At 56.4% G+C, this 110984-nt stretch overlaps 3 protein-coding genes, 3 long non-coding RNA genes and 1 other non-coding gene across 22 annotated transcripts; 3 read left to right on the top strand and 4 right to left on the bottom strand.

Annotated features, from left to right (window-relative positions):
* Positions 1 to 233: 233 nt before the first annotated feature.
* On the top strand, positions 234 to 8966 carry CCSAP (centriole, cilia and spindle associated protein). 3 transcript variants are annotated; one of them, XM_054712988.1, is made up of 3 exons: positions 234 to 636; positions 6486 to 6754; positions 8748 to 8966. In XM_054712988.1, the coding sequence occupies exons 1-3, from the start codon at positions 258 to 260 to the stop codon at positions 8922 to 8924; spliced, it is 825 nt and encodes a 274-aa protein (XP_054568963.1). In that variant the 5' UTR covers positions 234 to 257; the 3' UTR covers positions 8925 to 8966. The 3 variants fall into 3 exon arrangements, with proteins under 3 accessions (XP_054568963.1, XP_054568964.1, XP_054568965.1); XM_054712989.1 differs by lacking the exon at positions 234 to 636 and adding an exon at positions 1420 to 1523; XM_054712990.1 differs by lacking the exon at positions 234 to 636 and adding an exon at positions 1645 to 1775.
* Positions 8967 to 16009: 7043 nt separating this feature from the next.
* LOC103301633 (U2 small nuclear ribonucleoprotein A'-like) lies at positions 16010 to 20628 on the top strand. Of its 7 annotated transcripts, none has more exons than XR_008555341.1 (5): positions 16181 to 16365; positions 17179 to 17300; positions 17760 to 17905; positions 19152 to 19245; positions 20251 to 20628. XR_008555341.1 is itself a non-coding variant. In XM_054712939.1 (4 exons), the coding sequence occupies exons 1-4, from the start codon at positions 16453 to 16455 to the stop codon at positions 20307 to 20309; spliced, it is 378 nt and encodes a 125-aa protein (XP_054568914.1). In that variant the 5' UTR covers position 16452; the 3' UTR covers positions 20310 to 20628. The 7 variants fall into 7 exon arrangements, 2 of the variants coding, with proteins under 2 accessions (XP_054568914.1, XP_054568913.1); XR_008555340.1 differs by lacking the exon at positions 16181 to 16365 and adding an exon at positions 16454 to 16531; XR_008555342.1 differs by lacking the exon at positions 16181 to 16365 and adding an exon at positions 16455 to 16531 and having other exon boundaries at positions 17179 to 17262.
* Positions 20629 to 22224: 1596 nt separating this feature from the next.
* LOC114228716 (uncharacterized) lies at positions 22225 to 42012 on the bottom strand. 2 transcript variants are annotated; one of them, XR_008555349.1, is made up of 4 exons: positions 41873 to 42011; positions 41325 to 41458; positions 38600 to 38716; positions 22225 to 22589 (listed from the first exon to the last, which is right to left on the bottom strand). It is a non-coding gene; the product is annotated as an uncharacterized LOC114228716 (long non-coding RNA). The 2 variants fall into 2 exon arrangements; XR_008555350.1 differs by lacking the exon at positions 22225 to 22589 and adding an exon at positions 31556 to 31939 and having other exon boundaries at positions 41873 to 42012.
* A 1158-nt stretch (positions 42013 to 43170) lies between these two features.
* On the bottom strand, positions 43171 to 49214 carry LOC114228717 (uncharacterized). Of its 5 annotated transcripts, none has more exons than XR_008555344.1 (6): positions 48697 to 48782; positions 47924 to 48045; positions 47306 to 47451; positions 45458 to 45614; positions 44860 to 44963; positions 43171 to 44091 (listed from the first exon to the last, which is right to left on the bottom strand). It is a non-coding gene; the product is annotated as an uncharacterized LOC114228717 (long non-coding RNA). The 5 variants fall into 5 exon arrangements; XR_008555346.1 differs by having other exon boundaries at positions 47962 to 48045; XR_008555345.1 differs by lacking the exons at positions 47924 to 48045; positions 48697 to 48782 and adding an exon at positions 49083 to 49214.
* Positions 45221 to 45345, bottom strand: LOC129148315 (small nucleolar RNA SNORA54). Its single transcript, XR_008555371.1, has one exon. It is a non-coding gene; the product is annotated as a small nucleolar RNA SNORA54 (small nucleolar RNA).
* Positions 49215 to 52997: 3783 nt separating the features above from the next.
* On the bottom strand, positions 52998 to 68672 carry RAB4A (RAB4A, member RAS oncogene family). Of its 3 annotated transcripts, XM_054712936.1 has the most exons (8): positions 68424 to 68669; positions 61304 to 61384; positions 60665 to 60779; positions 59966 to 60028; positions 58392 to 58546; positions 56988 to 57083; positions 55961 to 56093; positions 53813 to 53887 (listed from the first exon to the last, which is right to left on the bottom strand). In XM_054712936.1, the coding sequence occupies exons 1-7, from the start codon at positions 68452 to 68454 to the stop codon at positions 55978 to 55980; spliced, it is 657 nt and encodes a 218-aa protein (XP_054568911.1). In that variant the 5' UTR covers positions 68455 to 68669; the 3' UTR covers positions 53813 to 53887; positions 55961 to 55977. The 3 variants fall into 3 exon arrangements, with proteins under 3 accessions (XP_054568910.1, XP_054568912.1, XP_054568911.1); XM_054712935.1 differs by lacking the exon at positions 55961 to 56093 and having other exon boundaries at positions 52998 to 53887; positions 68424 to 68671; XM_054712937.1 differs by lacking the exons at positions 55961 to 56093; positions 56988 to 57083 and having other exon boundaries at positions 52998 to 53887; positions 68424 to 68672.
* A 535-nt stretch (positions 68673 to 69207) lies between these two features.
* LOC129148272 (uncharacterized) lies at positions 69208 to 71273 on the top strand. Its single transcript, XR_008555351.1, has 3 exons — positions 69208 to 69299; positions 70572 to 70839; positions 71101 to 71273. It is a non-coding gene; the product is annotated as an uncharacterized LOC129148272 (long non-coding RNA).
* Positions 71274 to 110984: the final 39711 nt, after the last annotated feature.

Genomic DNA, 110984 nt, shown 5'->3' with positions numbered 1-110984 from the left:
CAGAGCCCCGCCCCCGCCCGCACCCTGCCTCCCGCCTCTCCTCTTCTCCCGCCCCGCCCCGCCCCGCCCGCGCCTAGAGCCCCGCCTCCCGCGCCCCGCCCCCTCTGCCCGGGCCGGGCGGGGCTCCGGATTTAAATGTCGCGGCGGGCCCGGCGGCCGGAGGGGCAGGACGGGCCTCTGTGTCGTGTCCCGGCTCTCGCAGGCGGCGGCGGAGGCGGAGGCGGCGGCGGCGGGCACCGAGGCCGGCGGGCGGCGCCATGTCCCCGGGCAGCGGGGTGAAGAGCGAGTACATGAAGCGCTACCGGGACCCGCGCTGGGCCGAGTACGCGCCCTGCTACCGCGAGCTGCTGCACTACCGCCTGGGCCGCCGGCTGCTGGAGCAGGCGCACGCGCCCTGGCTCTGGGACGCCTGGGGCCCCGCCGGCTCCTCGGACGACTCGGGGTCGTCGGCGTCGTCGGGCGCTGGGAGCCCCGCGCCCCGGTGCGCCTCGGCCTCGCCGCCGCCGCCGCCCGCGGAGGGGCCGGCCAGGCGGGCGCGCGGGTCCCCGGAGGAGCCGGCCGCGAAGCCCGCGAAGCCCGGGGATGCGGAGGCCGGGGATGCGGAGGCCGGGGACGCGGAGGACACGCCTGTGCCAGGTACCGGGCGTCGGGGCGGGGGGCGGAGGGGTGCTCGGAGGACGGGAGGTGCCCTTGGCATCGGCACCGCCCCCTCTTTCTTCCTTTTTAATCCTCACCCGAGGACACGTTTCCATGGATTTTTAGGAAGAGTGGAAGGGAGAGGGAGAGACAGAGGGAAACATCGATGGGTTGCCTCCTGCACGCGCCCCGACCAGGGCCCGGGCCGGGGAGGAGCCTTGCAACCGAGGTACGTGCCCTGGACCAGAACCGAACCCGGGACCCTTCGGTCCGGCAGGCCGACGCTCTATCCACTGAGCCACACCGGCCAGGGCTGCTTTATTCCCTGAATGAACGGGGAATCCGCCCCCCTAGAGACAAAATAAGGGAGACGTCAACCCGCCTCCGCCGCCCCTCCCCCCTTATTTCCCTAATCTGGGGGCTCCAGCCAGCAGCGAGGGCCGAGTGTTCACGCGAGGGCGAGGTGGCCTTGGGGAGCCCGTGTACCCCCATCTGTGTATTCCTAAGCACCCATTTACTTTTTTTAAATGAGAAGAGCCCAGCTTTCGTCAGAGGCTTAGAGGTGACTGACTCCAGGAGGCTCAGATCCACCGCGCTGAGCTTTCTGTCTTGTGAATGGAGCTGTTGTGTTGGGGTGTGAACCCCGGGACCTGGCCGCGCGCGCGGGCCCGGGGGAGCAGTTTGCATTTGTTTACGGCAGAGGATGACGTCACTCGGGCGGGTGGGGGCGAGGGCCTGGCCCGCGCGCCGGGTCCCCTCCACTTCCCTCGCGCTCGCGCGCAGCAGTAGCTGGGAAATGGCCCTGGGGGGGCTGCACAGGTCCTTCCCCCTCTTTCCTGTCTCAGCCCAGGTCCTTCCCCCTCTTTCCTGCCCAGAGGGCTGCAGAGGTGGGGACTCAGCCCGGGAGGCGGGAGGCAGGAGGGGGGAGCCTGGGGATGCTCGCAGGTGGTAAGGGCCAAGTTCAACGACAGAGATACAGTAGCCAGCGGTGCCTTCCTGCCGCCCTCTAAGGCGGGGCCTGGATTTTAAAGAGGCGCTGGTGAGAAAAAGAACTACAGTGGACAGAGCACAGTACCTTTCCGGCCACTGATCTCAGAATATGTATTTTTCTCCTTCAAAGTGCAAAACAATGGTCAGAGGTAGGACCATCATTTTAAAAATAGATTTTTATGGATTTCAGAGAGGAAGGGAGATGGGGAGAGAGAGAGAAACGTCAATGATGAGAGAGAACCATGGATCGGCTGCCTCCTGCAGGCCCCACACTGGGGATGGAGCCTGCAACTGGGGCATGTGCCCTGACCGGGAATCGAACCCTGACCTCCTGGTTCCTAGGTGGATGCTCAACCACTGAGCTAGGTCAGCGGGGCGGTGGGCGGTTTTTTATACTAGAATGATGAGCACTCTTGGGTTTCCATAAAACATAAACATTTAATTCTTGTTTTTACGGAAGCCAGATATACACACAGAATCATACAGTTCTACTAGAGGCCTGGTGCACGAATTCGTGCACCGGTGGGGTCCGGCAGGCCAGCTCCAATGGGGGCCGATCAGGGGTGGGATCAGTGGTGGGGGAGGGGACGCAGGAGGTTGGCCGGCTGGCCCCCACCCTTATTGGGGTGAGGGGGGGCAATCGGGGATGGCTGACGGGGGGAGGGGCTACGGGCTGTTGGCCACTGGCCCTGGCCCAAGTAGGGGGGCCGATGGGGCTGGATCAGCTGGTTGGCTGCAGCAGTGCACATCATAGTGACCGGTCATTCTGCCATTGGGTTGCTAGGCTTTTATATATATAGATAGATACGGCTTATTACAATGTCAGCATCTCCCCACCACACCAATTGCCTATTCCTTGGGGACCACTTCCAACGCCTCTGGATTTTCCTTTGGTGTTTATTTCTGTGACTCCATGTAGCATTGCTTTCATTGACATGACCTGAGGTTTTTTTAATTATTATTCTTTTTAAAAAAATATATTTTATTGATTTTTTACAGAGAGGAGGGGAGAGGGATAGAGAGTTAGAAACATCGATGAGAGAGAAACATCGATCAGCTGCCTCCTGCACACCCCCTACTGGGGATGTGCCCGTCACCATGGTACATGCCCTTGACCGGAATCGAACCCGGGACCCTTCAGTTCATAGGTCGATGCTCTATCCACTGAGCCACACCGGTTCGGGCTGTCCTGAGTTTTTTAAGTTTTTAGCATTTATTGGCTCTCATTTTACCTCTGTCCTAACCCAGACACACACCCTCTGCATACAGGCATCATGGAGTTCGTTAGCTTCATGATGAGTATCTACACTTCTGCCTGTGCAGGTGTGGCTCAGAGCTGCCCTACATTGCCCTCGCTGGTGTGGCTCAGTGGATAGAGTGTCGACTTGTGGACCAGAGTCCCGGGTCCGATTCCTGTCAACGGCACGTACCCCTGTTGCAAGGCTCCTCCCCGGCCTGGGCCCTGGTCGAGGCGCGTGCAGGAGGCAACCCATCGATGTGTCTCTCTCACATCCATGTTTCTCTCCATCTTTCCCTCTCTCTTCCAGTCTCTCTAAAAATCAACGGAAAAATATCCCCGAGTGAGGATTAAAAAAAAAAAAAAAAAAAGCTGCCCTACATCGTTGGCCGTGCCCCCTTTTCTTCCTTTCACAATGCAGCCGGCACGTCAGGTTCACTATCGCTCAGGACATCATCGCACGCCACCCCTCCCAGGGCCTCTGACCTACTTGCATCTGGCCCGGTGGCTGCTCTGGGCGGCGGCTGCCGGGTGGTGCCTGGGGAGGGCCGTGGCCACCGCCCTGGCATCCTTGGCTTCTCGTTCGGGAAGAGCCTCCTAGTGTGGCTTTCCCGGCATCTTCTTTCTTGGTGGAGCCCCTCCGGGTACCGCTCAGCTCCCAGCAGCTTCCGGAGAAAGGCGGTGTGCGCGGTGAATTTTCGGAGGCCTTGCGTGTCAAAGGATAGCCCTCTTTCTACCCTCACGGTCCAGCGAGGTGGTGGCTGGGCAGGGAATGCTGGGTCGGAAGGAATTGTCTCGACATCTGGAGGCATCGCTGGGCGGGGGTGGAACTGGTGATGTTGCCGGCACAGTTTCGGCTCGTTCGGATCCTAGTTCTGTTGTAGATCGCGTCTCCCCGCCCTTGGGAAACTTTTGGCGTCTTCTCTCTTCTAGTTGAACTAGTCTTCTATAATAATAAAAGCGTAATATGCTAATTAGACTGGACAACCAAACGACCTTCCGGACGTCCTTCCGGACGACCTTCTGGACGAAGCCGGGGCTGCGAGGGCTGAGTCCCTTGCACCAATTTTGTGCATCGGGCCTCTAGTGTTTCATAATTCTGCGAAGGTTTCTTGAGTTGTTTCTCTCTCTCTCTCTCTCTCTCTCTCTCTCTCTCTCTCTCTCTCCCCCTTTTTCTGAACTACTTAGTTGGATGTTCACTTTGGTAGAGTCAAGGTCATTGCTGTCGACAGACATGACAGGTCATCTTATCAAGGTCCCCGAGTTGAACTGCCCGTGCAGGGCTCACTGTACTTTAAAGGGAACATGGAGCCCGGCCGGTGTGGCTCAGTGGTTGAGCATCCACCTGTGAACCAGGAGGTCACGGTTCAATTCCCAGTCAGGGCACATGCCGGGTTGCGGGCTCCATCCCCAGTGTGGGGTGTGCAGGAGGCAGCCGATCCATGATTCTCTCTCATCATGGATGTTTCTATCTCTCTCCCTCTCGCTTTCTCTCTGAAATCAATAAAAAATTTTATATATATATATAATATAAAAATATATATATATATTATAAAAGGGAATGTGGGCATAAGCAAGAAAAGAATCACAACGGAAAGTGGTAAGGAACAAGAGTATGTCTTTAAACAGTGGAGAGATTTGGGAAGAACAATCCATCAAATCCTCACTAGCGCCCAATTCCGGAGCCTCTGAAGCAGGGGGACCCTTAGGACCCAGGACTGGGAGGAGCCTGGCTGCAGAGGGGCTTTTATTTGGAGGGAGGGGGAGGCTGCCAGGAAACGAAGGCTCACAAGGGGGTTCCACCAAACAGGACAGCACAGCCTTTACCCAAAACGGGGGGTTTGTAAAGAGTGATGGGCCGAAACCGGTTTGGCTCAGTGGCTAGAGCGTCGGCCTGCGGACTGAAAGGTCCCAGGTTCGATTCCGGTCAAGGGCATGTACCTTGGTTGCGGGCACATCCCCGGTAGGGGGTGTGCAGGAGGCAGCTGGTCGATGTTTCTCTCTCATCGATGTTTCTAGCTCTCTATCCCTTTCCCTTCCTCTCTGTAGAAAATCAATAAAATATATTTAAAAAAAAAAAAAAAAAGAGTGATGGACGGCAGGACCAGGAAAGGCCATGAGGGGGAATAGTCGTGCTTCGGGGTGTTCACCGCGGGACGGGCAGGCCATCCCACCGGTCCCCGGCTCTGCCCACAGAGTGGGGGACGGGTGGCCTGTGGTCACGGCGGCATTTCTGCTGCAAATGGAGGGCCAGCCCCTTACACACGGCTGGCTCCCACGTCTCTAGCTCTTCACCCTGGGGATGTGGGGCTGTGCACCAGGTGGGTAACCATGGAAACCACAGCCTATTGTGATGGGCCTTTCAGGTTGAGGTCGCCAGCTCCCTCTTCCCAGGAGCGTGTCAGAGCCACGCGAGCCTTGTCCAGAGTGGGGAACATCGGGAGGGAGGGATGGGAGCCTGGAGCTCGAGTTGAGTGATTTAAAAAATAACGAGTCTGTGTAGCTGCTGGTGATCCTCAGAAATCCAGATCCTCCAAATCCAAGACCAGGGATTTGTCTTGGGGTTTGGAGAAAGCCATTAGGCCGAAGAGGTCCCTTACTTTAAAAAAAATAATAATAAAAAAATTAAATGATTTCAGAGAGGAAGGGAGAGCGGGTGAGAGAGAGAGAAACATCAGTGGAGAGAGAGAATCATGGATCGGCTGCCTCCTGCACGCCCCCTGCTGGGGATGGAGCCCACAACAGGGGCACATACCCTAACTGGGCATCAAATGGTGACCTCCTGGTTCACAGGTCAACCCTCAACCACCGAGCCATGCCACCCAGGAGGAGATCTCTTTTAATATTTAGTCTTAGAAGCCCTAACCGGTTTGGCTCAGTGGATAGAGCATCGGCCTGCGGACTGAAGGGTCCCGGGTTCGATTCCAGTCAAGTGCATGTACCTTGGTTGCGGGCACATCCCCAGTAGGGGGTGTGCGGGAGGCATCCAATCAATGATTCTCTTTCGTTGATGTTTCTAACTCTCTATCCCTCTCCTTGCCTCTCTGCAAAAAAATCAATAAAATATATTTTTAAAAAATTTAGTCTCAGAGTATGAGGGACAGTAGCTGCCTTTGAATAGGCTTGGCTCAGCCTTGCTCTGTTTGTGGTTGATTTAAAAGTGGGGTCGGCCCTGGTCGCTGTGGCTCCGTTGGTTGGGCGTCGTCCCTTGCACGGACAGGTCACACTGGTCACGGAAAGATTCCCGGTCAGGAGGGCACACGCCAGGGTTGCTGGCTCGATCCCCAGTGGGGGGCGTGCAGGAGGCAGCCGATGGATGGTTCACTCTCATCCATGTTTCTCTCTTCTCCCGCTCTCTCTCTAAAAATCAATAAACTATTCCTTAAAAGAAAAAAAAATAAGTAAATGAAATAAAAACGGGGCCGCCGGTTTGAAATGAGTCACACTCGCTCGTTTCGGCATCTCTGCTTTAAGCAAAACGTGGGAATGGGACGATGGGTGAAAACGTTACTGACTCAGTGAAGCATGATGTGTCCCTCAGCCCAGATGGTTAAAGGAATTATACTCCAACCCGGGTTTTAAAGCGTCTTCCTCTTGTGTTGTCTTCTCTTTAAAAAAAAAGCATCGCCCGTCAAAGGCGTCAAGGAAAAACCCGAGGAAGAGGCCGGGACGGCAGAGACGGACCGGGTGCCCGGCTGCATCAAACCTCGCCAGCACCCCAGCGCCCTGTTTGCCAGAGGAAACAGGAAAGCGGCCAGAAGTCCTCAAAGGTCGTCCAGTAGAACGAGAGAGAACAAGCACCCCTTCGCTCTGTACGGGTGGGGAGAGAGACAGACGGACACGGGCAGCCAAAGGACCCACAACGTCTGTGCCTCCGCGCCGGTGCACGAGGTGTGTGTGTGTGTGTGTGTGTGTGTGTGTGTGTGTGTGTGTGAGAGACGTGTGTCTCTGGGCTCCCCTTTGGAGGGAGGGGGAGGGGGAAGAGAGGGCACAGGTGTGCTCCTTGGAGGAACAGCGGGCTGGTTCCTCCATTCTAAATGGTTTATTATTTATTTTTATTTTTAAAATATTTTTTTTATTGATTTCAGAGAGGAAGGGAGAGGGAGAGAGAGATAGAAACATCCATGATGAGAGAGAATCACGGATCGGCTGCCTCCTGCACGCCCCCTACTGGGGGGGATCAAGCCCACAATCCACAGTAGGCGGCGTGCAGGAGGCAGCCGATCCGTGATTCTCTCTCATCATGGATGTTTTTTTTCTCTCTCTCCCTCTCCCTTCGAAATAAATAAATATATACACACTAGAGGCCTGGTGCACAAATTTGTGCACCGGGTGGAGTCCCTCGGCCTGGCCAGCGATTGGGGACGATCGGGGCTGGCCGGGAGGGGGAGGGGGCAGGACCACAGGAGGTTGGCTGTGGGAGCGCACTGACCACCACGGGGCAGCTCCTGTGTTGAGCGTCTGCCCCCTGGTGGTCAGTGCCCATCATAGCTACCAGCCGGTCGTCTGGTCGTAACAGTCGCTTAGGCTTTTATATATATATATAGAGAGAAAAAAAAAAAAGAAGCAGAAGGAGAAAGCACAGACTGTTTGAATTCTGATTAAATGCCATAATCCCGTTTTTACCAAACAGCCTTCTAAACCCCGGCAGATGGTGTTAGTTAGCGGGATATTTGAGACAAACAGAGCCGGGGTTTAACAAAGACGGGCCGGTCCCTGGGGTTAGGCTAAACCAGGTCCATCTCTGGCATCAAATGTCCGAGGTGGCACAGTCCCTGGAGGATTTTTCTTTTTTCTTTTTTAACTGCTTTGCTGTAAAACATTTCAAGTCCTTCCATGGAATATGTGCCCATGCTTACGGCTAAGCAGCTCCAGTGATTTTTCCAGAGCCAATTTCCAGAAAATTGGCTGCTTACCATTTGCATCTCTCCCCTGCCTTCCCTCTGAGGTTTAATGGTCTGATCGATGTTTCTTTGTCTCTGGATCTATTTTTGTCATCAGTTTATGTTGTTCATTTAAATATTATTTTTAAAAAAAATATGTTTTTATTGATTTTTAGAGAGGAAAGGGAGAGGGATAGAAACATCGATGAGAGAGAAACATCATCAATTGGCTGCCTTTTTTCCCCCACACTCCACCCCTCCCCGCCCCCGTGGGGATCGAGCCCACAACCCGGGCATGTGCCCTGACTGGGAACCGAACTGGGGACCCCTTGGTGCGTGGGTCCAGTGATGCTTAACCACTGAGCCACACTGGCCGGGCGCAAATCAGTTCCAAAGCCACTTAACACATTGCGGACGGAGCACGAGAATTCTCGTGTTTTCTGTGATTACACAGTGTTTTACAAAGTATCATATTTTTAAAAAGATATTAGCTTGCAAGAACATGTAATACATAACTTCAGAATGCAATGGGTATTTCATTGTAAAGCGTGCCTTTAACATTTATGTAAAATGTGTGTGTGTGTGTGTTTTTTTTTTTATTCGTTCAATAGAGACTTATTGGGCCACTGGGTAAAGCCAGCAGTAAAACGGCTGGTCCTCCATGTGTTAAGTTATTCTTGCAAATATTAAATATTTTTAAAATATATTTTATTGATTTTTTTTACAAAGAGGAAGGGAGAGGGATAGAGAGTTAGAAACATCAATGAGAGAGAAACATCAACCAGCTGCCTCCTGCACACTCCCCCACTGGGGATGTGCCCGCAACCAAGGTACATGCCCTTGACCGGAATCGAACCTGGGACCCTTCAGTCCGCAGGCCGGCGCTCTATCCACTGAGCCAAACCGGTTAGGGCTAAATATTTAAAACATAACTATTCTTGGAAATCGGTTCAAAAAGCCGCTTACGTTATTTCTGCTTTTCCTTTATGAACGCTCCTTAGATTCATGAGTCAGCGTTACGGGCCAAGAACAGAAGGCAGGTGGAAAAGAGGAGGCTGGTGGCTCAGAGGCAGCGCGCGCACTCTGTGGACGTGGAGAAGAGCAGGAGGCCCAAGCCGGCCGCCGCGGAGAGCCCGTGGGTCACGGAGTACATGCGATGCTACTCGGCCCGTGCGTGACGGGGGCGGCCGCCGCGCCCGCCTCCTCGAGAACCGTCAATAAAAGAGAGCAAAGGAACCCAAACCGCGGACTCCCAGAGGAGGGGCCGTGGGTGTGCGACGCCGGCCCCTGGTGCCCGGCCTCCTCCGGGGCTTCCCGAGAGAGGCTCCCCTCTGGATGCGTCCCGGCCCCGGCCTGGGCAGCGGGTGAGCGCGAAGCCATCGCCGCTGGCTTCTGGACGAAGCTAACTCCCTACGTCTTTGCTCTTTCTTTAAAGGCTTTTGTCTCAGAGCATCTTCATCTTCTGAGACATCGACACCCAATGCCTTTACATGGCTAGAGATGCTTCATAGTTGGTATTTTCTCCCGGGAGTTTGGGGCAGGCCCTGACCTGAACGACTTTGCACATTCCACGCACGGTGGGTCCCGCCACCTGCAGCATCAGACTCGCCGACCCGGCGTGCGGCTGCGCGAGCGAATGTCAAGTCCACGGGAGTCTCGGCCCGGACGGACGTTGATGCCGCGGGGCACGAAGCTGGAACCCGCGCCGTCGTTCCGTTCAGCACGTCCGGCGGCTGTGATCGCGAGGAGTTTCCTGGGCTCCGGGAGGGTCCTCTGTGCCCCTCAAGCCACCGCGTGGGCACTTGTCGTTTCACAGTTCGGATGCGTCCCAGGGAGCAGCGCCCGCGCGGCGTGGAGAGCACGCTCCCGTGTCCCGGGAGTCAGACTGTCGTGTCATTTTGCTTCTGTCATTGTGGGATTTCCCTAGAGCGTCTGATGAGGGCCGGTCTTGCTTGCTCATGGCAGGATGTCCTCCTCCTATCCCCCCGCCCCCGAACTTCTCGATTTCTCCCTCCACGGAACTCACCGATGACGGAGCGTGATCGTGGGCACACTCAGGCTCCGGGTGGAGTACATTCCTGGCCAGTAGGGCTCACACGGAACTTGTGCGTGGGTCCCCGTGGGAGGCCGTGTGGGAAGGAAGGGCCCCTTCCCGCACTCCACTTGCTTTGGGGACAGAAAGAGTGGTTTTAAGGAAGCCTGCCTCCCACCCGGCGGAGAGTCGACGGGAAGGATGGGCGCTGAGTGCCGTGGGCGAGGGGAGCGGGTGCTGGGCCAGCCGGGCGCCGGGAGGGAGTGAGTGCCAAGCTGGTGTTGGGCGATGCCTTGGTGTACGCCTCCTCCGGGTCTTTATAGAACGAGGGTCGCTTTTTAGAGCACCAGTGTGTTTTATTCCACAGAAAACCACGTGATGATGTCAACTGACAACCGTGGTAAGCCTTGAAAACTCCTATGGAAGGGCCGTGAGCGTTGATTTGTTTTTAAAAAAGACCTTGAGACTACTGGTGTGCGGCGTTTTGGGGGGAGTGGCTGGGCGGAGAGCGCCCCTGCTCAGGGAGGTGTGACTTGGACAGGAGGAGGCTCGGTGTGGCCGGCGTGGCCTGGCGAGGGGTGCTGGTCACCCTTGCTGTGGTCATCAAAGCCCTTAGACCCTGCGAGGATCGAGAAGTGAAAGCAGCCGTGGTCGGTGCCGTGTAGCTGATGGTCAAGCCACGCCCTGCTGTCCGGGTTCGGGTTTAGCCATTCCGCCCAAGTGCTTATGTTGCAGCTGACAATCTTAGGGAAGAAAGTCCCTCTTCCCCCAAACCCTCCCCTTCCCCCCAAACAGACTGCCTTAGACACCCAGCTTCCCGCCCGGCCAGTGTGGCTCAGTGGTTGAGCATCGACCTATGAACCAGAAGGTCACGGTTTGATTCCAGGTTGCGGGCTCCATCCCCAGTGTGGGGGCGTGCAGGAGGCAACCAATCCATGGTTCTCTCTCATCGATGATGTTTCTCTCTCTCTCTCTCTCTTCCTCTCGGAAATCAATAGAAACATATATATTTTTTAAAAAAAGAGACCCAGCTTCTTGCAGGCTTTCAATAAGCCACACCCCTCCCTTCAGGAAATACTCGTATTTAATGAGCTTACTACTGAAAGCCCCAGATGGAGATCTGGAAAAACCGGGCCATTTCCCCGCTTTGTATCCTCCCCCGAGGATATTTTCCCATTGATTTTTTTTTTTTTTTTTTAGGGAGAGCGGAAGGGAGAGGGAGGGAAAGACAGAGAGAAACATCGATGTGAGAGAAACACATCAATGGGTTGCCTCCTGCACATGCCCTGACCAGGGCCAGGGCCGGGGAGGAGCCTGCAACTGAGGTCCGTGCCCTTGACCGGAATTAAACCCCCGTACCCTTCAGTCTGCAGGCCGATGCTCTATCCATTGAGCCAAACCGGCGAGGGCTCCCCTTCCCCTCCCCCTTTTAAATAAGGGTCCAATGACCAAGATTTTTAAAGTAATTTTAATGTGCATGAACAATGAGTAGTTCCACACGAATGAATTGTGAGAACCCTTCCCTGTGTTCAAGTCATTAAGGTCTCAGTTAACTTTAGAGCCTATGAAAGGTTTTACGTTGTAACCATTTGATGGTCTGGAAACTAATATGTAATCATGTTCTTAAGTCTTGGGCCGACTTGCCAGACAAGCAGATAGTTTAAAACCCCCTTTCATGTTGGAAAGTTTGAAACTGCTTGAGGATCCAGTGATCCTTAAACTATGGAATAAAATCATGGCTACATAGACTTTCAAAATGTTGGCTTTAAGCTCGTCATGGAAACAATTTGCCAAATTTCTCTGTTACCGCTATGGAGAGAAGGCAAAGGCTTAACAGCCGCACTCGCTGGACCTAGGTGAGTGAGAAGCAACATGGAATTCATTCTTTTTATTTTTTTAAAAAACCGAAAAGACGACTCTCACTTGGTACCTCTGGGTAATGCGTAGGCCTCCTCCTCCCCGTAAAATTCCTAAGCACACAGAAACATTTTTAACGTTTATAAAGGAATTCTCTTAATGGCTCATCTTATAGCGGGCCCTTAGGTATGCCACTTTCTAGGTAATAGCTTTGTTACTTTTATGCTAGGAAACTCAGGTAAGTAGGTTCCATGGAAGAATGGTGGCTGTTTGGGTTACTGGAAACCATAACATCCAGAACAGAATACTGGCCCGGCCAGCGTGGCTCAGTGGTTGAGCGTTGACCTGTGAACCAGGGGGTCACTGTTCCATTCCTGGTTGCAGGCTGGATCTCCAGTAGGGGGCATGCAGGAGGCAGCCCATCACTGATTCTCTCTCTCTCATCATGGATGTTTCTATCCCTCTCTCCCCCCTCTCTGTTCCTCTCTGAAATTAATAAAAATACATTTTAAAAAATAGGAAGGTGTAAGCTAATCAATGGGAAAAACTGATAGTTGGGCTCAACACGCATAGGAAGTATCGAACGTATCTTGTTAAACCTTTCTCTGATGAAACACCCATCGAGGAGTCCATGTGATGGCGCATGTTCGACCACGGATGTGCTAACCAGAATTCATCCCCAAAAAGCACAAGTTCCAGCGTGTCACGCTCACTCACTTGATTCACATCTTGTCTCCAAGCCACTGCAATATTAAACAGAAGCAAAAAGCAATACATCGATCTTAGAAAAGGCAGCCCCCACATGCAGGGCGGTGGGTAAAAGCACGAAGACCTGTGCACAGGGGTTTGGTTTGGCCCTGTGGAGGGAGCCAGTGGCAGGCTGGCCCGGCTCGTCCTAGCTCACGGCCATCCCCGGTGCACAGCTCTTCCCAACTGCAAGTTCACGCCCATCCCACTGGCTGCCTGAAGTCAGTGAGGTGGGAGTATTTACACCACAGGAAGTGGCAGCTGCTTCAAATGGGCCTTTTCTCTTTTAACGTATTTTTTAAAATGTATTTGTATCGACTTCAGAGAGGAAGGAAGAGGGAGAGAGAGAGAAACATCAATGAGAGAGAACCATGGATCCGCTGCCTCCGGCACGCCTCACACTGGGGATCGAGCCTGCAAGCCAGGAATCTTAACTGGGACCTCCTGGTTCGTAGGTATGTGCTCGACCCCTGAGCCACACCGGCCAGGCAGGCTCTGCCTCTTCATTATTCTGGGAGAAGCTCCTCTCTGGACCTGGCCCTGCTGCCCGGGGGCCGGGTGGCCGGCCTCGGGCTGGCTCTCTGCCACGACTGTCCCCTTGAACGATGAGAGTTCATCTGGGCCAGAGGGTCGGAGTGGAGCTCGCAGTTCCCGCACAGGGTTTCTGGTCCCTCCCCCGGGGGTGTCAGCCAGGACCGCGCGGAGCTTGGGTCCCTGGCCAAGTCTCTCTGCTCCTCTCCCTTCCCCTGTGAGATCAATAACATATTTAAAAACAAACAAACAAACCTTTTTTAAAGCCCAGCAAGCGAAATGGCAAGTACCAGCACACATATGTTGATATATATGTGGGTTGATATGTATGCTATTTTGTATTAACAAACTTCAAAACTTCATGTCAAATTTTCTGAAGGCGTTAACATCATAGATATTTTTATGCCTAAAAATGTTGAATTTAGCTGAAACCGGTGTGGCTCAGTGGATAGAGCGTCAGTCTGCGGACTGAAGGGTCCCAGGTTCGATTCCGGTCAAGGGCATGTACCTTGGTTGCGGGCACATCCCCAGCAGGGGGTGTGCAGGAGGCAGCTGATCGATGTTTCTCTCATCGATGTTTCTAACTCTCTATCCCTCTCTCTTCCTCTCTGTAAAACATCAATAAAATATATTTTAAAATAAAGAAAAAAAATGTTGAATTTAGTGCCAAAAAAGAGCCTTGGCGGGAAGTTTTAATTCATTACTAGTAACTCCATCTATGGCAGCGGTCTGCAAACTGTGGATCACGAGCCGCGGTTTGCCGCTCTGTTGACTGAGTTTGCCGACCACTGACCTAGACTCTGGATTCCAATAATTACAGGCTGTTGTTGTTCCTTGTGATGAAGCCCCTATGGAAAACTATCCGCATTATTAACCGGTAAACCTGGTAAAACCAGTTCTGTGGTCTGAGAGCGCCGCCTGTGGACACATCTGGAATTGCATGGTTTAAACTTTTTTGAAGCCATCCCAAAGCAAAACTATAGTAAAGTGACAAGTATAGCACAGAGACCTCTCTTCATGAGCAATCTGAAATTACCCCTGTGATACCCTGTGACCCCCCAAATATTTTGATTTTTTCCTCCCAAATACTTCAGGGGCAATTTCCTATAAACCAGGGCCTCCTCCTGCACAACCATCAGAATCGGGAAGTTCACGCTGATGCGACTCTACCGCCCAGTCCTCTGGCGGGATTCAAATGTCGCCCTTTGTCCCAGGAATGCCCTTCGCAGGCGGCCAGAGACCCCGCTTACACCCCCTTCCTGTGAGAGGCGCACTTTATATTTAGTCTTCATTTCTCTCCAGTCCTCTTTCTTGAACCTTTTGGGATTTTTTTATTGATTTTTTACAGAGAGGAAGGGAGAGGGATAGAGAGTTAGAAACATCGATGAGAGAGAAACATCGATCAGCTGCCCTCCACACTTCCTACTGGGCATGTACCCACAACCAAGGTACATGCCCTTGACCTGAATCGAACCTGGGACCCTTCAGTCCGCAGGCCGACACTCCATCCACTGAGCCAAACTGGTTTGGCTCCATGAACCTCTTAAAGACTCGAGTGCTTTAACACTATGCTTAACCAGCGGATACAGGTGCCTAGAAACAGGGACCCTCCAGGCTCCAGAGAGGCCCCAGTAATGCAAACAGAACCGGGGATGTAGCCAAGGCGCGATAGGACCTCCGAACCCCAAGAGATTGGGAGCCTGGCTCTTCTTCCATTGTTTCGGGGTGGCCCCTCTGCAGGGGTGGATCAAACCCATGACACCGAGGAGAGTCTGTTTCTCTCCTGGGCACAGCAATTACACGTGGGTGCTGCCCGGCCGGTGTGGCTCAGTGGTTGCGCTTTGACCTATGAAACAGGTCAGGGGTCCGATTCCTGGTTGGGGGCTCCATCCCTGGTGTGGGGGTGCAGGAGGCAGCCGATCCATGATCCTCTCCCATTATTGGTGTTTCTCTCTGCCCCTCTCCCTTCCCCTCTGAGATCAATAACATGTTTTAAAAAAAACAAACCACAAAACTTTTTTCAAAAACCCAGCAAGCGAAATGGCAAGTAAAATCAGTTTTGTGGTCTGAAGGCGCCGCCTTGTGGACATGTCTGGAATTGCGTTTGTTTAAACTTTTTTACGCCATCACAAAGCAAAATTACAGAAAATTTACTAGCACAGAGAACTCTCTTCATGAGCAATCTGAAATTACCCGTGTGATACCCTGTGACCCCCCCAAAATATTTTAATCCCCCCCCCAAATACCATGGGCAATTTCCTATAAACCAGGGCCTCCTCCTGCCCAACCATCAGAATCGGGAAGTTCACGCTGATGCGTCTCTACCGCCCAGTCCTCTGGCGGGATTCAATGTCGCCCTTTGTCCCCGGAATGCCCTTCGCAGGCGGCCAGAGACCCCCCCTCCCCGCTTACACCCCCTTCCCGTGAGAGGCGCACTCTGCATGGAGTCTTCATCTCTCGCCGGTCCTCCTCCTCGAACCTTTTACAGACTCGAGTGCTTCACGCTCTGCTGAACCAGCGGGTACAAATGTCCGGAATCAGGGACCCTCCAGGCTCCAGAGACGCCCCCCGGAAAGTGAAACCCGGGACGTAGCCAAGGGCCCCGGGACCTCCGAACCGCAAGAGATCGGGAGCCTGACTTTCCATTGTTCCGCCTGGACACCCAGTGGGACGCCCCTATGACGACCCCATCAATTAATGCCGCCTGTGGGCGGGAGCAAGGCACGCTGGGACATGTACTTGGGGATGAGCGCGGTGCAAGCTGGGAAGCGTGTCTAGCGGAAAACAAGGGCCATTCCCGGAAGTGTGTCGGGGGCAGCGTGGGGCATGCCAGGATGTGCGTCGCGCAAGGGGCATGCCGGGAGATACGTCTTGCGTCAGTCGCTGTGCATGCTGGGAAGTGCGTCTTCCGTCGGTCGTCAAGCACGCCGGGAAGTGTGTCAGTAGAGGCTCGGTGCATGCCGGGAGATGTGTCTAGCGGTGAGCGCGGGGCTAGTCGGGAAGTGTGTCACAGGGGATTCCGTCACACTAGAAAGTATGTCGTTTGCCGGCGCGGGGCACGCCGGGAGGTGTGTCTGAGGCCCGCCGAGAGGACCGTCTGGCGGGAGGCCCCGGGCGCCGGGAGGAGGGAGGCGGCGGGATGGGGAAGCTGACGGCGGAGCTGATGGAGCCGGCGGCGCAGCACCCAGCGCCGTGCGGGCCCTCGGGCTGGGTCTGCGGGGTGAGTGCGGGGAGCGGCCCGCCCCGGGGGCGGAGGGACCGTCCCGCAGGCTCCCTGCCCGACCGGCTCGGGGACGGGACTGGGACCGCTTCCCGACCCGGACCCGTGGGCCCGTGTTCGGTTCGGCCTCGCGGGACCGTTTCTCGGTCTGACCCGCTCGAGCGCCGACCTGGACTCGGGGGCGGTCACCCCAGCGCCGAGCGAGCGGCCGGTTCTCCGGAAACGCGTTCAGGTGACGGCGTCAGAGTGCGGACGGGGCGCGGGCCGGTCCTTCTCTTCTCTTTAGAGAGAGAGGGGGGAGGGAGAGGGAGGGAGAGACATGGATGTGAGAGAGACACATGGACTGGTTGCCTCCCGCACACGCCCCGACCGGGTCTGGGATCGAACCTGCAGCCCAGGTACGTGCCCTTCACCGGAATCGAACCCGAGACCCTGGGCGCTCCGGCCACAGCGGCCGCGGCCGAGTTGGTCATTTCCGATCAGTTGGGGGGTGGGGGGAGGCGAAGTCCGGGAGGGAAGCGATGGTTTCCCGGCGCCTCCTCGGCAGTTTCAGGGGCCCCGGTCCCCCGTCACCCAGACGCCCCATCAGGGGCCGGTCTTTGCTGGAAACAGCGCCGCGTGGCAGGGAGGACTCGGAACTGTCCGGTTCCGGGGCTGTTTCTTCCTCAGCTAAAGGCTGACCTGCACCCCCAAGCCGTGGCTGCACCCCAATAAGCATCCTCCACCCCCGCCCATGTCAGACCCGAGAGAGGGCGGGCTCCCTGGGCCGGGGCAGCTCAGTGGTCAGTCAGCCCTGAAATGCCTCCTCCGGACTGAACTTCATAAAAAGGAAAGTGCTCTGGCCCTGGCCGGTTCGCTCAGTGGTTAGCGCGTCGGCCCATAGACTGAAGGGTCACGGGTTTATTCGAGGTCAAGGGCAGGAACCTGGGTTGCAGGCTCCATCCGGGACCCGGTTGGGGCGTGTGCAGGAGGCAACCAGTCCATGTGTTTCTCACATAGACGTCTCTCTCTCTCCTCTCCCCCTCCCTTCCACTCCCTCTAAAAGTCCATGGAGAAGTGTCCTGGGTGAGGATTAGCAACAACTAAGACGTTGGAAGGACGGGCAGCTCTCTGTTCAGCCGATCAGAAGGTGACTTAGGAAGAACGGGAAGAGCCACTGCCTTGGGGGTGAGATGGCACAGTCTGTGCCCGGGATTCGCTCCCACCGGGACCGCAGGGTCTGCTGCTGGCTCTGCTTTGGGCTTAGACTCCTTGCTGACAAAGCCCCAGGTCCTTCTCTCCTTTATCTTTTTGCTAATCCTTCCTCAGGGATATTTTTCCCATGGGTTTTTAGAGAGGTTGGGGGGAGGGAGAGAGAGAAACATCCATGATGAGAGAGATTCATGGATCGGCTGCCTCCTGCAGGCCCCCTCCTGGGGATGGAGCCCACAACCCAGGCATGTACCCTGACCCGGAATCGAATCCAAGACTTCCTGGCGCCAACCACTGAGCTTCACTGGCCTGGCCTAGTTGAACACTTTCTGAATGAATGCTAGCTTTTTGAACCAAATTATCGGGAAATTGTGCTAATGTACTTTAGCACCTTTTAATTTTATTAATACCCGTGGGCTTTCCTCTGTGTCACAGGATATAAGATCCCTGTCATTGAGGATCCGGGTGCGACCTTAGACCAGTTCGATGCCATTGACTTTTCTGACAGTGAAATCCGCAAACTGGAGGCTTCCCTCGCGGAGGAGACTGAAGACCCTCCTGGTGAACAACAACCGGACATGGTGAGTGTCTGCCGGGCAGCGATCTGTTTCCCGGTGTAAAGGCTGTGCCCGCCGCCGGTTCCACCTGCACGTCTCCTCTCAGGATGAGAAATGAGGAAACTTCTCTCGCAGGTGAGAGCTGAGCTTGGCACTGGGCGGCCCAGCGGTTTCCAGCCTTTTTCCTCTCACCTCCTGGCGCACACCACCTCATCGCTCAAGTTCTGCAGCACACAGAATCCGACCCAAAAATAGACTCTTCTTGATTTCAGAGGGGAGGGAGAGAGGCAGAAGCATCAGTGATGAGAGAGAATCATGGATCGGCTGCCTCCTGCACGCCCCCCACTGGGGATGGAGCCTGCAACCTGGGCCTGTGCCTGACTTGGAATCGAACCCTGACCTCCCTGGTCGACGCTCAACCACTGGGCCACACTGGCCGGGCACAGCTATATGTTTGTTAACGGAGAAACTAGCTTGGAGTTATTACTTGACCAGACTTGGGCTTGAATTAAGTGCAGGAGCCAGTCGAAGTGGGGGCAGCTCTGGCCTTTCACATTTTCCCAGGACGTGGGAGTTTTTTTTTTTTTTTTTTTAATATTTTATTGATTTTTTACAGAGAGGAAGAGAGAGGGATAGAGAGCCAGAAACATCGATGAGAGAGAAACATTGATCAGCTGCCTCCTGCACACCCCCTACCGGGGATGTGCCTGCAACCAAGGTACATGCCCTTGACCGGAATCGAACCTGGGACCCTTCAGTCCACAGGCCGACGCTCTATCCACTGAGCCACACCAGTCAGGGCAGGACGTGTGAGTTTCAACAGCTGGTACCTTTGCCTATGGAGTCAGTGTCTGCCTTACTTTTCTTCTTCTTCTTCTTCTTTTTTCTTTTTCTCTCTCCCTTCGTTTTTACTGTCAAATATTTACTCTGAAAGATCCTGCTTGGATCAGTGAGAAATGCTGACTTTATAGTATTGCCTCCTACATTATCCAGTACCATGGTCCCAATCGGAATTCCGTTTGTAACATTTCAGGGCACGCCATGATTATTTTCCCTCCTGTAGGCGGGTCTGCGTTTCTTTACCAATTTTGGAAATTCATGGTTTGGGTTTTGGGTCGATTTCAGTGTGCCGATAAAACCCTTTCCCCGGCGTTGTTTGCATTGGAACCGCTTACTGTTGCCGTTCAGAAAGGTTGCGGGGAATTGTGTGGGTGTTGTCTGGGCGATGGGTGGGCGCAGTGACATTGACAGTCCGTCCCTGTGTCCCCAGAACGCCATAGCGAACGCGTCGACGCTGGCGGAGGTGGAGCGGCGGACGGGCCTGCTGCAGTCGGGCCAGATCCCCGGCAGGGAGCGCCGAGCAGGTCAGAACGCACGTCTGTCTGTCCACGTCCTAGGCCACGTCACCCACAGTGACCCCACGCAGCTCAGTGCCGAGACCCCAGAGCAGAGCCTGTGGCCGCCTGGTCTGACCTTCATGGTCCCTTTAGATGCTCTTGGAGGAGAAGGGACCTGATGTGGAATGTTGTGTCCGAGGGCCCTGGGGTTTTCCTCTCTGTAGTTGGAACACGGGTGCGAGGCCCAGGTCTGAGCCTCCCAGCTCTGCCCTCTGAATTTCTGAGTCTCCACTTAACCTTGAATCCTCCTCCTTCTCCTTAAACCTGAGGTGGTAACAGTGCCAACCTCAAAGGGTGTTGGTGTGATTTTGTTTTGTTGTTAATCTCACCCAAGGATATTTTTCCGTTGATTTTTAGGGAGAATGGAAGGGGGAAGAGAGAGAGAGAAACATTGATGTGAGAGAGACCCGTCAGTTGGTTGCCTTCCACAGGAGCCCTGACCAGGGCCCGGGCTGGGGATGGAGCCTGCAACTAAGGTCATGCCCTTGACCGGAATTGAACCCAGGAGCCTCCACTCCGCAGGCCGCACTCTGGTGTCTGAGTGCCAGCCTGTGGGGCGGGCTGGGCTCGGGGTGCCAAGTGGAAACTCACAGGGTGCGCGCTGCCAGGTTGGCTAGACTGTGGTTGGGCCCCTCGCTGGGCCGGCAGCTGGAAGGGCTGTTCAGAGATGGTGGTTCTCACGGGGTGTCCTGGGCCCTGGGGGTCGGAGGTCTGAACCCTGGCGTTATTTGCTCACGTCTCGCTTCAGGGTGTCCGTCGTGAAACAAACGCCTTCGCCATCTTTTTCTTGGGCTCTGATCATCCCTTTCAGTCCCTGCCAGTGACAGCTGGTCCCTGACCGGAAGCGCCGCGGGGCAGGGGCTGCTGGGCGGGGTGCCCTGTCCTGGGCCGGCACGCCGGGCCTCAGCCAGGCGCTCACCCCGAGCAGCTCCGTCCCTGAAACCCTGTGGCCCTAATTTTGTGTCTCCTCAGGCCCCAGCAACGACAGGGAGGAGGAGATGGAGGAAGACACCGTCGCCAACGGCTCCTGAGTGTCCGCGGGGCCGGTGTCCACGGGGCGTGGGGCCCGGCCGCCGGGGACAAAGTCCTGCCTTGAACGTGGAATATTGGCGTCAAGCTTCGCTGGGGGGCTCCGACGGCTGCAGTGGTTTCTACTTCACATTCTGAGATCTCACCGCCTGATTCTCACAGTGGAATAGACACCCACTGCCTGCTGCCTGGGCTGTGCGCCCAGTGGGTGTGTACGCCTTTAAGCTGGACCCGCAGCTATATCCATCCTCGTTTCTGACCAGGCCTCCGCCTGTAAAACGTTTGGATGTTTAAACGTTAATAAAACTGGTGTGAACGGCAGCCGCTGTTTGCTCTCAGCTCTTCCTTTCTCCTGCACAAGCTGGTTGACAAGGCACAGAGGGAATGACTCGGGTCTCGGGTCTGTGCGCACCGTTGACACAATGCCTCTTGCCACTGACCAGAGCAAGCCACCAGGGCCGCCCCAGATCAGAGGCCGGGAGATGCACTCCCCCCACCTTGAGGCCACAGCGAGGGTAGGGCCGTAAAGAAGGACAAACTGGGGCCCTGGCTGGTGTGGCTCAGTGGGTAGAGGGTCAGCCCTTGGATTGAAGGGGCCTGGGTTCGATTCCAGTCAAGGGCTCATACCTCAGTTGTAGGCTCGATCCCCAGCTCTGGATTGGGGGAGTGCAGGAGGCAACCAATCGATGTTTTTCTCTGTCTCTCCCCCTCCCTGCCTCTCTTTAAAAATCAATGGAGCCCTTGCCTGTTTGGCTCAGTGGATAGAGCGTCGACCTGAGGACTAAAGGGTCCCAGGTTAGATTCCAGCCAAGGGCACATGCCCAGGTTTTGGGCTCAACTCCCAGTAGGGGTCGTGCAGGCGGCAGCTGATCAATGATTCTCATCATTGATGTTTCTATCTGTCTCCCTCTCTTCCTCTCTGAAATCAAAAAATTAAAAGTAAATAAAAACCAGTGGGAAAATGTCCTCGGGTGAGGATTAAACAACAACAAAAAGGGTCGAACCTGGGCCAATCACAGTCTCCCATGGGCAGTGACAGAGTTCTGGATGCTACTTTTGTTTTTGCAAACAGCTCCGGAGCAGCGGTATTGAGCAATCGTTCGCTGAAATAACTAAGGTTCTAGGCGAGCGAGGTGACGTGGCACGCTGGTTAAAGGGACCGACCAGCCAGGCTAGAAAGGGAACCACAGAACAGCAACATGCTGGGAACTGAAAGGAGAGCCCACCACCCATACACGCTGGTAACATGAACTCCATTGAGGAGCAGTTGAATAAGCCATCTGTCCCACTGCACAGACACATACATGCACTGTAGCTCACAACATAGCATTTCAAGGTACTTTGTTCTTGCATGTGTTTAAAATGCGTTTATTTTTTTAAACATATCCTTGCATTGATTTCAGAGAGGTAGCAAGAGAAACATCAATGATGAGAATCATGGATCAGCTGCCTCCTGCACGCCCCCTATTGGGGATTGAGCCCACAACCCGGGCATGTGTCCTGACGGGGAATAGGACCATCCACAAGAGAATTTACGTTGGACCCAGCCACCCCAATTCTGGAAATTTCCCTCTAGTCTTCCCAGCACAAAATGACACGTGGACAAGGTTGTTTATCCTTTGCTACGTTGTTTGTGACAGTAAAAGATTAGGTCCACGTGTCCATTTATACAGGGAGGAAGAGAGAAATAACAGGGAGCATCCTTCAAAGAATGCAACACCATGCAGGCATAAGCCAGTGAGCAAGAAGCGCGCCCTCTGGTGGGAGGGAAAGGGTACTGCATGGTGCGGAACAGGAAGCAGAGGGATGTTTGCTGGTGTTTTTATAACCAAACACGACATGATGCACAGGAAATGAAAGTGAAACCCTTAGGGGGTTATTTGGAAAAGACGTTAGCGAGGTTTCCCAACGGATGAGTTAAACTTTCCATCTGATTTTATTTTCATTATGTGAACATATCTATCTGACCCTCCTCCATAAGCATCAATTTCCCCCAAGTTGAAGCCCTAAAATGATGAGCAGAATATTGATTGGTCCCCGAGACCATAGATCCGACGTGAGGGCTTCTGTGGTGGAACTGCTCCTGTTTAACGGGCGTGGAAACGGGCCCACACGTGTTCCTCCCGCGTGGGACCAGTGAGAGCCTCCTCAGACCATGGAAACGCTCACACTTCCTTCCGAGTCCATCTCTCCGTTCGTCTCATTCTCGCTCCTCCCTGCACTTCCTTTGTGCAGCGCCCGTACCCTTAGGGCCTCGTGCCAGGTGTGGTTTTCTGAAAACCCTGGAACACACACAAGAGAGAGTCCTTTTCCACAAGCTCTTGGCCTATTGTATGAAGCAGAGGGCTCGGGGGCTGGGACCCTGTGACAATGTCGCCCTCTTGTGGCTCGTAGCTGTTACTGTGACCGGGAGGTCTCTCCTGGGCCCAAAGAGAGTCCCGACCAGATCTGTGACTTCCTGGACCATCACAGCCGATTTCTAATGACCACCTTTACCAGCATTTCCCAGGGTGATACCGACTTTTGGTGACCCTGTTAGAGGCGAGGATTTGAACTACAAACGGTCAGCTAGGATCTCCAAAGGGAAGAGAATGAGTAAGCGGCGAGGCAGGGCTAGAGGCTCGGGGGTAACCAGCATCCCAGATGATCCCGGTGCCCAAATAGGTCTGAGAGCCGTGGCTCTCGGCTCTCAGGTGGGAAATGGGTCCGTTTCCCCAGCAGACGGATCGGGAAAGTTTGGACTGGAACCCGGATTCTTTGTCTGCCGCAGTGGAAGCAGGAAGCCGCAGACAGAAGGTGGACTAGCCGAGGTGGCGGTTTACTGAAGAACAAGTACAGACTCCCCTGTGGGGAGGGGGAAGGGTCCCACTGAGCTCCTTTCCCTGCGGCTTACACATAGCTGTCCGGGCTAATACTGCGGGTTTTGCACATACCGGTGAAGAATGCAAAACCCGCAGCATTAACCGGCACGCCTTGTAAAGGCTGCAGATCTTTGTGCCTTGATGTCCCCTCTGATTGGTCACTACATCCTTGGGTTGGTTACTATGGTAACTTCTGAGTGCAATGGTGGAACCTCACATGGGACACGTGAGGTTCTCCCCCCTCCTTCCTTATTGTTTTCCTATTCCCCTGGGCTTCCTTCTTCTCCCTCTGTAGGAGGGGCTCCTACCCTGTATTTAGGAAACATAGGCCTTTTGCTGCTCCCAGCTGCCTCATTCTATGGAAATGCAGCTGTTGCAGCTGTTCAGCTCCCCATTCTATGGAAATATGCCTTCTGCTGCTCTGCAGCCTTGTGCTTCCCCCCTGGTCCCCTTAATTCCTAAAATTCCCTATGCCTGTCCTGTGTTACCCCTGAAATTCCTGTTTCAAGGGGAACAGTACCAGCCAGGGTAAAGGGGTTGAAAGGGTCCTGGGTGCCGGTGGGGAACGTGTCCCCTTGCAAACCTGCCCGGGTCACAGCGGCAGAGCTCACACTGCAGGGGCGGTGAAGCCCTCGGGGCAGAAGTTTGGGGGGGGAGGAGGTGGCCCACGTTTTCTCTGCTGCTCTCAAAACCCTCCCTTTCATCTGTGTGTGCTCATATGAACTGTGGGTGGCAAGTTTGTCTGCACACATGGTTTGCCTTGCTTGTGTGCCCCCAAGAAAGACCCCAGTGTCCCCACACCTGACTCAGGGCAAAGGGAAGGGAAGTCCCAAAGGGAACATGCTTTTCTGGCCACTGGAGTCCACAAGTCCCAGCTGGGCCTGGGAGCCAGCTGCTGCCGGACACAACGGGGCAACAGGAGCAGATGATCCCCAAGCAGCAGCATCTGTTTTCTTCTCCCCGGGCCCTGGGGTTCGAGGAACTTTCACTTGTTTCAATGAGAAATGGCCATGTATGCTGAATGGGAAATGGGAACGTGGGCCCCTCCCCGTTCTCCCCCCCCCCCCCGTGGGGGTATAATGAGGCCACGAGTAATGTGTAAGCAGACTGTGAGGCCGTGGGAGCCTGGCCAGCTCCTTGGACTAAGAAAGGCCACAGAGCAACTGCTTCTAGGCGTGCGCCCCCATGGTCGCCGCTTGCCCCAGGACACAGCTCCTCCCCCTGTGGGCCCTGCTGGGCTTGTCTTCCGTCTCCTATAGAACCTTGCAGTGGGGAAGTCGGGGCTGTGGCAAAACAATGGCACCGGCAGGCAGCCCCTGGTGCGTCCCAGCTGCAGGCCGCGTGGGACACAGAGGAAAACTTGGGTGCAAAGGTAAGTCCTGCTGTAAACCCGCGTGTTTCACAGCCGGTGCTCTGGGCTCTTTGCATGATACGTGCCATGGCCACGTGCATTTCGTTTCTAGATGTTTAGTGACATGAAAGCAAGTGCTGCAGGTAGGAGGGGGTGAGCATGGGGAGCAGGTGAGGAGCTCTGTGTGTTGGGCTCAGACACTTGCCTGGAGGAGAGGTCGGGCCCAAACCACCTCTGCTTCCTTCCTTTGTCAAATGTCCTGAGAGCGAAAGTGACGGAGCCTCAGGGACTCCATGGAGAACTGTGATCCCCCGTTTGAGCCACCTGTGCCCCCAGGGTCCAGCCAGGGGACAGGCCCCTCGCCAGGTGTATGGACCAGAGAGGATTTTTAACTCAGCCAGGTAAGGTAGGAAAGGGAAAGGGGAGAGAAAGCATAAGGTTGGCAGGTCTGATTGGGTGACATCGAGGTCCCCGCCCAGCACGAATCACCAGGCACCCCTCGCCTGTGAACACTGTCCCCAAGGACGGGGTCTGGGCACACTGGGTCCCCTGTCGGGTTAGTGGCTTCTGCACCCGCGTGGCTCTGGGACAAGTGTGTTCCGGCTCGGTCTGCTGGTCTGCGGGCAAGGAGTCGGGCTGTTAGATCCTTAAAGGCAAAGCACAAGAACTAAAACACGCGGAGAAAAAATAAAGACGATTAGAGTGTGTTTTCTGTGTTAGGACCCGGTTTCAATTATAGACTACATCCCGCCCCGGCCATTGCAGTCCCTTGAGGACTTGCAAGGCTTCGGCTTGGCGGTCAGTGCACGCCCCGGGGCAGAGAAGTCCTCCCGGAACTCGTGCTCGCGTGTCCGGGGAGTTTCCGCGTCCCCATGGGGCGCCGGGAAGTCGCGTGGGGAGCGTGTCCCCCTCCGCGCAGCTTCCTGGAAAAAAAGAATTCCAAATGCCCCTTGTGCGGCCAGGGTCTGGCCGTGCCGGCCCGGAGGTCCCCGCTGGACGCCTTGGGGCCGTGCTGGACGCCTTCTACCCGCTCGGAGATCCTTAAAGGCAAAGAGACGCTCCGAGGTGAACGAGATGAATTTGGGGATGTTGGGGGGCCGCGGTGCTCTGTCGCCCACACCCCCACCCTTGAGATGCATCTTTCTTTGACTTTTACCCCATTGTCAGTGGCCACGTTGTGGCCACTTTTCTATCGCCGCCTTCGTCCGTAGCTCCGGAGCAATTGGGAAGGGCTGAGATTTGATCTCGCTGCCCGAGGTAGAGTTCCAGGGAGCCGGAGGCGATATCAGATTGCCCCCGGTTACTCTGAGGATCCGCACTTCATCGGTTCTCTGGAGATTGTGCCTGCAGGCATATAGGAGAGCTGTGCCTTGGGGCAGCTTTTGGCTGAGCTGGGAGCTTCCTTGGAGCCGCGTACCGGCACCGCCGGGGGTCCGTACGCGGGAGCCCCAGAGGGTCCACTCTCGGCCGCGTGGGCCAGGGGCCCGGTGACCCATAGGTCTTGCTTGCTCGCTGGCCGGAGTGTCCGCAGGAGCCGTAGGAATTCACCGGGCCGCCGGGGCCGCGGGGTCCGCTGCTCTCGTGGGGTCTGCCTTGCTCGCTCTGTTCGCTCGTGGGAGCTCCCGTCCGCAGGAGCCGCAGAGGGTCCACCGGGCCATGGGGGCCGCGGGGGCCGCCGACCTCGTGGTTCTGCCTTGCTCGCTCGTGGGAGCTCCCGTCGGCAGGAGCCGCAGAGGATCCGGCGTGCCGTGGAGGCTGTGGGGGCCTCCAACCTCGTGGGTCTGCCTTGCTCGCTCTGCTCGCTCGTGGGAGCTCCTGTCGGCAGGAGCCGCAGAGGATCCACCGGGCCGTGGCATGGTGGCTGTGGGGGCCGCCAACCTCGTGGGTCTGCTTTGCTCGCTCTGCTCGCTCGTGGGGGCTCCCGTCGGCAGGAGCCGCAGAGGGTCCGGCGTGCCGTGGCGGCTGTGGGGGCCCGTTGTCCTCGTGGGTCTGCTTTGCTCGCTATGCTCGCTCGCGGGAGCACCCAACGGCAAGAGCCGCCAAGGGTTCGGCGTGCCGTGGAGGCTGTGGGGGCCTCCAACCTCGTGGGTCTGCCTTGCTCGCTCGTGGGAGCTCCCGTCGGCAGAAGCCTCAGAGGGTCCACCGGGCCGCGGGGGCCGCCGACCTCGTGGGTCTGCCTTGCTCGCTCTACTCGCTCGTGGGAGCTCCCGTCGGCATGAGCCACAGAAGGTCCACCGTGGCGTGGCGGCTGTGGGGGCCGCCGACCTCGTGGGTCTGCTCTGCTCGCTCTGCTCGATCGTGGGAGCTCCCGTTGGCAGGAGCCGCAGAGGGTCCGGCGTGCCGTGGAGGCTGTGGGGGCCTCCAACCTCGTGGGTCTGCCTTGCTCGCTCGTGGGAGCTCCCGTCGGCAGAAGCCTCAGAGGGTCCACCGGGCCGCGGGGGCCGCCGACCTCGTGGGTCTGCCTTGCTCGCTCTACTCGCTCGTGGGAGCTCCCGTCGGCATGAGCCACAGAAGGTCCACCGTGGCGTGGCGGCTGTGGGGGCCGCCGACCTCGTGGGTCTGCTCTGCTCGCTCTGCTCGATCGTGGGAGCTCCCGTCGGCAGGAGCCGCCGAGGGTTCGGCGTGCCGTGGAGGCTGTGGGGGACGCCGACCTCGTGGGTCTGCCTTGCTCGCTCTGCTCGCTCGTGGGAGCGCCCGTCGGCAAGAGCCGCAGAGGGTCCACCGTGCCGTGGCGTGGCGGCTGTGGGGGCCGCAGACCTCGTGGTTCTGCCTTGCTCGCTCTGTTCGCTCGTGGGAGCGCCCGTCGGCAAGAGCCGCAGAGGGTCCACCGTGCCGTGGCGTGGCGGCTGTGGGGGCCGCAGACCTCGTGGGTCTGCCTTGCTCGCTCTGCTCGCTCGTGGGAGCGCCCGACGGCCTGTCCGCAGGAGCCGTAGGGGTTCCACCCGGCCGCGGGGGCCGGGGGGTCGTTGACCCGTAGGTCTTGCTCGCTCGTGGGAGCGCCCGTGGGCCCCGTCCACAGGAGCCTTAGGGGTCTACCTGGCCGCGGGGGGCCTCTGACCCCATGTGTCTGCCCGCTCGCCCGCTAAGACCTTTCCGCACGAGCCGCAGGGGGGGTCCACCGGCCGTGGGGGCCGTCGTGGGCCTGGCTGCGTGTTGAAGGTGATCAATTTCCTATCGCCGCCTTCCTCCGTAGCTCCGGGGCAATTGGTAAGGGCTGAGATTTGATCTCACTGCCTGAGGCAGAGTTCCAGGAAGCCGGAGGCGATATCAGATTGCCCCCGGTTACTCTAAGTCTCCGCATTTCATCCGTTCTCCGGAGATTGTGCCTGCAGGCATGTAGGAGAGCTGTGCCTTGGGGCAGCTTCTGGCTGAGCTGGGAGCTTCCTGGGAGCCCGGTACCGGCACCGCCGGGGGTCCGTACGCGGGAGCCCCAGAAGGTCCACTCGATCGTGGGCCGGGGGGCCAGCGACCCCTAGGTCTTGTTGCTCGCTCGTGGGAGCGCTCGTCGGACCGTCCGCAGGAGCCAATAGGGTTCGCACATGGCCGCGGGGGCCCTCAACCTCGTGTTCTGCCTTGCTCGCTCGTGGGTGTGCCCGTGGGTCGTGCTGCAGGGGTCCCAACCGGCTGTGGGGGCCGCCGACCTTGTGGCCTGCATTGCTCGCTCTGCTCGCTCGTGGGGTTGCCCGTGGGCTCGTCTGAAGGAGCCGCAGAAGTTCCACCTGGCTGCGAGGGCCCTTAACCTCGTAGTGTTTTGCCTTGCTCGCTCGTGGGAGCGCCCGTGGGCACGTCCGCAGGAGCGTCAGGGAGTTCCTCTGGCCGCGAGGGCCTCAGACTCGTGGTTTTGCCCGCTCGCTTGTGGGAGCGCCTGGGGGGTCTGTCTGCAGCAGCCCCAGGGATCCACCCGGCCATGAGGGCCTCTGACCAGTGTGTCTGCCCGCTTGCCCCCCTCAGGGCCCCTCTGCAGGAGCCTCAGGGGGCCCACCCGGCCACGGCGGCCGCCGTGGGCCCGGCTTTGTGATAAACGAAATGAGTTTTCTATTGCCGCCTTCCTCCGTAGCTCCGGGGCAATTGGTAAGGGCTGAGATTTGATCTCACGGCCCGAGGCAGAGTTCCAGAAGCCCGGAGGCGAGATCAGATTCCCTGATTCTTCCGAGTGTCCGCATTTCATCCATTCTTCGGAGATTGTACCTCCAGTCCTTTATAGGGCCTGTGCCTCGGGGAAACTTCTGGGTGAGCTGTGAGCTTCCCGGGAGCCGGGTACCAGCACCTTCGGGGTCGGTCCTCGGGAGCTGCTTTGCCCGTAGGGCTTGCCCGCTCGTGGGAGCGCCCGTGGGCCCGTCCGCAGGAGCCGCATGGTTTCAACACGGCCGCGGGGGGCCACGGGAGCATCTGACCCGTTGGGTCTTTCTGCTCGCTTGTTGGGAGCGCCCATAGGCCCGCCCGCAGGAGCCTCAGGGGCTCCTCCTGGCCGTGAGGGCCTCAGACTCGTGTTTCTGCCTGCTCGCTCGTGGGAGCGCCGGGGGGCCTGTCTGCAGCAGCCCCAGGGGATCCACTCGGCCGCGAGGGCCTCTGACCTGTGTCTGCCTGCTCGCCTCCTCGGGCCGTCTGCAGGGGGCCCACCCGGCTACGGCGGGTGCCGTGGGCCCGGCTGCCTGTTGAACAAGATGAATTCTATTGCCGCCTTCCTCCGTGGCTCTGGGGCAATTGGTAAGGGCTGAGATTTGATCTCACTGCCCGAGGCAGAGTTCCAGGAACCCGAAGGTGATATCAGATTCCCTGGGAGCTGCTTTGCCCATAGGGCTTGCCCGCTCGTGGGAGCGTTTGTGGGCCCCGTCTGCAGGAGCCGCATTGGGTCCGACCCGTTGGGTCTTCCTGCTCGCTTGTTGGGAGCGCCCATGGGCCCCTGCCCGCAGGAGCCTCAGGGGCTCCTCCTGGCCGTGAGGGCCTCAGGCTCGTGGTTCTGCCCGCTCGCTCGTGGGAGCGCCGGGGGGGGGGCTGTCTGCAGCAGCCCCAGGGATCCACTCGGCCGCGTGGGCCTCTGACCCGTGTGTCTGCCCGCTCACCTCCTCGGGCCCGTCTGCAGGAACCTCAGGGATCTTCAGGGGGCCACATGGCCGCCGCTGGCCGGCTGTGTGGGGAACGAAATGAATTTTCTATTGCCGCCTTCTTCCGTAGCTCCGGGCAATTGGTAAGGGCTGAAATTTGATCTCACTGCCCGAGGCAGAGTTCCAGGAACTCGGAGGCGATATCAGGTTCCCCGGTTACTCTGTGTCCGCACTTATCCGTTCTCTAAATTGTACCTGTAGGCCTACATATAGGGTCTGTGCCCTGGAAGCCGGGTAACAGCACCGCTGGGGGTTCGTAGGCGGGAGCTGCTTTGCCCCAGGGCACTGCCGCTCGCTCGTGGGAGCGCCTATGGGCCCGTACGCCGAAACTGCAGGGGTACCACACGGCCGCGTGGGGCTGCTGATCTCGTGTTGTCTGCCTGCTCGCTTGAGGGGAGCGCCTATGGCCCTATGGGCTTGTCCGCAAGGGCCGCAGGGGTACACACGGCTGCGGCGGGCGCTGACCTGGTGGGTATGCTCACTCGCTTGAGGGGAGTGACAGTAGGAGCCGCAGGGGTCCACACACGGCCCGCGGGGGCCGCCGACCCCTGGGTTTGCCTCCTTGCTCGTGGCAGCGCCCGTGGGCCTGTCCGTGGGGGCTGCCGGCCTCGGGCCTGCCTAGGGAAGCTGCAAGCGTTCTGTTCCTCTGAAGGAGCCTCTGCCCGTACGGGTCTGCCTGCCCTGGGCACGTCCGCAAGGGCCGCGGGACCCGCATGGGATCCACCGGCCGCTTGGGCCGCTGATCCGTAGGTCTGCCTCCTCGCCTGTGGGCACGTCCGCCTAAAGGGTCAATTTGCCGTGGTCCTGTTTGTAGGAGGCGTCGGCTGTGGGAGCTGTCAGCCCTCGGGAGTGCACCCGCAAGAGCCGCTGCCCATGGGACAGAGTGCCTGTTCCTAGGAGCCACTGGCTCCTGACTAAAATGAGCGGCTGCCCGTAGGGTCTGTCCACCTTGCCCCCGCTGCAAGGGCTCTGGCAGCTGCAGGGGGTCCACCCGCCCCTGGGCGCTGCGGGAAGCACCACCTGTACTGTCTGACCGTTCATGGGAGCCGCTGTGGGCCCATTCGCAGAAGATTCATGGGTTCGGTTTTCAGGAGCCCTCTGAAGGGCCCACCAACCTCGTTCTTGCCATTGGGCATGTCTGCGGACCCTCAGGTGCAGAGCAGTGCCCTCGGGAGCCCACAGGGGCTCCGTGGAGAACCGGAGGGAAGGGTTCTGGGCGCCCGGGTGCTGGGTGCTGTGCTGCTATGGAAATGGGGCCGTCATGGAACCTGCAGGGAAGCGAGTGGAAGGCGTTGACAGGCTTTGTCCTTCGGACAGTGGGTGCCGGTCATCTGGTGAAACTTTTCTGGGGCTTGTTGCCCGAGGTGGGGCCGGCCCACCGTCTACTTGGAGCGCGTGAAGGAGGGCTGCGATCCTCCGGAGGCTCCTTTGTGGAATTTCCCCCTGATCACGGAAGTAAGGGGTGCGGAGTGGGCCCAATGCCTGAGAGCTCCAGGGCCGTGGCACAATCAGGGTCGCTACTGGGTCTTGGTGATTGCGTGTACTTTGGCAGTGTGTGCCTTTACAAGGTGATGGGGCCTTTGCTTTAATTACCGACCCAAGTGCTGTGTGGCTGGCCAGAAGGGCAACCAGCACCCACTGCACCCGCCAGTGCCCCTTCTCACGGGAGACAACCAGGGAAGGGGAAGAGGGCGAAGCTCATACTCCAGCGGGCCCCGCTGGAGTGGTGCCTGGTATGGGTCTTAGACAAGTGATGCCGTGCCATGGTTCAGCCCCAGGCCACCAGCTGCAGAGCCCCGGAATTGGTCTTTTCTGCCCCGAGGGAGACGGGCGTGCCCCTACACTGAATCGCAAACGAACTCGTCGGCTCTCTGGGCCCAGGGTTGGGGCTTAAAAATGATCCAGCTCACGGCTCTGCCTCTGCCGCTGAAATGCCCACACCGGGCCTTGCATTCATTCGGGCACCTGGTGCGGTCCTAGCAGGCAGGCCCCACCTGCCGGGCTCCGCACCGCAGGTGTCTTCAACCTCTTCCCGGGGCTGCCGCCACTCTCGCGAGAGAAAAGCGTGAGGCTCACGCACTAACTTCCGCTTGCCGTCCTGGGAGGCTCCCCGCGCAGAGGCGGGAGCATTTGGCACCGTCGTCCTCCCCGTTGCGGGGCCGTGTAAGACACTCCGAGGTTGAGAGGTTTTGGCGAGGTCTTGTGCATCAGGAGGCCCTCTGTGCTCCCTTGCCGCCGCGTGGAGTGGAGGCGTGGGGCTTGCGGCTCGCACGCGGATGTTAGGCCGGGTGCTTCTCGTGGTCGCTGTTTCCTCCCTGGTGGAGATGGAGGTAAAAGTGGCGGCAGAGCACGAGGGGAGGGTGTTCCCGAGGAGGCCTTTGCGGGCTCCATCAGGGGTCCAGCACCCGCCGGTGTCCACAGACGCCCAAGCTCCGAGGGGAGCTGGACCGGGTGCTCCACGCCCGGAGGGAGGCCCAATCAGCGGAGGAGGTGAGTGTGGCGAGGCAATTGGAGTCGTGAGGGGGGACTCAGTGTCCGTCCGCATACAACCTGGGAGACGCCGTGAAATGGCGTTTTTCTCAACTTCCCTGGGGCTCTTTCTTGGGCGTAAGAGACTCCCAAGTCCCCGGTGAGGCTCATTGGAGGGCCCCCGGTAGTATTTTTTCTAACTTCACATGCAGACAAGGGACGGACCCTGCCCGCGCCGTTGGTCGAGCGGTCCATGGTTGTGGTGCCAGCTCCACCGGTGGCGAGGGGGCCGGCAAAGGAACTCCACGGAGTAGGCCACCACCCACGTCCCGCTGTGGGGGTCGCCTCAGAGAAAATGTTACGTTTCCATCGCGGACTCAAAGTGGACCTTCCCTGGTGCCCGGTTCAGGTTTGGTTCACTAGCTCCACGCCCTCGGGGTTGACCAGATGGCTCTGTGACTGCCTGGTAGTAGAAAAGGGGTGATGGGAGGGATTGGTGACCGGTCCACCCCTCGAGGACGCCCGTGTGACCCGTGGCGAGGCCCGGCCAACTGGCACGGTCATTTTTTTCATCTGAAATGGGCGTTTTGTACCACCAGGTTAGTAGTGACCCTGCAGTGGGTGAATGACCAGCTTGGTTCTGTGGGTGGACCACTAGGCCTGTGTCACCAAGCTCTGCCCGGCTGCGGGGGGTGGCTGAATTGGGTCAGCAGGAGGTTGGCTGTAGCCCTCGGCCACGGAGCCGTGTCTGGGCTCTGGTTTGCCCCAAAGCGCTTGAGTACGGTTCTCCCCGTCCTGGGCACTTGGGTTGTTGCGGGGCCCCAGTACCTAAAGGTGGTGAGTGCGGTTCTCACCCGTGTGTGATCCACGCCTCGGCCAAATGTGCCTGGTTGGCCCCACTTCGCAGGCCCTCCTTGGGCTTTTCGCAGGCTCCAGTGCCCGAAGGTGGTGAGTGCGGTTCTCACCCAGGGGCTCTGCTGGGAGCTTCCCCCGCTGCTGCCTTGTGGCTGCTGAGCTGGACCTAACCCGTGTGGTGGATGTCCTTGAGGAGAGGGGTGTGTTGTGCCTGTTTCGGCTTGATCCCTCCCTGCCTGGGAGTGGTGTGTGGAGGGCCGGGGTGTGGACCCTGTGGACCTCGCTCTCCCTACTCATCCTCGTGGTGGTGTTGGCATTCAGAACCCCGAATCCTTAGGACACTGGCTCCTCAGCTGTGTGTTGTGACTGTGGTGGGAGTTGTACAGCAGAGCTTTGGGCCTGCTGGGCCTGCGGTGATGCCCATGGTTGTGGAGTTGTCACTCATGTCCCTGTTCTACGTTAAACCACCTTAAAGCTACCGCTGTGATTCCTGGTGAGCCAGACCCGTGGTGAGCAAGGTGTGGTGGGCGCCTGGGGAAAGTGGTGGCCGAACCAGCTGCCCACAAAGCCCCCCCGTCTTTGAGAAGCCAGTGGTGGCTCAGCTCTCCTGTGTGTGCAAAGGCATGGGAGGGTGAGTGTGGTTCCGACCTGGGTTATTGGGCCCTGGAAACAGTGCGGTCCTGGCAGGGCCTCATCTTTTGAGCCTCTCCCTTGGCTTTTTGGCTTGGAACTGAGGGAGCCTGTGCCCCAATGCTGGCTCCCTGGGCTCTCCAGACTGGTTCTTGTGGCGCTGGAGCTGGGCCCGATGTGTGATGGCTGCTCTCGCTGACCCAGGGGTGTGCTCTTTGCCCTGCTGCTCCGTGGACGGCAGGGGTGTGTTGGCTATTGGCCCTGCCGTGACGGGTGCGGTGCTTGCTCTTTAGCCCTGTCTCCCTGCCCTGTGTTGGGGCTTGCATGGGGGAGCTGGGCCTTCTGCAGATGTCGCTGGTTTCCTGTTCTGCTTGACCCTCCTTGGAGCTATTGCTACGGCTTCTGCTGAGTTTGGGACCAGGTGCGTGCAGTTTGGCTCATGGCTGATGGTCTGTTGCGCCCTGTGGGCCCCCCACCCAGCTGCCTATGGCTTTGCCCAAACTGCTCTGTATTTTACGCTCTTATGTGGATGGGTTTCTTCCTCAAGACACTCATACTCCGAAGGGGCAACCAAGCCTCCAGTGAGAGCTCCCAGCCCTGCTGTGGATGCTCAAAGGCGGTCCCCGTGCCTTTTGTACCAGGGCTTGGGGCTCTGGCTCCGGGCGGGCCAGTCCGAAGTGCCCTGGTGAGGAGAAAGGTGTAGCCACTCCAGCTGGTCCTCCATGCAGGGCACCAGGGGGGTGAGACTCATGGTGTGCGGGCCCTTGCTTTTCGTAAGCTGGGCTTGGGCTAGGAGTGGGGCCCCAGCATGCCCTGGGCCTTGGTGGCGGCACCCTCCAGCCAACGGTGGGGAGGAAGAAACCCATCGGGCTGTATGCTCTTTACCCCCCATGGCAAGGGGGCCCAGCTCTTTGTCCCGCCTGCAAGTAGGCTGCCCTATGTTGTCTGAAGTCGCACCCTGCCGGGGGAGCCTTCCTCAGTGCAGAGGTCAAGTGGGTGAGCTGAAGGGTGGGGAGCCTTGAAGTGCCCAGGGCCCCCCAATGAAGGTCCCACGGAGCTCTAGCTGCCTTGCTCACAGGCCGGTGTGGGTGCGGTGGGACAGTGCATGGTTTCTGGGGGCCCGCTTGTGCCGCAGTCCCTGCTTTTGTCTCCAACTGCCGTCACCCCTGAAGGTTGGACAGGCCTCGGGGAGCCTTGTTCTGTGGACCCTATGTGGATGGCCCACCAAGCCAGCCTCTGATGGGGCTGAGGTGGTCGAGTGGAGCCTGCTTGCCTTGAGTGATGTCACCTGGTGCGCTCTGGCTTTGGTGCCTCTCAGGGGGCTGGGCCTTCTCCGTGGGGGCATGTGCTCTGCTCCCTCCCTGCTGTGGGTCTGCTCCTGTTGTGTGGAGGGGCTTCTGCCCTGAAGTGTGCCCCAACATGGTGCCCCAACGAAGCCTTGGCTTTGCCGCTTTCCCAGTGGGGAAGGTGTGTACCTGTTGAGGGGGCGTATGTGGCTCATGGATAAACTTGCTTGTCCTCCCCCTAGCTTTAGCTCCTAGGCCTTCAGAGTGTGGCCTTGAAGGAGCTTGAGCGCAGTGGCTGTGGCGGGGGAAGTCGACCTTAAGCGCAGTCCCAGTTGGCAGCCTTGAGGGGGATGTGTGCTGCCATGTTTGACACGGTTTGCCCGTCGGGGACCTTGCCCCCCATTACTGCCCCTCTTGTGTGAGATGAGAGCAAGGCGAGAAGCGTCTGTGGCGCAGCAACTACACCTCCAAAGTGGCAGCACTTGGGAGTAGGGCTCGGAAGGCGGCTCAGTGGGAAGGAGTTGGCTGTGGAGAAGGCGCCTTGTGCCCCAGGAAAGCCATTTCAAAGGGATGGAGACGGCAAAAAGGCTCGCTGAAACCTTTTATACCTTCTAAAGTGGTCTGTGCCTGAAAGCAGGCCTTACGGAAAGCCCCGTCAGCTGGGAGCCTCGGTAATCCGTAATCCTTGGTGGTTCACCATTTTACAAGGAGGACGTCATTCAATGCAACCTGTCCGAGGCTGTCCTTAGCAGCAAGGACGGTGTGAGGGGGCCTGTTCCTCTTGGGTATCCCCCGTTCTTTACGGACCTGGGGGCTCCTTTGGGGAGAGGTGGGGACCCGCTGTTGCCCACTGGGACTGTGCAGAGGTGCGCGCAGTGGAGAACAGAAACCGAGCCCCCGTTCCCCCCCCGGGCTGGGCTTTTGCTTTTTGTGTCGAGTGACACGGGGGCAAGGCCTTCTTAGCCTCATCCGCCAGGTGTGATGGGCAACTTGGCTTTTATCCATCTACCCTGCTCTCGCATGCGTGACTTTGACCATGATGGTCTCCTTCAGGAGGTGTGAAGGGGGTGTCTAAAGTGAAAACGCCCGCCCAAAAGGAAGGTTGCAATCCAAATTTGTTGGGTTTGGGCTCCTTCTGCACATTTTGACCAGACTTACCTGCAGCCTGGGGCCCATTGGGCAGGTTGGTAACTCCCGCCCCAGGTGGCTGTTTTGAAAAGGGATGGCCACCCTCCAAGTGTCTTTCCTTATCAGCGTTGAGGGAAAGGAGCAGGAAAATCCAGTCCGTGCTCTTCAAAGGGCAAAGGGTGGTCCTTATCTACCCTTAGGGGGAGAGGCTTCTTCCTCTCTGCTGGCCGTTTGGGGAGGCTGGACCGGGAGGAGGGTCGGCTTGATGTGTCTCTCCTTGGGATTCACCTGAGAATTGGGTGGCAAATACTGTACCTCGAGCTGAGGGGATTATAGTGGAGATGCACTGGGCCTTTCTACGGGTTGCCTTCGGGAAGGGGATGATATCCCTTGCTGAGGTCGACCAGATGGCCCAACAAAAAAAATTCCAGCCACACTGGGTCGACCAGATGGCCCAGCAAGAAAAAAAAATTTTTTTTCCATCCACAACGGGTCGACCAGATGGCCCAACAAAATTCCGGATCAGACGTGGTGGGAGGGCTCCCAAGTAGCCCCGCCCTCCAATATATTAGCCAATCAGAAAGATAGATTGTACTTTTCCTATGCTCTCAGCCAATCAGAGTGAGTATGCAAATTAGTCAGCCAATCAGAGTGAGTATGCAAATTAACCCAGCCAGGATGGGCACCCAGGCAGAGGCTTTAGGCTTGGGAAGGGGTCGAGACTGTGATCCGAGGATCCTGAAGCTTTTTCAAGATGTGTTTTTCAGAGGATCTGACCTTTCTTTTTCTTGTTCTCCTGTCCTGAGGATCTGTTTGCATTGATCTTTGCCCCTTCCCAAGCCTAAAGCCTCCACCCTAGGGGTCCTCCACCCTAGGGGTCGAGACTGCGATCGGAGGATCCGAGCACGGGGGAAGGACCCCTTCCCAAGCCTCAAGCCTAGGGTGGAGGCTTTAGGCTTGGGAAGGGGCAAAGATCAATGCAAACAGATCCTCAGGACAGGAGAACAAGAAAAAGAAAGGTCAGATCCTCTGAAAAACACATCTTGAAAATGCTTCAAGCAAGTTGTCCTTTTTTCATGGTGACTGGCAGTGGTCTAAGCAATGTGGGGTGATGGGGCTGGCGCCTGGCCCCGATCAGCCCGGTCGCCTCAAGCAAAGGGAGGCCAGACTGAGGGAGGCTTATGGGGAGTGGGCTGAAGCCATCCGTAGGACATCCCCTGAGGGCTCCCAGGATGTGAGAGGGGGCAGGCTGGGCTGAGGGACCCCTCCCCATTCGTGCACCGGGCCCCTAGTTGTCCAAGGATGTGCTCCAAAGGAACATCGAGTTTGGGGGGGTTACAGGGATGCCGGTCAGTCCCCACAAAAGCAGCCCACCAAAATGCACGCTCCAGGTCAGAAATGCCATTTGGGACAAACCCAAACGTCTCCAGGAAGCCCAAGGCACTAGGGACTAAAAGGACTCTTTTGGCTCAAGAACGGCCAAAGTCCAGAGGAGCCACTTGTGCTGGATTTGCACTGCGTTTTCTCCATTTTTTTTTTTTTTTTTTAAACTAGGGGCCCAGTGCACGGCCTCATGCACCTTGAAAGGAACTGTGGGCTGCAAGGTCACCACCACAGGGGCGGGTCGCGGCCCATCGTCTGCGGCCCCCAGTCCCGTCTGCTGGCAGCCCCACTCCCACCGGCACGGCAAGGAGCGATTGGGGCCACCAGCAACCGGGGCGAGTGGCAGCTGCTGCTCCAATTGCCCCTCAGGGGCATCGGTGCCAGCAGCCGGCACTGGCAGCGGGTGCGAGCGGCAGGTGGAACCACGGTGCGCGGGACCACATGACAGCGACCAGCACCCCTACCTGAGCCCCCCTGCTCCACCACCCCAGTGCAGTCAGCGCCCGCCCTGTTCCTAGCCTTTGACTACAGCGGTGTGTGTGTTTTTGAGTGTGTGTGTGTGTGTGTGTGTGTGTTGCGTGTACTGGGCTTATCAAGTTCGCAGCCAAGAGGCCGCAAGCCCTCGACATCCTCTCCCCCAGGGGAGGGGGGCCCTGGGGGAATGAGACCCTCTCATGCTCTCCTTGAGCGATTTCCTCTTGGGGGGGGATCCTCTTCCAGGAATGTCTTTTGGTTCTCCTTTTGCTTTTCCCTACTTCCCTAATGCCTGCCTGGGATCCCACAGTAACCCTTGGGGACCCCCCCTTCACCCACCATCATTTTTTTGTGAGCCCATATGCTTCAATTAGTCCCAGGAAGGGGCTAGTGCTATCTTTTGGGTCACCGGAACCTGGGCAGTCTCGTCCCGGGTTCCAGCCGAGCTGGATGAGGCGCAGAAACAAAAGCCACCCTCAGGAGGACTGACCCTCCAGGCTTCCTCGGAGGGAAGAGGGGGGCCCGGGGCCTCTGCGCTGGAACGAAGAAGCGGGCCGGTCTGCATTTCCTTTCGTCGGCTACCTGAGTACAAGGCATTTCTTGAAGCCCCTCTCCCGCGCCCCCGTCCCCGGAACAAATCGCACAAGGAGAGCGGTGCCCGCAGCTGAAAAGACACTGCCCTCGCCCCCGTGCACACAGTGTTTACCCGCTAAGCCTCGGACCCTGTGGCTGAGGGTGGAGCAACCCTACCTGTCGTAGCTTCTCCTTGTGCCTTTCTGCCTGGGCATTGAATTCTTCCTGCATCTTCAGGCGCGCGGCCGCTAGGGCCTCCTAGTGCCTCCTACCGTCTCACAACGTCCTCGGGGGCTGCGAGGAGAGAAGAATGGGGGGAGGTAAAGCACCCCATGTGCCCCGGGAACTCTCCCGAGTCCACGCGATTACAAAGACGTGGGACCCCTCTGCCTCTGTTTTGGCTGATTGGGGGGGGGGGGCGGGGGAGGCTGCCCCACGGCACCGGAAACCTCCCAGAGATGCAGATTTCTGCCCGCCCACCCCCACCCCCCCAAATTCAGAGAGACCTGGAGAGGCGCAGCCCTGAAATGCAATTGTTGTGACAGGCACACTCGGCTGTCAGTCCACAGCCGGGATACGGCCCGGCACCCAGTGCCCAGGTTGACCGGAATTCCAGAAGACAGCCAGGAAAGATCACGCCTTCTGACCACTGGCCATCACTGAAATGAGTCCACGCCCGATGGAGATCCTCAGGCATTCTTTTTTACAATATATTTTATTGATTTTTTACAGAGAGGAAAGGAGAGGGATAGAGAGCTAGAAACATTGATGAGAGAGAAACACTGATCAGCTGCCTCCTGCAGACCCCCCACCGGGGATGTGCCCGCAACCAATGTACATGCCCTTGACCGGAATCGAACCTGGGACCCTTCAGTCCGCAGGCCGACGCTCTATCCACTGAGCCAAACCGGTTTCGGCAGGTTTTTTTTTTTTTTTAAATACAGTTTATTGATTTTAGAGAGGAAGGGAGAGGGAGAAAGAGAAACATCCATGATGAGAGCCCTGACCGGTTTGGCTCAGTGGCTAGAGCATTTGGCCTGTGGACTGAAGGGTCCCGGGATTGATTCCGGTCAAGGGCATGTACCTTGGTTGCGGGCACATCCCCAGTGGGGGGTGTGCAAGAGGCAGCTGATCGATGTTTCTCTCTCATCGATGTTTCTAACTCTCTATCCCTCTCCCTTCCTCTCTGTAAAAAATCAATAAAATATATTTAAAAAATATATATATATACACATATTTTATTGATTTTTTTACAGAGAGGAAGGGAGAGGGATAGAGAGTTAGAAACATCAATGAGAGAGAAACATCGATCCGCTGCCTCTTGCACACCCCCCACTGGGGATGTGCCCGCAACCAAGGTACATGCCCTTGACCGGAATCGATCCCGGGACCCTTGAGTCCGAAGGCCGACGCTCTATCCACTGAGCCAAACCGGTTTCGGCAAAATATGTGTATATATTTTTTAAAAAAACATCAATGATGAGAATCACTGATCGGCTGCCTCCTACACGTCCCCCACTGGGGGGATCTAGCCTGCAACCCAGGCATGTGCCCTTGGCCGGAATCGAACCTGGGACCCTTCGGTCTGCAGGCCGACGCTCTATCCACTGAGCCAAACCAGGGCAATCCTCAGGTATTTTTATCATGGTTTCCACAGAAAAGAAAAACCCCTCCCGCCAGAATGAGAAGGTATATCTTCCCACCATGACCACTCAGAGGACAGGGAGGTGATCACCATTTCCTACAGACAGCACAGGAACAAGGCCCCTTAGCGGAAGGAATCCACATAAAACGCGGATCAGGTGTCATGATCCAGTGGGGTGTAGGGGTGTGTGTGTGGTGGTGGTGGCAGGGATGAGCGAAACTTAAATAAGGAAACAGGCTCTAGCTGGTTTGGCTCAATGGCTAGAGCATCGGCCTGTGGACTGAGGGGTCCCAGGTTCCAGTCCGGTCAAGGGCACATGCCTGGGTTGTGGGCTCGATCCCCCAGTGGGGGGCGTGCAGGAGAGAGCCGATCCATGATTCTCATCATTGATGTTTCCATCTCTCCCTCTCTATGAAATCAATATAAATATTTTTAAAATAAAAAGGAAACAAAAGTCTACTTCCACTTTGGAGAGGGAGGTGTGATTACAGGAACGTTGCTGACTGTCGAGTCAGCTTAGAATAAAAGCAACCAAGCGTCCTTTATTTCACCTACATTTTTCTGCCCCAAATGGAACGGCAACAGCACACGCCTTTCCCTGCAGGGTTACTGGTGGAGGTGGCTGTGGCGGGTGCCGGGGGCTGTTCCCGGACACAGCTCTCAACCCGCTTGAAAGATTTACACTTGGACTTGGTCGTTTCTTGTTGCCCATAGAGCCAACAAGCCAACAGACTGACTGGCCGTGCAGGCCCACGGCCCATGGGGAAGGAGAGGCAGGCCTGAGGAGTTTTACGACATCTGCTCTCCTCCCCAACCTCGGTAACCATGGTGACTCCGATGCATCACCGCGTGTGTTTGATGCTGCTGCTATGGAAACGGTAGCTTCCGGTCTGCCGGGTGAGAAGGCCACCCTTTCAGAGGCAAGGATTGTGAAAACAAATGAGCGCCTGGGGGATCCATCGGAATAGAATGAGTGTTAGGGAGCCCTAACCAACCCACACCTGGGTGTCTCCTCCCTCACTGCAGGCCTGAGGTCACTCGGGGTTAACAGGCAGACCCGTGAGTGGCGTTTCCAACCGAATCCACCTCCAGCAAACAGCTCCGCCCTGGGACAGCCCATCGCACGTTCGTTTTCGGAAGCGTCAAGTGGTTCCCGACCCCCCCCCCCCCCCCCCACTCCCCAAGCCGATTGCCACCCGGTGCTCCTTCCTCTCAACCACAGCCTCCACTCGCTATCTATCGGGACCAGGTACGAACCCACAGCAGCTGCCGCCGGGCCGGCGGCCTCTGCCCGGAGGCCCTCAGGCGGGCGGAGAGCTTCGGAAAGACGGCCACCAGGAGGGTGCAGCCCAAGACCAGGTACCAGCCGTCGGCGGCCAGCAGGGAGCCCACTGCGAGCAAAAATCACCAAAAAAAAAAATTTGTGAGAAACGGAAAAGACAAGCACTGCTGACTGAGGGATCGAGAGGAGCCGAGCCACCTCGGGCGGGCAGAGGCCTCCCACGGCCCGGAGCTCGGGGAGAGGGGGGACCCGGGCGGCTGGGAGCGAGGGCGGGCGGGGAGGGGGCGCAGCGAGGCCTGGAGGCGCACGCTAGGGCCCAGGGGTCCCAGGGGCCGCAAGGACAGGGCTTGCTTTCCAATAAAAAAATAATAAATTGAAAATAAAGCGGCGGGACGCCGCCGCCGCCCCGGGAAGAGCGGCTCCGGGAGGGAAAGGCCTCCCAGGCCCCGCCCCGCCCGCCCCACGCCCCGCCCATGGAGGCGCCCCCCGGCTCCCCTGGGTCCCGGGGTTCGCGGCGACTCACCGGCGACGTGCAGGAAGCGCAGCCCCTCCGACTCCAGAGCCGGACGCGCCGACAGCGGCTCCCGTCCTGCTCCGTGGCGGCCGCTGCGCCGCTTCAGCTCCCATTGTTGACTTCCGGGTTTCGGCCCGCCCCCCACGTATATTACGTGCGCTCGGGGGCGTGGCCTAGGCCTCCCCGGCCAATGGCGCCGCAGCACAGCCGGGGAGCGGCGGGCACAGCCGGGTTGGGATGCTTGACAGGGGTCCCGTCCACTCACACCGGGTGCTGACGTTGGTGGGGAAGCCGCCCGGCCCGCTCCCGCCGCCCGCGTCCCCTTCTGGGCTAAGAAAGGCCCGCCGATCGCCGTGCCTCTCCTCCCGGCCGCCGTCCAGGCCTCTGGGGGCGGGACGATCCCAGCGGTGGCCCCGACACGCCCGGGGTCCCCGTCACAGACGGTCCCGGGCATGACCGCCCGCCCTCTGCCCGCCGTGTCCTGCACCCACTGCCCGAGACTCGCCTCTCTGACCCTATTTCACATGGGACTTGGGGTGTGTGTGTTTCCCAGAAGGTTTGGAAGGGAACACACCTAGCTGTCTCAAAAGCTAGTTGACGATTGCGGTAGTAATGTGATTTTTAAAGAGAGCGCATAGGCCCGGTGATGCCAAGCCTAGTTCTAGCCTGACTTAACTGCCGATGGAACCTCTCCCAGAAACACGGTCAGCCAGGCTGGAAAGTTCTGATGGGGCGCCAGGAAGGTCATGGTCATAGTCCCCGCCACAGGAAGAAGATGCAATGTGATAGAACCCTCCCCATTCCCTTCCTCCAAAGAGGCTCTCATCTAAAACAAACAAAGAAAAGAATCCTTTGTCTCCCCCCGCCCCATTTTATGTGTTTATTTGAGCCAAACTAACATATACCGGGGAGCAGGATCTCACATGCCCCCCCCGTTCTTGTTCTTTTCTTTTTCCTTGGTAATCCCCACCGAGTATATTTTCCCATTAATTTTTAGAGACAAAGGAGGGATTGGTTGCCTCCTGCACCCGCCAAAAGGGGGCAGGGCCTAGTCTGCAACCCAGGTACTTGCCTTACACCGAATCCAACCCGGGACCCTTCAGTCCAGGGGCCAACGCCCTACCGACCGAGCAATACCGGCCAGGGCTCCTTTCTCTTTTTCAACAGCTCCTTTGCCCCCACCTTTCTTCCTCTAAAAACTTCCATTTTCTACAACCCTTCTGAGTGCCCTTCTACTTGCTGCATTCGATGCTGCCTGATTCATGACTCCCCCAATAAAGACCATGACATCTTTTTAAAAATATATATATATTTTATTTTATTTTTACAGAGAGGAAGGGAGAGGGATAGAAAGAAAAACATCCATGATGAGAATCACTGATCGGCTGTCTCCTGCACCCCCACACTGAGGATGGAGCTTCGAACCAGGAATCGGACCTGTGACCTCCCGGTCAAAGCTCAACCACTGAGCCACACCGGCCAGCAGCACCCAGGTGTCATCGCTGTGCCCAGGAAAGAAAGAGTCCTTGGCTGTGGGCTGTTAACTCTTTTATTAACTTAGGATTAACACTGCATTTGCTCTGAGGGCGTCTCCCTATGTTTCATGATTTCTATTCACTCCTGTGGGGGGCTCCCCCTGCTCCCCGAGACATGTCAGATGCATGATGGTCCGAGGGGGGAGCCGGAAACAACGGACACGTACAAGCTCGAGAGAAACTTTAAAGCAAAGGTTACTCTAGTTCCTGGGAGCCGATCGGTGCATTTCCAGGAAAATATTGGGGCTCTGTCCACAGGACCCCCCTGGGTGAGAACCGGAGCGGGCAGCTGATCCACGTGCCTGACACAGGTTTGGCAGCAGGAGGTCCCGGGTGCCGTCTGGCGCACAGTCCTGGTGGATGGACACGGGCAGCTGGGCCCCTCATCACGCGTGTGGAAGGCCCGTCCCGCCAGCGGGATCCGGTGCGACTGAGGTTGACCTTGGAGATGCTAGGAGCCCGGCGTGACGTGACGGGGAGGCTACGTGCTTGATGCTCCGCTTTGGTCTGAAGATTCGGTAAACGTGGGGGTTCCCATTGGGGTGCGCCGGAGGGATGAGGCCGGCGGGTGTAGATCGAAGGACGGTCGGGCGGCACGTACCTCCGGCAGACTCTGTGGGGAGGCCGGGCATCGCCTCGGGGTAGTAGCCATCGCCACAGGCGGGCACACACGTCCAGTCCCGGAAGTGCGGCCTGGGGGGTCGGGGGAAAGAAGCTGACATCAGGGACAGCGCCCACCTCCCGCCCAGGCCCGCTGCAGCCTGAGAGCCGGGGTCCTGGCCCAGCGACCGGAGGCCAAGACCCGGCCAGGTTCCCAGGTGCCCACCGTGTGCCTGCGCTCGGCCCTCCCCATCCTCACCCACTAGAGGGCAGTGCACCCCCATTTCACAGATGGACACGTGGATGCCTGAGCCAAGCTCAGCACAGATCCCCACACCCTGGCAAGGTCATGGCCTCCTCCCAACCCCTAGAGAGAAAAAAAAAATGTAAAAAAAGAAACAAAGAAAACAAACAAAAATATATATTAAGAAAAAGGAAATAAAAAACAAACAGAAGTTTATGGGCCCTGATTCCAAATGCTTCCTTTCCCAGCAGGCCCTGCTCCTGAGAGAGCCTCCCCATGTGGCTCCGCCCCCTGAAGTGGGGCTGGACCGGAATGGAACCCAGACTTCCTGGTTCACAGGGCGACGCTCTAACCACTGACCAACACCGGCCGGGCCCCAGAACCTTTGCATCTTCCCCAATTCACCCTTCATGCCTATAAACAGCACCCCACCCCCCCAATCTTGGTATTTGATGCCACGAACCTCACAACCTCACAGCCACCCAGGAGGTCCTAAGGCTTCCTCAGGTCCAAGAGAGGGGAGGCCCCCCCCGCCCCTCCCCCCCCCCCCCCCCCGTAACCCGGGTTCCAGGACTGTCGGCCCCATGACCCCGACGCCCGTGCGGCGATGCACTCACCCACGCAGGTCCTGCAGGTGGGGTGGCACTGCCCGCATCGGATCAGCTCCGAGTCGAAGTAGGTGCCTGGCTCACAGTCGGGAATGCAGCTGCCCCGCGCAAGGCTGTCATGGGAAAAAAATGGCAGTTAAAAAGCCATTATGTATTTATTGATTTGGAAGCGGAAGAGAAACACAAATGATGAGAATCATGGATCAGCTGCCTCCTGCACGCCCCCTACTGGATGGCGAAAGAGCCCACGTGTGCCCTGACCACGAAAGGAACCGGGACCTCCTGGTTCATAGGCCAAACGCTCTAACCACTGAACCACACTGGCCGGGGCTGCAATATTTTTTTTTCCTACCTCCACCCCGCGCCCAATGCTTGTCTCCAAGACCTGAAACTGACAGCCACCCTCAGTCAGTCAGTGTGGTGGCCGTGGGGCTGCTGTCGCACTGGAATGGAACCCGTCAGCCACAGCAGGGCCACAGGTCACGAACAGTGCTGGGCAGGACTGTGTGTAAAAGCTGCCCTCCCCTCTCTACAGCGGCTAAAGCTAAATTAGAAGATTTGTGAGTTTGTAAGAAAAAATAATATAAATATTTAAAAATGTCTAAACCTTTCCCAGTTCCAGTTCCATTCAGCATTCCGTTGTCCTCCTGGCTGGTAAGGTCGAGGCCGGGCAGGGAGTTGTTGTAAGGGACTCACTGTCACCGGGTCATCTCCTACCTCGGGTAGGTCAGCGACTTGAGCGACGCCGGTGGGTCCAGGTCACCCTGTGGGAGGAGAGCAGACCCCCCGCTGAGAGGCTTCGCCCTGCGGCTGCCTCGGAGCGGGACCCCCTGGTCCTGTCCTCCCGCCCGGGCACCGGATCGGCTTCTGGCGAACAAGCGGACCAATACCCTTGAGCTTCTGCAACGGGGAGGTTTCTGTCCCGACACCCCGAGCCACAGAGTGGCCCCATTTTATCTTATTGTTTAAATATTCTCTTCCTGATTTCAGAGAGGGGAAGGGAGTGGCTGATGCGCGACCACTGAGCCACAGCGGCGGGCCAGAGCGGCCTGGTGTGAGGACCCAGGCTTCCTGGAGGCCGTCGGGGCTCTTCCTGCACCCCCACTCCGCTGTCTAAGGAACTAAGCAAAGGGGAGACTCCGTGTAGGACAAACCACCTGCCTCCCACCGTGGCTTCTGCGCAGGCGGCACAGAAATACAGGCGACTCCGCAGGTCCGGGGCGGGTGCAGACGGACAACTGTCCCGCCAGGGAACGGTGAAGGCGAGAGAAGCCCGCCTGTTCCCACTGCGTGCAGAGCAGCATGTTCCCATTGGAACCAGAAGCTGACGGTGAGTGCACACACACGCTGGGCTCTGAGGACATGCAATAAACCGAGACCGCCACCTCACCCGGCTGCGGCAGGCGCTGTGACTACATGCGATGCCCGGCTGTTCCATCGGGCATTCCTCTCTTTCCCTCGGATTGTCTAGTGAAAAAATAACAACAGCCCTAGCTGGTGTGGCTCAGTGGATAGAGCGTCGGCCTGCGGACTGAAAGGTCCCCGGGTTCGATTCGAGTCAAGGGTATGTACCTTGGTTGCGGGCACATCCCCAGTAGGGGGGTGTGCAGGAGGCAGCTGATGGATGTTTCTCTCTCATCGATGTTTCTCACTCTCTATACCTCTCCCTTCCTCTCTATAAAAAATCAATTAAAAAATGTATATATAAAAAAAGAAAGAAGAAATGGCAATAGTTGCCTGGCTGGTGTGGCTCAATAGTTGAGTGTTGACTCAGGAACCAGGAGGTCACAGTTTAATTCCCGGCCAGGGCACATGCCAGGGTTGTGGGCTCCATCCCCAGTGTGGGGTGTGCAGCCAATCAGTGATTCTCTCCATCACTGAGGTTTGTCTCTCTCTCTCCCCCTTGCCGGAGCCTGCCGGCACTACAGTTGAACGGTACCTGAAAAGGGGGGTGAGGATTAAAAAACACAGACACACTAGTTCCCGGGAGGGCAAACAGTTCAAGACTGCGCGCTTTTATTGACTACGCAATGCCTTTTATACACAAATACTGAATAGGAGGTACACAAAGAGGAATGTACTCTCTGTTCTTCTTAATCTCTAAGAGAAGTCAGGAGGCCAAGTTCTCGGTAAATATTTACAGACTTTTGATAAGCTATGAAAGGTCTCTCTTATTCTACTCATCTGCTGATGATAGGAAAAAGTGCTACTTTCTCTTCAAGCCTACTTAGTATCAAACCTAAATATGTGAAGCAAAGGGCCCCAGTAAAGCGGGGAAAACAAGGTTACTGGATTGTTTACCCGATTGCCTCTCACGGTTTCCCACACCCCCTGCCTCTCTGAATTCATTGAAAACCAGAACAATGTCTTCTTTAAAGAGGAGACGTGCAGGTGGAACCGGCAGCGGGCACAGCGTTTACACCGGGAAACAGATCGCTGCCCGGCAGACACTCACCATGTCCGGTTGTTGTTCACCAGGAGGGTCTTCAGTCTCCTCCGCGAGGGAAGCCTCCAGTTTCTGCATTTCATTGTCAGAAAAATCAATGGCATCGAACTGGTCTAAGGTCGCACCCAGATCCTCGATGACAGGGATCTTATATCCTGTGACACAGAGGAAAGCCCACGGGTATTAATAAAATTAAAAGGTGCTAAAGTACATTAGCACAATTTCCCGATAATTTGGTTCAAAAAGCTAGCATTCATTCAGAAAGTGTTCACCTAGGCCCAGCCAGTGTTGCTCAGTGGTTGGCGTCAGCCCATGACCCAGGAGGTCTCGGGTTCGATTCCAGGTCAGGGATACATGCCCGGATTGCTGGCTCCAACCCCAGGAGGGGGCCTGCAGGAGGCAGCCGATCCATGATTCTCTCTCATCATGGATGTTTCTCTCTCTCCCCCGAACCCCACCCTATCTAAAAATCCATGGGAAAAATATCCCTGAGGAAGGATTAGCAAAAAGATAAAGGAGAGAAGGACCTGGCTTTGTCAGCAACGAGTCTAAGCCCAAAGCAGAGCCAGCAGCAGACCCTGCGGTCCCCGTGGGAGCGAATCCCGGGCACAGACTGTGCCATCTCACCCCCAAGGCAGTGGCTCTTCCCGTTCTTCCTAAGTCACCTTCTGATCGGCTGAACAGAGAGCTGCCCGTCCTTCCAACATCTTAGTTGTTGCCAATCCTCACCCAGGACACTTCTCCATGGACTTTCAGAGAGAGTGGAAGGGAGGGGGAGAGGAGAGAGAGAGACGTCTATGTGAGAAACACATGGGCTGGTTGCCTCCTGCACACGCCCCAACCGGGTTCCAGATGGGGCCTGCAACCCAGTACCTGCCCTTGACCTCGAATAAACCCCTGACCCTTCAGTCCAAGGGCCGACGCGCTAACCACTGAGCGAACCGGCCAGGGCCAGAGCACTTTCCTTTTTATGAAGTTCAGTCCGGAGGAGGCGTTTCAGGGCTGACTGACCAGGGTCGCTGCCCCGGCCCAGGGAGCCCGCCCTCTCTCGGCTCTGACATGGGCGGGGGTGGAGGATGCTTATTGGGGTGCAGCCACGGCTTGGGGGTGCAGGTCAGCCTTCAGCTGAGGAAGAAACAGCCCCGGAACCGGACAGTTCCGAGTCCTCCCTGCCACGCGGCGCTGTTTCCAGGAAAGACCGGCCCCTGATGGGGCGTCTGGGTGACGGGGGACCGGGGCCCCTGAAGCTGCCGAGGAGGCGCCGGGAAACCATCGCTTCCCTCCCGGACTTCGCCTCCCCCCCCCCCCCCCCCGACTGATCGGAAATGACCAACTCGGCCGCGGCCGCTGTGGCCGGAGCGCCCAGGGTCTCGGGTTCGATCCCGGTGAAGGGCACGTACCTGGGTTGCAGGTTCGATCCCGGACGCGGTCGGGGCGTGTGCGGGAGGCAACCAGTCCCTGTGTCTCTCTCACATCCATGTCTCTCTCTCCCTCCCTCCCCCCCTCTCTCTAAAGAGAAGGACCGACGCCGTCACCTGAACGCGTTTCCGGAGAACCGGCCGCTCGCTCGGCGCTGGGGTGACCGCCCCCGAGTCCAGGTCGGCGCTCGAGCGGATCAGACCGAGAAACGGTCCCGCGAGGCCGAACCGAACACGGGCCCACGGGTCCGGGTCGGGAAGCGATCCCCGTCCCGTCCCCGAGCCGGCCGGGCAGGGAGCCTGCGGGACGGCCTGGCGCAGCCCGCCCACCTCGGGGCCCCGGGGCGGGCCGCCCTCCCCGCACTCACCCCGCAGGCCCAGCTCACGGGTCCGCACGGCGCTGTGTGCTGCGCCGCCGGCTCGATCAGCTCCGCCGTCAGCTCCCCCATCCCGCCGCCTCCCTCCTCCCGGCTGCGGCGCCCGGGGCCTCCCGCCAGACGGTCCTCCTGGCGCGCCTCAGACACACCTCCCGGCGTGCCCCGCGCCGGCAATCGACATACTTTCCAGCGTGACGGAACCCCTTGTGACACACTTCCCGACTAGCCCCGCGCTCACCGCTAGACACATCTCCCGGCATGCACCGAGGCTCCACTGACACACTTCCCGGCGTGCTTGACGACCGACGGAAGACGCACTTCCCAGCATGCACAGCGACTGACGCAAGACGTGCCTCCCGGCGTGCCCCGTGCGCGACACACCTCCCGACATGCCCCACGCTGCCGCCGACACACTTCCGGGAACGCCCCGCGGTGTCCGTTAGACGCGCTTCCCAGCTTGCACCGCGCTCATCCCCAAGTAAACGTCCCTGCGTGCCTTGCGTAAAATGATCGGGCCGTCGTTAGCGCACTCTTCTCTGTGTCCAGGCGGAACAATGGAAGAGCCAGGCTCCCCGTCTCTTGCGGTTCGGAGGTCCCGGGGGCCTTGGCTACGTCCCCGGTTCTGGTTACTTTCCGGGGGGCGTCCCTGGAGCCTGGAGGGTCCCTGATTCCGGACATTTGTATCCGCTGGTTCAGCAGAGAGTGAAGCACTCGAGTCTGTAAAAGGTTCGAGGAGGAGGACTGGCGAGAGATGAAGACTCCATGCAGAGTGCGCCTCTCACGGGAAGGGGGTGTAAGCGGGGTGGGGAGGGGGCTCTGGCCGCCTGCGAAGGGCATTCCGGGGACAAAGGGCGACATTTGAATCCCGCCAGAGGACTGGGCGGTAGAGACGCATCAGCGTGAACTTCCAGATTCTGATGGTTGTGCAGGAGGAGGCCCTGGTTTATAGGAAATGGCCCCTGAAGTATTTGGGAGAAAAATATTAAAATATTTGGGGGGTCACGGGGTATCACTCGGGTAATTTCAGATTGCTCACGAATAGAGATCTCTGTGCTAGACTTGTCACTTTTCTGTAGCTTTGCTTTGGGACGGCTTAAAAAAAGTTTAAACAGACAACGCAATTCCAGATGTGTCCACAAGACGGCGCGCTCCGAACACAAAACTGGTTTTACCGGGTGTATGGGTTAATAATGCGGATCGATTTCCATAGGGGTTTCATCACAAGGAACAACAACAGCCTGTAATTATTGGAATCCAGAGTCTAGATCCATGGTCGGCAAACTCATTAGTCAACAGAGCGGCAAACCGCGGCTCGCGATCCGCAGTTTGCAGACCGCTGCCATAGATGGAGTTACCAGTAATGAATTAAAACTTCCCGCCAAGGCTCTTTTTTGGCACTAAATTGGACATTTTTAGGCGTAAAAATATCTATGATGTTAGCGCCTTCAGAAAATTTGACATGAAGGCTCCAGGGCCTCCGGGAGGGACTCTGCTCTTGAACCCTCGCCCTCAGCCTGTGAACCTGCAGCCACCGTCAGGCGGCCCCAGGTCAGGGTCCTCCCAAGACAGTAATTTCTCGGTGATGGCCTAAAAAAGTTTAAACAAACGGAATTCCAGAGACGTCCACAAGGCCGCGCGCTCAGACCACAAAACTGATTTTACTTGCCATTTCGCTTGCTGGGTTTTTGAAAAAAGTTTTGTGGTTGTTTTTTTTTTTTTTAAACATGTTACTGATCTCAGGGGAAGGGAGAGGGGCGGAGAGAAACACCAATAATGAGAGCGGATCATGGATCGGCTGCCTCCTGCACCCCCACACCGGGGATGGAGCCCCCAACCAGGAATCGGACCCCTGACCTCCTGTTTCATAGGTCAAAGCTCAACCACTGAGCCACACCGGCCGGGCAGCACCCACGTGTAATTGCTGTGCCCCGGAGAGAAACAGAAGACTCCTTCGCTGTGGGCTGTTAATCTGAGGGCGTCCTCCTCAGTGTCATGGGTTCCATCCACCTTTGTGGGGAGGCCACCCCAGATCCCGACATACTCGTGCTGCTCGGGGTCCAGGCTGAAACACTGGAAGAGCCAGGCTCCCGATCTCTTGGGGTTCGGAGGTCGCAGGGGTCCTCAACCTTTTTAAACAGGGGGCCCGTTCACTGTCTCTCAGACCGTGGGAGGGCCGGACTATAGTTTTAAAGAAAACTATGAACAAATTCCTACGCACACTGCACATATCTTATTTTGAAGTAAAAAAACAAAACGGCAAAAACACCCGCATGTGGCCCGCGGGCCGTAGTTTGAGGACGCCTGCTTTTAAGAGTCTCAAGGAGCCCTAACCCGTGTGACTCAGTGAATAGAGCGTCGACCTGCAGACTGAAGGGTCTCAGGTTCGATTCCGGTCAAGGGCATGTACCTTGGTTGTGGACACATCCCCAGTGGGGAGTGTGCAGGAGGCGGCTGATCAATGTTTCTCTCTCATCAATGTTTCTAACTCTCTATCCCTCTCCCTTCCTCTCTGTAAAAAAATCAATAAAATATATCTTTTTAAAAAATCAAAAAACCCCCAAAATGTTCAAGAAAGAGGACTGGAGAGAAATGAAGACTAAATATAAAGTGCGCCTCTCACGGGAAGAGGGTGTAAGCGAGGAGGAGGTGGGGGGGTCTCTGGCCGCCTGCGAAGGGCATTCCGGGGACAACGGGCGACATTTGAATCCCGCCAGAGGACTGGGCGGTAGAGACGCATCAGCGTGAACTTCCCGATTCTGATGGTTGTGCAGGAGGCGGCCCTGGTTTATAGGAAATTGCCCCTGGTATTTGGGAGAAAAAAAATTAGAATGTTTGGGGGTCACTGGGTATCACTCGGGTAATTTCAGATTGCTCATGAAGAGAGGTCTCTGTGCTAGACTTGTTACTATTTCTTCCGGATGGCTTAAAAAAAAGTTTAAACGCAATTCCAGATGTGTCCACAAGACGGCGCGCTCCGAACACAAACTGGTTTTACCAGGTGTATCATCAATAATGCGGATGGATTTCCATAGGGGCTTCATCGCAAGGAACAACAGCCTGTAACTATTGGGAATCCAGAGTCTAGATCCATGGTCGGCAAACTCATTAGTCAACAGAGCGGCAAACCACGGCTGGCGATCCGGTTTGCAGACAGCTGCCATAGATGGAGTTACTAGTAATGAATTAAAACTTCCCGCCAAGGCTCTTTTTTGGCACTAAATTCGACATTTTTAGGCGTAAAAATATCTATGATGTTAACGCCTTCAGAAAATTTGACATGAAGTTTTAAAGCTTGTTAGCACAACAAAACAGCATACATATCAACTTACATACATATCAACATATGTGTGCTGGCACTTGCCATTACGCTTGCTGGGCTTTAAAAAAGGTTTTGTGTATTTTTTTTTATTTTTTTTTACTATGTTATTGATTGCAGAGGGGAAGGAAGAGGAGCAGAAACACCAATGATGAGAGAACCATCAATCGGCTGCCCCCTGCACACCCCATTCTGGGCATGGAGCCCACAATCTGGGCATGTGCCCTGACCGGGAATGGAACCGCACGACCTCCTGGTTCATAGGTCAAAGCTCAACCACTGAGCCACACCGGCCGGAGGGCGTGGGTGGTTTTAATGGTCTCCTCTGCAGTCAAAGCTCCAAAGAACAGAGACAAAAGGACGTTTGCTTGAAAATGGGAGATGAACTTACCAGGCACTCGAGGCTCCGGGGCCTCCAGGAGGGAGGGACTCTGCACTCGAACCCGCACCCTCAGCCTGTGACCCTGCAGCCACGGTCAGGCGGCCCCCGGCCAGGGTCCTCCCAAGACAGTAATTCCTCCGGGTTCGTGAATTACCAGCGTGTGGCCTGAATGACTGCACGAGGCGTGGAAGCACTCAGCACACCGTAGGAGTTTCTCAGTGGTAACCCTTTAATATCAACTCGATGGAGTGGTTTCCTGACACGGAACCGGGACAGGAACGGGCTTGGAGAGCGGCAGTGAGGCCCGAGCGCCGAATCCGAGTCCCGGCGAAGCACAGCAGCCAAGGGTGGTGTCCGGCAGGAGGACCGGGGCCCGGGGCCCAGGGGCAGCCGTCCATCACCCTCCGCTGAGCAGACGTGTCTGGTGAAGGGCCGGGTCCGGGGTGGGGCCACAGTGCCCAGAACAGCAGGGACTCGGCCTCCCTTCTGGGTCCGGATGAGATGCTTTCAAATCAGAGTGCGGGACAGTCGGGTTCGTAGGAAAACTCCACTTGGACTTTATTCGGTGCGTGAGTAACCACTGAGCAGCGCTCCCAGCGAGGCCACGTGACGCCCCGTGGACCGCGGCAAATGGAACTCACCGGCTCTGTCGAGCAGGTCGTGAACATCACCCACCACGGGACACAGCCAGCGTGATGGCCAAGCACCTCACACCAGCAGGCTTTAGGTCATATGATTACAAAAAATAAAATATTGGACCGCATTTAGTGTAACATTCTATTATATCATACATGAGATACCATGCTGCAGGGACACGGGGGCTCGGGTATATACAGTATAGAGCCAGGGTTCACCCCAGGGGAAGGGAAGCCATGGAACAGGACAGTTACATACATGTACACATCAATGGCACTGTCCATTGAATTCGATTTACCACGTGGTTTGCTGTGTACTTTACAGGCTAAGGTAACACCCAATCATTTCTCTCTTTTCCGCACAAAGATCTACTTCTGCATAAAGTAGAAAAGGATGGTGGTAAAAAAAACACACACTTCTTCAAGCTCCAACAATTGTTTCCAAATATCACTGTTCGAACACCTAAAAAATAAGAAGAAAAACTTAGAAAATATGCATAACTATCAATGTACAAACAGTTTAAAATCCCAAAGGCAGTAGTGAATACTCCCAACTTTTATTTAAATGTCTGCCTATTAGATAAGGTTGACTATCTGTAAGAAGTCCACTGAGGTAAATGGGAAAAAGAGAAGCTTTAAAGTTAAAATCTTGCTGGCTAGTGAGGCTCAGTGCTTGAGCGTCGACTTATGAACCAGGAGGTCAAGTTCAATGCCAGTCGGGGCACATGCTGGAGTTGTGGGCTCTATCCCCAGTGGGGGGTGTGCAGGAGGCAGCCATCAAGGATTCTCTCATTACTGGTGTTTCTCTCTCTCTCTCTCCCCCCTCCCCTTCCTCTCGGAAATCCATAAAACATATTTTACAAAGTTAAAGTCTCCACTTGCAATTTTGACAAATGAGCCTCCTATTTTAGCAACAGGCACATTCATTTAGACTTCAATTCACCCCGGAAAGCCGCCTCACCGACCGGAAGGCTGAAGACTGTGACACTCCCGGCAACTCCCGCCCCTTCCTCCCTCCTGAGCCAGCGCCTCCGGAAGTCCCGGATTGTGGAATGCCAGCAGCCTGGCACCTGGGATACACCCCACTGAGGGGTATGTGGTTCTTTTTGTACTCTGTTGGATTTGATTTGATCATTTTTTTTGGAGGATTTGTGCATCTATGTTCATGCGAGATGTTGGTCTGTCATTGTCTCTTCTTGTAATGTCTTTGGTTTCGGGATGAGGGCAATGCTGGCCTCACAGAGCGAGCCGAGGAGCATTTCAGCTGTATGTGCCTCTGGAAGAGACTGTAGGAGATCTGTGTCATTTCTCCCTTAAATGGTCGGCAGAATTCCCGTTATCCCATCTGGCCGGATGCTTTCTGTTTTGGAAGGTTATTAATTATTGGCTCAATTTCTTTGATAGATACAGGCCTATTCTAATTGTATTCCTTCTCGTATGAGTTTTGACAAATTTTGTCTTTCATAGAATTGGTCTGTTTCATCTGGGTCATCAAATTGGTGGATGTAGCGTTGTTCCGAGTTTTCCTTTAATGTCCACAGGATCTGCTTAGTGATGTTCCTTTTTCACTTTGCATATTTGCAATTTGCGATCTTTTTTTCTTAGCTTGGCTAGAAGCTCACTGATTTTATTATCCTTTAAACTTTGGTTTTGTTGATTTTTCTCTACTGATTTTAGTGTTAATTTCATTAATTTCTGTTCTAATTCTTATTTCTTCTGCCTGCTTTGGATTTAATTTGCTCTTTTTTCCTACGTTTCTCTGTGTACACATAGGAGATTGGATTTAGATCTTTTCTAACATACGCATTCAATGCTATATATTCCCCTTAAAGCACTGCTTTTGCTGCATCCCCCCAATTTTTATGTTATGTTTTGATTTTCATTTGGTTTAAAAATATTTTTTGTTTGCCCTGGCTGGTTTGGCTCAGTGGCTAGAGCATCAGCCTGCGGACTGAAGGGTCCTGGGTTCAATTCCCATCAAAGGCACATGCCCAGGTTGCAGGCTCGATCCCTAGTGGGGGGTGTGCAGGAGGCAGCCAATCAGTGATTCTCTCTCATCATTGATGTCTCTCTCTCTCTGCCTTCCTCTCTGAGATCAATAAAAATATATTTAAAAATATATATTTTTTTGTTTAAAATATTTAAAAAATTCTCGAGATTCCTTTTTTAACACGAGTTCTTCAGAAGTATGTTGTTTAATTTCCACATATTTTGGATTTCCCGGTTATCCTTCTGTTACTGATTTCTAGTGTATTCACTGTGGTCTGAGAACAGACACTGCATGGTTTGTTTCCTTTAAATATGTTAATGTGCGTTTTATAGCCAGAATGTGGTCTATTTCGGTGACTGTCCCGTGAGCTTGAGGAGGAGGAGTCTTCCACGCCGGCGGATATCTAACACGTAATGATGCAACACCTCTCCCTCCATATGTGGCTGCAAAAGGCGTGTAACAACAGTGCGTGCGCGAAGCACGTGTGGAAGCCCGGGCAGGGCACAGGGTGCGGGGGGGCCGCAGGGACCGTGCGCGGGCACCTACCTCTGCCTCCAGCTCGCCTAGCAGCCGCACTCCTGAGCGCCGGGGCCCTGCGAGCGGCGCGGCGAGCGCAGCTGCCTCAAGGCCGCGTCTCCGTACTGGATGCCCGAGCCCATCCTCTCTGGGTCCAGCTCGCCTGAGGAACGGCACGTCTTTCAGGAAGGTTTTTGCTCTGTGATCCCCCAATGTATTCAGGAACAAATACGCACCGAGCGGCCAGACGATGATCTCTGAACGCATAATCATCTGGCCACTCAGTGTATATATATTATATATTAGAGGCCCGGTGCATGAATTCGTGCATGGGTGGGGTCCAGCCAGCCTGGCCAGGGGGAGGGGACATGGGCGGTTGGCCGGCCTGCCTGCTGGTGGAACTCCTGGTCGAGGGGACAATTTGCATATTAGCCTTTTATTATACAGGATATACACTGAGTGGCCAGATTATTATGCGTTCAGAGATCATCATCTGGCCACTCGGTGTGTATGCATGCATATACACCAGTTTCTCATAAAGAGGGAAATATATACATACAAGTTCACTTGCACAGGATAAATGTCTGAAAGGCCCAGAGAACTGGTAATAACGGCCGACTTCAGACGGCAGGCAGGGCCGGGCCGGGCAGCAGCGGAGGGGGGCTGTCACTGTACCTTTCTGTGCACTTGTTGAATTGGGAATTCATGCGACTATATTACGCACACAAAGGTAAGTTCATGTAAAATTAAACTGCAAAGGCATCCCTTCCACCTCAGGCTGGCAGAATGACACCAAGTATGACCTCCCCCTCCCCCCCGCAGGCCTTAGTGAGAGGAGCCCTCTCGTTCATGACCCGGGGGTGCGGAGGGAGGCAGCTGCTGCAGCCCCGACAGGAGAGGTGGCGGCCTTTTCCTCATTCCAGAAGCTTAGGGTCCCTGACCCGGCAAGTCCCCCCGGGAGCCTACCCTACATGCAGAATGACTGACACAGGTTATTCCGCAGCATCACTGGGGCACCCCCCCAAATGTCCAGGCAGCCTGGCCCGGTGGGGCTTACCTGATTCGATTTTGTTAAGTATTTTCCTCGCGCACTGAACAAAGGCCTCTTCCACGTTCTCCCCCGTCAGCGCACTCGTTTCCAAAAACATCAGCTCTAAAAGGGACAGGAGACAACACGCACAGCCATGTTCAGGAGACGATGAGAATTACTCAATCCTAGGTCTGTTCAGTACCCCTAGGGCAGCAGGCGGACTGCCGTTTATTACTGAGAACCTTCAGTTCGGTAAGTAGGAAACCATAAGTGTCAGAATAGATTGTTCAAGGTTAGGAGGAGCCTCCCCTTTGCTGAGAAGCACTGGCATCCGGGACCAGCACCTACGTCTGTGGGCGAGAAGGAGCAAGCCGGTGCGAGGTGCGGACCAGGCTGGCTGATCCGGCCCGGCCCGCGGTGCACACAGACAGGGGACAGCTTCCTTCTCCAGTGAGCTTTATGGCACCCCGGATATAATGTGCAAGTGTTTACGTTGGGGCTACACTGCAGCTTGTCCTTCTGACCATGAGGAGGTCTTGGACGAATTCCCCCTTCTGCACGGAGCGGCCCCGCCCAGCAGACAGCGGCCCGAGATCAGGCAGAACCTCAGCCTCTGGAGCCACATTTCCTCACGTGGGAACGAGGTGCCTTAGATGACATCTAAATCCCCCCTCCCCCCGAGCCTCCATGTCTAACCTTCTGTATTTCTTTAAATATATTTTATTGATTTTTTACAGAGAGGAAGGGAGAGGGATAGAGAGTTAGAAACATCGATGAGAGAGAAACATCGATCAGCTGCCTCCTGCACACCTCCTACTGGGGATGTGCCCGCAACCAAGGCACATGCCCTTGACCGGAATCGAACCCGGGACCCTTCAGTCCGCAGGCCGACGCTCTATCCACTGAGCCAAACCGGTCAGGGCTAAGCTTCTGTATTTCTAAACAGCTTCTTTATGAGCTCCTGATGGCTGATCTGATGTCTTTCTATCGATCTTTTTAAAATCCTCACGAGTATGTTTTTTCCATGGCTTTTCAGACAGAGTGGGAGGGAGAGAAACATCGATGTGATCTGATACTTTACCATCTTAGCGTCAAACTACATTAAAAACATGACATCCTCTGATTAGAGCCTCTAAGAATTTTGTTACCAATTTTACGTTAAACCAAGACCTGTAACATTTAAAGGTCCTGGCCTGAAAAGCCATCACAGACCATGAACACGTGTGCTTTTATCATCATAGCAACTTTACAGGCAGATGCAATGCTGTGAAACAGGCTAAGTCAGTCTCAATCTGTAGTAAACACTGGAAGGTCTACTTTTCCTAAACAAAGTTCAATCTTAAAGCCCCAGTAGCTACTTTAAGCTGAAAGCAATGCTATCACCCCCACACCTGCCATCAGAGAAGCACTCAGAGGTCAAAGGTCACTTGCCATTTTCTTGAGCGAATCTGGAGGCTTCTAAGAAGGTCACTTCCCGGTCCGCGTCCAGGTCCTTCTTGTTCCCGCAGAGGATGATGACGATGTTCTGGCTGGCGAGCATTCTGGCATCTGTTAACCAATTAGTAAGCGCATTGTAGGTTTCTCGGCTGCGTAACATAAGATTGTGAGAATAATACATGTATTTTATAAACTAGCAACTCTTCCGGGCGTCCACACACTCACACTGCGTCAGCCATGCCCGGGGAGCCCAGCACCTGCAGGTTCCCCGACAACCCGGCGGCCGTGCACACACCCACAGGGCCGCGTGCTGCCTCCGGGAAATGACCTGTCGCTCTGTGTGCCCTGGAGGTGCACAAGGAGAAGGCCCTTCGTCCATCCTTCCTTGTGCAAACACTGATGGGGCTCCCAGGACACGGGACCCTCCTGCTGCCGGTGACAGGGGCTTTGTTAGAGCTGGTCACGTGACGCTGGGCCAGGGCTCCCCTCCTGGCGCACGTGATGGCCTCAGCCTTCACGCTTTGGCAAGCTGTGCCGTCGCAAGTGGGGTGGGTGCGGGCGGGGGGGGGGGGGGGGGCGGCGCACCTCTTTGCCAGCGCGCCTCATTCCCACACAGGCAGGCAGGAGCCACTAGAGGGGCGCCCTCCGGTGGGCAAGCTCCTCCCCACAAAGACCCCGGGGGTGGGGGGAGCGTGGTGACAGGTGTCGGAGGCAGTGCCAGCAACCCCGAGGCAGCCCGGCGTCAGGGTTCTGCAGGACAGGTGAGTCCTAGCACCTGCACCACCGCGGCTCCCGAGCACTGGACGTGGGGCGAGTGAGACCAAGGAGCTGACTTAATGTCATGTCACTGTGAAGTGTGGGTGACAGGTGCATAGGACAGTGAGGCTGGATCCTCACTATGTGCCAGAGCTTAGTATTAACTGAGCCGCCCAGTAACCCCTCGGGGACCACACCATCATCGCCACCCCATGCGAGACCAGGGAGCTGGAGCACCGCGCCTGAGGACGCCTGAGGACGCCACACGGGACCAGAACAGGGATCAGCTGCCAGGCCATCGAAGCCACAGCCTGTGCCCTCCACCTCCGTCAATGTCAAGTGTTGCTAATAGCCCTGGCCAGTGTGGCTCAGTAGATAGAGCGTCGGCCTGCCAACTGAAGGGTCCCAGGTTCAATTCCAGTTAAGAGCTGGGGTTGTGAGCTTGATCCCCAGTGGGAGCGTGCAGGAGGCAGCCGATCCATGATTCTCTCTCATCATGGATGTTTCTCTCTCTCTCCCTCTCCCTTCCTCTCTGACGTCAATAAACATGAAAAAACGTACTGTTAACAACTGACCCGGCGAGGCTGCACTCAGAACCTTCGGGAAGCGTCAGAGCATCGTGTTAAGAAACACGGTGATGCTCTGGCCCCGACGAGCACCCTCCGTTACGGGCAGTCAGGCAGGCTGCTCCCAGCCTCCGAGGCCCCACGGGAAAGGGCCGAGGGCTTCCGACTCCCCGCCCCACAGCCGCGGGACACGGCACGGCACCCAGCACCCCTGTGCGCCTCTCCCTCGGGGCGGGGCTGCGTTACCTGGTGATGTCATAGACGAGCAGGGCCCCGGCGGCGCCGCGGTAGTAGCTTCTGGTCACGGACCTGGAAGAGGAACGCGTTCACTGTCACCAACCGAGGCCTGGACCGAGCACCACCTTCCTGCTCAAAGGCACCCACTGGGCTTTGCAAACAGCCAGGCGCCGCTTTAAGAGACGCGGTTCAGACATCTAAACACACGAGGAGTGTTCTTGTCTGCAATCAGGTCACAGGAACGAGGGCGTGGGGACACAGGCAGGATAGTCCTTCTCTAAATGACTTCAAAACAGACTTCAATGGACCCTTTAGAGAATGGATGCTGAGCCCGGCCGGTGTGGCTCAGTGGTTGAGAGTCAACCTATGAACCAGGAGGTCACGGTTTGATTCCCGGTCAGGGCACAGGCCCGGGTTGTGGGCTCCATCCCCAGTGTGGGGCGTGCAGGAGGCAGCCAATCGGTGGTTCTCTCTCACATTGATGTTTCTCTCTCTCCCTCCCTCTCTGACATCAGTAAGATATTAAAGAAAAAAAGAAAAGAAATCGATGCTGCGGGAGAAACTGACTTTTCGCTTTGTTTCTTAAAGCTTCCTGAGGCGAAGTCCCTAACATCTGAGCACGGGGCTGGGGGCCCACAGATCAGAATATAGTAACTGATCATTGCTAATGCAGCCTTCAGACATTCCCATCACGTCAGAGAGAGCTACCTGAATCGCTCTTGGCCGGCTGTATCCCATATCTGCAACTTCACGTATTTACCACCGACATTTATTATCTTCGAACCAAATTCCACCCCTATGGTATGATTGGAGTCGTCTTTGACTGGAAAAGAAGAAGAACAAGACATCCCATTTTAGACCATTACGGAAGCAGGCTTACAGCAAGCGACACTGAGGTCAAGGGTTAACCAAAGGAGAATGCCCTTCACGCAGCCATTCATTTCAGCAGTGGGCTGATCAGCACGCACTGTTTGAAACACAGCACAGTCCCTGTTCTCACCCACGCTGTCTCTCTCCCTCCATTTGCCCCTCACCCAGGGTTCGCATACAAGGTGGGCAGAAGTAGGGTGACAGTTGTTTGTATGGAAAATAATACATTACTAAGCAATAATACAAGAAGAAACTGTTTCGTACATTCACAACTGTAAATGAATAAAACTGAAATGCTAACATGATAAAAATTCAGTCATCTTACAGGAAGTTCAGTAACAAACTTAACGTTATTTTCCAGTGTTTTAAACTATGACTTCTTTCCTGAAAACCACATTCAGAAGTTAGGCTGTAAACGAGCGGAGCAGGAGGGCGCCTGGAAGACATGCGTGGACACTGAGGTTCAAGGTCACTTACATTTTTTTTCAATAAACTGATGAAGCAGGCACGACTTGCCAGTTCCTGCATTTCCAATAACCAGGAACTTAAACAAGAAATCTGAAAAACAAAGAGACCGGGAAAAATAACCTTAAAACAGCTGCTATAAAGTTAAATATATACATCTATTTTTACTGACTTCAGAGAGGCAGGGGGAGGGAGAGAGAAACATCCATGATGACAGAGAATCACGGATCGGCTGCCTCCTGCGCGCCCCACACTGGGGATCGAGCCCACAACCCGGGCCTGTGCCCTGACTGGGAATCGAACTGTGACCTCCTGGATCATAGGTCGATGCTCAACCACTGGGCCACGCCGGCCGGGCCAGCCAGAGTTCTTCGTTCCTTCTTTAAACAGAGCACTGCATTTAACGGGGTATTATTTTCCATAAGATGGAATTAAGGGCTTCCAGAATGGGAGGGAGTTAGCCTGACGCAGCATCGGCGGCCTGCACTGCGTGGTGACCCATTTGGCCTTCCTGTTAGCAGAACACCCGAGTTCTGCTCAGCCTGCAGCCAACCCCGCGCCCACCCCACGGTGACCCCGACCCTCCTCGCCCCCTGCTGCCGCTCACTGTGGCCCCCTCTCTATGCCGCCTCCCTCCCTCCCTGGCCACCCCATCCCTTTCCAGAACCAACCGCGCCCTCTCTAGCCTGCCTCCTCCGCTCCCCCAGGGAACCCCAAACAGTCTACTTCTCTGTGATGCTTAGCTTTGACTTGTTTCTTAAGAACTACATCATCGCTCAAAGACTAAGTCTATTCAACCTCAAATGATTTTCAAGTGACGATAGGCAATGACAATGATAGAATAGGGCCATCGGAATTGTTAGCATTTAAAAATACCACAGTCGTATGCTTCTCACTGCCTGTTTTAACAGCAGGCCACCCCATGCTCATAGCAGCATTCCTCACAGTGGCCACAAGCAGGAAGCAACGCAAGTAGCCATCGAGGGATCGAGAAACAAAACACGGTCTGTGCATACAATGTAACATGACTCAGCCTTCAAAAGGAGAGGTTCCGACACGTGCACACCACGGACGAATCCCGAGGACACTGTGCTACATGGAAACCAGCCAGTCCACTTCCACGAGGGACCCAGAGGCCATCACCCTCCGAGACAGAAGGCAGGGGGCTGCCCGGGGCTGGGGGGGAGGTGGGGAGTCAGTGTGTAACGGCAGGAGGATCCGTTTGGAAAGATGAAAACATTCTGGAGACATCACTGCAGGCCTCTCCCTCCCAGAGCAGAGCAGAGCAGAGGGAAGCATAAAGCAGAGTGTGAGCTGCAGGCACAAGGCATCCGCCCCTGACAGCAGGAAACGGGCGGGCGGGGCGGGTTTGTGCAACGGGACCGGGGCTTCACGGAAATGAAGGCCCAGCTGGTACACGAGATGACCTTTGACCTCTGCCTTCCCAGCTGCTCCCACAGGCTTTTGCTTTTAAGGTTTCAAAGGTCAGGCCGGAAGCAAAGGCGATTGGCCTTGACTGCGGGGACCGTGGCCTCAGCTGAGGCGGCATCCTGGTTTCTGGCTCAGGGAGCCAGCTGGTTTGTGATGCCAGCCACTGAGCTAAGAAACGCTAAAGATTCTGACGAGGAATCCGTGCGGCAAATGATGACGTATTTGGAGAGAATATGCTTAAATACCCATGAGCTAACACGGTGGGGGCTCGGGAGGCGGTTCTTATACGGCTGACCCTGAAAAGAGAAGCTAAGTAAGATGAGGTGCAGTGTCCTGCCCGGCTGGTGTGGCTCAGTGGTTGAGCACCAACCTGGGAACCAAGAGGTCCTGGTTTGATTCCTGGTCAGGGGCACATGCCCAGGTTGCAGGCTCCATCCCCAGGAGGGGGCGTGCAGGAGGCAGCCGATCCACAAGTCTCTCTCCCCATTGATGTTTCTCTCTTCCCCTCTCCCTTCCTCTCTGAATAAAAAAAGAAAGGCTGCCGCATCCAAGTGACCCTCAGCACCCGGAGAAACCAGCCTCCGGGGAGGTGGGGAAGCAGGCAGCCGAGGAACAAGGAAGACGCTGCCGATGGAGGACAGGACACTCTTTCGAGGAGCTGGGCTGTGGTGGGGAGGAGAGCAGAGCGCTCCGGAGGGCGCGGGGTGCACGGCAGACAGCAGCTACCAGTGGAAAAGGAAGGGGGGATGCTGATGGGCGCTGACACCTGAGGGAGGCCAAGGTAGAGGCAGGGCCAGCCTCCGACAGGGAGAGAACTTTCCTCCGAGAAGCGGAAAAGGGGGGAGGACAGCGGGCGCAGGGAAGGTCCCTGGCTGAGCGGGAGCGTCTTCATTCAGCACCTCCTCCTCCCGTCACCCACTGAAAGGGAGGTCAAGGGCTTGCAGAGTTAGTGGAGGTCAGAACTGCTGATGGAGCAGGTCAGGGAGCAGGTGGGTGGACAGCAGGACTAGGGGCCAGGTGACCTGCAGAATAAGGAGTGACCAGGTCACCGGTTAACGCAGTGAGGAGCTAGAGCACGGGACGGACGATGACCTGGACTTCACGTGACAAATGTTTGGTACCCGGGCTGGGGGGAGAGGCAGCAGCGACCTGGCTGACATGTCGGCGGAGGAGGGAAGGAAGGGGTGGGCAGCAGGAGGGCATGTGGCAGTCAGTGGAGCGTGCCGTTTACGTTTGACCGCATAGAGCCCACTAGTCAGAAGGCTGGCAGTGCGCCTGGCTGTGGAACCAGGGTGTTCATTTAACAAGTATTTACTTCGCTACCAGACGCCAGGCATGTGGATGTTTGCTGACCACGGACTCAGCGCACCTGACACACCTGTCAGCACAGTAACGTGCCAGCCCCTGGGCCGGGCCACGTCTGGGCTCAGCCCAGTGCCCACAGGGGCGCCCCAAAGCCCGTCTTTTCCATCTGTCACCTCCATCTGATCATCACGTTCCCTCTCCAGGTACCAGGCCGTCCTCAGCTCTCTGCCCGGCGTGAACTGACTTCGGGCGCATCCCTCCTTAAAGGACGCCGTGCCCTCCAGGCGGACATGCTCTCTGCGAACCAGGTCTTCCTCCCAGTCGCATCCATGTTGTTATGATGGGGAAGGCTGAGACTCCACCCTAAGGAACAGGACCCACTATGTCTTCAGGTGGGGTTTCCTGTGCACCTGGCCTCTGGACCACATTCTGGAACTGAGAGGACAGTTCACCCCCTCACACGGAATCACACAGGGCTCTCTGGGTTCCCTGAGGCTGTGTTTGGGAACCATGCACAGCTCGATGGGCCGAGAGCAGGACTAACACCGAGGACACTGCAGATCGCGATGTTTTAATGGGAACAGAGGAGAGACGCTTTGTTTGTAAGTCCCAATGTCTTTCCTGCGTGATTAAAAATTCATTTGCAAACGATAGACTTCCCTCTAAAGCACATTCTCATCCATAATCCATTAGCACTTTATGAAGATTGCTTTTTAAGACTGCTTAAGTGCCAAGAACTCAGCACAGAAGAGAGGGGGCAGGAAGCAAAAGACACGCTCGCTGGGTCCTGTCACAAGGAGTCCCCCTGCGCGGGCAGGGCCGCATCGGCTTGCTTCTCCCGTGGCGACCCCTGGCCTGTGGATGCGTCACTCCAATCTCAGGCTCTGAATTCACACACATTCTCCATGCACATGCCTGGGACACATGCCTCTCGTTTTATAAGGACACCAGGCACTGAGTTAGGGCCCCTAACCCAACAGGACCTCACCTTAACCTGCACAGCCCTCCTTCCGGACAAGGCCACAGTCACAGGGACCTGGGTGAGGACCTGAACATGTCTTTGGGGGAACACAGTGAACCCGTAAAGCCTCTAAACACACACATTCCCGAGAATTCTCAAAATCACGTAAATACTATGATACATTCAAAACAAAGCACAAAATAAAAATATTAAGAGTATATTGTAATAATAATTAGCATAGAATCAACAATTTGTGTTGTTTCATTAAAGTATTTTCACTGTAGAAAAACTCCAATGTATAGAGATTTGTCTTAGATTTTCCCTATTAAACTGCCTCAGCCCTTAAAATATTTTTATAGCATTTTCTGCACTACTTATACTTTAAAAAATATATTTTTAATATATTCTAGAGAGAGAAGGTAGAGGGGGAGAAACATCGATATGAGAATCATGGATCGCCTGCCTCCTGCACGCCCCCTACTGGGGATTGAGCCCACAACCCAGGCATGTGACCTGACTGGGAATCGAACCAGCAACCTTTGGTCGAACCATGTGCCCTGACTGGGAATCGAACCAGCAACCTGAGGAGCCACACCTGCCAGGCTGCACTCCTTATCCTTCTTAGCTTCCTTCTGAGCATAGTGGCTTGGCAACACCTATTTGATTTGTTAGTCTATCTCACAACTCTTGGTATGAGAAACGACTTTATTTATTTTAAAATATATTCTTACTAGAAGCCCGACACACGAAATTCGTGCAAGAGTAGGCCTTCCTTCCCCTGGCTGCCGGCACTGGCTTCCCTCTGGCACCCGGGACCTGGGCTTCCCTGGCAGCCCCAGCTTCGTCCGGAAGGTCGCCCGGAAGGACGTCCGGTCTAATTAGCATATTACGCTTTTAGTATTATAGATTGATTTCAAAGAGGAAGGGCGAGGGAGAGATAGAAACACCATTGGTGAGAAAGAATCATTGATTGGTTGCCTCCTGCACGCCACCTAGTAGGGATGGAGCCGGCAACCCGGGCATGTGCCCTGACTGGGAGTTGAACCTGGGACCCTTCAGTCCGCAGGCCGACCCGCTGAGCCAAACCGGCCAGAAAGGACTTTAAAGTCAATCTGTGATCCCCCAGTCTCAGCAGGTGGGAGCTCCTCGGGCAGGCCTAACCCACACTAACCGGCCAGGGCTTTAAGAATGTGGTGAATCGAACGTTTGGAAACAGTTTAGGATTATTCAGATACAAGGTTTCTGCCTGAAACCTACGCATTTAAGATTGCAAACTTGTATCACACTATTGTGTAAAGTCTGTTTTTCATGTGGTTAGTGGCTTCAAAGCACCAAAATGTTGAACAAAACTCAGTCTGTGAAAGGGGAAATATTGCTTTAACGTGGGAAAAAGCAGGGAGATGTGGCTGATTGACAGTACTTTGTAAACGGTGACTTTATTTCTCATTTTATCCCGGGTGAGGTACACAGAGCCCTTTTCCAGAAGAGAGAAAGTGCCTGGAGCAGAAAGGAGTTGAAAGGTTAGGCAAATATTTTTTTAGCAGCTGCTGGAGTGCCGGTTCCGGAAGGAGGGCCCTGTTTTCCTTCTGGGGAAGAACGGGGGCCACATAAGGTCAACGATAAGGGAAGGTGACAGCGTTAGGACGTGGCTCGGGTGGCTTTTAACTTCAGGTTGACGCTTTCAACTGCCACACCTGCTCTTTCTAAAGCGAACTTTCGGGTGGTTTCCTCTCTTCCAGGAAAAGGTGGAATGCGGTTGGTAAAAAGTAAAAGCCCATCTGGAAGGTACCACGAAATAAGCATCCTGACCACCAGAGCCGTATGGTGGGAACTTCACCCGTGACGATGCTGCTCCGAAGTCCAATGAACTCTGAAGGCAACAAGGGATGCGCCAGCCACGCTACTTCACCAAGGTCACCGTTCCACAGAAGGCGAGCAGAACCCCACAGCTCCCCTTCCTGCTAGTTCACCACCCCCCGTTGGGGGTCCACCCCTCCTCCTGAGCCTCCTCCAGGCTAAAGAAGAAAGGGGTGGTGGGCTCAGGGGCACTTGAAAATAAAGAAAAGCAAGAGTGTAACCCAAAACTTCCAGAGAAACGATCTGCTTTAGGAGATGGGACTGGGATTCGGGCCCACGTGGGTGCAATGCACTAACGGCCTCTGCATCTTTTGACAACAGGGGTCCCTAGGAAGCCAGCAACTTCCGGGAGGGTCGCCGAAGCTGCTGAGAAACAGACACCCTCCCCCAGTGTCACAAGGCACGCACCCACCACAGCAGCAAACGCACCGTGACCTTCTGGGGTCCTCTCTGCCTCCCCCCTGCCCTTCTCCCCAGGGCTCCCCCCAAGGGCTGTGGGGCCTACACCACCCTCCCCTTAGGGGACCTCCCTCTCTCAGGGCCTGGGCATGTGCAGTTCTGCCGTGCTGGCGGGTTCGGGTCTTGGGGGGGCCCCCCACAGTCTGGGTTAGGGCTCTTTGTCCGGGTTCGGGTTCTCTGTAACGCACGTTCACAGATCGCATTCCTTCAGAAGTCCTGCCAGGGCTGGAACCATTCATCAGAGTCGTAATTGGATTAACACCGTGTCCCCCATCTTCCCCGCTCCCCCCTCCCACTAGACAGTGGGCCCCACCAGCCCAGAGCCGCGCGCGCGTGCTGAGTGTGCCCTCCAGCATGCGGGCTCCAGGGGCCCCTTGCACACACGTGCCCTTGCACACACACTCCCCGGGGGGGGGGGGAAGGAGCGGCGCCAGCACCCGCGGAGGAGGCACGAGCGGGACCGGGCGTGCGGAAGCCACGCGGGCCGCGGAGCCTGGCCGCGGGGCTGCACCACACAGCTCCGAATCCAAACTCGGCCCGGATGCGCCCACCTGGGAGGGGTTCGGGGCTGGCGACGCCGCCTGGACCCGCGGAGGACGCGGAGGCCCACCGAGCGGCTCGTGCATCCCACGCGGGACGGAACCAAGCCGGGAAGCCCCGGCATATGGGCCGGGGAGGCGCTCACGATTCGTGGGGTTGCAAAGATCAAACACACACACACTCAGGACGGTGCCTCCGGTCTTAAAAAGACACATTTATAAACAGCGAAAATGCAACCAGGAAGGGCCAGAAAACGAGAGAGAGAGAGAGAGAGAGAGAGAGAGAGGCGGTCTCCGGAGGAGGCACTCGGTCGGGCTACCGACAACTCCCGGCGTCCAGGTGCGAAGAAAGGCATCGCCCACCGGGGGCGGGGGGTCCGGCTGGGCCGCCCGAGGCTCCCGGACACGCAGGCGTCGCCCCAAGTCCTCCCATCCCTCCCTGGGGACACTGCCGCGCAGAAACGGGGGCTCGGCCGCCCCCCCAAACCCTGGGCCAGGGACCCGGACTCCGAGGAAAGGCGGACAAGAGGGGGAAACTTGGGAAGCGGACCGCGCCCCGCGCCCCCGCGCCCCCGCCTACCGTAGGTCTCGGACATGGCCGTCTGCGACATCTTGGGAGCGGCGCCGCCTCTCGCGGGTCACGGCTGCAGCGCCGGCCGGGCGGCGGGAGGGGAGGGGAGGGCCGGGGTCGTCCGCCGCGTCGCGGTGGCGAACGGCGTGGGGCGGGGACCGAGGAGGGAGGGGCCCGCGGTCCCCAAGGCAACCGCCCGCCACCCCGCGGCTGCGGCCCAGCGGGACTGCCGGCTCCGCGCAGGCGCACTCCGCTCCGCGCCGGCGGGATGGGCCCGGGCGCGGGGGGGGGAGGGGCGAGAAGGAGCGCGAGGCCCCGCCCACCCGCGGTCGCGCAGGCGTACTCCGCCCCGCGCTGGCGAGACGGGCCCGGGAAGAGGAGGGGGAGGGGCCTCAGGAGAGCGGGAGGCCCCGCCCCGCCCCGCGGTTGCGCATGCGCACGCAGCCCGAGCGGCAGGCTGACTTCAGAGTGGGCGGGACGGCCCCCGCGGGTGATCGGGGCTGGGTCGGGGGGGGCAGTGGGGTCCCGCTTTTGGGCAGAGGAGGCCCAGCGCCTGCCCCAAGGGGGGAGCCAGTCCTTTCGCCACATGGACCCGCCTCAGTGAAGAGGCCGCCGCCGTCTCTTGGTTGTTGTGTGTTTACATGTTCATGGGCTCCCTCTAGTCTAGCAGCTGTTGGGACTCAGGATGCGGGGTTTTTATTGTAGGAGCATCAGGCAGCCCACATCGCCGTCCGGTGCGGCTCCCAGCCTGGAAAGACCTTCCTCCGGCTGTCACGAGCCACCCGGCACCGGGAGGCCCGCCCTGGGCTGCACGCCGGCGAGCCCTCCGCTCTGCACCTGCCGGCGCCCCCCTGGATCTGGACCACACCCACCGAAGCTGAAGGGGTGGGTCCCTGTCTGTGCACCACGGTCCCCGCAGCCTGGGACTCGGACCCCTGCGCGCCCCACTGTGGACAGCGTGGCCCAGCGGCAGGAGGCACCCCTGGCCCTCGGCTGGGACGCGTGTTCTAAGATCAGGGGTCCGGGAGGAGTTCAGGGTCCCCTTGCGTTGGAAATGGAGACAGAAGCTCTCCTGGCGGAGGACATTTTTGGTTGGGAGTGTGCGTCATCGGAGCAGGAGCAGGGGCACGTCATAGCTCATACGACCCAACCGTGTTCAAAAGACACAGCAGAAGACTAAAAATATGCCTTGGCTAAGCTCCCGGGTGACGTGGACCGTGGGGGGAAATGCCAGGAAGTACATCCCCCCCCCAACCCCCACCCCAAGTCCATTTGGTTCCATCAGATCTTACCTGAGGCTGTTGCTCATCTTCCCCTACGTCTACTTGGCTCTCCGTTTTATTTTTATTTCTGATCCTAATAGCAAATAAATATCCTTGCTCCCAAACCGCAGAGAGGAGGCCCCACGCTGGAATATTGTGGGGGCTGTCATTGTCTGGAATTATTGCGCACATAGTCCTTGTTCAATGGCTCAGATAGTCTATCGCTTTCTTTTCTTTTAAAATATATTTTATTGATTTTTTACAGAGAGGAAGGGAGAGGGATAGAGAGTTAGGAACACCGATGAGAGAGAAACACTGATCAGCTGCCTCCTGCACACCCCCCCTGGGGATGTGCCCGCAACCAAGGTACATGCCCTTGACCAGAATCGAACCCGGGATCCTTCAGTCCCCAGGCTGACGCTCTATCCAGTGAGGGATAGGGCAGTCTATCGCTTTCTTATTTGGCTTTCTGCACCTTCGGTTTGGCATACGCTCCCGAGCCAGGCAGACCGATTCCGGTGAAAACTATTTCAGAAGAAAGAGACAGCGATCCCATTCTTTAGACCTAAGCTCTTCTTCGTCTGTGCATACGAAAGGCCGCCCTGAGTTACAGCGATCACTCGCTGGGGTTACTGACCGAAACCGGACCTCGAGATCTCTGAAACCTGGACAGGGTGACGGAAAGAAAAATTAAGCTGCTGTTTCAAAGCAGAGAGCGGTTTCCTCTCCCGTGGAAAACAAAGACGTTATAGGCCTTTGGGAAGGACTGTTTGTCTTGGGAAAGCCACCCAAAGAAATAATTGAGTGTGCAAATATAAAAGCCAAATATGTCAACTAGAAAAGGAAATATTGGCGCTCTCTCTCTCTCTCTCTCTCTCTCTCTCTACCCCCTCAGCTCGGTCCTCTCCTTCCTGGAACCCGAGGACTCTCGCGACCTCTCAGCTCAGAGCGAGCTGCTGCCTCCTGACACTAACCCACAGCACAGGCTGTGCATCTAAATACCGTCGGAAGCTGGTGCGTGCGGAATTCCTCTCTTGTCCAGGCTTCAATAAACAGTGGCTTCTCTCCTCCACCAGGATGCCTGCCTGGCTTCTTCATACGAATATGAGAAAAAACCCAACATCCACATTTCCCAGCAGCTGCTAGAGGGATCCCATTGCCATGTAAATACAGAACAACAAAAAGAACATTTCTCTTTTCAGGCAGCCCGTGTGGGAGGTATGTGTGTGTGTGTGTGTGTGTGTGTGTGTGTGTGTGTGTGATGTAAGGCCCATCATGGGACTCTCTGCTCAAAATGCCTCATCTCCCTTATAAGATCCGCCATGGTCTGCCCCCCTCTGACTTCTCTCTCCCCCACTACTCTCCCCTTTACTCTCCTGGCTCTAGTCATATAGGTTTTCTTTCTTTTATTTTCTTTTTAAAAGAGCCTGCAACCCGGGCATGTGCCCCGATCGGGAATCGAACCGTGACCTCCTGGTTCATAGGTCGATGCTCAACCACCAAGCCACGCCCACAGCCCCCGACATCTACTGGAGTGTGTTCGCAGCCTGCATGATTTCTGCTTCTAGGGCACCTAGTCAGTGAGGCCTTTTCTTCAGAATAAAAACCCCCACAAACAGCCATCCCTCTCCTCCCCACCACTACTTTAGGCCCCTCACCCCACAGCATTAAACACCATCTAACACATATATTGGTTATTTTTACGTGGTCTGCTCCCCTTCTAGATGGTAAACTCTGCCCCTGTCTTACTCTCTGCGCGCTCCCCTTGCCTAAAACAGTAAGCCCCCCTGTAATTAAGTGGTTGTTGACTGAGCGGATGAGTGAAATACAACTCAGCACCTCCGTATGTAAGACAGATTTAATGAGATGTAATGAGCTTCATTTTGAACTTGCTGATTTATGAGAAATTAAAAGTGGATCTTTTATATGCCCCCATGTCATTGTAGAAAGACTGTAATAAAACCATTTTGAAGTGCCACCTAATACTAGTGTGATGTCATCGGGTCCTTAATGAACACTAGATACAGAACTAAGTGCTTGGCCTGTGTTATAAACCCTCGTCCTTACAACAGACTCAGGAGGTAGGGAGCGTCCCAGTTTGTAGAGGAAGACACGGAGGTCTCCCTCTCCCTCCCTCTCTGAAATCCTATATAATAAAAGCCTAATATGCAAATCGACCAAATGGCGGAACGACCGGTCGCTGTGATGCACACTGACCACCAGGGGGCAGACGCTCAACGCAGGAGCCGCCCCCAGCCGGCAGGCCTCTCTCCCCCCCATCACCCTGCTGGTCACCCCACAGATCAGCCCTGATCGCCGGCCAGGCCTAAGGACCCTACCCATGCATGAATTTCATGCACCGGGCCTCTAGTCAATAATAAAAAGAAAGAAATAGACTATGGAATTTAAGCTGTCCATATTTTTTGTGGGAGACTCCCATCCCCTTCAGGAATCCGTCATTATTCCTCAGCCAGAGCTTGCTTTCAGGGGGAAGCAGTCAACCCTCGGCAGGCAGGAGACACCTGCAGAAGCTGATGCCACTGGGGGGCTTTGCACTCCCCCCATCCTTTCCCGAGTCTCATCATCCCTCTTGCATCCTCCCACCTTCTTTTTTTAAAAAAATATATTTTATTGATTTTTTACAGAGTGGAAGGGAGAGGGATAGAGAGCTAGAAACATCGATGAGAGAGAAACATCCATCAGCTGCCTCCTGCACGCCCCCTACTGGGGATGTGCCCGCAACCAAGATACATGCCCTTGGCCAGAATCAAACCTGGGACCCTTCAGTCCGCAGGCCGACGCTCTATCCACTGAGCCATACCGGTCAGGGCACCTCCCACCTTCTTAGGGAGGATCTCCATTCCAGGACTTTCCCTCGGTCCTCTCTGTGGAGACGGGTGATTTTCTTCATAAGGCACAACCTCTCTTTCTTCCTTTTGCTCTCCTGGACCGCTCATACTTTAGCAATAGTTTAGTGTAAGCAAGGAGCTTGGCGCCCTCTGACGCGGGTAGGTAAATTCTCTGAGGTAGAGACCTTCCCTTCTTTGTTCTCCTTTGTCCCCCCTCTGCCCCCCCACCCCCACCCCCATGTAGCATGTGCCCTAGCCAGGCACATTTTAGGTGTCCCCAAATTGTGTGGAATGAATGGATGGGTAGATGGATGGATGGATGGATGGTTGGCTGGGTGGGTGGGTGATGAATGGGTACCACGTGTAAGGAAACAGGGAAGGTAACCATGGAGACCATGTGTCTCTAAACCATCTCAGGTGAGTCACAGTCTGTGTTAAGGGGAAGGGCCAGGGTTCCAGGGAACAGGTGACTTGGGGGGCGCGGGGGCGAGGGGAGGGGCAGACTCAGAGACGCTGGTACTGAGGCCACTTCTGTGACTTGGCTTCCAGCTCCCTCTGACTCAGCCTGAAGGGTTTCCCATTGTGGTTGCGTGAAAAAGGGCCTTTCCCGACCACCGACCGAAAGGGAGCTCGGGACCTGGTTTGCGAGAGACGTGGTTTGGACCTTGGGGGCTCTTTAGGCAGCGATGTCCACTGGCACTTGGGGGCAAGTTTGCGTCTGAGCGGGAAGGAGGGGTGGGGTGATGGGGCCAGCAAGGGGGGGGTGGCCTAGCACCCACTTTTCTTACCTCACAGCTTTGTTTGTAGCTGAAAATCACCCCAGAGAGATAGGAGGTGGATTTGGTGCTGGCCGGCCGGCAATTCTACTCCTACCCTTTCAACTTATTTTTAAAAATATATATATTTGTACTGATTTCAGAGAGAGGAAGGAAGAGAGAGAGAAATGGAAACATCCATGATGAGAGAGAACCATGGATCGGCTGCCTCCTGCACACCCCCTACTAGGGATGGAGCCCGCAACCCGGGCCTGTGCCCTGACCGGGAATCCTCCTGGTCCATAGGTCGACGCTCAACCACTGAGCCACGCCGGCCAGGCTCAACTTAATTTTGGATGTGTGATCTCATTTAAATCTTGGATCCAGTGGGAGGGCCAGGCCCCTCTAATTTGGCTCTCCGGCTTCCCAACCCTGGGTCCTCATGTGAGGACGCTGAGGCGTCCCCGCCCACCCCCCCAAGAATCTACCTGCACAGGTCGACTCCCACCCCTTCGCTCCGTATGCGGGAAAAATGAAGTTTTAAAGCTGCTCGGAGCTCTCTGAATGGAAAATCAGAAAACCCTCGAATCTCTCTGGGCTATCCCGTTTCCCGATCCTCATGAAAGAAAGAAAGCTAAGGGAACAGATAGATTCACGAGGGAATTGAATAAAACCACAGGTCCGGTTGTTATTCTCCGGTCAAGGGGTGCCCCCTGGTGGGGACTTGGGTGTACTGTCCAGGCTTCGCGTGGCCAAGGCTGCGCTTTGCAGCAAAGCAGAGGGGCCTGCACGAACAGGCCCACCAATCCCCATGCCAGGCCCAGTCCCGCGATTTCTGAGAAGCGTTGAGGGTTCATCTGTGTCCCCCGCCCCCCAAAAGACAGGGTGAAGTCCTAACCCCTGGTGCTTGTGAATGGGACTTATTTGAAAATGAGATCTTGCCCCGGCCGGCGTGGCTCAGTGGTTGAGCGTCGACCTAGGAACCAGGAGGTCAGGGTTCCATTCCCGGTCAGGGCACATGCCTGGGTTGTGGGCTCCATCCCCAGTGGGGGGTGAGGGGGGTGGAGGGAGGCATGCAGGAGGCAGCCGATCCATGATTCTCTCTCATCATGGATGTTTCTCTCTCTCTCTCTCTCCTTCTCCCTTCCTCTCTCTAAAATCAATAAAAATGATAAAGAAACAAAAAGATTTGTAAGGGTGGACTTCTTTTTCTGGAAGAGCCTAGATAAACTCCGAGATGACGTCTGATCCCCAACACGATGTCAGGCATGGAACAGGGGCGTCACCAACGGGTTTCCAGGCGGCCTGCTTCTCACTTCCGGCCCAATGTCTGCCTCCAGCCGCGTGGCTATTTCGTGTGCTCTTGACTCTAGATAGTCAGCACGGGGCAGTGGTCGGCAAACCGCGGCTCGCGGGCCACATGCGGCTCTCTGGCCCCTTGAGTGTTTAGCAAAGGCCAGCTTAGGAGGACCCTCGTTAAGTTAATCACAACGTACCTACCTATATGGTTTAAGTTTAAAAAATGTGGCTCCGTGCCCCTGAGTCCGGGTGAAGCCGCGCCCCTGGGTCCGGCCGAGACCAAACCAGAGGGAGTCGGACCTCCGTTACCACCATTTGTCCACCATCCAGAGCTGAGGGGTCAGTGCCGACATGTACACATAAGGAACTGGTGGACATTGGAATTGGGTCTCTAAAGAACTGTTGGTCCAGAAAGAAACTCACTACAGACTGATTCATTTGCCTGTCAGCATAACTATTATTGCTCGTCTCACATTCAGTTCTTATAAGTATATCTCTAGTGACACATGATCTCACTCATCTAGGGGAAATGATGAACAACATAGACTGAGGAACAAGAACAGAACCAGAAACAAGGAGGCATCGATCGGACTATCGGGCCTCAGAGGGAAGATAGGGGAGGGTGGGGGGAGGGGGAGAGGTCAACCAAAGGACTTGTATGCATGCATACGAGCCTAACCAATGGCTAAGTTCAACAGGGGTTGGGGCATCCGTGGGGAGGGGTGTGGGATGGGAATGGGGGGATGAGGACAAATATGTGACACCTTAATCAATAAAGAAATTTAAAAAAAAAATGTGGCTCTCCAAAGACATGTCCATCGTTGTCCTGTTGATATTTGGCTCTGCTGACTCATGAGTTTGCCGACCACTGGAGAGGGAGTTACTGTGGGGCCCTCAGCAAGAACAGGCCTTCCTGGTGTGCTGTGAGTTTTATTCCCTTTTTTTCCTGCAGGAGTCCAGAGACTTCAAAGGTTTGACCCAGCACATACAGGGTGCTTGGCTGCCTCGGGCAGCTGGAAAATTCCTCTAGCACCTCGAGATCCACAGGCTGTGGGAGGCCCCAGCCGGTGTGGCTCAGTGGATAGAGTGTCGGCCTGTGGACCGAAGGGTCCCTGGTTTGATTCCGGTCAAGGGCGTGTACCTTGGTTGCAGGCTCCTCCCCGGCCCGGGGCCTGGTTGGGGCGCAGGGTGCAGGAGGCAGCTAATCGATGTGTTTCTCTCTCATCGCTGGGTCTTTCCCTCTGTCTTCCACTCTCTCTAAAAAAAAAAATCAATGGGAAAATAGCCTCGGGCGAGGATTAGCAAATGAAATAGACTGGTGGGGTTTGTTTAGAGTAGAATGTAGATATGTCAGTGAGCTAACCTTCGTTCTGTTGACAGTAGCAGGTGTTTGCTTGGGAACGTGGCCATCGTACCTGGTAAGGGCGAGTCAGGACATCATTCATTCTGGGGGAATTTCTGCTGTTTTTTTTTTTTCCGTCGAGGGAGCTTCGGAGTCAGTGAAAAAGGAAGTGGTGGCTCAGCTGATGGACTGAGCAGAGCACCGAGGGCGGCAGGCGCTGGGGGTGGGGGTGGGGTTCGCAGCAGGAGGGGGTGGGACACGGCCTGGGCTTGGAGGGATCTGGCTTTGAGGCTGGTGGCGATGGCGGCGTCTCGAGTGAAACCGATGCTGTCACCCTGGACAGACACAATGGAGCCCTCTCATCGGGGACAAGAATGGCCTGTTCCTTCCCGCTGCCCTCTGTGCGGTGAAAACACCATGTCCCTGGCACAGCCCGCGCCGTGTGCTGCCAGGAGCTCAGCTCTTCCCTTGCGTAACCCCCGGGGCCGCCGCCAGGAGGTCAGCTGGGCCGCCCTCACCTGGAGGCAGGTGAGCAGGCCCAGGCCCCGCCAACATCCCCGGGATGTTTTCCGTTTTGAGGTTTCAAAGGGATCCCTGCAGCCCGGCCGGCGGGGCTCAGGGGTTGAGCGTCGACCTAGGAACCAGGAGGTCAGGGTTCGATTCCCTGTTGGGGCCCAGGACCGGGTTGTGGGCTCCATCCCCAGTGTGGGGCGTGCAGGAGGCAGCTGATCCATGACTCTCTCTCATCATGGATGTTTCTCTCTCTCTCTCTCTCCCTCTCCCTGCCTCTCTGAAACCAATAAAAATCTATTTAAAAAGAAAGAAAGAAACCTCGAGAGGGAACTTACCCTAGTGAAGCCCCTCACGACCTTGGGGCTCTCAGCTGCGGGGAGGTGAGGTTTTTTTGGGGGGGTGGGCAGAAAGGCTCCTTCTGGGAGGGGTGGTGGGCGGGACTTCCTCTCTCCTGTGGCCAGGCACCATCTTCCTTACCTGCCCCACGAATGAATACTTTATTGTTTGTTCATTCGTTGTTGCTTCTTTATAGTATCTTGTTGTGTGTGTGTGTGTGTGTGTGTGTGTGTTTAATCTTCACTTGAGGATATTTTTTCCCATTGATTTTTAGAGAGGGAAGGAGGAAGGGGCAGAGAGAGAAAAAGAGAGAGAGAGAAACATCGATTGGTTGCCTCCCATATGTGCCCAGACCGGGGCTGGGGAATGGAACCTGCAACCCAGGTGTGTGCCTTTGACGGGGAATCGAACCCACGAGCCTTCGGTCCGCAGGCTGGTGCTCTGACCACTGAGCCACACCGGCCAGGGCTGTCCGTTCGTTTCTGCTGACCAGGGGGACGGGAGCCAGGAAGGAGCAATGGGCACGCCGTCCATTCTGGGAACGCTGTCATGGCACACACACAGCAGGACGCAAGCGTTTGTTCCCTGCGCACATGCTCTGTCTCCCACGGGGCGTTCGCTCACCGCGCCTCCCCTCCCTCTCCCCTCTCCTGGCTGTGTGACCTTCGGCAAGGAACGCTTCAGCTCTGTGCCCCGCAGTCCCACGTCTGACCCATCCGTCAATAATCGTACTTTCTCCTGGGGCTGCTGTGGGGGTGGAATGAGAGACTGAAGGCCAAACCCTCCGAAGCGGACGTGCTCAGTGATCGTTTCCGTCAACCTCTCCTCTGTGTCTGTGTGTGGCTTTTATGTTTTTAAAATATATTTTTTACCGATGTCAGAGAGGAAGGGAGAGGGAGAGAGCGTTAGAAGCATCCAGGATGAGAGGCAATCATGGATCGGCTGCCTCCTGCACGCCCCCTACAGGGGATCGAGCTCACAACCTGGGCATGTGCCCTTGACCGGAATCTAACCCAGGACTCTTCAGTCTGCAGACCAACGGTCTATCCACGGAGCCAAACTGGCTGGCAAGAGCTGTGTGTGGTTTTTATTTTTGTTTCTGTTGTCAAGGATCAGATTGTTCTCTCTCTCTCTCTCTCTCTCTTTTTTTTTAAAATATATTTTATTGATTTTTTTACAGAGAGGAAGAGAGAGGGATAGAGAGTTAGAAACATCGATGAGAGAGAAACATCGATCAGCTGCCTCCTGCACACCCCCGAATGGGGATGTGCCCGCAACCAAGGTACATGCCCTTGACCGGAATCGAACCAGGGACCTTTGAGTCCGCAGGCCGACGCTCTATCCACTGAGCCAAACCGGTTTCGGCTCTCTCTCTTTTTTTAAAACATATTTTATTGATTTTTTTACAGAGAGGAAGAGAGAGGGATAGAGAGTTAGAAGCTTCGATCAGCTGCCTCCTGCACACCCCCTGCTGGGGATGTGCCCGCAACCAAGGTACATGCCCTTGACCGGAATCGAACCTGGGACCCTTCAGTCCGAAGGCCGACGCTCTATCCACTGAGCCACACCGGTGGTCAGGGCTGAGATCTCTCTTGTCGGCTGCACGTTGCCGTCAGGCTGCGGGAATGCCTCCTGGAGGGCCTCTTGCATGTTGGGGACCCCGCTCTCAGGGCTCCCCGCGGAATCCAGCCTCCTGTCTCCGGAATGACAGGCTCCAAGGGCAGAACCGGGGCGGCCTGGCTGCCTTCTGCTTCTTGGGGAAGGAAGCATCCTTGTCCCCGGGCCATGTGGCCAGCCCGGGGTGGAACCCGTTCTCGGAGCGGCCGGCAGGGGGCGCCCGGGGCTGTTTTCCCAGGCCGGGTGGTGGTGGTGGTGGTGGTGGTGGGGGTTTGAGGCTGACACGTGCGTCTCTTCTTGAATTCCCGGGTCGGGGCGCGTCCCCAGGGATCTCTCCGCTGGGAAGATGGAAACCTGCCTTGGCCGGGAGCTCAGAATGTCCTTGGGCAGGTGGGAGTTGAGGAGACAGAAAACGGTGCATCAGAGCTGCTGGGAGCCCTGCAGCCAGACCAGCCTGTCAGGACGCTTTTTAAAAAAATATGTATTTTATTGATTTTTTACAGAGAGGAGGGGAGAGGGAGAGAGAGTCAGAAACATCGATGAGAGAGAAACATCGATCAGCTGCCTCTTGCACACCCCCTACTGAGGATGTGCCCGCAACCAAGGTACATGCCCTTGACCGGAATCGAACCTGGGACCCTTGAGTCCGCAGGCCGACGCTCTATCCCCTGAGCCACACCGGCCAGGGCTATCAGGACGCTTTTCACCTGGGCAGGTGGCTCACCCTCCCGTAGGCCTATTTTTTCTGTGTAAAAATTGCCATCATGGGGTGGGGGTGTCGGAAGAGCCGGGGTGCGGCTAAGAGACATCTTCGCCACCAAGGCATCAAGGGTGCCAGGTGTCATTGCTCAGTGGACACGGGGCAGTTTCGGGGCACCCCACACCCCTGTGTGGATATTGTCTCTCTCCCTGCCCCTCCACCTCCGTTCCCCACCCCTCGGCTCTTCGTTCCCTCCCTGCCTGGCACTGCCTGTGTCCCGGGCCTGGCACCGAGGCTGCAGACGAGGCAGTCTCCCCGCCGGATGCCCACGGGCCAGGGTAGCTAGAGGAGGAGCCACCCCAAGGTTAAGAAGGGGCTGTACAAACCCTTTCCTACTGCCCTTGAATTTTTATTTATTGATTGATTATAATTAAAAAATATTTGTATTGATTTCAGAGAGGAAGGGAGAGGGAGAGAGAGAAACATCAATGAGGAGAGAGAATCATGGATCGGCTGCCTCCTGCACGCCCCCTACTGGGGATGGAGCCCACAACCCGGGCATGTGCCTCTGACCAGGAATGGAACCCTGACCTCCTGGTTCATAGGTCGATGCTCAACCACTGAGCCACAGGGATGTGTTTAGCTTTGTTTCCATTAGAAACTCGGGTCTCCTGGTGGGAGGGATGAGGGCCCTGTGGGGAGAGTGACGGACGTGTCCCGGCCTTCCTCGGGCATTGCTCACAGCTGCCAATGAATGGGGTGCCAGGCCAAGCCACGCTCCCCCGGAGTTCAGCACGGGGAGGGGACTCCTCGGTCCCCGGGCCGGCAGGCTGGGGCAGGCCTGGCTGGAAGCAGCTCCGGACCTTTGCCTGGAATTGGCCGCCGTCGCGCTCAGCCACTTCCTCCGCCCGCAGCAGAGCCCATAAAAGCCGGGCTCCCTTCCATGCCGGGGAGAAGTTCAAAGCGACCCGGATCCGAGGACCTAGGGGGATCTGGCGGCCAAGGCACCTGGGTCTGAGGGCAGGGGGACCTCGGGGCGCCTCCCCGCCTCCCCCTGCTCTGTGCTGCTTGTCTCTGTCAGTGGGAGGGAGGCCCCGCCCCTGCAGGCCCAGCTCAGCTCTGTTTTATGGGACCAGGCTGAGCCTTTTGACCCAGCACTGCTTCTTTTAAAAAAAAAAAAATATATTTTATTGACTTCTTACAGAGAGGAAGGGAGAGGGCTTGAGAGTCAGAAACATCGATGGGAGAGAAACATCGATCAGCTGCCTCCTGCAGACTCCCTACTGGGGATGTGCCCGCAACCAAGGTACATGCCCTTGACCGGGATCGAACCCGGGACCCTTCAGTCCGCAGGCCGACGCTCTATCCACTGAGCCACACCAGCTAGGACCCAGCACTGCTTCTTGCAGTGAGAACCCTCGTGGCTGGGAAACAGATGCCAAGCCCATCAAGAGCATGTGGGTGAGACAGGCAGACGCCACGATGCGGAGCCGGCTGGCTCCGGGCACGCCGCCTCCGTCACGCACCCGCTCCCCCGGGGCCCGGGGCCGCGCAGGTGGGCTTGTCTGAGACGGGGTCGGGGTGCGAGCAGGGCTGGCAGGCTCTCAGGCACAGCTCGTGGGCACGGGCCAACGTGGTCCCTCCCCAGCATGCAGACTGGTGATGTTGGCGCGTAAACATCTTAGATGCCGAGTTTCTGCCGGAGAATGAGACAGCCCTGAGCGCTGCACCCCCGTCGGTGACCCTTGCCGGGTGTTCGGGAAATGTTTCCTGAGCCCGGCCTGCGTGGCTCAGGGGTTGAGCATCGACCTAGGAACCAGGAGGTCAGGGTTCGATTCCGGGTCAGGGCACAGGCCTGGGTTGCAGGCTTGATCCCCAGTGTGGGGTGTGCAGGAGGCAGCCGATCCATCATTCTCTCTCTCTCTCTCTCCCTCTCCCCACCTCTCTGAAATCAATGAAAATATATATTAAAAACAAAAAAAACACCAAACAGAATAGAACCTGCTACTCCCTCCGAGTCCTCGGACCCTCCCATCTTTACGGGCTCCCTCCCAGGCCAAGGGGGGAGGCCAGGCCAAGCATCTTTCAGGAGCAAATCCCAATGCGGCAGTCCCGGAGTGGAAAGATGAGAAAAACAGCCACCGTGGCCGGAGTGGGAGGGAAGAGAAAAGAGAGGGAGCGGGGAGCAGGTGGGCAGGGGGCGGTGCAGCGTGTTTTCTCGGTAGGTGTGGCCGGAAACCGAAGCGTCTGCGGCTCCAGGCTGAGCCGAGAAAGTTTCTCCTTGAGATCAGGAGTGGAGTTTGGGGGGCTGCCGGGTGCGATGCTTGAGCAGGAAAGTGCCTGGTTTAAAGCGAGCTAAGTTGTGCCCGGCCGGCGTGGCTCCGTGGTTGAGCGTCCACCTAGGAACCAGGAGGTCAGGGTTCGATTCCCCGTCAGGGCACAGGCCCGGGTGGCGGGCTCCATCCCCAGTGTGGGGCGTGCAGGAGGCAGCTGATCCATGGTTCCCTCTCATCACGGATGCTTCTCTCTCTCTCTCTCCCTCTTCCTTCCTCTCTCTGACATCAGTAAAAACATATTTAAAATAAATAAATAAGTACGCAGGCGTTGGCCTGCTGTCCTTCTCCTGGATGGACAGGGTGAGGTTCCCTGTCTACCCACCCCCGGCACGGTGAATCCGGGCGGCCCCTACGCTCCAGTGGCCCACGTGGCCCAGGCCTGGGATGGGGATGGCATTCGGCTCCAGTGGGCGGGCCCTCATTGGGGTGCGAGGTGGTGCGGTGTGGGCTCAGTGTGGGGGGACACGGGGAGCGTCTCTGAGAAGCCGGGCCAGGCAGGGTGTGAGGGTCCCTCTCCCGCCCCCCTGTGCCAAGTGATGGATTCTTTTCTGCCCCCCCCCCCCGACTTGAAGTGACCTCCCGGGCGAGCCGATTTTTTTTCTTTCTTTTTTTCCATTTTGTTTATCTTTTCAAAGAACCCGATCTTCTGTATCATTTTCTTAGTCTCTATGTCACTTATTTATGCTGCTATCCTTTTTTTTAAAAAAATGTATTTTTATTGATTACAGAGAGGAAGGGAGAGGGACAAAGAGAGATAGAAACATCAATGATGGATCGGCTGCCTCCTGCACGCCCCCTACTGGGGACCAAGCCTGCAACCCGGGCATGTGCCCTTGACCAGAATCGAACCCGGGACCCTTCAGTCCGCAGGCCGACGCTCTATCCACTGAGCCACACCAGCTGGGGCCGAGCGATGTCTGTGTGTCATTTCCTCCCCCCTGCCCCACCTCCCCCAAGAGCAGATGTGCGGCTGGGTATCTGGGTGTCGGCGAAAGGCAAGTGGTGGCTGGACGGGGCGGCTCTGGAAACCGTAGGCTCCCCTTCAGCTGTGAGGGTGCAGACTGTGAGCTCCCGCCTCTCCCCACACCACGGAGGATTAAACCCTGGGGCTGCTGTGACAGAGGGTGAAGGCGGTGGCTTCTCACTGGGGCCGGGAGAGGGAAGCCGGGCTCCTCCACACGCTGTTTATCAGGGAGTCGAGGACGCTTTGTCCGGGACCCGATAGGGCCCCCTCCCTCCTCCGCCAGCAGATCGGCGGCGGCTGTGTTTTCCTCAAAGGCCGGGCAGTCATTTGCGCCTGGATTGCCTCCTGGAGGGTGTATTTCCCCACGGAAGGACCACCCAGCTGAGGCCGGAGAGCAGACGGCTGCAGTCACCTGCTTGGACGGGGCCTTTCTGGGTCCTGGTGGCCACCGTGGCCCTGTCTTTGTGCAGGGGCTCCCCTTGACATCCAGTGGGAGTTGGGGCAACGGATTCGCTGCCCAGAAGCCTCCTGCCCCCACGCCCGTCCCTTTCCTGTTTCCTCGAGGAGGCGGGCTGGCTGGGGTTCCCGGATTAGCAGAGAGAAGACAGGAGGAAGGAGCGAGCGGAGAGCGAGCGAGGACGCCAGGGAGGGGAGGAGAAGGGTGAGGGAGTGTGGGAGGGATGTGTGTGTGCACGTGTGTGCATGCGTGTGCATGAGTGCGGGCCTGTGTGCGCGCCCGAGGGACGGCGAGCCAGTGAGAGAGCACACGCTGTCCCAGCATCCTCGCGGCTCCCGCCCCGTGGGAAGAAGGGCGCCCACCAAGGGCACTGTCCCTGGGATGGGGGTGGGGGGGGGCACGGTCGTGTCCCCGGCTCCCAGGGGTAGGGACCAGGCTTGAGGCCAATCTCGTCGCCACAGCACTGCTCCTCCTTGGGGGCGGGCCTCATTCTGGGGCAACACGCGCTTCCGTCCAACGTGGTGCGATGGGTGGGGGGCACCTGGCCCAGGAGGGCTCCCTGAGGGTCCCTATCTTCACCCCGTGATGCGGCCGGCTGCCCGCGGCCCTGCAGACAGACGGCCCGATCAGGGCTATTGCTGTTGGGGTGTGCACGCCTACTTGTGCCCACAGAGGCCTGGGCGGGGTGGGGGTGGGGGTTCTCTCAGCGTCTCCTAATGCCCAGAGCCCCAGGGCCTCCCTGCGGGATGCCTGTCACCTCCGGAACCCGCACCTGCCCTTCCAGAAAGGGCTCGTGCTGAAGACACTGCTTGTGAGGGGGGTGTAAGTGAGGACCTTCTGTTTAAAGGCATCTCCCAAGCCTCCTATTAAAAAAAAAAATTAAAAAAAAATATTATTGATTTCAGAGAGGAAGGGAGAGGGAGAGAGAGAGAAACATCCATGATGAGAGAGAATCATGGACCGGCTGCCTCCTGCACGCCCCACACTGGGGATGGAGCCTGCAACCCGGGCATGTGCCCTGACCGGGAATCGAACCGTGACCTCCTGGTTCACAGGCCGATGCTCAATCCCTGAGCCACTAGGTCTCCTCCTCCCCACCCCCCAGACCAGTGATCATCAAACTGCGGCTCGAGAGCCACATTCGGCTCTTTGGCCCCTTGAGGCCAGCTTAGGAGTACCCTAATTAAGTTAATAACAATGTACCCACCTATATAGTTTATGTTTAAAAAATTTGGCTCTCCAAAGAAATGTCAATCGTTGTCCTGTTGATATTTGGCTCTGTGGACTCATGAGTTTGCCGACCACTGCCCCAGACCATCTGAAGGCCAACGGCTTCAGGAGGTCCGATGTCCGCTCGTGAAACCAGACGCCCCGACTTGACAGGGAGTTCCACCGGCAGGCACAGCACTTAGGGATGGGGGCGGGGAGGGTGAAGGAGGGGGCCTCCAGCTCGTCCTTTCTTCTTAAAATCTCTCAGAACCGGATCGTTAAAAAAGGACAGATTTCTGAGACTCACCCAACCCTATGAAGCAAGGTCTTGGGGGTGGGGGTGGGGTGGTGGGGAGACGGCTGTGTGGCGCTGATCTGGGATTGGAGTGGATGCCCAGCCGTGGGTCCCAGAATAAGGGTTTAGGGCAGAGACTCTAGGGGGGGGGGGGGGGTCCCAGGGGGAGAGCAGGGACCACAGCACTTCAGGGCCGCGGTCAGGGTTCAAGGGCTCAGCGTGGTGCTTGCTGAGCTAATGCCAGTCCCCGTGGGTCACGGCCTCCCGCCCACGGTGAGCGTGGGTGGCGGGTCTCAGGGGTCAGGATTCTGTCCTCGGAGACAACAACCGGGCTGCTGCAAGACATCGACCCACGTGAGCCCTGGACACAAAGGGAGCGACTGAGCAGGCCCAGGCCCAGCACAGCCGGGGTCCCGGAGCCGCGGCCGCAGCGGGGAGGGCTCCGCGGGGTCTCCCTCCCCTTCCAATCCGGCCAGACGCATGGGGGGCTGTTACCTGGGACACTGGACTAAGTGAAACCAGAGCTGCGGCCCGGGGGAGCAGCTGGGGGATGGAGGGAGGGTTGTGTAAACACGGCTGAAGAACTGGGTTTGTGTGTTGATTAGATAAGAGCTCGGAGAGGAGAGGCCGAAGCCCGAGGAATAACAATAGAGCTTCCAGGCCTCATTTGAAAGTCGGAGGCAGGACGGCCTGGCACGGGGTCCAGGGTGGATTTCCCCAGGGCCTGTGGCTGCTGAGATAATGCCTGGTGACGGGGGGGATCAGAGGTGGGGGGACCTCCATCTGTGTACCCCTCCCGAGGAGTCAGGGCCTGCCTGCCTGGGGGCCTGCCTTTCAGGGAATAAAAGGCCATCAAACAGATGGGCGCTCTGCCCCTGGGAGTTTAAAATCCAGCTCAGTGGCCGGCACACTGCGGCTCGCGAGCCACATGCGGCTCTTTGGCCCCTCGAGTGTTTAGCAAAGGCCAGCTGAGGAGGACCCTCATTAAGTTAATAACAACATACCTACCTATATAGTTTACGTTTAAAAAATTTGGCTCTCCAAAGGAATTTCAATCGTTGTCCTGTTGATATTTGGCTCTGTGGACTCATGAGTTTGCCGACCACTGCCCCAGCTGGTTGCACGTTGACACGGGAGCCAACGCGAGGGCGGGAGGCAGCCGATCGAAGGATGTTTCTCGCTCACCGATGGATGTTTCCATCTTTCTCTGCCTCTCCCTTCTTCTCTGAAATCAATAAAAACATATTTAAAAAAAAACCACCCACCCTATTGAATAAAATAAACATGGCATACACCGTGGGGAAAAATATGGAAAGAAGTGGTAACGGAAAGTTGAAAAAGAATTTTAAGAAAGGGTTGGGCCGAAACCGGTGTGGCTCAGTGGATAGAGCATCGGCCTGCGGACTGAAGGGTCCCAGGTTCGATCCCGGTCAAGGGCATGTACCTTGGTTGCGGGCACATCCCCGGTGGGGGGTGTGCAGGAGGCAGCTGGTCGATGTATCTCTCCCATCGATGTTTCTAGCTCTCTATCCCTCCCTCTCCCTTTCTCTCTGTGAAAAAATCAATAAAATATATTTAAAAAAAAAAAAAAAAAAAGAAAGGGTTGGTACGGATCGCAAACATAGTGAGGGCGTCGTCTCCGGAGGCAAGTCAGGGACTAGTAAGGACTGAGGGGGGGCTGGGGTTCTTGAGTTGCCTTTGGGGGTTCCTGGAGACCGATCACCCTGGATGCTTACCCAGGATGCCGGAGGGGTGAGCCTGAGCCAGGAGGGTTCTTGGCTCCAGGCAGGAAAGAATTGGAGAAGGGAGCCAGAGTCGGGGTGGAGGGGAAGCAAGAGAAAACCCCGTCACCAGAGGAGGGAGAGAGACCCCACCTGTCTCCAGAGGTTGAGCTTACTCTGTGTGTAGTTTCTGTGGGGAATTGCTGGTATGAGAACCAGAGCGTGGGAACGAAGCGGGGATGAACTTGAACCTGGACAAGGCGTGTTTCGTGGCCGGTTTCCCCCTTTACGGGAAGGGTAGACGAGGAGGCATGGGTGGGCAGCTGGCTCTTCATCAGTCTTCGCTGGAGCTGCTGTCGGCGGGCGGGTCAGACCAAACCTGGGTTCAGCCACCTCGGTCCTCGGGTTCCGGGTAGGAAAGAATTCAGAGACGAGACCCCCAACTGTCAGAGACATTTACTGGGGCCCGGCCGGCGTGGCTCAGTGGTTGAGCGTCGACCTAGGAACCAGGAGGTCACGGTTCGATTCCCGGTCAGGGCACGTGACCGGGTTGCAGGCTCCATCCCCAATAGGGGGTGTGCAGGAGGCAGCCGATGCATGATTCTCTCTCATCATGGATGTTGCTATCTCTCTCTCCCTCTTCCTTCCTCTCCGAAATCAATCAATCAATCAATAAATAAAATAAAAAAAGAGAGATTTACTGGGTAACTCGCAGAGGTAGAAAGTAATTCCTAGAAGAAAGGGGCTCAGGAAACGAGTTATGCAGGTAAAGGAAGGCCCCTGGAGCTTGGGAGTGAGGAGGCTGATGGGAGGGAGGGGGCCTCCCTCCTGAGGGTCTAGGGCGGAGACTTTAGGGGGGTGGTCCCTGGGGGAGATCTCAGTAGAACACTCGGCAGCTTCCCAGGGGTGAGCTTTCAGGGCCGTGGTCTCCCCGGATGGGTGGGTGGGCACCAGGGCAGGGGGCCCTCCCTCCACGCAGCGGGCCCTGACCTCAGCCGTGGGGTCAGTCACTGGTCTGATTTGCTGCATCTCTGAGCCTGGCGCTGAAATACAGCTGAGGCCTAGATGTGACCTCAGGGAGGGAAGGTCAGGGGCTCCACACCGCGTGACCGGAGACGTGCCAGGAGAAGAAAGGTCACGGTGGGGGGTGTGGGGGGGGGGGGTGGGTGGGTGGGGGAGGTCCCTCCCTACAACCGTCCATTGCTAGGCACCTGGAACCTTCCACGCGGGTGACCTTCCGCACCCGGCCCGTCGTCCCTGCCCGCTCCCGTCGGTCCGACAGCCGGCCACAGAGCGTCCTTTGTCTGCAGGCTCGTCACGGTCCGCTTGCCCCTCTGGACACGTTGACTTGATCCGTGTCGTGCCCAGCCCCTCCCCTGTGTTCACGTCGCCTTCCCTGCACGGGTGCTGGCTGAAAAGGAACCTCCGCGAGGTATTGCACCACCAAAAGGATTTATTCAGGCCCCAGCCGGTGTGGCCCAGTGGCTAGACCCGTGGTCGGCAAACTGCGGCTCGCGAGCCACACGCAGCTCTTTGGCCCCTGGAGTGTGGCTCTTCCACAACACACCACGGCCTGGGCGAGTCTGTGTTGAAGAAGTGGCGTTAGAAGAAGTTTAAGTTTAAAAAATGTGGCTCTCAACAGAAGTTTCAAGTGTTGTGCTGTTGATGTTTGGCTCTGCGGACTCATGAGTTTGCCGACCACTGGGCTAGAGCGCCGGCCTGCGGACCGAAGGGTTCCGGGCTCGATCCCGGGCCCCGGTTGGGGCAAGTGCAGGAGGCAGCTGCTCTATGTCTCTCTCTCTCATGTCGATGTTTCTCTCTCTCTGTCTCTCTCCCTTCCTTCCCCTCTCTCTAAAAATCAATGGGAAAATATCCTCGGGGGGAGGATGATAAAAAGAAAACAGGGACTTATTCGGGGGGGAAGAAAAGACTGCACCCCCTGCGGGCGGACCTGGCAAGCCACGTGCCCTCTTCCTGCGAGCCAGGACGGAGAGGCTTCTCACCCAGGGAGGAGGAGGGGAGGGGGGGGACGTGAGGGCACAGAGCCTCATTGTGGCATAGAGTTCCTCCCGCAGCGTTCTCACTTACTCCCGGGATTGCGTGGAGACTTTTGTAATCCCAAGCTCCTCCGGACTGGTTGTGTTTTCTTTTCTTTTCTTTTTAAAAAAATACATTTTTATTGATTTCAGAGAGGAAGGGACAGAGAGAGAGACAGAAACATCAATGATGAGAGAGAATCATGGACCAGCTGCCTCCTGCATGCCCCCCACTGGGGATCGAGCCCACAACCCGGGCACCTGCCCTGACCGGGAATTGGACCTGGGACCCTTCAGTCCGCAGGCCGATGCTCTATCCACTGAGCCAAACTGTCTAGGGCTGATTGTGTTTTCTTAAAGTTCCAGTTAGTCTTTTTTTTTTTTTTTCCTTAAATATATTTTTATTATTTCAGAGAGGAAGGGAGAGGGAGAGAGAGAGAGAGAAACATCAATGATGAGAGAGAATCATTGCTCGGCTGCCTCCTGCATGCCCACTACTGGGGATGGAGCCTATAACCCGGCATGTGCCCTTGACTGGAATCGAACCTGGGACCCTTCAGTCCGCAGGCTGACGCTCTGTCCACCGAGCCACACCAGCGAGGGCCCGGTTAGTCTTTATCAAGGCCCAGGAAGGTTCAGGAACCCCTCAAGTGTCCACCCCGAGTAAGAGGTGGAGCCAGGATGCATGACGCTGGGCAGGAGGCGGGCAGGAAGGAGAGGGGGACCGGCCGTGCATGTCAGGCCGCTCCTGTAGGCTCTGCCGGTTCCTGACCTTCGATGACCCCCGAGAAGTTCTGAGCCCCACCAGGGACTGCTCCCCGAACTGCAGGGCCTAATGTTCAACCAAAGACAGGCACATGTCTGTACAGAAAACATGCAACTGGAGCTGCTGACCCCGGCACCAGTCCTGGGCTCTGGGCCCTGGGAGGGGGCGGGGAGGTCCTGGGAGGGGTTGGAAGAGTGTGTGTGTACAATAAACACCACCTCGGAGGCAAAGCACCGCTTCCCCTCCAGGGCCCGGGGGGAGGCTGGGGTAGAGGTTACTGCTCTGAGGAGGTGCCATACTCAACGGACAGTGAACATGTAAGAGTGATTCTCATGAAATTGTCAGCTTGTAACATTCCCCAGCGGCCTGCCCCCCCATTTCCCCCACCCCGACCACAGGCTCTGATGTCCTGGGACCACACTGACCCCAACCACAGGCCTGATGTCCTGGGACCACAGTGACCCCACACTGACCCCGACCACAGGCCCAGCCCCTCTGATTAGCAGGTGGCCTGTCCGCTGTCCCTGCAGCAGCCCCAGGTGTCACCTGCTGATGGAGACTCCGGCCTCACACACACGGTCTCAGGGCCACGAGCTCCCCCAGTGCAGATCGGCCTACGCGCACCTTACCAGCCTTCTATCTCGATTCCTTGACCGGAATCAAACCCGGGACCCTTCGGTCCGCAGGCTGACGCTCTATCCACTGAGCCAACCCGTCTAGTGCTTCTTTTATTAAAAAATAAATATATTTTAATTGACTTCCAAGAGGAAGGGAGAGGGAGAGAGAGATAGAAACATCAAGGATGAGAGAGAATCATGGATCGGCTGCCTCCTGCAGGCCCCCTACTGGGCATGGAGCCTGCAACCCAGGCATGTGCCCTCACCGGGAATCGAACCATGACCTCCTGGTTCATAGGTCGATGCTTAACCACTGAGCCAGGCTGGCCGGGTGGTACTGCATTTCAGTTCTGGCGCTAACCACCTGGAGTTGGGGCAGACCCCATATATTTAAGGGCACGGTCCCCAACAAGACTGCTCCACCTTCGGACCGACCAGCTACCCCCCCCGGGGAGGGTCCCAGGATCATTTCAGGATTGATCATTCACTCAAGCGACTCACAGAACTCAGCCAAGTGCTACCCTTAGGGTGACGGGTTTGTGATAAAGGGTACAAATCAGAAACAGCCCCCCACGGAGAGGTAGGCGCATGGGGTGAGTTCTGGGGGGGTCCCAGGTGCAGAGCTTCTGTGTTCCCTGCCCATGGGATCCAGGCCCATCGCCTGCCCGGCACATCCATGTTCACCCGCCGGCAAGCTGGCCGAGCATCAGAGTCCAGCGTGTGTGCTGGGTTCTCATGACAGAGGCGGGACGGATCCCATGCCCGGCCTGTGACTGAACTCAGTAACCAGGACCTGGAGGTGGGGAGGTTGGGCTGAGGTCAGTGGCTCAAAGCCCCAGCCCTCCCATCAATCCTGCAACTGGTCTTTCCGGCAGGACCAGCCCGACCCGAATCCACCCAGGCCCCCCCCCGATTAGCATAAACTCAGGTATGACCCAGGGACTTCGGAAAAACAGGAGCACTCCTTACTTGGGAAATTCCAAGGATGTACAGACTCCCAGGAACCAGGGCAAAAGGCAGTCCAACTCTTTGATATGATCCTGGCCCTTAGCATGAGCCCGGGCCCGGTAGCTCAGTTGGTGAGAGCATCGTCCAGATAGGCCAAGGTTGCAGGTTCGATCCCTGGTCAGGGCGCATCTAAGAAACAGTGAGCCCAGCTGAGGTGGCTCAGTGGTTGAGCGTCGACCTATGAACCAGGAGGTCACGGTTCGATTCCTGGTCAGGGCACATGCCCGGGTTGCAGGCTCCATCCCCAGGGTGGGGCGTGCAGGAGGCAGCCGATCGGTGATTCTCTCTCATCCTTGATGTTTCTCTCTCTCTCTCTCTTCCCTCTCCCTTCCTCTCTGAAATCAATACAAATACATTAAAAAAAGAAAGAAAGAAAGAAAGAAACACTGAGCCCACAACCAGGGCATGTGCCCTGACCAGGAATTGAACTGTGACCTCCTGGTTCCTAGGTCGATGCTCAACCACGGAGCCACGCCGGCCGGGCAGCAGGTGGCCCTCCTCCCGGGTGCCCTGTGACCTGAGGACTCTGACCGGGCAGGTCCCGCTGGTTGCGTAACTGCGATCAATGGGCTATTGTTGTCCTGCCTGGGTTTTTCCGTGACGGAGAGGCCGTGTGTGCCTGGCTGGGCAGGGGACCCCACTGAAATGTTTGCTGGGTGTGATCTCCGTGGGGGGCGCGGGCCACGGCTGTGCTAAGGCGTGGACGCCCTGGCCGGTGGATTTGATGAACGGGGAGTGTTTGAGCCGGCGCTGCGGGCACCTGCTGCGGCCCGGCCCGCTCCACGCGGGAGATCAGCACGTTTTGTACGGAAACAGCTGGAAGGAGCCGGACAGCCCGGAGCCAGGGTGGAGGCGGGGAGGCGGGGAGGCTGGGAGCCAGGTGCTCCCAAAGCGTTTCCGCTTTTGCCACGAGCCTGGGCAGGTCCCGGCAGGCCCTGGAGGGTTATCATCTCTTGTTCCAAGACAGGGATGGGGCGAGGGCGGGGGTCCGCGGGTGGGACGTGGGAGTTGACGGCGAGCTCCTCGCAGGAGGTAACCATGCCAAGCCGCCTTCCAGAGAATAGGAGGTTCCGTTTCTCTGTTTGCATAGGAGCCTGCATTGCAAGCCTGTCAGACTCCCTGATCCCCTGCCTTCCCCAGCCAAAGGGGGTTCCCTCATTGCCAGCTCCCTTCCTTTTCTGAGTTAGAATCAGGGCCAGGGGGGAAACAGGTGGGGCGGTGGCTGGAAAATGCCGCCTAAGAATGAGAGATCTAACCTTGACCGGTGTGGCTCAGTGGATAGAGAGCCAGCCTGCAGACTGAAGGGTCCCAGGTTCGATTCCGGTCAAAGGCATGTACCTTGGTTGCGGGCACGTCCCCAGTAGGAGGTGTGCAGGAGGCAGCTGATGGATGTTTCTCTCTCATCGATGTTTCTAACTCTCTATCCCTCTCCCTTCCTCTCTGTAAAAAATCAATAAAATATATTTTAAAAAAAGAAAAATGTATGTGTGTGTGTGTGTGTGTGTGTGTGTATATATATATATATATATATATATATATATATATATGATCTAGACTAGCCTGCTTGGCTGTGGTTGAGTGTTGACCTATGAACCAGGAGATCATGGTTCGATTCCCGGTCAGGGCACATGCCCAGGTTGTGAGCTCGATCCCCAGTAGGGGGCATGTATGAGACATTCTGTCTCATCATTGATGTTTCTCCCTCTCCCTTCCTCTCTGAAGTCAATACAAATATATTTTAAACAACGCCAATGCCTGACCACAACTCGTTCTGCTCAACCCCTACCCCAGTGGTCGGCAAACTCATCAGTCAACAGAGCCAAATACCAACAGCACAACGACTGGAATTTCTTTGGAGAGCCACATTTTTTAAAACTTAAACGTCTTCTAACGCCACTTCTTCAACATAGACTCGCCCAGGCCGTGGTATTTTGTGGAAGAGCCACACTCAAGGGGCCCAAGAGCCGCATGTGGCTCACGAGCCGCGGTTTGCCGACCACGGCCCTTACCCCATTTGGAAAACTCCTGCGTCTGGTCTCTGCCATGGAGAATGACGTTGATTAGAATGAGCTCTGACGGGACTTTGCCATCTGTCTGGTTCGAAGAGAGCCTGTGTTTATGTTCCTTTTCCTACACGTGCGCTTCAGGCAAGAATGTTCTCCCCAGCCGAAACCGGTTTGGCTCAGTGGATAGAGCGTCGGCCTGCGGACTGAAAGGGTCCCAGGTTCGATTCCGGTCAAGGGCATGTACCTTGGTTGCAGGCACATCCCCAGCAGGGGGTGTGCAGGAGGCAGCTGGTTGATGTTTCTCTCTCATCGATGTTTCTAGCTCTCTATGTCTCTCCCTTCCTCTCTGTAAAAAAACAATAAAATATATTAAAAAAAAAAAAAAAAAGAATGTTCTCCCCATTTCCCGCTAACGTCCTGCCCCGCCTCCTTCCTCCTCTCTGAGCCCAGGGACCCTGATGCCCACCACGTTGCGGGCCTGCTCCTGGCACATCTGGTTTACAAGCCAAACTGGCATCGTCAGCCCCTCCCCGGGCTCGCCCGAAATATCACCGACTGAAGTCACGGATCTAAAAAAAACCCCCCAAAATAACGTTTCCCCTCCTTCAAGAAGCCTTCTGTCTCGAGTCGCAACACATGGAGGCAGAGAGCAGATGGAACCCACTCCTGCAGCTTCAGACACGCCGCCTGGCTCTGCCGGGTTTGGTTTTTACAGCCACACGCTTCTCCACCCCGCCGGGTCTGTCTCCACCCCCGAGCTCCTGGTTCGTTTCTCACCAAACAGCCCCCAGAAACGTGAGAAGTCGGGCTTTCAAGATGTCCATGGGCGTAGGGGGGACAAGCTGGCGGAAGTCCAGGGGGGGCACGGGGACGGGGAGCCCAGCGGGGCTGGGGGGCTGTTCTGTACACCAAAAGGTTGGGGGTTCAATGCCTGGTCAGGGCACATACCTAGGTTGCAGGTTCGATCCCAAGTCGGGGAGCAGATGGAGGTAACTAATCGATGTTTCTCTCTCTCTCTCTCTCTCTCTCTCTCTCTCTCTCTCTCTCTCTCTCTCTGTCTCTCTCTCTCCGTTCCTCGCTCTCTAAAAGCAATGAACATGCCCTGACTGGTGTGGCTCAGTGGATAGAGCGTCGGCCTGCGGACTGAAGAGTCCCAGGTTCGATTCCGGTCAAGGGCATGTACCTTGGTTGTGGGCACATCCCCAGTAGGGAGTGTGCAGGAGGCAGCTGATCGATGTTTCTAACTCTCTCTCCCTCTCCTTTCTTCTCTGTAAAAAAAATCAATAAAATATATTAAAAAAAAATAAAAGCAATGAACTTATTTCCAGGTGAGGATCAAAAAAATAATTACAGTCCTATTTACAATTCTATCGCTTAAGACAACGAATTTTTTAGGTCAGCTTTTTTTTTTACACTTTCATCACAACGTGACCAATAATTTCTCACTCACTCACCATCCTCCATCACTTCTTCAGGGAAATGGACAGGGAGCTGGCCCAGAACATGTTATACTGGGGGAGCAGAATTGCAAACAGGACTGCAATTAATTATTTTATTATTTTATTTTTTTATTTTTATAAATACTTTATTGATTTTTTACAGAGAGGAAGGTAGAGAGATAGAGAGTTAGAAACATCGATGAGAGAGAAACATCTGATCAGCTGCCTCCTGCACACCTTCTACTGGGGATGTGCCCGCAACCAAGGTACATGCCCTTGACCGGAATCGAACCTGGGACCTTTCAGTCCTCAGGCCGACGCTCTTTCCACTGAGCCAAACCGGTTTCGGCTGCAATTAATTATTAACGAGCCAGGGGTGTAACCCCCACAGAGGTTTTCCATTAGCCAGACTATCGAGCGACCCTCCCGGCTGTGTGATCACAAGAAGATGGTTCAAGGATTCCACGCTGGGCCCTGACCTCCTGCTCCTGCTCAAGGCTATTATTACATGGCAACGCCTGTTTTCCTTTCTTCCTTCCTCCCTCCCTCCTTCCCTCCCTCCCTTTCTTTCTTTTAAATATATTTTTATTGATTACCGAGAGGGAGAGAGAGATGCAAACATCAATGATGAGAGAGAATCACTGATCGGCTGCCTCCTGCACGCCTCACACTGGGGATCCAGCCCGCAACCCTGGCACGTGCCCTGACTGACCGGGCATCGAACCGTGACCTTTCGGGTCACGGGATGACGCTCAACCCCTGCGGGCTCTACTCCAGTTTTAACGGTCTCCCTGCTCCAGCCCCTCTGCCCTCAGCCCTGCAGCACAAACACCTTCTCCACGTCACCCCTCTGCTCCGGAATCTTCCCTGACTCCCCCAGGGCCAGGGTTTTGGATGCCAAGCACCCTTTGCGCACATGTCAAGACGACCCGTGGGTTGCAAACTGACCGGGAACTACTAGCATCGGCTTTCCTGCTTCTCCACGGGGAATGTTACAATGAAGCCCGGCTGGTGTGGCTCAGTGGTTGAGCGTCGACCTGTGAACCAGCCGATTGATGTTTCGCTCTCCCTCTCCCTTAGTCTTACTCTAAATTCAATAAAAACATAAAAAAAGATTAAAACAAAACAAAACAAACAAAACAAAAAACCCACGGAGGAGAGCCAGGAAGTGGGGGGGCCCAGAGCTGGGCTTCTGCAAGGCTCTGGGCTCCTCGGGGGACCCGGGACTTTGAGGCAGAGCGAGCAGAGCAGAGCACGAGGGGCAGCCAGCTCAGTCCTCCGCAGCAACTGGTCCGCATGGGGATGAGTCAGGAGGAACTCGATCCCGGACACACGGACACACACACGGGTCACATTTCCTCTCCGATCCCCGTGGGGGCGGGGGTGCAATTCAGAGCCAATGGGAACAGCAGGCTGAGCTTCGCCAAGAAGACACACTCCCAGCTACCGACCACCACCGTGCGGGGAGCAGGGAGGGGCGCTCGGAGGCTCGGATGGTCCCTGGGAGGCAGGACCAGGGCCTCTGGAAGGGCCCGGGAGAAGGTGTGGGTTCATGCGCAAGCTCTCCCCCGCCCCCCATTTCCACGCTCCCCCCTCTGTCTCTGAGACTCATTTCCCAAGGCTGTCTTCTTAGTGGGAGGCTACGCTTTCTCTGATCAAAACTCATGAGCTGTGCAAGGCACTCCCTGGCTGTTGCTCCCTGGTGTGGGTTTTTGCAAAGTTTGCAGGAAACGGAGGAGAACAGACAGCTGAGCAAGGAACTGGCCCGATCTTCCCACCCCCTCGGCCTCCCTCTTCCCCTCCAAGCTGGGTTTGCAGGATGGAGAGGAAAACTCCCTAGAAATCTTTAGCACGTGACTTTTTCTTTTTCTTTTTCGAAAATACGTTTTTATTGATTTCAGAGAGCAAGGGGGTGGGGGTGGGGGAGAGAGGAGAGAGAGAGAGAGAGAGAGAGAGAGAGAGAACATCAATGATGAGGGAGAATGTCTCATACACGCCCCCACACTGGGGATCAAGCCCACAACCCGGGCATGTGCCCTGACGGGGAATCGAACCGTGACCTCCTGGCTCACAGGTTGGCGCTCAACACCGCTGAGCCACACTCACATGGCTCTTTTTTTAGTTGCCAGGAGAGGGTGGACATTTAGAAACCCGAGTTCAGGCCCGATCCCACCTCTGGATCTATGAATGACCGGTGCCCTGTGCTTTTATTGTCTCCAGATCTCTCTCTCCCTCATGGCCCTGCTGTGAAGGATGGACGTCGCTATTTGTGAACAGTGATAATGACGGCGGTAGATTCCTGGGGCTGAGGGCGTCCCGCCGATGAAACAGGCGCCACGCACTTCACGTGGGATAACCCATCCGGTCCTCGCAGCTGTGTTTACAGAAGGGGAAACCGAGGTTCAGGTGAAATCACTCGCCCCAGATCATTGAATTGGGGTTGGCTGGTGAACCCCAAACTTGAAGTCAAAACCCCTCAGAGGGGAGCGTGGCCCTGCGGACAGCTTGAACTCGGACGTCTGCGCCCCACCCCTGAGAACACGTGTCTGTTGCTCTCAGCCACCCCCCCCCCCCGCTTGCCGTCACTCGTGACAGCAGCCACGGGAGCCTCATGCCGCCAGAAAGCTCTTAAGGCAGTGGTTCTCAGCCTTCCTAAGGCCGCGACCCTTTAATACAGTTCCTCGTGTGGTGGTGACCCCCAGCCATAACATTATTGTCGTGGCTACTTCATAGCTGTCATTTGGCTACTGTTAATGAATCGTAATGTAAATATCTGACATGCAGGATGTCTTTTTTTTTTTTTAAATACATTTTTATTGATTTCAGAGGGGAAGGAAGAGAGAGAGGGAGATAGAAACATCAATGATGAGAGAGAATCATTGATGCCTCTGCACGCCCCCTACTGGGGATCGAGCCCACAACCTGGGCATGGCCCTTGACCGGAATCGAACCCGGGACCTTTCAATCCGCAGGCCGACGCTCTATCCACTGAGCCAAACCGGCTAGGGCTGATATGCAGGATGTCTTAGGCGACCCCTGGGAAAGGGTCATTCGACCCCCAAAGGGGTCGCGACCCACAGGTTGAGAACCGCTGTCTTAAGGGACGAAGCGAAGGCGCCAGCAAAGGGAAAGCTGGCCCCGGCCCAGCGTGACCCGGTTGGTGAGGGACCCCCTGCGGGTGCTCACCCCTTCTCGTTTCCCACGGGCCCCAGATGTGGGGGTGCGGCCGGTGGAGAGCGTGCTCCCCGAGGGGACCCAGGCCTCCCTCCCCTGGGGACTGGGCATGATGGTACCTGCTTGGACCTGCCGCCCCGAGCCGACTGCGGGGTTTTCAAGGCTGACAATGAATACACTCTCAGGGCGCCGTGCCCGGTGTGGCTCAGTGGATAGAGCGTCAGCCTGCGGACTGAAGGGTCCCAGGTTTGATTCCTGGTCAGGGCACAGGCCCGGGTTGTGGGCTCGATCCCCAGTGGGGTCGTGCAGGAGGCAGCCGATCCATGACTCTCTCTCATCATGGATGTTTCTTCTCTCTCTCTCTCTCCCTCTTCCTTCCTCTCTGAAATCAATAAAAGTATATTTTAAAAAAATAATAAAAAATAAACTCTCAGGGCTCCGAGTGAGCCCGGGTGTGGGGGCTGCAGAGAATAAACAGCCCTTTGTACGTTGCCCGTCTTCGGGGGCCATCCAAGCGCAGACATCGCTGCCTGAGCCACAGCTGCCGGCAGGGAAGGCCGCGATGTGCAAACAGCGACGGCAAAGGGAGATGAGGCCTGGAGGTGAACCCCGTGAAACCCCGCAGATGGGGGGGGCCCCCCTGGCTCTTACAGTCTGTGACGGTGGGGGTGGGGAGCCGGAGACAGCAGTCGCAGAGCGAACACGTGGATTTTCTCCGGGGAGGCATGAGTCACGGAGCTTCCCGGAGAAGAATAGCGGTCGCATTTGCATGTTAAACGGATAGATGGGGCCTCTCCTCTCTCCGCTGCCCCGGGAGAGGGGGGAGGGCTGTCAGAGGCGGCTGGGACATCTGCGGGTTGGTCGGTCTCCTGCCTACAGCCCCAAAGACCGCCTTGCGCCTTGCACACCGTAGGTGCTCCAATAAAGGTTTGTACCGAATCGCATGTCAAAGCTGGTCTCGGGCCCCGGCTGGTGTGCCCAGTGGTTAGCGCGTCGGCGGAGCACCCAAGAGTTGCCTGTTCGATCCTGGGCCCTGGTTGGGGTGTGCGTGCGGGAGGCAACCCATCGATGTGTCTCCCTCTCGCATCTATGTTTCTCTCTCTCTCTCTCTCTCTCTCTCTCTCTCTCTCTCTGTCTCTCCCCGTCCCTTCCACTCTCTCTAAAAATCAATTAAGACATATTTACAACAACCACAAACAGCCGCGCAGTCTAGGCCAGTGGTCGGCAAACTCATCAGTCCGCAGAGCCAAATATCAACAGCACAACGATTGAAGTTTCTTTGGAGAGCCACATTTTTTGAACTTAAACTCCTTCTAACGCCACTTCTTCAAAACAGACTCGCCCAGGCCGTGGTATCTTGTGGGAGAGCCACACTCAAGGGGCCCAAGAGCCGCATGTGGCTCGCGAGCCGCGGTTTGCCGACCACGGGCCTAGGCAGTGCCCCGCGGACCTGTCTTCTCCAGCCACCCAGACGTCCAGGGGTCTCTGATGACAGGGGACTGTGGCCCGGCTGCTAAGACTTGCGGGGCCAACGCAGGCCAGAACCTTCCAGCCCACCTCGGGAGGGAGAAGGCCCATGTGCACAGCGGAGGGGTGTTCACTGGGTCTGTGCCTTGTTCCCCCAAGAGCCAGCTCCTGGGCCCCCGCCTCTCCCAGCACCTACCTGGCTCCCGGCTCCCAGCACCTTGACCTTCGCCACACATGCCGCCGGGGGGCGGGGGGACCCACACAGTGCCTGATCCCTTCCTCCGGGACGTGGGAACCCCGCGCACCTGCTGGCGGAGCAGTGCCTGCTGGGAGTGCCCAGGTGCTGCCCCTCAACCCGTTCTTCCCCTCGAGACTCAGATCGCCTCCGGCTGAGAGGCGGCACGTGGCCTCTTCCTTCTCTCCTCCCTCCGTCCCTTTGACAACCAGGCCTCCCGTACTCCCTCTGCTGCCTTCCCCCGCCCCAGCTGCCCTCCTGATCAGGTTTCTTTGGTCAGTGTTTTTGAAGAACCCTGTTATTTAAAATAATAATAATAATAATAATAATAATAATAATAATAATATATTCTTATTGATTTCGGAGAGGAAGGGAGAGGGAGAGAGAGCGAGAAACAGCAATGATGAGAGGGAATCATGGATCGGCTGCCTCCTGCACGTCCCCCACTGGGGATGGAGCCCACAAGCCGGGCATGTGCCCTGACCGGGAATCGAACCGTGGCCTCCTGGTTCGTAGGAGGATGCTCAACCCCTGAGCCACGCTTATCAGGCAGGGAACTCTTAATATGTTGGAAAAACTACCGCCCCCCACGCCAGGATGATGATCACCATGGCTCTGGAGAAACTGTGCCGTGTCCCGCCTCCTCCGTCTTCAGGAAATCTTGTCCCCACACCTTCTAAGCACCAAAGGCCTTCCCTTTTCTTAGAAATCTCCCGGAAATGAGATCGTACAAGCCTTTCCAGGAAGCCAGCATCCCCGGCCTAAATCCCCCCGAGTGCTTTCCGCCCTGCATCCTGCGCTGAGGGCAGCCCTTCCTGGCACGTGGAGGAGGCCCCCCCCCCCCGCTTTCCTGCCACATCTGAGTTCCCCCGCCTGACCACCTGGGTCCTGGCCACCCCGTCCCTCTCCCCTCCCTGCCTGGCAGGAGGAAGAAAGCAGACACCAGCGTGGCTCCGTGGTTGAGCATTGACCTATGAACCAGGGAGGTCACGGTTCCATTCCCGGTCAGGGCACAGGCCCGGGTTGCGGGCTCCATCCCCAGTGTGGGGCGTGCAGGAGGCAGCCGACCATGATTCTCTCTCCTCATTGATGTTTCTCTCTCTCCCTCTCCCTTCCTTTCTGAAATCAATAAAAATATATTTTTAAAAAAATCCTTGTGAAATGAATGAAATAATGTCCACTAAAACCTGTTGCTGGAGATTTGAGAAAGAAGTCTGAATTCCAGTCCTGACTGGTTTGGCTCAGTGGATAGAGCGTCGGCCTGCGGACTGAAGGGTCCCAGGTTCGATTCCGGTCAAGGGCATGTACCTTGGTTGCGGGCACATCCCCAGTAGGGGGTGTGCAGGAGGCAGCTGATCGATGTTTCTCTCCCATCGATGTTTCTAACTCCCTATCCCTCTCCCTTCCTCTCTGTAAAAAAAAAAAAATCAATAAAACATATTTTTTAAAAAAGTCTGAATTCCAGGAATCCGTTTTCCTAAGGGTTAAAAAGACAAACCTCTTGAACGGTCATTACGAAATCAAGGCGACAGCAGCATCACTTACCATCTATTTCCCCCGATCGCTACGCTGGTAATTTCCTAAATGTTGGACCAGGACGAAAGGAAACAGCCTTCCGCGGATAAATCCGGGACGGACGCCAGACACTTCATGGGATCTTATGAATTCTCCCTCTTTCCAGGAGCCTTCGTGGGAAAAGGCCTCTCCCGGCGTAAAGCACGAGCTGGGTGTTGCCTTTCGGGCCCAAGGTCTGGTTCAAATGCATTTGGAGGAAAGTCCCATTGCCCGCAGCGTATTCTTCCTCTTTCATGCCTCGGCCTCACTCAAGACACAGGCTGGGCCTGGGACAGCGGTCGGCAAACTCATCAGTCCACAGAGCCAAATGTCAACAGTACAACGATGGACATTTCTTTGGAGAGCCACATTTTTTAAACTTAAACTTCTTCTAACGCCACTTCTTCAACATAGACTCGCCCAGGCCGTGGTGTTTTGTGGAAGAGCCACACTCCAGGGGCCCAAGAGCCGCGTGTGGCTCGCGAGCCGCCGTTTGCCGACCACGGACCTGGGAAGCAAGAGGGTTTCTTGTGAGGGTCTCCCTGGGCCAACGTGCGGGCCTGGACCAGATAGAAACTCACCATCAGCTCCCGCCCATCTGGGAGGCATCGGCCAATGGCTGGCGTGGACCCTGCCTCAAAACCTCTTTTTGTTTTTTTAGAGTCAAGAGGCCATCTTTTTTAAAATATGTTTTTATTGATGTCAGAGAGGAAGGGGGAGGGAGGGAGAGAGAGAAACATCCGTGATGAGAGAGATTCATGGATCGGCTGCTTCCTGCACGCCCCACACTGGGGATGGAGCCCACAACCCTGGGCATGTGCCCTGACCGGGAATCGAACCCTGACCTCCTGGTTCCTAGAGGTCAACCCCCGAGCCCCACCTGCCGGGCACTTGGCTGCCTCTCTATCAGGCTGTCCCCTGCTTTTCCAACCCTTTCTCCTCAAGCGCGTCCTCCCCACTTTCCGAACTCTCTCTGCCCAACAAAGAAAGAGAAAAAGGGAGCGGAGCCCCGGGAATGGACTTGGATCCTGGAGAGCGGCAGCCTCCAGCAGCGCAGGCGGCCGTGAGCGCCAGGCCCCCGCTGGGAGTTCACGGCCGCCCCGGCGGGATTTTTACCGTTTCTTTTCTTCTTAAAGTATATTTTTATTGATTTCAGAGAGGAAGGAAGAGGGAGAGAGAGAGAGAGAGAGAGAAAAACATCCACGATGGGAGAGGTTCATGGATCGGCTGCCTCCTGCAAGTCCCCCACTAGGGATGGAGCCCGCAACCCAAGCATGTGCCCTTGACCGGAATCAAACCTGGGACCTTTCAGTTCACAGGCTGACGCTCTATCCACTGAGCCACACCAGCCAGGGCTCTTTCCTTTCCTCTCCTCTCCTCTCCTCTCCTCTCCTCTCCTCTCCTCTCCTCTCCTCTCCTCTCCTCTCCTCTCCTCTCCTCTCCTCTCCTCTCCTTTCCTTTCCTAACGCACTTCAGGCTCTAACCTGCTTGTCCATTCTGGAAATCCTTCCACTTCCCTCCTGTCCCCAGGGGCCCATTTTAATCTTGGCTCTGCCGCTCGGTGTGCTTGGAGCCCGACGGCTCTCCGATAAAGCACCGGTTCCAGCGCACACTTCTTTTGTTTCCAGATTCCGTGCTCATTTCTTTCCGGGGGAGGCCCGTCCAAAGTCCGCCTTTCAGATAGCACGCCCGAGCCGGCTCTCATGCCCCGTGAGCTCACGCCCAGTGTTTGTCTTGGCCGGGACGCTGGGCCCACAGGCATCAGGGTGGGCCGCGGGCTCGGAGACAGTCCCGAGCCCCTGGGGCAGGCGCGTCCACCAGCCCCCCCCCCCCGCCCCCCGGGGAAGCTCAGCCCTCGCTCCTGGCTGACCCTTGGGGGCCCTACTCTGTGCCTCTGTGGTCCTTAAAAAATTAATATATGTACTAGTATACCAGTATTATTGACTTCAGACAGGAAGGGAGAGGGAGAGAGAGACAGAAACACCCATGATGAGAGAGAGTCATGGATCGGCTGCCTCCTGCACGCCCCCTACTGGGGATAGAGCCTGGAACCCGGGCATGTGCCCTGATTGGGAATTGAACCCTGACCTCCTGGTTCATAGGTCAGCGCTCAACCACTGAGCCACGCCGGCCGGGCAACCACTTGCTTCTAAGTAAGAGCTCACTTGTCTGTTTGCAAAAGCCTTCTGTAGAACTTTCTGGAAGAAGACGACACTGAAACGGAGGTCTGGGAATCGGAGGTGGGGTTCTCCCCCGTGTCAGAGCGCGTGGGACCACGCCACCGCAGCTGCTCGGGCCTTGCTTTTCCGCCGTGTGCAAGGACTGGCTGGCCCGAACCACTGGTTTCCTCACAAGCCCTGACCACCCCCAGATGCTTGGGAGGAAGATGGGGGGTAAGGGGGGCGGGGCGGGGACTCTGTTCCCCTTTCCTGGCCCTGCAAGAGAATCTGTCTCAGGGCCCCCACACGCTCGCATTTGAAAGGACTTTGGCCCAGCCGGCGTTGCTCAGCGGTTGAGCGTCGACCTATGAACCAGGAGGTCACGGTTCGATTCCCGGTCAAGGGCACATGCCCGGGTTGCGGGCTCCATCCCCAGTGTGGGGTGAGCAGGAGGCAGCCGATCCATGATGCTCTCTCATCATGGATGTTTCTCTCTCTCTCCCCCTCTCGCTTGCTCTCTGGAATAAAAATAAAAAAAATAAACACACTAATTAAAAAAAGAAGAAAGTTTTGTACTTAACAAGGAAAAGTGGAAAAAAACCTTAAGACCAGGAGGCAACTAAGACGAGCCCAGCTGGAACATTCTGGAACCACACTCCGCCCCAGGTCATCCTATGCACAAGCTCCTCCCGGGAGCGAGATGGACCCTAAGGGTCCGCGGTACCAGGGCCTGGCTCAGCACCGAGCCCCTGAACCCCCCGATCCTCAAGGGGGGGGGGGGGCTGTGGACGTGTCGCAAAGCACCATATGGCTGATGGCTTCTAATCGGATGAGCTCACCCCGGATCGCGTGTGTCTGCACTGCCCCCAGATTGATCGACGGCTTTGAGTCTTCGGAAGCCGCACGGTGGACGCAGTAATTGAATTCAGCTGTCACCCCCCCCCCGCGCCCCCCGCAGCCAGATGCAGCGTGGGGAGGGGGGGCGCTTCTAGGCGGCCGCTCCGAGGCCCGGGGTGCGGCCGGGGGTGGGTCAGCGTGGGCTCCTCAGCAGGGGCAGCCAGATGGCCGGTGGCAGCTGCTGGCAGGGCTCAGTCCTCGCCCCATTGCTTGCATCCCTCCCCGGCCCTGCTCCCCACCTAAGAGCCAGTGGGGGTGGAGGAGGCGAGCGAGGGCGGGGAGGAGGGGCTGCCTGCCTGGGGACCTGGGACACCACGGCTGCCCTCGCCACGTTCCCCGTCAGCCAGGGCTGCCGCCATCACCCTGCAGCCGGGAGGCCAGAGCTGCTGCCCACGTGGTTGTTGAGCACTTTATTCTTAGTTTTAATATTTTTATTTGATGTCAGAGAGGAAGGGAGAGGGAGGGAGAGAGAGAGAAACATTCATGATGAGAGAGAATCATGGAAAAGCTGCCTCCTGCACGTCCCCTACTGGGGATCAAGCCTGCAACCCGGGCCTGTGCCCCGACCGGGAATCGAACCTGGGACCCTTCAGTCCACAGGCCGACGCTCTATCCACTGAGCCACACCGGCCAGGGCCTGTGGGCTCCTTTTTTTAAAAAAATATATTTTATTGATTTTTTACAGAGAGGAAGGGAGAGGGATAGAGTTAGAAACATCGATGAGAGAGAAACATCGATCGGCTGCCTCCTGTGCGCCCCATACTGGATCGAGCCCACAACCCGGGCCTGTGCCCTGATCGGGAATTGAACCGTGACCTCCTGGTTCCTAGGTCGACATTCAACCACTGAGCCACGGCGGCCGGGCAACGCTAAGCTTGTTTTCATGCCGACGTCGGGGCTATGCACGTGGACAGAGGACTCGTGCTGGCGCCACACACCGGCCACCCGCCCCCCCCCACCACCCCTCGCCCCGCCACCCCTCGCCCTGCCCCGGGAGCCTCGGGCGCTCCCTGGACAAACCAGCCCGGCCGTATTTGCAATGACTTCTCTGACCCCGGCACTTCCTGCCCCCAGAGAGGGGCTCTGCAGGCCGGGCCGCTGTTTGGATAAGTGAGTCACAGTGAGATCAGGCGCCCCTCTGATGCCCAGAGCACAGCGCCCTGTGGGCTCCGGCTGCACCCCCTGCCTCGGGGGGACCCTCAGAGCCTCAGCGCTGCCCGTCTGCAGAGAAAGGGCGTCTAGGGGGCGGGCGGTGACCCGTGGTTTGTTCCCATCCCTGCGCTCTCGGGCCTGGAGGGCGGGGAGAAAAGAATGATTAACTTCGCTTTCCTCTCCCGGTTGCTTTGGCAGAGACGCCCGCCCGGCACCTCCCTTTTGTTCTGCTCCAGGAAGTCAGAGCAGAGGGGGAGGTTTCATCAGGACGGACAAGCCCTGTTTCCAGGGGACCCGAGCCTCCCCGGGGGGCCCCGCCCGCCCCCCGCGCACCCCCTCCCCGCGCACCAGTCCCCACGGCTCCAGGCGCCCTTGGCCCGGGGTCCCAGGCAGCCCACAACACAGGCTTTGTTTGGGGGAGCCCGGGAGGCCGCTGGCTACAGAGACGCTCCTCCGCGGACCAGGCCTGTCCGTGACAGCTGGCGTCTCTCCCAGGAGCCCCCTCCCCCCTCTCCCCCCTCCCCACCCCCAACAGAATTTTGAATGAATTAATGGAATTATAGGCCTTTGAATTCGCCTGACGATTCTCCCCTCCCAGGCTCAGATTACAGTGGCCACTCCGCGTGTCTAGATGGCTCCGTGGTGCTTACTGAGATCCCTGGCGGGGAGCCACACGGATGTTTCCCCGGAAAAAGGGGACCCGCCGTTCTCTCCGAGCGTGGTAGGGCGTCCGCATTTACTGAATCTTCATCCTGTGCCATGCGCTCGCCTGGGCATCCTATATTCAATTTTTAAAATCTATTATTATTATTATTATTATTATTAATTATTATTATGTTAATCCTCACTCGAGGATATTTTTCCATTGATTTTTAGAGAGAGTGGAAGGGAGAGGGAGAGAGACAGAGCGAAACATCAATGTGAGAGAGACACATCGATGGATTGCCTCCTGCACGTGCCCTGACCAGAGCCCCGGCTGGGGAGGAGCCTGGCTCGTGCCCTTGACCAGAATCGAACCCGGGACCCTTTGGTCCACAAAGCGGCGAGGGCCTGACTGTACGTTTGCAGCCACACACGGTCAAGACGGGCCGATGGCAGCATCTGCGGATGTCGCACTGACGCGTGGACGAGGTCTCACGCGGATCCGTCAGATCAGGATGCGTCTCTTGCTTCTCCGCTGGCTTTGCGGCAAGGTGGTCCCGTGACTGGAGCTGGCCTGTGGCTGCGCAAATGCCTTTTCACCCTCAGCTGTTCCTTAGGCCGAAACGTGTTATACAATCGACTCCACCCCGACTCAAATATTGTGATTGTCACGGTGCCCAGAATCGGAAAGAGCCGGGATTTAAATCTTTCAATATGCCGCCCACTCCTTCACCCTCCCGGCGACTTTCCCGGGCGTGGCTCCGTGGTTGAGCATCGACCTAGGAACCAGGAGGTCATGGTTCGATTCCCCCATCAGGGCACATGCCCGGGCTGTGGGCTCGATCCTCAGTAGGGGGCGTGCAGGAGGCAGCTAATCAATGATTTATTATTGATGTTTCTATCTCTCCTTTTTCCTTCCTCTCTGAAATCAATAAAAAAAAATATGTGTGTATATATATAGATATATATACTAGTATATATATATCTATATATATAAATGGCTAATATGCAAAGTGTCCCCTTGGGAGTTTGACTGGGAGAATGGGAGTTTGATCACTTGCTATGACAAGCGCTGACCACCAGGGGGTGGCGTGGAACATGGCAGGGTGCTAGGGAAGGAGGAGGCGGGGAGGTGGGGAGGCAGGGAACCTGATTGGCCTTGACTACTGGCCAGGCCTAGGGACCCTACCCATGCATGAATTTTGTGCACCAGGCCTCTAGTATATATATATATATATATAAAAGTATTGGTTCAATAAACTAAACTAAAACAGAATCCTGCCATATCCGTGCCCAGGCTTCTGTCTCCATCACCAGCTCTGACCAGCGCCCCAGGCTTCCACCCCCAAGATCCTGCTTTTGTCCTCAGGTGCCCGCAGGATTCTCACAGGTATCCGTGGCCTTCGCCCGGCGCACGGGGCCAGCGCAGACCCGGCCGCGGTGCCGGCACAGACAGGCTCTCAGTCCCGGACACGGTGTTCCCTTACACCCCCCCCTGAACTGGCCCCGGAACTGGGTCAGCCCTGTGAATGGCCCTCAGTCTCGCACGGAGCGGGGCATGTGTGAACGTGCAGGCCGCCCCATGGGAACCCCCCACCTGCGCCTTCCCCAGGCCCCCCGCCCCCCCTCCCCGGCTCCTCAGCCTCTGTGTGCGTCGCCGGGTTATCACAGGGAGCAGGCGGCTTACGCAGCGGGTCAGCCCCGTGGCACGGCCTGAGGTCGCCGCAAAGTGGTTTTTGGAGCCTTTGTTTCCTCTCCCGGGTTTTCTGAAGTTACCGAACAAGGCGCCTGATTCAGAGCCACTGAGGACATTCTAGCCTTTTCTTCCCCCCCCCCCCCCCATGTTGTCCCACAAGATGGGAGGCCCCAGGCGGGAGCCTCGGCTTGTGATTCTCAAGCGAGTTTCCCCTTTTGCTCAGGACTTAACTAGAATCAATTTTTCTTCTTCTTCTTCTTTTTTTAAAAAAAAATATTTTTATTGATTTCAGAGAGGAAGGGAGAGGGAGAGAGAGAGAGAAACATCCATGAGGAGAGAGAATCACGGATCGGCTGCCTCCTGCACGCCCCCTACTGGGGATGGAGCCCGAAACTCGGTCATGTGGCCTGAGTGGGAATCGAACCGTGACCTCCTGGTTCATAGGCCGATGCTCTATCCACTGAGCCACACGGGCCGGGCAAATGTTCTTAATTTTACTTAAATAACTTGGGATTCTGTACTTCATACAGGGTCTGGATACTGCTGAAAACCGGAGGGACGGGAAAGAGTCCCCATTTTAGGAGCCAGCGTGGGCGTGTTCAACTCTCAGTGAGAGGCCTCTGGTGTCCTGGCGTTAGTCTGCTCACCCGCAAAATGAAAATAGTGGGACGTGCAGACCCCACAAAGGCGTGAGGATTCAAAAAAAAAAAAAAAAAAAAAGAAGAAGAAGAAAAGAAAGGAAAAGAAAATGTGAGGACTCAAGCAAGATCATGAAAGTCAACAACTTTTGTAAACTGCGATGTTAGGCAGATAAAAATAGCCATTGTTCATAGATAGTGGATGTTAGGGGTACAGACAGGATTGTGGTTCGATTCCCAGTCAGGGCACATGCCCAGGTTGTGGGCTCGATCCCTAGTAGGGGGCGTGCAGGAGGCAGCCAATCGATGCTGTTTCTCAGCAATGATGTTTCTATCTCTCTCTCCCTCTCCTTTCCTCTTTGAAATCAATAAAATATATATTTAAAAAGAAAATAAAATGCAAGGATTGAGGTCCCCCCCACTGCAACTTTTGTGCGAGGGAAGCCTGCCTGGGCTGCATCGATTGCAGGAACCCCAAAGAGAGATCTGTGGGTGCGTGAGCATCCTTTCTTTCTTTTTCTTTTTCCTCTTCTAAATATATTTTATTGATTTTTTACAGAGAGGAAGGGAGAGGGACAGAGAGTCAGAAACACTGATGAGAGAGAAACATCGATCAGCTGCTCCTGCACACCCCCTCCTGGGGATGTGCCTGCAACCAAGGTACATGCCCTTGACCGGAATCGAACCCGGGACCCTTCAGTCCGCAGGCCGACGCTCTATCCACTGAGCCAAATCCGTTAGGCCGCAGTGGTCGGCAAACTCATTCGTCAACAGAGCCAAATATCAACAGCACAACGATTGACATTTCTTTGGAGAGCCACATTTTTTAAACGTAAACTTCTTCTAACGCCACTTCCTCAAAATAGACTCGCCCAGGCCGTGGTATTTTGTGGAAGAGCCACACTCAAGGGGCCAAAGAGCCGCATGTGGCTTGCGAGCCGCAGTTTGCCGACCACGGGGTTAGGGCATCCTTGCTTTCTCATGCTCGCTGCTGGTGTGTTTGGCTCCCGGCAGATTCACTCCTTCCCTTCCCCGCTTCTTTGTCCTCTTCCTTTTCCTGCCCCCTTTCTTTTCTGAGTATTTGCTTCTCCTCAGCCACACGTTATCTAAATCCCACTTAAGATAAACAGGAAAGGGGACTTAGGAGTCAGAGTGGAGAAGTCCTTGAAACTTTCAACTCCAAGTATGAAGACAAAAGGGCTTTGGGTAGGACACAAACACACACACACACACACACACACACACACACACACACACAAAAGGTGCAGAGGGATTTCTAAGAACTGCATGTTGAGGGATATTTGCAAATATATCACCTACGTGTATCAACCGCCAGGAGCACCTGTGTGGAGAGCTAGGGAGCTATTCCTACCCCAAGGCATAGAGGGCACGCTTGAAAGGTCTTACGTGTTGCATTTTTCACATACGATTAAAATGCGGGCCCGGCCGGCGTGGCTCAGGGGGTGGAGCCTCCACCTAGGAACCAGGAGGTCACGGTTCGATTCCTGGTCAGGGCACAGGCCCGGGGTTGCAGGCTCCATCCCCAGTGGGGGGGCGTGCAGGAGGCAGCCGATCCATGATTCTCTCTCATCATCGATGTTACTCTCTCTCTCTCTCCCTCTCCCTTCCTCTCTGAAATGGATGAAGTAAAACAAAATAAACTGGGGAGAGTACATGTGGGTGGGTAGAGGCAGTGAGAATGAGTGAAAGGAACAGCGTAGCTTTTCGAAAGGAACCTCCAAGGTGTCTACACGATCCTGCTGCCCCCGTAGGACTAGAGGTGGGTGCTCCCTGGTGTTCCCAGCCTCTGCTCCCCGCCTTCCCACCCAGCCATGGGGGTGCCCTCCGCCCACCTGCCACAGCTGTGCAAGGGTCTGCTGACGCCGGGGCCCCGCGGAGGTCTCTGTTTTGTGAGGGAGGCAGACGGGAGGCGGGAGGAGGGGAGGCCGTTCCATGAAGGCTGGAGACGATGAGGCCACCCTGAGTGACCTGTTCATAAACAGAGAAAGCCACTGGCCGGCGTGGCTCCGTGGTTGAGTATCGACCTATGAACCGGGAGGTCATGGTTCGATTCCGGTCATGGGCACATGCCCGGGTGGCAGGCTCGATTCCCAGTAGGGGGCGTGCAGGAGGCAGCCAGTGGATGATGTTTCTCTCTCATCCATGTTTCTCTCTATCCCGTTCCCTTCCTCTCTCTCTCTCTGAAAAAAATGAATAAAAACATATTAAAAAAAACAAACAAAAAAGAATCCAGAACAGCCCAGGTATCCAGCTGTCTAGCCCCGTGGTCGGGAAACCGCGGCTCGAGAGCCACCTGCGGCTCTTTGGCCCCTTGAGTGTGGCTCTCCCACAAAATACCACGGCCTGGGCGAGTCTATGTGGAAGAAGTGGCGTTAGAAGAAGTTTAAGTTTAAAAAATTTGGCTCTCCAAAGAAATTTCCATCGTTGTGCTGTTGATATTTGGCTCTGCTGACGAATGAGTTTGCCGACCACGGGTCTAGCCACAGAGCATTCTCTTTTGTCTTGAAAGCACATCCCTCGGGGAACCAGAAGCCCCTGTGATGGCCCCCCAGGCCCTGCTTATCTCTCTGGACCTCACTTCGAGGCTTCCCGGGCCTCGCTTTTCTCGGGAGGACACGTGACGTGGGAAGCAAAGAAATACGTTACGGTGATTGCGCCGAGCTGTTTCCGCAAGCTCCTATGCTCCTGTTTCGGGGCCTGCGAACCCCGATGGGAAAATATTCCTTGTGCCAATGCTTGCGATTTCCCTAAAAGCTCCGCCAGGGCCCCCGGGGTGGCGTCCACAAGCCCCTGGAGGAGGTAAAGGGGAGGTACCAGGGGCGAGCTGCTGACAGGCAGGCTGAGAAGCTGGCGTGGAGGGCACATCCATCAGCGGGCCAGGTCTGGGCCAGACTCCAGGGTGCTCGCTAAAGTGCCCCATGAGTGCGCTTTCTGCCAGGGACAAGATCTGCCACCTGACTCGGGGTTCCTCCCCTGCCTGGCTGTTTGTCACCCTTAAAAGCAGCCACAGCCACAGGGACCCCCTCCGGGAGGGCCTGGGGCCCCGGGACCACGGGAGGTCCAGGAATATTGGGTGACTGACAGCCTGCACTGCCTGCCTTTTTTTTTTTTTATAATATATTTTATTGATTTTTTACAGAGAGGAAGGGAGAAGGATAGAGAGTTAGAAACATCGATGAGAGAGAAACATCGATCAGCTGCCTCCTGTACACTCCCCACTGGGGATGTGCCCGCAACCAAGGTCCATGCCCTTGACCGGGATCGAACCTGGGACCCTTCAGTCCGCAGGCCGACGCTCTATCCACTGAGCCACACCGGCCAGGGCTGGCTGTCTTGTTTATTGCAGAACCCCATGGAGGGAGCCCCCAGCTGACAGCGTGGGGCAATCGACAGAGACGGATGGCCTGT

This window comes from Eptesicus fuscus, chromosome 24 (genome assembly GCF_027574615.1).
Source record: "Eptesicus fuscus isolate TK198812 chromosome 24, DD_ASM_mEF_20220401, whole genome shotgun sequence".
Lineage (NCBI taxonomy): Eukaryota > Metazoa > Chordata > Mammalia > Chiroptera > Vespertilionidae > Eptesicus > Eptesicus fuscus.
Note: the sequence above shows the minus strand (reverse complement) of the source record. Positions and strands in the feature narration are given on the sequence as shown.

Excerpts from the sequence above, each read along its gene's own strand:
- LOC103301633 (XM_054712938.1), top strand. The coding sequence starts at position 16,453 with ATGGATGTGAGAGAGACACATGGACTGGTTGCCTCCCGCACACGCCCC. Across the intron at positions 16,532-17,759 it reads GGATCGAACCTGCAGCCCAG|GATATAAGATCCCTGTCATT; the intron begins GTACGTGCCCTT and ends TCTGTGTCACAG. Across the intron at positions 17,906-20,250 it reads GTGAACAACAACCGGACATG|GCCCCAGCAACGACAGGGAG; the intron begins GTGAGTGTCTGC and ends GTGTCTCCTCAG.
- CCSAP (XM_054712988.1), top strand. The coding sequence starts at position 258 with ATGTCCCCGGGCAGCGGGGTGAAGAGCGAGTACATGAAGCGCTACCGG. Across the intron at positions 637-6,485 it reads GGAGGACACGCCTGTGCCAG|CATCGCCCGTCAAAGGCGTC; the intron begins GTACCGGGCGTC and ends TTAAAAAAAAAG. Across the intron at positions 6,755-8,747 it reads CCTCCGCGCCGGTGCACGAG|ATTCATGAGTCAGCGTTACG; the intron begins GTGTGTGTGTGT and ends AACGCTCCTTAG.
- RAB4A (XM_054712935.1), bottom strand. The coding sequence starts at position 68,454 with ATGTCGCAGACGGCCATGTCCGAGACCTACG. Across the intron at positions 61,385-68,423 it reads GGCCATGTCCGAGACCTACG|ATTTCTTGTTTAAGTTCCTG; the intron begins GTAGGCGGGGGC and ends TTTGTTTTTCAG. Across the intron at positions 53,888-56,987 it reads ACTTAACAAAATCGAATCAG|GTGTTCGAACAGTGATATTT; the intron begins GTAAGCCCCACC and ends CTTATTTTTTAG.